Source organism: Daldinia caldariorum (assembly GCF_022478825.1).
Source record: "Daldinia caldariorum strain CBS 122874 unplaced genomic scaffold F4812scaffold_12, whole genome shotgun sequence".
In the NCBI taxonomy this organism is placed as follows: Eukaryota; Fungi; Ascomycota; class Sordariomycetes; order Xylariales; family Hypoxylaceae; genus Daldinia; species Daldinia caldariorum.
Window position 1 is genome coordinate 1,090,473 of NW_025953048.1, and position 128,499 is coordinate 1,218,971.

At 46.6% G+C, this 128,499-nt stretch overlaps 31 protein-coding genes and 1 non-coding gene across 32 annotated transcripts; 12 read left to right on the forward strand and 20 right to left on the reverse strand.

Moving 5' to 3' along the window:
- Positions 1 to 7,871: 7,871 nt before the first annotated feature.
- F4812DRAFT_460849 (glycoside hydrolase family 11 protein) lies at positions 7,872 to 9,097 on the reverse strand (the record flags this gene model as incomplete). The annotated part of the gene is made up of 7 exons (XM_047937765.1): positions 7,872 to 8,033; positions 8,131 to 8,181; positions 8,254 to 8,267; positions 8,348 to 8,501; positions 8,568 to 8,610; positions 8,677 to 8,731; positions 8,878 to 9,097. The coding sequence occupies 7 exons, from the start codon at positions 9,095 to 9,097 to the stop codon at positions 7,872 to 7,874; spliced, it is 699 nt and encodes a 232-aa protein (XP_047788894.1).
- A 2,078-nt stretch (positions 9,098 to 11,175) lies between these two features.
- On the reverse strand, positions 11,176 to 11,845 carry F4812DRAFT_434780 (uncharacterized protein; the record flags this gene model as incomplete). The annotated part of the gene is made up of 1 exon (XM_047934725.1): positions 11,176 to 11,845. A coding segment is annotated over exon 1 (325 nt), but the record flags the coding sequence as incomplete, so codon positions are not given.
- A 68-nt stretch (positions 11,846 to 11,913) lies between these two features.
- On the forward strand, positions 11,914 to 13,310 carry F4812DRAFT_460850 (putative monooxygenase; the record flags this gene model as incomplete). The annotated part of the gene is made up of 4 exons (XM_047937766.1): positions 11,914 to 12,071; positions 12,130 to 12,461; positions 12,518 to 12,994; positions 13,051 to 13,310. 4 exons carry the CDS (start codon positions 11,914 to 11,916, stop codon positions 13,308 to 13,310), a joined length of 1,227 nt encoding a protein of 408 aa, XP_047788896.1.
- Positions 12,984 to 14,791, reverse strand: F4812DRAFT_85511 (uncharacterized protein). The gene is made up of 3 exons (XM_047939497.1): positions 13,767 to 14,791; positions 13,137 to 13,677; positions 12,984 to 13,013 (listed from the first exon to the last, which is right to left on the reverse strand). Exons 1-2 carry the CDS (start codon positions 14,283 to 14,285, stop codon positions 13,609 to 13,611), a joined length of 588 nt encoding a protein of 195 aa, XP_047788897.1. The 5' UTR covers positions 14,286 to 14,791; the 3' UTR covers positions 12,984 to 13,013; positions 13,137 to 13,608.
- A 172-nt stretch (positions 14,792 to 14,963) lies between these two features.
- F4812DRAFT_460852 (hemerythrin HHE cation binding domain-containing protein) lies at positions 14,964 to 15,828 on the reverse strand (the record flags this gene model as incomplete). The annotated part of the gene is made up of 2 exons (XM_047937767.1): positions 14,964 to 15,317; positions 15,406 to 15,828. 2 exons carry the CDS (start codon positions 15,826 to 15,828, stop codon positions 14,964 to 14,966), a joined length of 777 nt encoding a protein of 258 aa, XP_047788898.1.
- A 595-nt stretch (positions 15,829 to 16,423) lies between these two features.
- Positions 16,424 to 17,860, reverse strand: F4812DRAFT_85797 (carbohydrate-binding module family 20 protein). Its single transcript, XM_047939499.1, has 2 exons — positions 17,608 to 17,860; positions 16,424 to 17,538 (listed from the first exon to the last, which is right to left on the reverse strand). Exons 1-2 carry the CDS (start codon positions 17,707 to 17,709, stop codon positions 16,480 to 16,482), a joined length of 1,161 nt encoding a protein of 386 aa, XP_047788899.1. The 5' UTR covers positions 17,710 to 17,860; the 3' UTR covers positions 16,424 to 16,479.
- Positions 17,861 to 18,562: 702 nt separating this feature from the next.
- F4812DRAFT_465811 (S-adenosyl-L-methionine-dependent methyltransferase) lies at positions 18,563 to 20,842 on the reverse strand (the record flags this gene model as incomplete). Its single annotated transcript, XM_047938489.1, has 4 exons — positions 18,563 to 19,178; positions 19,245 to 20,182; positions 20,237 to 20,282; positions 20,375 to 20,842. The coding sequence occupies 4 exons, from the start codon at positions 20,840 to 20,842 to the stop codon at positions 19,065 to 19,067; spliced, it is 1,566 nt and encodes a 521-aa protein (XP_047788900.1). The 3' UTR covers positions 18,563 to 19,064.
- Positions 20,843 to 25,470: 4,628 nt separating this feature from the next.
- On the reverse strand, positions 25,471 to 27,151 carry F4812DRAFT_465815 (S-adenosyl-L-methionine-dependent methyltransferase). The gene is made up of 3 exons (XM_047938490.1): positions 26,296 to 27,151; positions 26,033 to 26,237; positions 25,471 to 25,957 (listed from the first exon to the last, which is right to left on the reverse strand). The coding sequence occupies exons 1-3, from the start codon at positions 27,125 to 27,127 to the stop codon at positions 25,495 to 25,497; spliced, it is 1,500 nt and encodes a 499-aa protein (XP_047788901.1). The 5' UTR covers positions 27,128 to 27,151; the 3' UTR covers positions 25,471 to 25,494.
- Positions 27,152 to 29,133: 1,982 nt separating this feature from the next.
- Positions 29,134 to 30,662, forward strand: F4812DRAFT_434801 (uncharacterized protein). The gene has a single exon (XM_047934726.1). The coding sequence runs from the start codon at positions 29,230 to 29,232 to the stop codon at positions 30,631 to 30,633; it is 1,404 nt and encodes a 467-aa protein (XP_047788902.1). The 5' UTR covers positions 29,134 to 29,229; the 3' UTR covers positions 30,634 to 30,662.
- A 239-nt stretch (positions 30,663 to 30,901) lies between these two features.
- On the reverse strand, positions 30,902 to 33,889 carry F4812DRAFT_465817 (uncharacterized protein; the record flags this gene model as incomplete). The annotated part of the gene is made up of 2 exons (XM_047938491.1): positions 30,902 to 32,197; positions 32,260 to 33,889. The coding sequence occupies 2 exons, from the start codon at positions 33,887 to 33,889 to the stop codon at positions 31,329 to 31,331; spliced, it is 2,499 nt and encodes an 832-aa protein (XP_047788903.1). The 3' UTR covers positions 30,902 to 31,328.
- Positions 33,890 to 36,106: 2,217 nt separating this feature from the next.
- On the forward strand, positions 36,107 to 39,910 carry F4812DRAFT_85841 (glycoside hydrolase family 35 protein). Its single transcript, XM_047939500.1, has 9 exons — positions 36,107 to 36,750; positions 36,803 to 36,918; positions 36,967 to 37,213; positions 37,272 to 37,304; positions 37,353 to 37,448; positions 37,505 to 37,639; positions 37,689 to 37,757; positions 37,816 to 38,416; positions 38,469 to 39,910. The coding sequence occupies exons 1-9, from the start codon at positions 36,283 to 36,285 to the stop codon at positions 39,761 to 39,763; spliced, it is 3,060 nt and encodes a 1,019-aa protein (XP_047788904.1). The 5' UTR covers positions 36,107 to 36,282; the 3' UTR covers positions 39,764 to 39,910.
- F4812DRAFT_85913 (putative secretory lipase) lies at positions 39,911 to 42,014 on the reverse strand. Its single transcript, XM_047939501.1, has 2 exons — positions 41,987 to 42,014; positions 39,911 to 41,866 (listed from the first exon to the last, which is right to left on the reverse strand). Exon 2 carries the CDS (start codon positions 41,528 to 41,530, stop codon positions 40,058 to 40,060), a length of 1,473 nt encoding a protein of 490 aa, XP_047788905.1. The 5' UTR covers positions 41,531 to 41,866; positions 41,987 to 42,014; the 3' UTR covers positions 39,911 to 40,057.
- Positions 42,015 to 42,681: 667 nt separating this feature from the next.
- F4812DRAFT_t103 lies at positions 42,682 to 42,752 on the forward strand. Its single transcript has one exon. It is a non-coding gene; the product is annotated as a tRNA-Gly (tRNA).
- A 654-nt stretch (positions 42,753 to 43,406) lies between these two features.
- On the reverse strand, positions 43,407 to 45,677 carry F4812DRAFT_85928 (glycoside hydrolase superfamily). The gene is made up of 3 exons (XM_047939502.1): positions 45,385 to 45,677; positions 44,634 to 45,295; positions 43,407 to 44,149 (listed from the first exon to the last, which is right to left on the reverse strand). Exons 2-3 carry the CDS (start codon positions 45,250 to 45,252, stop codon positions 43,911 to 43,913), a joined length of 858 nt encoding a protein of 285 aa, XP_047788906.1. The 5' UTR covers positions 45,253 to 45,295; positions 45,385 to 45,677; the 3' UTR covers positions 43,407 to 43,910.
- A 2,089-nt stretch (positions 45,678 to 47,766) lies between these two features.
- F4812DRAFT_460861 (uncharacterized protein) lies at positions 47,767 to 50,161 on the reverse strand (the record flags this gene model as incomplete). Its single annotated transcript, XM_047937768.1, has 2 exons — positions 47,767 to 48,295; positions 49,827 to 50,161. The coding sequence occupies 2 exons, from the start codon at positions 50,159 to 50,161 to the stop codon at positions 47,767 to 47,769; spliced, it is 864 nt and encodes a 287-aa protein (XP_047788907.1).
- A 2,003-nt stretch (positions 50,162 to 52,164) lies between these two features.
- F4812DRAFT_85958 (uncharacterized protein) lies at positions 52,165 to 52,576 on the forward strand. The gene has a single exon (XM_047939503.1). The coding sequence runs from the start codon at positions 52,307 to 52,309 to the stop codon at positions 52,532 to 52,534; it is 228 nt and encodes a 75-aa protein (XP_047788908.1). The 5' UTR covers positions 52,165 to 52,306; the 3' UTR covers positions 52,535 to 52,576.
- A 583-nt stretch (positions 52,577 to 53,159) lies between these two features.
- F4812DRAFT_434816 (amidophosphoribosyltransferase) lies at positions 53,160 to 56,724 on the forward strand. Its single transcript, XM_047934727.1, has 14 exons — positions 53,160 to 53,724; positions 53,810 to 53,859; positions 53,917 to 53,992; positions 54,113 to 54,161; positions 54,364 to 54,394; positions 54,552 to 54,649; positions 54,734 to 54,804; positions 54,907 to 54,938; positions 54,994 to 55,275; positions 55,388 to 55,412; positions 55,469 to 55,688; positions 55,764 to 55,978; positions 56,074 to 56,136; positions 56,200 to 56,724. The coding sequence occupies exons 1-14, from the start codon at positions 53,607 to 53,609 to the stop codon at positions 56,586 to 56,588; spliced, it is 1,719 nt and encodes a 572-aa protein (XP_047788909.1). The 5' UTR covers positions 53,160 to 53,606; the 3' UTR covers positions 56,589 to 56,724.
- A 736-nt stretch (positions 56,725 to 57,460) lies between these two features.
- F4812DRAFT_434820 (DNA glycosylase) lies at positions 57,461 to 59,882 on the forward strand. The gene has a single exon (XM_047934728.1). It carries the CDS (start codon positions 57,750 to 57,752, stop codon positions 59,472 to 59,474), a length of 1,725 nt encoding a protein of 574 aa, XP_047788910.1. The 5' UTR covers positions 57,461 to 57,749; the 3' UTR covers positions 59,475 to 59,882.
- A 135-nt stretch (positions 59,883 to 60,017) lies between these two features.
- Positions 60,018 to 67,320, forward strand: F4812DRAFT_434827 (SEN1 N terminal-domain-containing protein). The gene is made up of 5 exons (XM_047934729.1): positions 60,018 to 60,853; positions 60,907 to 64,512; positions 64,568 to 66,500; positions 66,560 to 66,712; positions 66,760 to 67,320. Exons 1-5 carry the CDS (start codon positions 60,507 to 60,509, stop codon positions 66,856 to 66,858), a joined length of 6,138 nt encoding a protein of 2,045 aa, XP_047788911.1. The 5' UTR covers positions 60,018 to 60,506; the 3' UTR covers positions 66,859 to 67,320.
- Positions 67,321 to 67,780: 460 nt separating this feature from the next.
- Positions 67,781 to 70,480, reverse strand: F4812DRAFT_460865 (uncharacterized protein; the record flags this gene model as incomplete). Its single annotated transcript, XM_047937769.1, has 1 exon — positions 67,781 to 70,480. One exon carries the CDS (start codon positions 70,478 to 70,480, stop codon positions 67,781 to 67,783), a length of 2,700 nt encoding a protein of 899 aa, XP_047788912.1.
- Positions 70,481 to 72,604: 2,124 nt separating this feature from the next.
- Positions 72,605 to 73,922, forward strand: F4812DRAFT_86175 (NAD(P)-binding protein). Its single transcript, XM_047939504.1, has one exon. The coding sequence runs from the start codon at positions 72,783 to 72,785 to the stop codon at positions 73,722 to 73,724; it is 942 nt and encodes a 313-aa protein (XP_047788913.1). The 5' UTR covers positions 72,605 to 72,782; the 3' UTR covers positions 73,725 to 73,922.
- On the reverse strand, positions 73,537 to 75,579 carry F4812DRAFT_434833 (uncharacterized protein). Its single transcript, XM_047934730.1, has 2 exons — positions 75,386 to 75,579; positions 73,537 to 75,236 (listed from the first exon to the last, which is right to left on the reverse strand). The coding sequence occupies exons 1-2, from the start codon at positions 75,455 to 75,457 to the stop codon at positions 74,121 to 74,123; spliced, it is 1,188 nt and encodes a 395-aa protein (XP_047788914.1). The 5' UTR covers positions 75,458 to 75,579; the 3' UTR covers positions 73,537 to 74,120.
- A 270-nt stretch (positions 75,580 to 75,849) lies between these two features.
- On the reverse strand, positions 75,850 to 77,320 carry F4812DRAFT_434834 (uncharacterized protein). The gene has a single exon (XM_047934731.1). The coding sequence runs from the start codon at positions 76,897 to 76,899 to the stop codon at positions 76,057 to 76,059; it is 843 nt and encodes a 280-aa protein (XP_047788915.1). The 5' UTR covers positions 76,900 to 77,320; the 3' UTR covers positions 75,850 to 76,056.
- Positions 77,321 to 77,404: 84 nt separating this feature from the next.
- On the forward strand, positions 77,405 to 78,969 carry F4812DRAFT_434836 (uncharacterized protein). Its single transcript, XM_047934732.1, has 3 exons — positions 77,405 to 77,630; positions 77,892 to 77,970; positions 78,069 to 78,969. Exons 1-3 carry the CDS (start codon positions 77,610 to 77,612, stop codon positions 78,440 to 78,442), a joined length of 474 nt encoding a protein of 157 aa, XP_047788916.1. The 5' UTR covers positions 77,405 to 77,609; the 3' UTR covers positions 78,443 to 78,969.
- Positions 78,970 to 79,638: 669 nt separating this feature from the next.
- Positions 79,639 to 81,972, reverse strand: F4812DRAFT_86239 (uncharacterized protein). Its single transcript, XM_047939506.1, has 3 exons — positions 81,657 to 81,972; positions 79,837 to 81,598; positions 79,639 to 79,780 (listed from the first exon to the last, which is right to left on the reverse strand). The coding sequence occupies exons 1-3, from the start codon at positions 81,864 to 81,866 to the stop codon at positions 79,752 to 79,754; spliced, it is 2,001 nt and encodes a 666-aa protein (XP_047788917.1). The 5' UTR covers positions 81,867 to 81,972; the 3' UTR covers positions 79,639 to 79,751.
- A 1,122-nt stretch (positions 81,973 to 83,094) lies between these two features.
- On the reverse strand, positions 83,095 to 83,385 carry F4812DRAFT_460871 (uncharacterized protein; the record flags this gene model as incomplete). The annotated part of the gene is made up of 2 exons (XM_047937770.1): positions 83,095 to 83,274; positions 83,356 to 83,385. 2 exons carry the CDS (start codon positions 83,383 to 83,385, stop codon positions 83,095 to 83,097), a joined length of 210 nt encoding a protein of 69 aa, XP_047788918.1.
- A 504-nt stretch (positions 83,386 to 83,889) lies between these two features.
- F4812DRAFT_86516 (DNA repair protein) lies at positions 83,890 to 87,022 on the forward strand. The gene is made up of 2 exons (XM_047939507.1): positions 83,890 to 84,053; positions 84,125 to 87,022. The coding sequence occupies exons 1-2, from the start codon at positions 84,006 to 84,008 to the stop codon at positions 86,885 to 86,887; spliced, it is 2,811 nt and encodes a 936-aa protein (XP_047788919.1). The 5' UTR covers positions 83,890 to 84,005; the 3' UTR covers positions 86,888 to 87,022.
- Positions 87,023 to 87,069: 47 nt separating this feature from the next.
- On the reverse strand, positions 87,070 to 87,835 carry F4812DRAFT_86187 (uncharacterized protein). Its single transcript, XM_047939505.1, has 2 exons — positions 87,571 to 87,835; positions 87,070 to 87,496 (listed from the first exon to the last, which is right to left on the reverse strand). Exons 1-2 carry the CDS (start codon positions 87,589 to 87,591, stop codon positions 87,248 to 87,250), a joined length of 270 nt encoding a protein of 89 aa, XP_047788920.1. The 5' UTR covers positions 87,592 to 87,835; the 3' UTR covers positions 87,070 to 87,247.
- A 2,282-nt stretch (positions 87,836 to 90,117) lies between these two features.
- F4812DRAFT_434851 (uncharacterized protein) lies at positions 90,118 to 92,125 on the reverse strand. The gene is made up of 2 exons (XM_047934733.1): positions 90,987 to 92,125; positions 90,118 to 90,931 (listed from the first exon to the last, which is right to left on the reverse strand). The coding sequence occupies exons 1-2, from the start codon at positions 91,386 to 91,388 to the stop codon at positions 90,656 to 90,658; spliced, it is 678 nt and encodes a 225-aa protein (XP_047788921.1). The 5' UTR covers positions 91,389 to 92,125; the 3' UTR covers positions 90,118 to 90,655.
- Positions 92,126 to 100,781: 8,656 nt separating this feature from the next.
- Positions 100,782 to 101,676, forward strand: F4812DRAFT_460876 (MADS box protein; the record flags this gene model as incomplete). The annotated part of the gene is made up of 3 exons (XM_047937771.1): positions 100,782 to 101,033; positions 101,194 to 101,328; positions 101,401 to 101,676. 3 exons carry the CDS (start codon positions 100,782 to 100,784, stop codon positions 101,674 to 101,676), a joined length of 663 nt encoding a protein of 220 aa, XP_047788922.1.
- Positions 101,677 to 105,095: 3,419 nt separating this feature from the next.
- F4812DRAFT_86824 (Ctr copper transporter) lies at positions 105,096 to 106,934 on the reverse strand. Its single transcript, XM_047939508.1, has 3 exons — positions 106,748 to 106,934; positions 105,884 to 106,511; positions 105,096 to 105,828 (listed from the first exon to the last, which is right to left on the reverse strand). Exons 2-3 carry the CDS (start codon positions 106,345 to 106,347, stop codon positions 105,723 to 105,725), a joined length of 570 nt encoding a protein of 189 aa, XP_047788923.1. The 5' UTR covers positions 106,348 to 106,511; positions 106,748 to 106,934; the 3' UTR covers positions 105,096 to 105,722.
- Positions 106,935 to 114,568: 7,634 nt separating this feature from the next.
- On the reverse strand, positions 114,569 to 115,825 carry F4812DRAFT_460878 (uncharacterized protein; the record flags this gene model as incomplete). Its single annotated transcript, XM_047937772.1, has 2 exons — positions 114,569 to 114,712; positions 114,782 to 115,825. The coding sequence occupies 2 exons, from the start codon at positions 115,823 to 115,825 to the stop codon at positions 114,569 to 114,571; spliced, it is 1,188 nt and encodes a 395-aa protein (XP_047788924.1).
- Between the last annotated feature and the right edge of the window lie 12,674 nt (positions 115,826 to 128,499).

A 128,499-nucleotide genomic window follows, 5' to 3' on the forward strand; every position in this document is an offset into this window, starting at 1 on the left:
GCGGTGCCTTGTTGACAGATCTCATCACACACCAACAAGCGATCTTATAAAATCCTTCCCCGAGCTCTTCGCCCACAACGCACCGGACAAAATGTAAGGCCCCAAGGCCTGTACCTTTAAAAAAAAATCCGCAAGGATACGCCCACCTTCCCATCGGTGGCCCATGTGGTTAATCAAAGTTCAATATCGAGAGGCCATAACCGCCCACCTCTCGTACGAAATACTTGCTTCAAGACCATCAACTCGAAGATATCATATGTAAATATATGGTTATAAGCTTTAATTCCGAATATATTATGTACCTAGGTACTTATCACGTAGGTTAGGTACTTGATATTGGACCCATTAGGTATTAACGCCGTTGTGATTACGCTTTTATCACATGTCAACAGCTAACAAAATAATTTTATTGCACCCGAGCCTGAACAGGGATGGCAAAGGTAAAAAATACATTTATACAGTGCGAGTACTCTGTAGCATTTATTCAATGTACCTAAGAAATGTATAGCCCCAAAGAGTAACTGAAGGGGTGTGTGTTTTAGAAATTCACGATCCACATCAGTCTAAACTCATTTATAAGAAGGCAAATCCCAAAGCCAACTTATTTAGTCTAAAGGACCGAAAGTAAATCGCTAGCTAAGAAGTCATATGTTCACTTTATTATACCAATCAAGATTGATATGTTATGATAGTTTTATCGTTGGGTTCCAAACCGCTCTAGAGATAGTCTACTATTTCTTAGCCACCTGAATTCGTACACTACCTACACTAGTTACTTGAACTTGAACTACGAAACTTAGCGCTTTGCCATATCACGGCGTACGATATCAAGTAGCAAACGCTAAGCAGTAATCATTACGAGAGTTGAATTAAGATGTTTGAAGCTATTGGCATGCTCCGCTGCTATAAATGGCGTAGTCAAATTACTTTTATGAGTTGGATGCTCCATATCTCAAAGTATTTGGAAATTTTGCTATCGCCAAACTTGTAACATTTAATCGCCCTCATAAGATGCGGACTGCAGATATTTCACTATTTTATAATATCTATTACGTTGTCTCCCAATCTGACTAATTCTTAGGACTATTAAAGATATTCAAGAAGTACGGTATGACGACAATATTTAATATGGAATAGAGGTAGAAACCTGCGTAGGCGTGCATTCTAATGAAATAGCATACTATTTGCAATAGCCGTTAGGTGCTCACTAGCTTGCGCATTCTATTCTGTATGAGTTTAGAGAAATTGATAACTACCTCTTTACTAGTTCATTATATTTATCTTCGGTCTTGCAGAGATACATAGGTAGTGTTATACTGGTGCGGTTTAGCATCAGCTTCTTCATCCACAGCTACATAGTACTATCCACAACTCCCATCTTTGACTGACTCATGGTTTACTTTTGTTGAGTGCCCTTGTTTTGCAAGCAACGATATGGTTAGTTAACTCTCGGGTCAGGGGTTCTTTACCCATACAGCCCTAAATGCCAGGAGTACCTAGAATAATACTCCACTCCTTAAAGTACCCTTTCCTTTACATAGTAAATATGCTCAGGCAAGCTAGTAAAACGATGCTTTAAATTCTACATAATTACCTGGTTAATACATAATGTAATAGCTTGTTAACATCCATTATAAATATCTTATATGAATTTCATTAGATGTTGAATATAGTTATTAATTTATAGATGTAAATTTTGGGATAGAGAGTTTAAAGTTTACTATTTTGGTGTGTACCTAATATTAGATAAATCTTTTTAATGATTGGAATCATTTATGCTTATTACTTAAGTATAACGCTACGTGGTTAATTATCATTATGGATAGAGCAACTTTATGAAGAAATATTTTATTTATACGGTTATAATGCGGTTGGTAACAATGATACACAAACAGAATATGATACAACGAAAATTATAAAGCGATCTCATAAGTCATGTTAATGGAGTCCCGCAAGAAAGATACCAATATATTGTAACTATCACCTCTTCATACAGGCTATTATCGTGGAGGTAATTTCCGTTGCTTCTGGTTAATGCAAACCAATCTCAGGATCATAACCGTGTTCTATTGAGTAAAGTGTCACGTCTAGACAGGGCACCAAATCCTTCGTAGTAGCTTATTTGCAATATTTGTAGATCAGACCTTCTCGCTTGCCCTAAAAAGATATGCTGTCCTGGAGAAGGTTTAGTGTGAAGTCGAAACCCGCCTCATGCTATGAAGGATTCATCATTTTAAACGCACATCGGCCAAATAGTTGTTAGTGACATGACACTGTATTAAGAAACCATGTCGTATCGCTAGAAGAAGGCTTTAGCTACGCGTCTCGGTAAGTGTTTTGATGGTTAGCAGTGGCCAGCTCGCTTATAATAGCTACAATATCTCTAATGAGAGGCTAACTTATAACATCAACAACCATTTGTCATGAGGAGTACATCGGCTAGTGCGTCTATCCAGCTTTCTATGTAAAAAAAGATGAACAACCTCTTAAAGCTCCCTATTACTTCCCGGCTACTGGTCCCAGCTACTGAGGGATATATCCGCAGTTTGTCAAATAAAGACAATTGTACCTAATGTAATGCAAACCCTAAGTACTATACAATATAAACATTGACCACATAAAAGCTTATTATCACATCTATAACTTCATGGCTATGAAGTTACCTCACCGAGCAAGGTGTCTCACCGAATTCCCATGTAACCTAATGACTAATAAAGCTGTTACCGCAACACCGAGGCGATTCCGGTACCGTATGCTGATGTTAAGTTTTTAAATCCGAACCGGAGTTTCCTAAAACTTGGTTGAACAGGTTCATACTCTTTACCAAGCTCAGACAATAAGTACCTATGCAGTCTCCAATAATAGCCACATTGAAGTCTTCGCTTTCCCACCGCCCTTGTTGTTTCGACTTCATCTGCCCACCGAACGGACGAGGTGCTCGCACCACGTTCTGATCTATGCGGTAGGAAAAAAAAGAAAGTCTTCGTCATGCCTAATCTTACCGCAATAGCCCAGACCGCATCGACTATCGTTAATAGATCCATCCATTGGTTTTCGATGCTTAACTTTCTGGTGCAATCCTCCATAACCGAATATTGATATTTAACCCTATATAATAAGTAGACGTACGTACGTCCAGGTATGCATGTATGTAAAGACTACATAGTACTCCCCCTTTATCATACAGTGCAACACGGACGTATCTGCCACATCTGCATCCACAAATGAGGACGTTGATCTAAACTTAGATTGAAGGAGACGTGCATTTGTCAACTAGGGTTAACAATCATTTTAATACATTATCGTAATCTTGAAAGTCCAGATCGTTTTTTCTTGTCCGATTCGCCCTTGATGGAGAACTTTCGCCCGTGTACTATGTTAAGCTTAGGGTAGGTACGTGTAGACAAGAGGGTTTTCGAACTACCTTCTTACTTACACGCCCCTCCCCCTGGACCTTGCAGGCAAACATGGGGGGGCAAATCTTATCATTCCCTGTTTCGTTTGCCATAGGATGTAATGCGAATGCTACGGTATCATTCTACTTGACCCTTGCAGGTGCATAACATAAGTGCTAACTACACGTACATAGTACTTCATAGTGCAATTCTATGCAACTTTTTCCCTGCCGCAGTTATTTAGGTAGGCCGTTGCTCCCCGTGCCGCGGTCCTGCGTTTTAGTGCATTAAATAACCGACTCTCTACGGTCTTGTGACATTCCATGTTTCCATTGACGTTCCATGACAGGTACATTTCGGCTTTTTTTTGATACTATGCCACCGTATTCTCATAGTTTGATCGTTCGTTCACATAAATCTGACGCGTGCTATTACGTATCCCAAATCTCCCAATATAAGATACATGGCATTATCGACCCCCGTAAATGATTGGGCACGAATGGTTGATTTTCTGAAAGACCATATCTAATAAAGGGAACTATTTGAGGCTGCTTTCAAGAAGCTCCACACCTATCAGAGCCTTAAACAGGTAGTCGACGCGTTGGCTTGATATGCAGTAAGAGTTCTGCCGCGCGCTTGCAGGGGGCGCGTTGACCGTCTTGTTAGTGCTTCACCTTGTTCTGCTTTGCCGCGACCTTACAGGCCCTAGAGGTCCATTGTTCGAGAAGACTGCCTCGCTATTGTGGCATGGGTCAGGGCCGCTACAGCGAACGCGTCTTCGTAGGACTCGAAAAGGAAAGATGAGCAGGCGTCCTTGCTAAGGTGAAATGAAAATTCGATGGGGTCCCAGTCGGGACCGGTGTTCCTGCAGATATACCATGTCTCCCGTGCGTAACTATCATTATACCTTGTCTAGACTCTACAGAGTGTTCTATAAAATAAGCTAGCTCTTATAGTATACTGTTTGCAACACTTTTATACAGTGTAAGACGTACGGGTTTATAGTAAGTACCTAGCGTAGCGTCGTCAGAACTCACCGATCAAGTGGATGACAATCTACTGTACTTTCGAAGTTGAAACTTGAAGCGGAGTTTCCCATCCTCTGCATATCCATATCTGGTAGCGAGCTCGGCTAAGTTACAGTTATTGTAGATAAGTTCAAGCGTAATAGTGTATACTACATTGTATAGGTAGGATAGATAGGATATTAGAATATTTTTCTTAGACCTTTTCTTCGCTCATCTCCGCAATCCTGCGCCTAATGTTTGCGGCTTTTCCCATTCTTCATTTCGTCTTGCGTTATGAGAAGCTACCTAGTTCGATCTCGCCCAGTCCGTCGTATTACCCCGTCCCGTACCATTGCAGCCATTGCAGACCGGATGTACAACTTATACAGTAGCGTGGTCCGCTCAATGCGCGTAGGTACGTGCAAGTGCCCGAAATGGCATTTACAAGTTAATAGCCTACGCACACGCGCAGTTTGATGCAATACTACTATTTTATACTGCTTAGCCCATATCCAAAAGTCCACGCTCGAGCCCACCCCGTTATTTTCCCCCTGCTTCCCTCCACTACATCCTTGACCGTAAAAATGCCGTGCTTCGCATGGTGCGTCTAGGTCTGCCGTCGCAACATGTAGCGGAATAATAAATAAAGGGGATCTTTGTACGAGTCTGCGAGTGCGAACAAGGGATAAGCCCGATTGCCTATGGTTTGTGCGACACCTCAGGGATGCGACAGAGGCGAACCGTGGAGCTGGGGCGCCCACCAGTATCGTCGTTTCTAAATGCCCTTGTTTAACGGTCTGCCAGGGATGGATTTTGGGGTTCGGGTTGGGTGCATGGGCAAGGGAGCGAGCACGCACTCACAAGGGGAACCCAAGTAAAGCCCTCTTGTCAAGTTGGGGGTTGAACAGGCATGTTTCCCGTTGTGGGGGAACCTCAAGCTCGAAGGTATGTGTGTAGGTAGGTATGATTATAGAAATAATACCTAGCACACCGTAACCTGAGCCAAGAATCAGATAGAGATACGTACCTACCTATTATTTACCTACCTTAAGTCCAGTATGTTAGCGCGGCAATCTAGCAATGTATAATGCCTACCAGGTAGGTAGGTAGTTTAGAATAGCTCAAGCCTTTTTTTTTCATGGTCATAGGTATAATAGCTAGAGCACTTAGGCATTATTGCGAGAGAGAAGATCAACCTTAGGTTAGGTTCATCCTGTCTAGTTTTCGGCCGGTTATTCTATCTGCCAAGACATAAAAGACACACTCGCATATGCGCACGACAGGTGAAAGATGAGAGATATGTATCAAGCCAACACCGGTCTGAACATCATCGTCCATACATACCTACATACATACGTCGTCATACATATACGAACATCAGACCAGAATATTGCATAGCTCCCGTTCTGCAGAAAGAGAGGGAGAGCTTCACGCAAGTTTCCCGAGATACATACAATACATATACATAGGAGGAATGGCTGAAACGTGCCCGGCATCTCAACGGCTCATCCGAGTCGACGGAGATGACTAATTCGAAACGAGCACGTACATTAGGGCGTTTTCAAACTCGCCATCATCACACACACTCTTCCGCGTGGGAATGCCAATCATTTCTCGAGGATGGGGTACGATAAGGAATTAGGACCGGAAAGTAGCTCAAACCGGATAGACTAGATTCTTACGGGAAGCACAAACATAGTTGTCCCATTATCCCATCGTCCCAATAGAACCAAATAACATTAGGTACGCGTAGCTAATTTGACGGCGAACTATACAAGATAGGAAAGATCGTCTTAACCCCCCCCCCCCTGAAAACTACTTGAAGAGCGTGATTTCGGGTTGGGAATCTCCGTCTAGGTCTTGTTACATACGCCGGATAGGATTCGAGCGCGGGCACAGACACCGCCTGGCGCGGTTTCGCCTGGGAGCAATCCGTATCTCGGGCTTTTACTAACGCGTAAATCGGTAGCTTCTAATACGCTTCGCTCGGCAGATATTACCCTCGTAGCGCGCATTCATGTAGTCAATGTTGTCATCTGCACAGACCCAATCCTTCCATAGAGTTGATGTTTCTGCTTATAGAAGGAATTTCAGCTCATCGCTTGGTTCAAGACGGGTCTCGATACCTAGTGTAGACAGCTAATCAACCCGGTCCTAGTTCATAATTAAGAGGATTGCAATAATTGCAAGCGTACCTCAAGTCAATGAAAGCCTCAATACTGCGCCGTACAGTTTGGTGTCGGGTTACTGATCATAGATTGATCTTGAATAACGCTGAAGCCAGAGTCTTTTTATTCACCAACTGTATTTAGAATCATTATTGTTTCAATTGTTTCAAGGATGAAGAGGAAATTATTTTATTAGCGAGCGTGTATGCATATCTGTATTATAATAAGTGTTCATAGTTCTAGTGCAGTCTTTACCATACCAACTTGATAGATGTCGTGTATCATATTGCACACCGTAAGTTTGTAGAGTACTTACCTTATTTATTCCAAGACAACGGCGCCTATCCAACCACTGTTCTCATCTGATAGTAATGATATAACTCGTCAGCCCCTATACCCTTCAAAATCAGATTATTTACTTTATGGTCGCATTGAGTAGATTGCTAGCAAACGATTCCAAAAGCAAGTTTGTGCAACTGGGACGGAGTTCAATATGCCGAAATTTATATAATGTAAGGGACAGCTATCATGAAGATGACTCGTCCCCTTTCACTTATATCATACATGAGAGTCCCACGTGGTTCGTCTCGACGCGTCAGCGTTATAGGTTTAATAGCGCACTGAATAAACTGGTTTCTCACATATAGGCAGTTTCGTAGGAAGCCTGGGAGTATCGTCATGATGGTGGTTGCTAATAGTGAAATTGTAATTAAATACGTCTTTGAACACGGTATCATGGGGGGCCTGAGAGTCGGGAAATATTAGTGTTACGCGAGGAACTCTAACTTAATCACGCAAGTCTCTTATCTTCCTAAGTCATACAATATAGCAAGATTACGCGTTTATGATTCTAGGTATCCCCTCTAAAACTCCTATAAGACTGTATATATTCCTATGTCAATGCTATGGTTACCTAACCTAGGCCCATACAGAGTTAATCATAAAATACCTCCACTCAGGGGTTATTATTGCACCAAGCCGAAGTAAAAAGGTAAGGATTTCGTATATCTGATATAAGACTAAGACATGGAAACTCGCGATCTGACTTAGGTACTCTAACTCAACACTGAATAACTCAGCACTAAGAAAGGATTCTAATATAGGGCATAATAGACAGTGAGCTGCAGTGATACTTGAGGTACTAGCATATTTCTATTTTCACTCATATCACAAGTTCCTTATCCATAACAGAGGTCTCTTATACGTCGCTTCCATGATCTACCATGTGATGCTCTGGCTCTATAATAACACACCTATCACATAGGAGCATGAGAAAGCGTGTTAAGCTCACCGTAATTAGATCACGGAGGCGTCTCAACGTTAATTGTGGCCGACCCGCTGCTATAGTAGCCTTCCGTAGCTACGATCATGTAGTTATGTGTGCCTAGCTTCAGGCCAGCTCTTTCCCACGCCGCGAAATGGTTTCCAGTGGTGACAGTACCGCCTGTACGCTTTTGTGTTCGCTACAATATTTGCATTAGCATATATTCACAGCAAAGTACGAAGCCCTCCCCTTCTAAAGGGTAATACGAAAAAGGGGGGTATGGAGATGTTACTTACAATAGACCAATACTGCTGAAAGGTTCTCGTGCCTTCGATACTTGGCTGGTTCTGATACGCGAAAGATTTCTGTGTCAGCTTCATGTCTCTATAAATCTGGAATCTTCACGGTCCTTCTTCAACCAAGTCGAAACTTACTACCAAACGTTAGCCACTATATACCTTGCAAAGGCAATTTCGAGACGATTATGTCAAGGCGGGATGTTTTCATACTTACCATATCGTGTGCTGACGTAGATATCATAGGTACCACCATCAGTTGTTACGGAGCCCTTCTTCTGTGCGTTTGAGGCCGGGTTGTATGTGCCGAAATTCTCAACGACGTAATACTCGACGAGCGGATTCTGAGTCCACCCATAGATGGCGAGATACTTCAAACAATGGTCAATACCTATAAGCCATCCAGAACAGAAATATTACCATTGGGCGGCACTCACACTGTTGCCGTTTGGCTGGTATGTCCCAGAGTACCTGATCTCCCTATCATCATACAGTGTAAGCTATGTAAAATGGAGGCGAGGAAAAAAGGATGCATCTATGCCTTACTTGGGGCCACCTGGATTCCATCCCTTACCGCCAACAAAGTTACCGCCGCCTCCACCTATGAGAATCTTTTGTTAGTAAATGGCTCACACTAATTGGAACCCGTTAAGCCGTGATGGAATTGCAAACATGCTCTTAATCGGGCCTGTGATACCCCTAAATGTGATAATGAAGACATTTGTTAGATCACCAGGTCATACGCACCCCATCTCACGCTGTATTTGCCACCTTCTTCATTAGTGTAGGTGACCTGAGAACCACCGTCGGTCCACCAGGAGTAGTAATAGCCATTATGGCGGCCTGTGGCACTGGGAGTAGACTGGCGCTTCTCGAGGAGGTCGGAGTCCGTAATGTTAACGGGCGACGCAGAAATCACGCCTGTGAGTGAAATCCACGTGACGATTAAGGATTTGAAAGAGACCATGGTGATGAAGGTTTAGGGGTTTTTCACTTTAACCTAAGGCCTGACTTGGTACTGGAATAGCAAACCACATTGCGAGTTACGCCGCTTTTATATCGTCGTCTTCTCACAGCCGATGTTCCTCAAGATATGAGGGTCGACCGGATCCTATATCTGACGATTCTGCTTGTCATAGACCATACCTGAATAAGTTTGAGGTTGCTATACCTCCAAGCCTTGGTCACCGCAACCCGAGCGCGCTGGTTAAATTCACGATGCTACGTCCAAGTCGGTATCCGCCATCCGGGATCTGGAATGATATGTAAGGTAGCTCAGAGCACTGGAACCAGGCAAGCGTCATATCAGACCTTGCCGTGGAGCCGCATTTTCAAGCCACCTTGGTCCGTTGCGGGGGGCGCCACAACTTCTAGACCACGACTAAGGTCATCGTGGGATTTTGCCGGAGGGGAAATCCTACTTGGCACTGAACGGCCAAACCCGCCGGACTTGGTATGCTCTTCTTAGTGTTCTGGGCATCGTGACAACAATGGAGTCATTGATCGAGAAAGCTAATCGCTTTAGGAAACTACGGTTACGATCGTCCGCAGAGTAAGGCTTTAAGCTCACATGGACCGGCTTGGCCGGATGAAAAGAGTCGGCAGCCCGGTTGAGAATAGAGGCTCGATTGAATGATCTAACCTCGAGATAGAGATCAGATTATTGAAAGCTCGCATTGATAGGTGATTGATTCTTCACTATTCCATAATATTAACATACTAGAGACCTATAGACTTTTAGACATAAGATACCTTGTATACGTGTCAATGTTTAAAACGCGGTAAGACAGCGGTTTCCAACGAACAGGCTTCCAACCCCAGCATTGCCATATGGTGACAGACGCTTTTGGTCTCCAAATAATAGGCCCCGGAGACAGCATAGGTATACTTCTATTACCGCGATCACAAGTTGGCTTAATCATTCGTCTTCTCTGTGTCCGAGAGCTAAGTAGGCTAAGGTTTGCCAAGTCAATAGAGGTCAGGACAGCAAAGCACGCGCGAATGAGGTTGGCACTTCCTCATGCTGTTGAGCCGCTAGTTATTCTTTTAATCTATTTTTTTGACGTCTTATGTAAGCCTTTAGATTTAAGGATTTTAACTTATCAGCGCCGAACTCATAGTGAGGGCTTACCTCTCAGACAGTGTGGCTTTTTTTTAGCCATGCGACTGTCGTTATCTGCAGCCACCTGTCAAAACTCATAGGTCGAATTACAGCTCAGACCAGGCAAAACCATATGGCATCTAGGATTTCGGAACTTTTGTAGATGATGAGAAAAGTGGCGGACCTCATACCGAGACGTACATAAAGCTAGCTAGGTAGACCGCCATTAATCGCGACTCTTCTTCGTCCGAATCTGGTAAGTGCCGAATCAGCCAGTAATGCTGAGCTGGGTGAGCAGCGCAATGCTGATAGTGAAGGCAGACACGGTGGCGTTCGAGCTTAATATGTCTCATCCGGTTCATGCCGCATGACTGTCTTGGCCCTCCTCTGATACTGGGAAAAAAACGCACTAAGACTCAGCTCTAAGTCTTGTGATACTGCTTTAGATCCGAATCAGAGCATTTTTATCGCCCCCATAAACCACACTGCTTATATAGGAAGAAGAAAAAGAAAAGAAATAAAACCGACTAAAATACCGTGTCCTGAATACCAGGTAGCTTTACATAAAGGGGCAAAGGCTATAGCGAGCCTCGGAGCCGACACTTATGTGTAACCTTAACTCCGTAGCTGTAGGGAGATACAGCGTAGGTCTTACTATCATGACGAAATATTGACCATTGGGTTGCACATCAGCCCACACGAGGTCATTCTCGGAAGCCCGACCCTTTGGATAGGCATCTCAAGGAATTACTTCTCGCACCCTGGGGTTTCCACTGGTAAAACGTTGGTGGCGTGTAACGATTTATATGTGCGTTGGTAGGAAACGCCCTGTCCCAACAGAGCTCGTACGGTACGGGAGAATGCGGCCGCCTCCCGTATTACATACAACACGAGGGAAAATCTCAGCTTCGGAGATAGTGCTCTACGTCAAAGTCTTGGTTCTTTTTACATTGTTTTGTTACTTTTCTTTTTTTTTAAAAAAAAAATTAAAATAAAAAAATATTAAGACTAGGCTAGGCTGTTGAGATTCTTGAAAAGTTCCGTTCGTCCACAGTACATTATTTCAATCGAGATGTCCTCAGTAAGCCCGCTGAACTGCCATAAAATACTTACCTTGGCATTTCCATAGGTACCTAATGTAAGGTCTTTATCGTGATACTCATGTAATGAGAATGAATACGTGTATAGTAATCGTCGGTTCTGGACATACACGTCGGACCGGGAGTTTAGTTCTGGATTAACTTCTGAGCGACCAACGGCAAGTAGAAGTAGGAGTAGATCGTATGTCGGGCCTGGAAACTTTTGCTTCTTGATAGTTTCGAATAGACTTCGCTTCATCGTACGCCCTATTCCCGTGAATAGAGATGGAATATGCTGTCATAATACAATACCATCACCTCGGCCCTGTCTTATTCTAACTATAGTAAACGAGAGGCACGTATGTATTCGGACCTATGTGTATAACCGAGCCGAGTTCCTCCGCAGGGTTTTTTGATCCCTAATCCGAGTGAATCATGGGATCGAAGAATCGTCAATCTTCTGAGGCGAAAATAGGTATAAATATGAGGCTGATACTGAAGTAGTCGGCCAGTGAAGATGGTTGGATTAAATAGGGCGTTGTAAGGGCGATTTTATCTTCCAAGCATCGATATCTTCGGTCTATACGCATCAAGCTGACAAGAATGGCGAAAGGAGCCCCTCATATCTTAATTGTAGGTGGTGGCCTGGGCGGCTTGCTTCTCAGCCAGACACTGCGTAAGAACAAGATTTCTTTCGAGGTTTTCGAGCGCGATTGCAGTGACAATATTCGAGTTCAGGGATGGGCTATCGGTCTTCACACGTAAGTAACATCCAATGCTATAAAGAAAGGCGATGATGCTAATCAATGGCTACCGAAGCATGCTCGATGAGCTTGATACATCTATCCCCGATGACATGCCATCGCGCGACTTTGTAAACCATCTGCTACCCCTGAAATATAACTACGAGTGCGCATGGTATAGACACGACCGCACCAGGAAACTTGGAGTACGTGACGACGGTAGTGGGAAATTTATCCGTGCGAACCGCGCTCGACTTAGGAAGTGGTTGGCAACGAACGTGCCGATTCGATATGGGAAGCATGCTGTACGCATTGAAGAGCATGATGATTTAGTAACGGTACACTTCGAAGATGGGACTTCAGCTACCGGAGATATTCTTATTGGAGCGGACGGCCCTTATAGCCCTAGTAAGTATTTGGAGAACCCTGGACGGTGATAGATCTGCGTGTTAAGTGATCTCTAGCTAGGAAATACCTCCTGGGTGGACAGGATGTCATCCGACATCCACGCCAAGGGATAATAAACGGAGAGGTCATCCTACATGGACGCGACATGGAGCAGCAACTCCAGATGGGAGCTTCTTGCTATCTAGTCGATGCTAGTTTAACCGATGAATCTCCTTCGTTCTTGTTCGTCGGTCTAAGCGAGGTGTTTCCCGATGGGAAGTCTGGCAGGTATTTCTTTAATCTGTTCTGGCGCGACGAGGCGGCGACGAGGAAGGGCTTTTGGACGTACTCAGCCAGCAGCGAGAAGTTATACGAGACAGCGCTGGAGAAAACAAAGCATCTGCCGCCAAAATTCAGATCTATCATAGAGAAAACAGGACCTGAAGGAATGAAGAATCCGCCGTTGCGATTCTATACGTTGATTATGGACCCAGACTTATTACCTAAGGGAAGGATTACGTTACTCGGGGATGCTGCGCATTGTATGCCGTCGTGTAAGTGACTGCGATCATCCTAATAACTGGAAGAAGAAATTAACAGGGCAGGTCAGTTCGAGGAGAAGGAGGTTTCCACGCCTTGCTAGATGCGCTCGAGCTTGGGAAGGTCTTAGCGGGACTAAGGACAAATAGTACTGACGAGATTAAAAGGGCACTTGGGGACTATCAAGATGAAATGCTCGATAGGGGATCGAAGGCCGCGGCGTGGTCAACTATTGCGTTTGACGAGGCCTGGAGTGGTGACGATGCTGGACCTCGTATCATCTGGGGTTTGCCTGTAGTTCCTTTACCCGACGAGAAGATCACTCTATGACGGCGGCATTATCTGTTGCTTGGTATATATTGGTATGTAATTTTTTTTATCGAGGCAACCGGCAGTCAGATTCTGACTTGTACCAGGCCTAGAAAGACATATTTCCGGATAATATGACATTATTCATAAGTACAACTGTCCCAACGCTTTTGTATCCAGAATAGACCCTTGGCCCAGTAGATATCTGATAAACATCCTCAAAATGAAGTTTCTGATAACTTAAACAGCTCAGCTAGGCCGTCGCTTTATAATGTCTCGTATGTCTGATCAGACAGATAATAGGCGTGTCGAAAGAAAACTAGGAAGAGTCAACCAGAGTCGGCTCAACCAACACCGGGATGTTTTTCTCATCTAGATACCAGGAGCACTGTCGCAGGCATCGAAGTTAGTGTGAACTGCCAATGTATTCAGGGGGCTATATGTATGAAAGGATAGGGTACCTATGTAGGTACTTACCACACCACTACCGCCGCAAGTTCCTTTCATATTCTCTCCGATGGCGAAATGCTGCGTTCCGGCAAGGACCTTGTAATAATCCTCTCCGTTAGCTGTCTTGTTAGCCGTAAGCGTGAACTTGACGTCGAAGTTCTCGGTTGGCGACGCATAGTCGCTATCTGCCTTAAGAATCTCGATGGTCCACTTCGAGATAGAACCCGAAAATGCGGTCTGGTTCCCTCCTGTAGTGCAGTCGACGGTACGCCCGTATGGTTCCTCCACGTACCACGTCCATTCCACAGTGCAGTTAGCCGTGCTTGGCTCGAATGATGCTCCTGGGCCCGCGGTGATGGGGCTGGGGTTTGTGATAGTGGCCCATAGATTGGCGAGGTTGCTGTTTCCCGGACGACCAGAAGGAGAGAATGTTGATAATCTGGTTACTTCCCATGGCTTGAGATCTCCATCAGACGATCGACGTTGCGTAGATGAGCTGCCTAGAGCGACGAGGCTGGCAAGAGCAAATAACTTGAAGTTCCACATGATGTCGTGCGATATATAGGTAGGAGGTATAATTTGTTAGGTACATAAAATTGATATACGGAATCGGTATGTAAAATCTGTATGTGAAATCTGCGGATTATGGATTTGTTTACTTCAACTGAGATGAGTTCATCTAGGAGAATTAACAGCTCGACTATTTTATACGATTCTTTGCTCGTGCCGTAGGAAATGGTTCGTTATTGTCGCGTAACGTTTGCTTACAGCGTTGCAGTGGCTGATCTAGACCGAGCTTATTACGAAGGTTTGGGGCGGAAGGATCTTGTAGCCAAAATCTGTCACCCTAGATCTTGAATCGGTTAAAGTATCGCGATCGAATCATTGATTGCTTGGTATGGTACTTCACTGAAAATTCTGCATTTCAATACGAGATATGCGACCAATAGTAGTAGATGTTATTTTTAACACGACGCATACGCATACGCATATGTCGTTAGTTGTGTCTTATTTCTTCCCTCTGAGCTGCCGGCACGAGGTGTAAAGTAGCTTTGGTTCAATCGATTGTATAGAGCTGAATGAACTTTACGATACCGACGTACTTATGCATCTACCTTAAACTTAAGGTAATTCACTTTTTAGTAAAATCGTTGCTAACATCTACCAAAACGCCGTGGCAATGTCTTTAGCGGGCGTAGCCATACGATCTTAGGCGCCCATACTTTATCTCGCAGGTCGACCAGAAGGGGGTCTTGGTCCGAGCTCGTCGGGCCATGCGCGAAACATATCACGAAGCTTGTCAAATGGCGCTGTCATGAGGCCGACTACATTCTCGTATGGTGGCCTATTTGGTGTGCTTGGGTGGCTACGCGTTGGCGTGAAGGATTTCCTCGTCTCGAACTTCTCAGCCAAGTCTTTCGACCTTGACGGCAGTAGTGCCTCTTCCAGTTTAACCAGGTCATGTTCCTCCTCTTTTTTGATATGCACCTTGAGGTCTTTCATTAGCGCCTCGAGGGTTGGAATGAAATCTTTGTCAGCAGGGGTCATGTTCTGGAATTTATACAGTGCTTCTTTGGTCTAGATAGGGAGAAATTGTTAGTGAATCTTTTTCGACGGAACATTTGACGAAGCCAAGATGACTAGTATAAAAAGGCGTCATACATACCGCTTGATGCTCTGCTCGATCCTTCTCAGCCATCTCTTTCCCATTGTTGACACCTGTTTCAATCGAAGGATACACGACTAACTCCTCCGCTATGGTATGTCTCGATAGCTCCCAGACAAAAGCGTTTTGGTATCGTCGCTGCGTATCACGATCGCTTGCATTGATAATCTTGTCAAAATATTTCTCGATTTGTCGGTGATCGTGACGGATCACCGCCGAAATGCTGTCTGCCTGACTAAGAGTCTGGTTTGGATCCTTTGGGGAACGGTTGTCTGTAGTCATGTGCGATTTCGACCCCATCAAGCTACTCGAGACAATCGTATCGGGATACGGACGTACGAAAGCGACCGAAGCTGTTGATGTAGATGATTGCCAGGCATTGACGCTCTTGAGCCGTGCGAGTCGAAGCGATTGGCGTAACATCGTGAGAGAATTTGAGCGGTCAATTTATCGTTACTCTCTACCGTAAAATGCTAAGGGACATATCCGCGACAGCTGAGAATCCATGAAGGTTGGTGACCGATATTACTCACGCCCATAGGTACCTAACTTATCATCGCGTCAAGGATTTTGACGAATGATGGTCGTCCCCGTCATTAAGACGTATTTGAAACTTCCAGTTCGATCCATTGAAGCGCGATGACGAACAGCGGCAGTCAACAGTTCGCAACATGGAAAATTGTCATAACAGGTACCTAACCTAGGTACCTACCTACCTAGATAGGAGGTAAGTAAATAATTAACGGTATCGCGTAGATAAGGGGAAGAGGTTATGATGATGATGAATCATAGACCGCGAAAGGGGATTGACTACAATCTCTGTTATGTGAATTAGTACCTAAAGTAACCTCCAACCACCCCACGATTCAAATAACACCGAATATGTAATTATGAAGCACGGAGATAACTGCATTCAGGGGGGAAAATGTCAGCAAAGGAAAATAGTTTTATCAATTTTATAAGAATTAACCTCCTCATCATCGCATTCCATCATCATATGTACCAAAGAATATATATACCTATATATGTATATCCATAATCGGAAAGAATAAAATAAATGTACAGAATTTTATTTTAGCGCCAAGTTCCCTCGACAGTAGTGGCTGTCGATCCGCACGAGTTCGGCACGGTGTACGAGCGGTTCGGGTCACTCTCCCATGAGACCGCCCCGTTGCTCGACACCTTGACGAACTTATACTCGAACTTGCGGCCCGGTGCGAGGCTCAAGGTGAGCGTCCACAGGGGCTTCGCGGCGGTGTACTGGGCTGCCGACAGTGCCGGCGCAGCCGCGACATCCCAGTTGCCGAGCTCGGGGATGGAGCCCACAAGTTTAATTGTTTCCCCGTACGTTGTTACGACGGCCTGGTTGAATGTCAGCGCTACTTTACTTACGGTGGCGGTACACGTGGTGCTTGTTGTAGGGGCCGCGGACGAACTGGTGGCTGTGGATCGCCTGGTCGTAGTCGATGCGGAACCGCCGTCGGCAATAGCAATGTCCGCGCACGACAGGTACACCTGAGGCGTCTGGAAAGAGTTCCACTTGAACGAGAGCAGCGTGTGGTTGGACACGTAGTCTGGGATCTTGATCTTCTTGGTAACTGTGTAGCCACCTGCGATGGTCGTGAAGCATGAGTTCAGCGCAGCCTTGTCGACACCCTGGCACTTGGTCTGGTCGCCGTTGTCGAATCCGTTGCAAGTGAACCAGTCGTTTCGGTAGCACGCCTGGCCCTGCTGACAGTCGGGGTTATATCCGCAGTCCTGGCCATCAACGTCAGTGCAAGGGAGGAGACCCTTCTCGAAGCAGTCCTCGGCCGCCTGCTTCTCCTCCTCGGTGGGGAGATAGTTGGGGTCGAGGAACTTGTCAACAATAGCCTGGTCCTGGCAAATTCGATAGGCGAACATTCCGCCGTGGTCGCCGTTGTGGTCGACGCACCACTGAACATCGACAACATCTCCCGGAGAGTACGTGGCGACGATCTTGTTTCCCCAGTCCGCTGAGGGCTGGTTGTAGTCGAAGCTCACACGGGCGTTGTATCCACAAGGTCCGGAGCGGCCCACCTTTGCCACATCGACATCCGGCCAGGCTGTGACCGGCTCGAGAATGGTGCATTCCGGGCAAGTATCCTTTCCAGACTATGCATATCGAAGACAATGAATCAGTCTCGTTGTAACCCCAAAGCTTATCATGGGAAATAGACCTACCTCCGATCCTTGGCGAGTACGGCTGGTGGGGATAGTCAAGTACCCGTGACCGTGAACGAGGGTGATGAGGCCGGAGCCAGCTAGCGCAGTGATAGCTTTCATCTTGAAGTGTCCCAAAGATTGAACTGATGTGAAGTCTCAAGAGTGATAAGAAGTCAAGGAACGAAGCTGAAGATGGTAATCTTGTGGTTGCCGATGCTCATGAAATCAACTTTACAGCTCGTCGATTTGATGATATATATATATATACTCGTCGACACGATACCCTCGGCGGCTGTAACGCGGCATAAACCTGAGTAGGACCGAAATTTTGAATGGGAACGGCGGAGGAAGCCATTGCTAATATCGTGGCGCTCGACGATATACCGCCGAGGTCATCTCCAACTTGCCCGCCTTCGCTGCTACGCTATAGTTATCCACTGGGACGATATCTAGAGTGTGGGGAAGCAACCCCGGATTATAATACTGATTTAATGCATGAGCCCAGGCTATATGTAGAATTCGCTCTGGGGCGAAGACCATCCTGGGTCCTGGGTCCTGGGTCAGTTCCTTCGGATAGGAAACTCCACAATTACAGGGCATGTTTGATCTGGGGTCAATTGGAGTCGCTTGGAGTCACTTGGAGAGCCCACCAAGCATTTCATCGTTCGATAGCCCTGGTGCAAGGCCCAAATCTATTTGAGCCGGTCCGAGAAAGCGCCGGATCACACTTTTCTATGGTTGGCTCTCTGACCGGCGGCTCTTATGTTATTGTCGATCATTTGATCGCATTGCCAGCATTAAGCCCCATCGGCTTCCGAGTATGTGAACGAATCACCAGCTGGGAACTCCGCTGACACACTCCGCCGTATTTATTAAGCCCCTTAATAGATGAGTTATACCTAGGTAGGTACCTAGGTTCTCTAAGGATCTGTGACAACTTCATTAAGTTAGCAAGTAATCGACCGAATTGCTATCTTAAAACACAAAGAAACGGGGAGAGGCGGGACGATCTGAGGCGGAGCTAAACATCCCCAGGAAAGCACATATTTTTGCAATGCCGATATTATTAACAGACTCGCGTATGGCGCCCCTTAACCATACATTCTTCGTTCCCTGTGACATCATAATCGTGAAGGGTTTGTCCGAATTAACCTCCTTTTTCTCCTATTCGTTTCGTGTTCCTGCGTTCAGGCGCAAACGGTCAAGGGGTCAGGTATCAAGCTCAAAAAATCCAGCAAAGAAAAAAAAACGAAAAAAAGCAGAAGCAGAACTCATGAACTTTTCCTCCGGCTATGCAATCAACAGGAGGGGCATTCTCTACCCAGCGCATCACTATCGTTGCCTTATGCACAGTGGTCTTTTCCGCCGTAACGACTCTCTAAGTAACACTTGCTTGCAGACTTAGCCACCCGACCGCCCACACCTCGAGATGAGCAGCCCACGTATCTTGACGGTTTTCCCTGCCCATACCGCTTCTACGTAAGTGTAAGGTCGGAAAGGTTCTTTGTCACTGCTGTCTGGTCAACCTCATCCGGCTTCCACACTGCCTCGATGATGCTCATGCGGCAACCCTTCGGTCTGGTGACACTCTTCGAGAATTGAGTTAGTATGCTAAGTTAAGTCTTTGGTTTTAAAGGGGATGAGGAGATACTTACTTTGAACACGAATCCGTCTCCAGCTATTTTGAATAGCTGTCTGAAATCCTCCTCCCCACGCTCCTGCGCGTTCAGCAAGCTCAACATGACAAGGTCCATGCTTCTGATCAGACGTTCATCCCAAGGGTTCTCCATACCAGGCTCTCGGAGGCAGTGGTCGTTGATGATGATTCGTGCGCCAGGCTTCAGGGCTGGGATTAGGTTGCGGAGGATCTGGACGGCGTAGGGTGTCGAGTAATTGTGCATGATCCATCGGAAGAAGTACACATCGGCGCCGCGGACGGGCTGCTCCTTGAAGAAGTCGTGCGCCTGGAATTGGATGCGCTTAGTGATCTTAGCATCTGCGCAGATGGGCTTCGGCGCGCTCTCGACGGTGCTGGGGAGGTCCTGTACCACGAACTTGATGTTGTTGTACACCTTGGCTAGATGCACATCGACGAAGCCATGACTACCTCCTACATCGACCATAGTTCCACCGCGGGCGTTCACATCTGTTAGGTCGCAGCCTTCCGATAGGTACCACAGTTCGTATCCTTCGCCTCCTGTAAGGCTACTCATAGCCTGTGCCATGCGACTGGCGCGCTTGGGGTCCTTTCCGATCGTGACGAACATAGGCTCCAGGTTTACTGTGTTGAAGGCGAAGTTGAAGCCAGTGCGGGTAAGGCTTGTCGCTTCGGGATATGCTTTCAGGGCATTGATTACCTGCGCGGATGCAGGGTAGACGCCCTCTGTATTGAATATCACCCAGGATTGCAATTCCTGGTCCTCGGCTAGAAGTTTTGATGCAGCCGTATGCGCAATTACGCCGGGCTTCAATTCCTGAAATACGTGGTTCGTCATAGCATGTCGTAGCACGCGGGCAAGGTTGATCGGGTCAAGAGGCGTTTTGGCTTGGAGCTCTGAGAGCGTGATGGAACCGTCAAGGGGCACAAGTGCCGCTGTAATATATTGTCAGCATTTCACGCATGAATATATGGTTATAGCCAACATACGGATCCCAAAATAGTTGAGAAGCTGTAGGCTCTGGGTGTTCATGAACTATTTCGGTAGGTCAGTTAATGATATATATCTTAGCGATGTATATTTTTATTAAGAGATTGCAGGCAGTAGGGACCCGGAGAGGAACTTACGTCCCAAGCCATCCATCGAACCGACTCTCGGGGACCAACCATGAGATCATGTAGCTCTTGGGTGGCCTGAATGACCTCTCGTCGGCTTCGGGAAATGTCTTCTGGCATGAAAGAAAAGTCGCCGGGCGCATGCGCATCAAAGCTTGGAGTTGCTAGGCCGTTGACTTTAAAGTAAGCCTCTACTTTCTCTGTCTCGGAGGTGATTTTCTGCGCGAGCGCAATCATCTTCGACGACGCCATCGTTGAGGGAGTATTGTTTTTCCTTTGGGAATTTGCAATTCGGGAATTGTTGTTGTTGTAGGTAGGTTCTTCTCTCTGGAGCTTCTGCTTATGGCGTTTATTTTCTGGTAAACTAGGTGGCAGGTCGACTGTGTGCCTAACGGTCTGTCTTTTGGGCTCTTCATTTGGAGAGGTTGCCATGGGCGGCGAAGTTTGGTGGAGCCAGGCAGCCAATTTACGTCTGACCATTTTGGCTCCCAGGTGATAACAACGACGATAACACTTGTGATAATAAATCCTGCCTAGGTCCCTAAACCCCCCAAAAGTTGCAACGATAATAAAGTAGACCGCCAACGTGAACGTAATTACATATAATAACAAGTATAAGACATGGAACAATGATAGACTTAACTAACAGGAAAAGAAAGAAACAGATTATGCACAGCCAAGAATACGCAATGCTGTATTATTGGCAATATAGATCGGGTAGATATGAAAACTTAGAAAGTGAACTTGAGCCACACAGAGCAGGAACGTTTAGTCTTTTATAAACTCAGGGGTCATTATAAGCCAGCAACGTGGTGTTGATGTTGTGTAAATGAACCCCAGAGCTTTATGTATCTTGGAAGAGGGAGACAGACCGGGGTCATCAATATTGTATTACTTCTGAGAGGTGCTTATTACCCGGGACAAGTCGGTGCCAGGATTCGAAGACCTTAGGTGAACGAAATCAAACCAAAAGATCCATACACCCTGCTAGCAAGAAAGTCAGTATTCTCATTGATTTGAGTTTATTCTCTTCCTGAAGTCCTCCGTTCATTCCCCTTGCACAATTTCCACGAACGGTCTTCCTCTTTTCAGATACAGCACATGTATCGGCTTCGACCGAAGCCCCGCAGTGAGGGAGTCAATATGCTGGATGCTGCATACCTAAGTAGGAGCCTTTTAACCTCCTCCCTTTTTTATGAAGTGGTTAACTCGGCCGTTGGCTAAGTTGGCAAGAGGAAGCGCTACCTATAGACGGAATTATGCCACCAAGGTTCAAGGTTTGGCGTTTGATATAGTGTCTTCCCCAACCAATATGAGCTTCTACCTGGAATAGATATATGTCTTGGAACGACTGGTCACAATTAACATAAGACAATTTCAGGGATCTTCCGGACCAGGAGACTGGTTGACAGCTACCGGTGACTTGGTCTTGGGTCCAAGAGGCGTTCGCTTGTGGTGTGTGACACAGCAGACATGTGAAAAAGAACCGTGATTTCCATTCAGTTCCGGTACAAGCAACCGGAGAGACGAGGGCGAGAGAATCTGTGCGCGCGTGTATTGTCTCTGTAGTGGTAAAAAAGATTGGAGGAATCCGTCGAGCGAGGTAGGATCGCGAGAGACACGCAGCGCCTAGGCGGCGATTACTTTTCTTCTAAATTTGTATAACACGACGTGTCTTAGGCTATAGGGACCCAATGACTCGGTTCCCAACAACTAGAACGATCGGAATCCCGACGACCTGGAAAGCGTCAGGGAAACTAGGTCCAATTGCAGATTTCGTTATGTAACTACCCTTCCTGGATGGTTGTGTGTGTTGTTTAGCCGTCGTGCGGACCTGCTGTGGGCAGTTGAGCTGCAGTTATCCTTTTCTTGCCCGGGTGTCTGCACCGCAGTGGGCTGTAACCCCTGTACGTTTGTGAGCCTGTCCAGATTTGTGTGTTGCTTCTACCTAGTTTACTTGCAGTTGACGATGCTTAATATTAGGTTTCTTAAAGCCACTTGGGTATCTATGCAGTTTCCAATGAATATCTGACGCCGATTGCTCATGAGCGAAGACAGTAAAGCCGTCTAGACGGGTAGTTCATTTTGTGGGTTCTATCCCCCTACACCTTGTCCCAGAGCCCAAGATAATTCTGATGGGCTTATGAACGTCCTATAGAATTAACTCTTGCTAAGTTTATATAGATAAATTCGTATGCACCTTAGAATAGGTACGTATTAGCTGCCCGCAGTACTGTTTTCATTGAACCATACTGTCGAAGAAGATGCACGTTACCTAGGTAGTCATTTTCACATGGGTTTGAAGTATGTTGGTCCCTAGTTGACAATAATCAGACTGGTAATGGCATGTATGAAGTTGAACTAGGGAAAGGAACATTAGATATCTTAACTTGGAGAACATCAACACGGTTAGTCCTGGATTGCCTTGCCTGGTGACCAAAGCAGCACCGGTGCCGCGATTTCAAATCCTAGGGGAGCTGTGTATATCCAAGCACGGCAATGAGAGGTGACATGTAGGTATACTTACTAAGCTAGAACTGAAATAACGGTTCTTTATCGGTTAGATCTCATCGGGGAAGTTGAAAACTTACCTAAGGTAGCTTAGATACCTCTCATAGGCTTTACTCATAACGCCTATGGGACGTAACTAGATACATACCTCATACTTCAGACTCACAAGCCTAGGAAATATGTATCTCAGACCATAAGACTCCGAACTCTTAAAGGCAAATATAAGTCATAGTATTATGTTCAAAAAGCCATGTGAAGAGTCCTCGGCATGTCCTAGGGTGTATATATACTCGACTGACCCTGAAAGGTGCCAACTACGTCACCAACGGCAACATATTTCATGCAACTACCTGACTGGCGCATTATTCAGCGACATCTGAATTCCATACCGAACAAGACCGGCGTCTCTGAGTATCCTATGTTGATATCACAACAAGCCGTAAAGTAACCTGACGTTGCGGCAACTTCGCTGCAGCCAGATGTCTACTCTCACCATAAGGAGCGTATGGTAAGAGAATAATTGGACTACCTGCCTAATCACTCAATATAGCCTTAATTAAATTCTCTAGTTCGTTTAGCTAAGTAATAGAAATTATCGTGTAAGTTGCCCCTTACATGTAAAATGCAATGAACCCCGGGACGCAAAACCGCCTTCATATATGAAACGAGAAAACGAACTATTAAAACGAGCTATTATTTACTTGTAACGAACCCAAAGCTGTTACAACCAACCGCATTCTAAATTGATGGTAGATATATTGTGATCTTTTACCTAACCATTGTTTTGGCATTCTATTGCAGCACCGCCTGAGCGTATATTAAGTGGCTCACCAATTGCAAAGCTTCTACCTCAGGAGGTATTATCAATGTAAAGTAATCAAGACAATAAAACCTCTCTTATCAAAGGCCACCGCACTATTAAGCCCTTGGAAAACGATTTGTCAAGTACCTTATATGGTCTATTGCAAAAAAAAAGGGGGGTATGGTATACGAGTGGCGCTGGCGCCGGTTCTCTGATTGGGTGCTATGGGAGGCCGTTAGGATTTGTCACGCCTACAATGCAGCCACTGACAGTTGTTCCCCTCGCCAGTCAAGATTCCCCTTCTAGCAGAATGCGAGTTATGTGTGCCAAGAGATAGCACACGCTGTACCCGTAGAACTTTAGCACCTCCAAACTATCACCAGGTCTGCTGTTCGCAGATGAGTCGCACAGCAGATACCAGCGCTACTACCACCTCGTAGCTATGCCGTGGAATATTTTTCAAGACCCAACAGCCATGGGACATGAGCTGGATGGCCTGGAAAGCTGAAAGAATTGAGAATGTCGCTCCATCATCTGGATTTTTGGTAACTTTCTTATCCACGTTCTACGGCCAATTCGGGCTCATATTCCCGTGTCCCGCCCGGTTTTACTAGGGGAGAGGAGGGCCGGAAGGCGTTGAAGCATGTTTGCTCCCCCTTTTCCCATGTTGCCGTTTGCAAAATCCACGTCATATTTATTCGCGTTCTATCGTCAATAGCGGCAACTGTGCGTATGTGCGCGGTTACTTGCCTGACGTGACAGCGGCCGTTGCTGCACGGGGCTCGTTTTGGGGGTTAGGAACGCTCACTGTGTACTTGTGTATGGGGTTGGTGATGTTATCGGCGATTCTGGATCTGGATAGGCGAATGCCACTGGGCTTGGGGGTACCTACATTTACACGCGGTGACGAATCATCATTCGGAGCTTCGAGGCGTGGCTTTTGATTGCTTCGGGAGTATGGCTACCTCTCGAGCAATCCCGTTGCTGTCCGTACCCAGCCAGAAATTATAAGCAAACAAAAGGGATTCCTGAAGATTTTGCGATATATGGTCGGGGTGGGGGAAGTAAGAACTTAATCGGAGTGAAATATGATATAATGTTAGTGATAAAGTGTGGTGAGAGAGAGGAACGTTTCATTCCCCGTGTGTATGTCGCGCGTGTGCAGACTGAAAATGGAGAGAAGATCGTTTGACAGGTTTCCGACGCCATCGGGTGTTACCCCTGGTAGGCACATATGATAATATGTAGCTTGCATCGCATGTGATAAAAATATTAATATATACTGTTTTTAGAAGCAAGCCAAATGTATAGGTCTTGTCACTCTTAAGCGCTTTCTCTCCTTAGATATTTCATTGTGTGGCATTAAGTATAATAATATGGTGACGCTAATATTGTCATATCATTTCAAATCATCTTGCTTGCTACCTAGTCGGCTTTTCTTCTTGTCTGATACCCCTTTCTTTAAGATAGCTGACAGCTCCTTCGTAGTACTTTGAGAGCTGTGAACAACATTTACGATAGCTACATGCAAGAATGTCGTGAATAACACAAGCGGACAGCATGTATACAGTATATGAAAGATGTTTCCTATTCCGGCTATGGACCATGCTATCCTCCAATGATAATAGCTCCTGCGAGCAAGGGTGGTCAGACGTCTAAAATGAGCTAAGCTACGTAGTATCGGTTGATACCGTCGTCAATCTCAATATCCAATATCCTCCCCCTCTTCCTCCCAATTACATTCGCGTTTGGGGTTTCGCTATGCGAGTCTCCTATCTCCCAACTACCTTATTCGGGAGAACAGTACCTAGTACTCTGGTCACTGGCTTCCGGGTTTCTGGCCGTAAACGCAGACCAGTGGCATGTACAACAGCAATGAGTTGTCATGATACCCCTTCCGCACAGAAATTAGGAAGGCCTCGACCTGCTCTCTTCTCCATTGAAGGCCTCTAGTCATCGGTCCGAGTGCTATGGCTTGAATTCCATCCAGAAGGATCGTCTTCCAATATAGTCCTACGCTCTTTAGGATCTTGTTTTTCGGCCACGTGCCTATGGGTACGTGGAAGACGCGTTCAGTTACGTTGACATATCCGCACTGTCGCATCAAAGCCGCTATCCGACCTTCATCCGAAAATCTGAAGTTAACACCGAGACTCTCAAGTCCCTCGTCCACGTATTTCCAGTATTGGGCGACCGGGTGGTCCTCTTCCAGGGTATTGTTACTGCTCATGGGGAAATGATAGATTTCTTGTAGCTCCAACCAGCCGCCGGGTTTCAAATGTCTGAGCACATAGCAACTTAGCTTCGATTCGTGATTCAAAACGAGAATTTATCATGCTTGAGACAGAAGAACTCACTCGTAGGCAGTCTTTAGCAATTGGTCCCAGTCCTTTATAGCCATGATTGTATGTCGAGAATGTATATAGTCGAAGTGATTTAGCGGATGCAGCCACTCGCTTTCCACGTCGTCGACCATGAATCGGACATTAGGCGGTACCCATTGCGGTTGAATGGGACTCAGGTCGACACCAAGAATGTTTGCGCTAGGATACGCATCGCCCACTTGACAGGTCAGTACCAAAATAGTTGAACAGTCACGCCATAGGAGAGGACGGCTTACTCTCGATCGCCCAGATTCCAGTACCTGTTCCCACATCAAGTATCTCATGTGGATTGTCTCCAATGGGCGCAAAGTGTAGCTCTTGACATAACAACTTTACCATAGCATGCTTCATATCCTCCCGCTCCTGTTCAACATCGTCATTTGGGAAGTTGTATCGGCCTTCCCTAAACTTGTGGTATCTCCTACCGTTTTCAAAGGAAAAATCCCATATGCTTGAAGATACCGAGGTAGATACCGTTGTTGCTGAATCTGATTCGTATCCGGCATCGGTAGTGGATTCATTAACTAGAACGGTGGCTCTGGCCTCGACTTGCTCTCCTGGTTCGGCACTGCCTTCTAGCTGCTGGACATCGTCGAATAAGCCCTGCGTATCTACATACGCATCATTCCCACCTTGTGATGCCATAGGCGATACTTGCGGCGTCCGTACGGTGTAGACATCTGCATCGAAATACTCATTCGCTGTATGGAGTGGTGAGTGCTTTTCAGCATCATGAGGCCTTGGAGGTGCTAATTGCAAACTATAGTTTAATTTTATCGGAGATCCATCGGATTTAGCCGGGCAGGTCGGAGGCGGACAGAGATACTCAGTAGAAGAATCTTGAGGGAATATATTATTACCGCTGCTAAGAGGAGTTCCTCCCGCAGTGCTAATACCACGGGGACCAGGCGAGATAGTCGGTGTAGTACTTTTGTCGTCCTCCTGGGCTTGGGCCGATGAGAAACCTTTGGATGTATAAGGAGATATGCTCGGATTAAGATGGGTGTAGGCTTGATATTGAAGCTTTGGAGAAACAAGAACAGTTGGGCCACGACCGATGTCTGCCATGATCGACGAAGATGCAATTAGATGTCTGAATAGATTGAGACTTGTCGTTATATGTCATGAGTCAGGTGATGGATAGTGATCTGAGACATCCAAGCAGCCATGCGTGTATGCATCTGGTCCTGAAGTTATCGGACTGGCTTGATTAACTTTATTGAAAAGAAAATGGAGAGACACCCTGGGTTTTCCATTGGCGCCGACAGGCCACAGAAGTCGTATCACAAGGTGAATGGCAGATAGAAGACAATTATTCTAGTGTGGCTATCAAAGAGATTGGTAGCATCAAGTACGGCTGCCCGCATGAGCACTAGAAGTGGTGAATACCTACCTCCTACCTAAGGTAGCCTGGGTGACAAAGGTACCCGCGTAATGAGGATTGCAATACCGATACACGGCAGCTCGCCTGGAGAGGTCAATCGGCTGATGAATGCGCACGATGAGGGATAAGCAGGATATCTTGAATGACAAGTATTTAAGAAGAGTTTACGTTGATATTTACCTCTGTTAACATCTGGCTCGAAAACGAAGGAATTAGTTACTAAAACAGCTACGAAAATATAAAAAAAAATTGATAACATGTCTAAAGGTTTGCTATGATATCTGTGTAAGATAGGTAGTGTGTATTGCTACTTTTAGGTATGACTTTCGTAGATGTAGATACATACAGGTAATATTCATCCCCGATTTGTCCTATCAGCCAGGGGTCAGGGGTTCGGATAGACGACTCAACTGGGTTCGAGTAACTCCTAACACAGCACTGCGGCTTTCTGATCGGGTCTATACGTAGTTCGCCTTGAAAAGAGGCCGTCCTTGATTCGAAGAATGTATATGATAAATTTGTGACGAAATGATCCCTATTGGGGAATACTAATGTCGTTCCCAGACGGTTATTTTCGGTTCCTAATAGTGATTGGTCCTTATACTTGGTGATTCGGGTTTTGTGTTCAGTTTCGTCCGTAAGAAGACAGGAATTAGGCGATTGAGAGAGTGATATCACGAGCCGCGGCTCGCAGTTTGCTACAAACTGAAACAGACAGTTGATGGAACAGGTAAATACAGGAACGTAGGGCAAGTAATTGGCTACGATGGGCTATGGTGGGCAACTGCATATATTTCTCCGAGATGACAACATCCCAAAACATTTTGCCCCTTCAGGGACTCAGAAACTATCCAATGAGTGGTTATCTCTCCGGCACCATACAGCCGTAGTCCACGAAATCTCGTGCTCTGTCATCATGATTAATTACATGCCGCGTTGAACATAGCGGAGGTAAGTTCGGGCATAATGCGAACTCTCCTTGGCAGTTTGTAGCTCTGGACAGTTTGGCCGACTGAGAAGATAAGGTCGGAATTAGTAGGAACTAACTCGGATCTCTAAAAATGCCTGCGTCGCAGTTGATCTATTATTCTGACGAACCTACGATGAACACGTCTTAAGGTATCTTAGAAATTACTAAAACCTATCGTCTGAGAACTTTTAAGTCTATTATTATGAAGAATCATTATAGAAACCTGCTGCCCTACATTCCAGGTACCTATTTCTCCGTTGCGTTACAATCCTTTCCCAACGTGAGCACCCAAGGCCAAGGGACTGGCCCTTTATGAAACAGGGTCTAACGGTCGAATATGTACCTACCTGGTATACACATATATCTTTATAGGTTTCGAGGTGAAGGAGATATGGTAAATGATAATTCTATATTAGTGAAGCGTACACGCACGGACTCACTTAAACAAGTACTAGGTACTCTTTGTGAAAAATGAAGCTTGGTGGCACAATTCCTTTTCGCCTCGTCGATAACGTTTCTCATGCATGGCCATGGCCATCGCCGCCTCACGCCGGACTCGGCCGTTCCATTTTATATATTGACATTAGAGTAAGGGGGAGGAGAGGCGGGCCTTTTCTCCAAAATAGGAGAAGAGCTACCCTGCAAAAAAGCCCCTGATGTGCGGGGAATCCCTGAATAATAGGTCCAGGCCCCAACGCCATCTCGGTAGGTCGGGTTACTATTTACAACATACAACACACACTAGTTATTTACAAATTACAACATATTAATGGATTAATCAACAAACCCCCCAAGGAGTGTAACTCCAACGGATAAATGCCACCAAGCAGGACCTTTACGTACTGCGAAGGTGCACCGTCATGGAACCCGACGACATACGTGGCTGACGCGGCGCTACACGAGCACGTCGAAGCACTCCTCTCTAACGACGATTTCCAATCCGCTATCATCGCCTCATTCTCGCTACCACACCCCCGTCGCGATTCCTACGTCTACCACGCCATCGTTAGCGTTACCCTAGCCGAAGTCCAACATATCGTCTCCCTCGGACGTCAGAACGCTTTCCACGCCTGGTACTTCGAGCCCAAGCCCCCCAGCGAAGACGGCGGCGATGAGGAGAAATCCGAGCAGACCCCTTCCAGGGCGAAATTAAGAGCTCTCCCGCCACCCCCGCGCCCGGATATCGACGCCTACCTCTCCATCTTCGACCCCGCCACTTCGACCCCCGCCGCCCTCAAGACTTTCCTCTCCAACGCGAAGAAGGGCAGCCTGCGCGCCGAGATCGCCGGCTACCTGAATTCGAAGCGGTACCTGCACCCGGCGCTCGCGTCGCAGCTCACCATCCCGAAGCAGAACAAGAGCAAGAACAAAAGCGGCAGTAACAGTAACAACAATGTCCCGCCGAACCACTACCTATCGTTCCTAAGCTGGAGCTGCCGCAACCTCGAATGGGCCGGCCCCAGCCCCTCCTCCACCCTGGCGGGCAATCGCTCGCACCACGTCTTGCCCGTGCTCATGCATCACTTCGGATGCGCCTGCCCCAGCCACGAGGCGCTCTCGATCCTGCGCTCGCTCGCCGCGGGCCGCGAGGTCCTGGACCTCGGGTCCGGCGGCGGCTACTGGAGCTTCATGCTGCGGCAGTACGGCGTCCGCGCCGTGCCCGTGGACAGCGCCCAGAGCGCCTGGCGCGCGAGCTGGGTGTCCGACACCGTGATCGCCGACGGCGCCGAGTGGCTGCGCAAGCGCCGCCGCGGCAAGAACAAGAACAATAACAACAACAAAAATAACAAAAGCAAAAATAAAACAGCAACCGACATAGACCCCGACGAAGCCGTCCTCCTCCTCGTCTACCCCATCGTCGGGGGCGCCCTCGCCGGCGGCGAGGAAGGCGACTTCACGCGGAGCATGATGGACGCGTACGTGGGGGACACGCTCGCCGTGGTCGGGACGCAGAACCACAACGGGTACACGGGGTTCCGAGGCATGAGCATGGACGAGTACGTGGAGCGGGAGCGGGCGGGCGAGGGCTGGGTCAAGGTCGTGCAGATCGCGCTGCCGAGCTTCCCGGGCAAGGACGAGGCGCTCTTCGTCTTCCAGCGCGGTGCCAGGGCTCCACATACCTCCTCCTGTATCGGTGATACTGACGAGGCCGGTAGGGCGGACAATGGTAGTAGTGGTAGTAGTAGTAGTAGTAGAAACAGAAATAAAGACACTACGTGACCATAAATAGTCTCCTACGGAGCTCAAGGATTAAGTTGACGTTGTTATACCTTATTCGTTTCTCCCGAGGTGTCTTTGAGGATCCATTCCCAGCGGAAAAGAACAGAACTGGCTACCTCCCTCTTACTACTAGCTATCTCCCTAAGCTTTGCAATTGATAGCGATGTGATAGCCTTCAATTCTCTAAGGCAACGGGGCTTGAAGTAAAACAGAAAATCATTCGTATTAAAGTCAACGAGGTCCCATAGCGAGACCCAGGAAAATTCTTCCCATATCGTTTGCTTTGGGCTACCTTTAGGAGGTCTTTAAGGTGCTAAATATCGCCTCAATGTTCAGCGAATATAATCAAGGCATTCTGGTAAAAGCCTTCCTCCTCCCTTTTTGGCTATGAAAGCCAAATAATAGCAAATTATTATTACACTTAGCTTATGATGCTACCACAATGGGTACCTAGTAATAGGTAATATCCTTTTATGCCTAAACAGCAAAGCATAAAGGCTAGTATAGGCAACCTATTTCCTTGCCTCCTCCTGTCGTAAATGTGGCTCAGCAACACTATGTCGTGTTACCGCAAGCAGCTTGTGATCAGTTAGAATATCATCACCCCGAAATGCTGACTCCGCAACACTACAATGTCACCCCCCCCCACTTTCAAAGATGTGATTCTGAAAGTGAGATAAGACATAACAATCACATCACCAATCGGGTTCGGATTCAGCTTCGGGTTCAGCTTCCTTAACATCTCTATGCTGTAAGCCACGAAGATGGGGCGGGATCCATCTGTTAGTTTGCTCCTTCTCCTTGTCTTCTTTCTGCATAATTGGTTGGGTGCGTGAAGATGGTGTAGCTTTATTCGATGAATTGGAGAGACTTGGCCATCTTGGACAGCCCTTGATCGTCTTGCCCAACTCCTCAGAGGCACGTTGAGTATGGAATCTCGTATTGGGCTGCTCGACTGCCTTATTCAAAGGACCTCGGAGATGAGGGGGCAGTTGATTGTCAGGGCTGCGGACTTGTTGCGCGGGAAGTGGCCAGGGTGTGTTCTCGCGACCATGGACACTGGAGGTAACCTGGTGGATAGAAGGCGACGCAGCCTGGGCATGCTTTTCAGGCTCATAGGTATTGTTCTTAGGCTTCGTCCCCTTTTCGCGAGCTAGATTTTCCATGAATGTCAATAAACTCTGAGTCTCTGCCATCTTCGCCTTGATTTTCACGAGTTGGTTTTCGGGGGCCTCCAAAAGCTCCATAACCAGGCTGTCTCTTTCTCGGATCAGTCGCTGAAGTGCTAGCTGGGTATCGACATCGGGGAGTAATTCCTTCATCTCCGAAGGGAGGTTGGCGGAGAGGGAATCTAGTCGCATACTAACTTTAGATAGGGGACGCAGGACCAAGTCCGAAGTTTTTCCAGGTGAATCGACTGCGTCTGAATTCTCCTCGGGGGGTATAAAATGACTTCTGGGACGAATAGACAAGTCGATTGAGCTCAACCAAGCACTGCATGCATTATGCATTTCGAAGTCCTTAAGGAGTAACTCAGTTTGGCGTCCTTTTATCTCTTTGAAAACTATATGTTTGTTAGCAGCAATCAGCAGTGGTGGTACCTTGATACCAGGTAGGTATACTTACAATCAACGACACGCTTCACTGTTGTCTGAGGGGATTGAGAACGAAATAAAGTGTAGTTGTTTATGGCAGCTGCCAAGTAGGAGACAGGAACTTCCAACCGTCTCTGAATCACGCTGAGTGAATTCGGGTTGACACCAGGAGGAACATTTACTCCAGGAATGTGCATGCTGATATATCCAAACAGACGATTAACAGCCAGGTGTGTAGCATCAGTCGACTCCATTATCCATCTCGGCTCGTCCCAATCTCTGCATCGTTCTTCGTACGGCTTCGGAATTCCGAAATACCTTAAAGTCATGTCAGCAACTACGGCCGACGTAGCACGATGTTCCATGATGTTGAAAATTTCGTGGCATTCCCTATAATCGGGATAGCCATTTTCAAGGAACATGTGGAAGGCGGCTCTAGCGCTTCGACCAAAAGGCAGTGCCCAGTATCCGGGCCAAGCAGAGAACGAGTCGTTCACGAGGTGTTTGATGTGCCGTTCCTGCGACGCCTTGTTGCCTCCGAATGCGCCTCCGAGAAACTCAAGTCGCTGCTCCTTCATCGTGGCTGCGGCGGATACTCCAAGCTTTTCCCATTTCTGTTTGAAGTAGCTTAATGGCTTGTGCTTACGGGAGCCAACCAGCTTCTGCCAGTCATCACCATGTACCTCAAAATTGAAGGAGTGATTTCTATTCCCAGCTGACAATCGACCTGCGAGAGCATTATGAATTGATATTTTGAAGGCCTCAATGGCAATATGCTGCCGCTCTGAAAGTCTAACGGGTCCCGGGTATAAACCATCCTTCTCCACTTTGCCAAGCTGATCCCAGTCAATAAAGGGGCATGACCAGCTTAGAAAGTGGTCAACCAGATCCTTTGCGAATGTGGCACCAAACTGTCTTGCGAGGAATTCCGTGCTATCGGCACGCAGCTTTCTAGTCGGTGGCCGACAAAAGGAGGGATTGACTAGCCAGCCCGCAGAAAACAGAGCAGGGGTAATGACGATGGCCTCAATTTGCTCTCCAAGTATTTCACGCATTTTCCCACTTGTGACTCGGATTCTGGGATTCGTCTCTCCGAAGAAAACATCCTGTTCTAATGTGGTAAGACCACAAATAACAATGATTAAAGGAAGACCCTTCCCCCTGGCGATTATAGACTTGTTTGCAAGGGTTGTGAGGAAATCATCCATGAGCTTTTCGGCGGACGGCTCAATTTTGATGTCATCGTCTCGTTTCTGGCTAATTCCGTTACGGTCAGTGTATAAGGAAGGGGCGGCGGCCACATCGACCAAGCGACGGTCTTTGCCATGGGCGTAGTCGTCGGGGTTGTCCTTTACAATACCGGCAATGTCACATTGGGAAAGCCAGGTCTGGGCTCTCGAATGCGTTTCGCCGCAAAGGAGAGCCTTGAAGGCCAAGAAGTCAGCGATGTGCCAGCCGAGGTCATGTTTGCCTGCGCGGTCGTGGGGCACAGCACAGAGACCAACAACTCCGGAGTCGGGACTGATGTCCGGGATAGTATGCGTAACGAACGAGGCATCGAGAACCTTATTAGTAACATTAGTACCAGCCGGGATGAAAGCCGGAGCTGACGGTGTCAGAGGTCTGCTAGTGGACCCAGTAGTCCATTTTGCAGAAGACATCGTAATGGGCTGAATGGCCAGATGACGTCAAGACACCGTAGTAAGTCTATTTCGAGAGCAAGAGTTAGTATAAACTCATCTATATAGGCAAGCCTGATGGAAATATGATCAAAGGATACGACGAGACAAGGGGGAAAGCTGGGGAAGTAGAGGTGTCAGTTAGGAAGGGTACCTTTCCTGCCTGACGAAAATAGAGAGAGGTTGGTCAGCTTTAACGAAGTACCTAGGTAGATATAGAGGGTACAGTCTCAGTTAATGGTGCTAGGCAGCATACAGGAGTGGCTAAAGTGAGTTGCTCAATGAATTTGGTCATCGGGAAAGGAAAGTGGTTGGCTTGTATAAAGCTTCCCACATAAGGTCAAATCAAAGAATTATTTAAAATAGGGTACCGGTGATAAAGTGTGATAGGGATGGGCTAAGGAAGAGGAATGTCACAGAGGGACGAGAGAGAGAGAGAGTGTGTGTGTATGTGTATGTTTGTAGAGGGTAAGCAGAAGCTTTTTCATTACCTCAGGTACTCGCGAACGCATTGGGATAGCGCGTGGGCGATATAAAAATAAAACAAGGAAAGGCAGGGACAACTTACTGCTTCTTTTGAAGAAAATATCGAGATGAAGTGCGGATAGGGACGGTTGGTTAAAGCGGAAGATGCTGCGGAAACTCAAGCTACCTTGCTTGGTGTTTGATGGATATGTGGAAAGTAGACGTAGTAGGAGGGTCTGCTCCAGGAGAGAAGGAAAAGATTTCGGGGGAGCTCTGAAATATGTTTGGGAAATGGTTGCCGCGGTTTCTTGTACTGTCGCCTTCCCTTTCAATTTTGTTGTTAGCAAACTGCAGCGGGTTACAATCTTATGTATGTACCATGTAGATACACAAGTCGTACCTATGTTAGGTAAGTCTTACAGTGGTAGGAAGTACTTACCCAAAAGCTAGTAGGATGGATTACCTGAAGAGGGAATGGAGGATGCTTAGGGTTTAGTAGGGGTCCAAATTATGAGGATTGTATGTTTTGCATAGGTTAGGTAGGTGCGAATGCCGGTGCTATATATTAATAGTAGGCATTGGACTGCCTGAAATGCCTGCAGTTACGAATAGCCTTGATTAGGGTGCTAAGATAAATAAACAGTGGAAATTCTGGAGGCTCCGCTGAGTTCCAGCAAGTTCCGAGTTCACGACTCCACGCCTGTGGCAGCAGCTACCAAGGAAGGGGTGGCTGGCTATATGCATCCCAAAATCTTTTCGTAGGGGCTGGGGAACTGGCATTATCCCCATATCTTACCCAGGGGAGGGTTTCTTTTACAGCATATAAGGGGCCATATGTTGATGAGCAAAACGAGTCTATAGGTTACCTGATTTGGCAGTGTTTCTGCACGTCTTTCAGGAGATGCCCATGATGTCCACTCCTATCCCTTTGGGCCTTAAATTCACTTGTACCTTGCTAGTTGGTTCTATTTCGGTATCATTTCAATTTGTCGGTATGATGAATCAAGTCGGCTTATTATAGCGGGCTTTGGAATCATGTTGTCGTATCTCTTAGTCCTATCCTTTGCAGTTACTGTACGTACGGTATTGAATCTTGAATCAAAGGAGAACAATAACAATGCCTTCATCATGCAGGCTACTAGCAGGCAGGAGGTACCTAAAACATACCTCTAAATACTCTCTTACGTGTAGGTAATTTGCCTACTTCTTGTTAGTTGATGGTTAGTCGAGTTTACATTCGTGGGCGTGGACATAGTGTCAGTAGATCATTATCCCCTTGACTGACGTAACACTGCTTTCCCGCTTGTATTATATGCATTGCAGGGGATTAGCTGTCTTATGCAAGTTAAGGGGATAACTTTGGAGATATTATTTGGATTTGAAATCATCATCATTTGACCTTTATTACATGTTGTCTAGGAAGTCCCGACAGACCTGTTGGATGGATACCTAGTACAGCGAAGGCAACATATTAAGGTGGATAACGTTGTCTTTGAATTGAATCCAGGCAACTCCATGAGTGACGGTACGAGAGTGTTCTAGGTTCAGTATAAATTGGCAATTAGGTTAGGTTAGGTACCTCCTATACGTCCTTCAACTTTCCAGGAGCATTATCTAGTAAACGGCCATCAAAGGCTGTTAGTTCATGCACGTGATTGTTGAAAGAACGTAGGGGGCTCACGCATTGACGGGATCCTCCGGTTCGTCTAAATTCTGGCTGCAACACGCCTTAGACACGCTTGGATCCGCAGGGCCATCAATCATCCCTCCCCACCTCATCCGATCCTAATACTACCTAGGTCTCAAATAATATCAATAGGTACCTACCTGTTTAGGTTACATCTGTAGGCAGGCATATACCTACCTAATGGAATATCAAGGCTGGTTTTTTTCTTTTTCATTATTGTAGCATGTCATTCAAGGCACCTAGTATGGGATCGGAAAGTCTCTCCCGGACACCCTTTCCGAAATCTCAAACCAAAACTAGGCCGCGCATCATGTGGGTTTTTGGTATTTTAGCCATCGTACTCTGGGCCGTTCGGGGTTACGCTTGGGATGCTGGAGGAACACAAAAGAAAGTTGCTGAGGATGCCAAGACATCCTTGCAGGATATTGTCACTTGGGATAGTCATTCGTTATATGTGAAGGGAGAAAGAGTTATGATTATGAGCGGCGAATTTCATCCGTGGAGGCTTCCCGTCCCATCCTTATGGCTTGATATTTTCCAAAAAGTTAAGGCGTTGGGATTTAACTGCATCTCTTTTTACAGTAACTGGGCTCTTTTGGAAGGTAAACAAGGGAATTTCTCAGCACAAGGTGTATTTTCCTACGAGCCATTCTTCGAGGCTGCAACTCAAGCTGGCATCTATCTCATAGCAGTAAGTAACTATTTACCCTTACTTTTGAAGCGAGCTTTCTGAATAGAAAAAGCGACCAGGGCCTTATATAAATGCCGAGGTAAGCTTCGGTGGGTTTCCTGGATGGCTTCAACGCATCAAGGGGCAGCTAAGGACATCAGATAAGGACTCCTTGGCGGCTACGGACAAGTCAGCCTCAATACCACCATAGAACAACTTCTCAGCTGACTGAGATAGTTATATTTCCCAAATTGGCGCCATTATTGCGAAAGCCCAAATCACGAACGGTGGCCCTGTGATACTATATCAACCAGAGAATGAATATACAGTTGGCGTCTCTATCCCATTCCCCAACGGCAAATACATGCAATACGTGGAGGATCAGGCGCGGAACGCAGGAATTGTCGTACCTCTCATTAGCAACGATGCAGCGCCACTGGGCACTAACGCTCCTGGTACAGGGTTAGGTGCCGTGGATATCTACGTGAGCTGCATTGAACAAGTTTCCTTAAGTTTTAACCCCATTATCTAACATGCGATAGGGACACGATGCTTATCCAGTTATGTTTGACTGTGTAAGTGACTTCACGGATACAATATAACGTAGGCGCTGATAAATCTAGGGAAATCCTTCTACCTGGCCGCCATTGGCATTATCAGGAGTCTATCACCAGACGCACGAGTTGCAGAGTCCATCCACCCCTTTCTCACTCTTAGAGGTTGGTGCCGAAATTTACATGCGCTGTTGGTCTACCCTCACTAAATCCATCGCCAGTTCCAAGGCGGCGCCTACGACCCTTGGGGAGGACCGGGATTCAACAATTGTGCAGCGTTTATCAACCATGAATTCGAGCGCGTCTTCTTCAAGAACAATTTTGCCGCAGGGGCAACTATCCACAACATATACATGGCTAGCCGCAATCAGTTCTCTTCTCGCAACTCCGCTGACTTGTTGCTAGATTTTCGGGGGGACCAATTGGGGCAACATTGGACATCCGGGAGGGTATACATCCTACGACTATGGGGCGGTAAGTGGGAATTCCCCTATTCGGAAAATATTTAGACATTAATTCAGATCTTCCTCAGGCCATATCGGAAGATCGATCGCTTACGAGAGAGAAATACTCGGAATTGAAGCTACAGGCCCAATGGTTGAAAGTGTCGCCGGATTACCTGACTGCAGAGCCTGGGCCTGCTCTGGTGTGGACGTATGCTAACAACGCTGCCGTCACGGTAACTCGACTGGCTGGAAATAGTTCAGCTGGCAGTGGGTCATTCTTCGTCGTCCGTCATAGTGATTATACCAGCACTACTTCCGATAATTATACGATGAAGCTCCCAACATCACAAGGGGACATATCAGTTCCTGCGTTGTTTGATGACCTCACCCTCCATGGCAGAGATTCGAAGATCATAGTCACCGATTATGATGTTAAGGGGATTAAACTTCTATATTCTACTGCCGAAATCCTAACACACCAGAAATTCGGACACATGACTGTCCTTGTCGTGTATAGCGGAGCGAGTGAAATGAACGAGCTTGCCGTGCAAATTAAAAGCACCACTCCAGTTATATCGGATGATTCTGTAAAAGTGAACAGGACAAAGCAGCTTGTTACTTTAGCCTGGCCTACTCCAGAGACAAGGACTGTTGTTCAGATCGATAATTTTCACATTTATATTCTAGGTAGGGCGAAGCTTTCTATCCATATAATCAAAGCTAATGAGAACATGTCCAGATCGAAATTCAGCTTACAATTATTGGGTACCCGAGATCAACAAGTCCTCATCACTGATTGTCAGTGGGCCATATCTCGTCAGATCTGCCTCTTTCGACAATGGCGCGCTGTCACTATCTGCGGACTTTAATAGATCAACGGTGGTCGAAGTTGTCGGCGCCCCTCACAATACCGCCGTTCTCAAGATTAACGGAAAGGCGACCGAATTCAAGAAGGAGGAAGGAAGAATCGTAGCCAATGTTCCATTATCAGCTCCCTTGCTCGACATACCTGCTCTATCTAGGTTATCCTGGACATACATCGACTCCCTCCCGGAGATAAAAGCGTACTATGACGATTCCACTTGGTTGGCGGCAGATCATAAGTCAACGAATAATTCCTACCAGACTATGCATACGCCTACCTCACTCTTCGCTGGTGATTACGGTTTCAACGCTGGAGTGCTACTTTTCAGGGGCCATTTTACCGCCAAGGGTACCGAGAAGTCTTTTAAAATCAAGACCCAGGGTGGCACTGCCTACGGCCACTCAATCTGGCTCAACGACACCTTTCTAGGGTCATGGATCGGCAGCCCTAGTGCTTCGAACTACGAGGCAACCTATGAGCTTCCAAGTCTTGTGCTAGGAGCGCCGTACGTCTTCACAGTCGTAATTGACCACATGGGACTGGACGGCAATTACGTCCCCGGTATCGACACCGGTAAAGCGCCCCGCGGGATCCTCAGCTACCGCCTCTCCAGTTCGATATTCGATAGCACTCCTATAACGTGGAAACTCACTGGTAATCTCGGGGGCGAAGGCTACATCGATCACACCCGGGGTCCCCTGAATGAAGGCGGTCTCTATGCTGAACGACAGGGCTACCACCTTCCGCGGCCTCCTAATGAGGCCTTTACGCCAGGGCCACCGTTCTCAGCACCGAGAAAACCAGGGGTATTCTTCTATACAGCGCCGCTCTTGCTCGATCTTCCGTCCACTACATACGACATCCCGCTCTATTTTTCCTTCCGAAACGTCGCTGGTGGGGCCGTGCGCATCCAGCTATACGTGAACGGGTGGCAGTTCGGCAAGTACGTGGGGCATATCGGTCCTCAGACCCAATTCCCAGTTCCGGAGGGGATCCTGAACTATAACGGCGAGAATTGGATTGGGCTGGCAATATGGCGCATGGAAGAGAGCAGCGACGTGCCTGTGCTTGATTTTAGGCTCGAGGCTGGCGAGCCAGTTCTGACTGGGCGCGATCCTGTGATCTTGGTTGAGAGTCCGGCGTGGTCAAGGCGCCAGGGTGCTTATTGATCTTGGCAGTTTACTCAACTCTCAAGGTTTTGAAATTGTGCAGCGTGCTTTCTGTTAGGTAGTTGAATGTCATTCTTATTAAAGCATGCCATATTCTACGCTATACTACATCCTGCCTGGTGTTGAACTGGCTTCTGTTATCCTGTTGTTAGGAAGAAGTGGTACGCTTCTGTACTCAAGATCTATCTTGGCTTTAACATGCTCCTCAGGTAGCCCTGTAGGTTATTCGAATAATATGATGCATTTTTCAAAATGACCTAGCAGCCTAGATATTCATATTCCCGCCTTGCCTTTTCATAGTCCTAACGGTACTTGGTAGTTAAACTCCGGTAAACCAGCAAATTGAGGAAACGACTTTCCTGTAGCTTGGTAACGTTCCAACGGTAAGAAACTCTCCAGACTAGACTTGACGCAACCCGTCTTCTCTAGCGCTCGGCCCTCAAACCGATCTTCAATCCACTTGAGCCACGTCTGTCTCGTGGCGTCTAGAGTAGGCACATGCCACGTTCCATTCACAACCAAGTACTCTAGATCTCCCTCAGGGACGGCTTCGCACGTGGCCTGAACAGTCGTAGCCGTAGCATTTTCGGGGATATAGTAGTCCTCCGTCCCATGAATAACAAGTAGGGGCCCTTTGAAGGGTTTGCCACCCGCATTTGCTAGCTTGCCGTATGCATCGACATACCAGGTCTTGTCGTAGTCGTCCTGGATGATCTTATCGCCCGACAGGAAAAGCTGCGTCGAAACGGCAATCCCGCCCTCAACTTCCTGCAAGAGCTTCGTTCGCGCGATGCCCAGCGGGGTCAGCCACGCGCTAATATTGAAGTCTGGGAAAATACTGGGTAGTATCATGCCAATCCACGGTAATAGGTATTCAATTTGGCCGATAAACGCGTTTGTAGTAGGACTCGCGGCAATTGTACCGAGATACCCTTTCGCCAACCTCTTGAACTCGCCGTCACCTTTGGCCTCAAGCACTTCAGCGACACCCCACGCAACACCACCGCCCTGGCTATGGCCCATAACCACAAAACGTTCGTCCAGGACTTCGGGAAATGCTTCGAGGGATGCTTGTAAGGCATAGAGGGCGTCGTGCCCAGATGTTTGAGACATCAGATACTGGTGGGGGATGTCGCTGCCATCCCAGGACTTGTGAATACCAAGGCCAGCGTAGTCGGGCGCTACGACAGCATAACCTGCAAGGGCCAAGGCAAAGGGCCCGTCGTGGCCATACCAAAGCGCTCTGTGCGTCGAAGGGCCAGCCGAGGCGAAGAACCCCTCTGTACCGTGCGTCCAGACAACGGCAGGTGCTTTAGTGGATGCACTATAGTTTCCCGCTTGAAACCTCTTGGGCGTGAAGGGCCAAAGGATAAATGCTGAAGCTGGGACCACGGTTCCGTTGAGATTTGAGGTCGTATACAGGATACGCGAAAGCGCTGTGTTCGGAGGGATAACAAAATACGATGTGTTTGTGAATTCTTGGACCTTAAGAAGCGTACCTGGGACTGGGGTCCCAGAAAGTGGTGGGAGTTCGTAAAAGCTGTCTTCAGCAGGACCGCCGTTGGCGAGTTGGGAGCGGTCGAAGTTAATAGCAATATTGATGTTATTGGCTGCTGTTGAGGACAGGTTTGCAGATTCTATTTGCGAAGTCGATAGAGCAAAGCTAGAGTTGAAACCTGTCGACTGTTCAACATTCAACGGCGCTTGAGCCTCGACATGTGCCACTGTCAATAAGGCAGTGGCGAGCAAGGCCTTGATAGAACACATGTTAACTGATTCTCCTTAGGTCGATCCTGGCCTATTAGTTGTCCTTGATGTAGCACAGATTTTACTGCACAACTAAGTCGAAGTCACAGCTATATATATGTGAAAAGGAATATATTGGTCGGTCATAGTGGCTACCTGTGTGGATGTGTCTCCTATTGGGCCATGTGCCATACGGTTACTTATTCCGGTCATATCTTCGATGTCGTGGTAGAGAAGTAAAGGTGAGATTCCACGGAACTCCGTGGGAAACAAGTTAAGATAGAAGAGGTGCTGACGTGAAAGCACGGAATTTCGATGTTGGTGACAACGTTGGTGATATTACGGTGGGGATCATCTCTGATTATTCGAAGAGCGAAGTTAAGCTGTTAGCTTTTTCGGCTGACAAACCATCGAGTCAGGAGTCAGGGGTAAAGAATCTTTATAATCTAATATTGCTGATAAATGTTATATACCTGCCTAGGTCGAATTGATATACGCTATTAAAGCATACCCGGACTATAAGATGGAAATATGTTTTGCATGTGGTTAGATTTAGGCGACGTTTCTGAAGCACGCCCCCAACTATTGCAATCGAGGTAGTTGAAGATTCTATATGGAACGGAGAGATGGAAGGCACCTAGTTACAATTCGGAGAACATAAAAGCTAAATCTATGCTCAAAAGATTCATTCCGAAAAAAAAAAAAAAAATCAATCTAGAGCGGAAGCTGTCAATGTACGCAATGTCGGCGGAACACGGGCGCTCCGATATTCGTCTCGCATACCACAAGGCATAATGTGTGTTGTGAGAACGAGATCAAGGGTGTTACCGAACATTTTCCTAAACAAGGAGGGGGACATTTAAATGGTCTCAAAATAGTGGGAGCGCTGAGATGCGAGAGATGTGTAGAATCGCAATAGAATCGCAATAGAATTGGGTTATCAATTTCTGGGCCGTCTTGATGTTGCAATTGCTAGAAGCAACTGTCGAGAATAATTCAACTGAAAGTTCAGGATGAGTTTTGGATAGTTCGGTAATTATTACATCAGTAGCGGAACATGTTAATATTACTACGGTGCATTATAACCAATCAAAAAGGGACATTGCTGCAAACCTTTGATTAGGGACATAAGTAGTAGTAACAGCTCCTCCCCATGGAGTCATCCAATGACAGCATCAGTGGTTTAGTGGTAAAATCCATCGTTGCCATCGATGGGCCCCGCGTTCGATTCGCGGCTGATGCATTTCTTTTGCTATTTTTATTGAGCTCCAATAATATTTTTCTTTTGCAAGTTTGTGCAAAAGACCAGCGCATTGAAATTCAACCAAATACTAAATGGCTCTCGCTAGACCAAACACCTATAGAGCAACACAAATCTTTTTCCAACGTTTAGGTTAGGTACCTAGCAGGTACATATCATAATATATTCAGTTCAAATATGTATTAATCAACTCATCATTTCTCTATGCATGCTAGTTACATATATGTACCTAGTCGTGCATTTACACATTTCACATGAACTAACATAACAATATCAACTCTCATCCATCCATATCATATACACTCTCCACATCTCCCACGTACAACCCGATTGATCCTCCACTCTCTTACAACACAAGAGCAACAACAGCCAACAGACCAAGGCTCAAAGAAGCGGCCTTAGCCGAGCCGGCAGTAACCACCGGCGCAGTGGGGTACGAAGTCGCGGCTGATCCCGGGCCGGCGGCGCTGTGCGTAGGGACGGTGCCGTTCGTGTTGCCGTTGTTGTAGCCGCCCTTGCCGGTTGGGTAGACGGCGACGGCCAGGGTGGTGGACACGTGCTGAACGCTGGACGGAGCTGAAGAAGAAGAGGGGGAGGACAGCGATGACGACGACGACGACGCCGACGCCGGCGAAGGAACAGCAGGGTTGTTTACGACGGGGTAGCTGGACACTGCGGCGGTCTGCACGTCCTTGGACGGCGATGCCTCGTGGTATTGGTTGCCGACGCTGACGACTGGGTACGACGCGACGACGGGAGTGGTGGACTTAGTCTCGGCCGTTGTCTCGACAGTGGTAGAGACGATCGTGGTTGAGATTGCGATGGTTTCGGTGGTGACGGAGCCGACGGGGCAGTTAGTCACGCTAGGCGGGCACTTGGTGATGGTGGCGACGCGCGTGCTGTAGATGGTGCTCGTGTAGGGAACAGCGGTCGGGGTCTGCGTCGGCTTCTGGATCTCCGTGACGGGGCACACGGTGGTGTACAGAGCAATCGTCTTAGTGACGACGCTGCCCTTGGCGGGGCAGTCGGTGACGCTGGGAGCGCACGACGTCACTGTGTAGACGGTGGTAGAGTAAACTGTGCTCGTCGTGTACTCCGTGGTAGAAGCGCTACCGGTAGGGTAAGGCGACGAGGTTGCGCTCACGGAGCGAGTCTCGGAGACGATGTTGGAAGCACTGGTCGTAACCGATGCGGTAGGGTAGCTGCCGGATGAGGTGTTATAAATAGATGAAGCGCTGTAAGGAGAAGAGGTACTGTAAGCAGAAGAGATGCTGTAAGTAGACGAGGCGCTGTGAGTAGACGACTCGATGAATGAGCTGGAGGTCTCATCCGGAGGGCAATCGTCTTCCGAGGAAGTGGTTGAAGCACTGTACGAGGAGCTAGAGACGGTGGGGATGGTTGAAAGAGTGCTTCTGCTAGTAATTAGCGAGCTAGTCAAGGATTCCACAGCGGTAGAGCTGGTCGGGGACTCTGTAGCAGTAGCGATTCTGGAAGACAGTGTGCTGTCAGTGTAGGTCTCGCTAGCAGATGCCGAGCTACTGGAGGTAGCGTCGTAAGAAGACGACGTCGGGAACACGCTGCTGCTGCTGCTGCTGCTAGTTGTCGAGCTGGAAGCTGGAGAGCTTGAAACCGAAGAGCTGATAGGGGCAATAGAGCTCAAGGAGCTAACGGTGCTGAAGAAGCTGGACGAACTAGAAGTGCTGGAAGAGCTGGAGGCGCTGAAGACTGAAGAGCTAGCAGACGTAGCAGGGTAGCCTGAGCTGGAAGTGCTAGAAATACTAGATGTGCTAGAGATACTAGAGATGCTACTGGAGGTAGCAAGGTAGCTTGAGGTAGAGACACTGCTGGATGTAGGGACGGAGCTAGAAGTAGAGATGCTGCTGCTAGTGCTGGACGCAGAGCTCGAGGTAGATGTGGCGCTGACGGTCGAGGAAGTATAAGAGCTAGTGGTGCTAACGGTCGACGAGGTGGACGAGATAGTATACGAGCTGCTTGTTACCACAGGCTCGCAGACATCTCCATCACAGCCACCGCACTTCAGCGCCTCGGAAATCAAGTTGTAGTAGCTCTTTCCGGCAAGATCTTGGTTCTGGGAAGCATAATAAGCATCCCATAACATAGCACCGCCGAAATGCTCCCTATTCTTGTACGAGCAGATCAGGTTCTTAGCCTGCCAGGCTGTGATGTAGCCGCTTCCGAGAAAACCAACGGCGGAAGCGCTACCGGGAAGACCGATGAAGAGCTCAGCGGCGCTATTAACGCCACCGCTGATGAAGCTTTCCCAGTCATCGTAGTTGAAGCCGGTGGTCCAAGCCTCGCAAGAGGGGTTATTGTAGAACTGGATCCAGATCTTATCGAACTTGGCCTGCTGAAGGATAGTCTGCATTTGGAAATATTGGGCGGATTGCGGGCATTGAGGAGCAGCAGTGAGAAGAATGTTCTGGCTGTCAGCAGCGATGAGATCGCGAAGATGGTTCACCATGCGGACATATGGCCGCTGGTCGCCTAACCATACAAGTTAGTATCTATGCATAGAAGCATGTATAAATTAGAATTGTCACGAGCGTTGTCACAGTCTATATTAGAAAGGGGCGAGTAAAGGGGTAGGTCTTACTGAACTTAGTCTCGATGTCAAAATCGAAACCGTCGATGGTGGTGTGTTCAGTGCCACTAATATCGAAAGGTCGAGGTCCCTCGTAGCCGGTCTTGAAAGGACCGAAGGCCTGGTAGAGAAAGTCGGCGAAATCGATACCAGCCTGTACAGAGGAGAGGGTATAGTTGCTCGAGGAAGAGTATATTCCCCCAATAGAAAGCAACACCTTCTTGCCGAGCCCCTGGCACTTCTTGATATCATCCTTGATGAAAGAACACGAACTAAGAAGCTTAGAATTCTTGCTGTTGTTGACGTAAACCTCAGCCGCGCAGTGAGCAGCGAAGTTAGTACCCGGGTAGCCGGTACCGTTGCCATTTTCAGGAGAATTGTTTACGAAACCAAGTGTGACATAGTCGATACTGTCAGATTCGCAGTGCTTTCCAAGAGTATCGGTGTCAGGTCCTGATTGTCCCTGTAAATAGGAGTAAGTATATTAGAGGCAGGTATCTAAAGTATGAGATATATTTGATAACACAATATCATACCCAGTAAGCGTTAAGCTTATAGTCTTTGGTGTAGGTAGCAAAAGTAGAGGAAGCCGAAAGGGCGGCAACCAAAACTGATTTCTTCAACTGCATCTTGAGTGCTGTATTAAGGGATTATGTGATACGTAAAGATCGTGAAGTGGCCGAGGCCGAAATGAACGTGATCGTCAAGCTATTCAATGAAAGGACGCAAACAAGATGTTTGCTACGGCTGGCTGATATGCCGTTTCTTGTCAACTCGACACGTAGTGATGAAAAGGAGAGGAAAGGAAAACAAAGGAGAGGCAGAGGGCAGCGAGGTTATGAATGAAGAACAGCCATTCCCCCCGAGCCATTACCGCCCGGGCTAGGGGTTGACTACCTAATCCTCCATCATCACAGCCGTTCGTTCACCAGAGTATAGCATGGTCCTATATTGTGTGACTAAATTTTTTAGACATGATAGGTCCGATTTCTAATCGGTAGCTTTTCATCTCCTGCCTAATAATTTCCCAAGTCTCATGAAGTGAGATTGGGCTATCCCGAACGGGACGTCGCACCGAAGTGAACCATGATAGTACCTAGGTAGGCAGAAAAGTCATCGCTTAATATGTCCCAACTTACCATAAGAACACAGCATTACTAGAATTGGGAAGGTTGTCAGATTCAGGAACAAGCATAGTGCTCAGCCTAGAACTGGCCCTAAATGTAGTCGACAGGGTCGACAGGGATTAGCGGTTGGCCGGCTGCGAGGGCCGAACTGTAGGATCTATATCCACAGCGCAGGCGTGCCGCCCTATAGGCCAAGAAACGGACGCACGCGGAGATCTATTGAGGTCTTGGCGAACTAGGTTAAAGCGTGGTGTCTTCATCGGACCATTTCTGAGATAGAGCTTGTTTAATGGAGAATTTTTGTGAAGAGGAAAAGATCGTCAATTCTAACGACGACATCTTTAGGAATAGGGCTATCAAGCAAAAAAAGATCTTGGCGAAGTACCTTAGGTGCCTATACAGTTCTTCGTCCCTAGTAGTTGTTATAAATCACTTTTTACCTCTTTACCTAAACTACGACGCTGTAACATTACTGAAGTGTTCATCTTTCCGATTAATTCGTGCTTTGAAGCGAATGCATGCAAAAGAACCTACTACAAAAACGGAATGTGATAGTACCACTAGCTTGGTTCGGATTTTGACATTTATGAGACGAACGAATAAATAGTGGATCTCCTCGCTAACTCGGCTTTTAAGGATTCTGATCACAGCGCTTAGGGCTGGTTATATACATGTATCGCATGAACGCGGTTCCTGACCGGAAAACTACGTTGCATCAGATGTCGAGCATGCGTTTTCAGCCAGGGAAAGCCGAGCAAGAGAATGCTAACCTACTATGTAGAGTGATAGATACAGTGTCTATGGTTTCTGCGTAACTACGGTAAATTCAAGACCACATGTATCTCATATATAAGTCCAGCTTCCTTATGTAAATCTAGGATTCTTAAATACTGCATTTATCTTTCTTATTATCCACTTGGGAAAGGCCCTCTTGCTCTTTACCTATATTCCCTGAAATATTCGTTATATCAATATTAAGATGAGGTTTGTATTGCTGACAAGGACGGTCTTTCAATTTAAACTGCATTAAGCGGTTTTAGATCTTCGGCCCCGAAGGCCAAAGCCATAAGGTACCTGTTTGAGATGTTCAAAAAGGTAAGAATGTAGAAGGAAATGTAGCCGTAGTAGACCCCGCATTCCCCTTATAGCCCCTCTTCGGACGCGGCGGCACAGGAGGAGGGTATCTCTCCACAAAGTTTCGGGGGGATATGCCCTCTTTCTTCACACCAAAATCGTCGATATACTCGCCATTATACCAGTCTCCCTCTTATTCGTTGGTGACTATTATTATCTGGCCAACCCTGAATGGGAGATCCTCCGCGTAATTTGAAGTAAAGTCGTGGGTAGCTTTAACCGTGTATAACGGCGAAACTACCATACTAAAGTTGTGTTCCTTAACGGTATCAGCAGGGCTAGATAAAAGCTCAAAGCTAATGTTTGATATATCCATCAGATGTTCCAAACTGAGGGCTGACCATGGTGGAGAGAAGGAATTCAGGGGACACGCGTCCTGCAGCAGTAGTATCAGGTCGATTCCGGAGATAGGCATTCGCGTAGCATTCTCGTCATTTCCGTCAAGGCCCTGCTTTTCCCCCGTCCTAAAAGTAGTTTGAACTTCTTCGTACAGCTGAGTCTGGACATCACGAATGATTCCTTCCAGCTGACCTTTCAGTGCATCATCAACTTTTTTCTCCAGCACTCGATATATTCTTCGGTACAACTTCCTCTGTAGGAACTCATCATAACTCTTAGCTGTCGGTTTGCGTTCAGGGAACTCTTGAAATAGTTCCCATAGTCTACCTCAGTTAGCCTCATCGGCTATGGAAGGAGATATACTTACATGGCGAGGGTAGATTCGTAAGATTATCAGCGGGGAAAAGCACACAGCATATATGTCTCCCTTTGTCAGGTTCCGTTTTACTGTTATATTCTTTGAGTACAATATGGTGGCAGTATATGTACCCTAGAAATGTGTTCCTTACTACCTATTAAATCAGGGTTTAGAACTTCATCACAGGTCATACTACTCTTGATTAGAGTAAACTCACTTCACCCGATGGGTTAACTTAAACCCAGGACCGTAGCAAGACCCCTCAGAAGAACAATTTCGCGGTAAGTGAAGGTGGCGGCTCCGTTGGTGTAGTTCCATCATTATTAGAGTTTCTTCGTTTTGGCCGCTGCTGATGACCACCAGTATTACCGTTACCTCTTGGTGGAGGGCATTTCCCCTTAGCATTATCGTATTTATTCTGTTGATTGTTGGAAGAGCTAGCGAAACTTGGCTCCTATCCAGGAGCACTAGATAAACCGGATTCGCCGCCTTCCATTACACCCGAGGTAATGACACGGGTACATGTAGAATATACCATATCCATCAAGATACGAAGAAAAGTTATCCTTTGCTCGACCCGCTAAATAAAGAAGCTCTCTTCCTCGAAGTGGCTATCTCCACTGTCATCATTCATCGAAAATTCCGACACCTCAGATTCACCCTGAGAAGGTATTGTAAGTGTAGAGGTAGTCCCCGAGGTATTCTTTGCTGATGATCCTGTCGTTTTGGGCCAACTCAAATCGGTCGTCGAGTTGGCTTTGAAAAGATTAGGCGAATGTCACATTTCTGAAGCCTGGCCTTCCTCTGACAGTCGAGCCACTCCTTGACCTTGACGAAGACTACCATCTCACCGTGCCCCTGCGGTTTAGTTACCTAAGTGCTATCTTGGCTGGAGGATTGGTATTGGTAGATCTATACCACTAATTGTTTTACGAATTGTGTCGGCCTGAACTGGAGGCGTTGACGGGACGGAAGGTTTTATAGGTCTAACTAGGCTCAATGCTCTAGTGCGGTTGATATTAGAAAGCCTTAGGATGTATTATCATGGAGGTCACCTACTGGAGCCTTGAGTGCATAGCAATTTTCTCGCGAGCCAAATCTGGCTTGGCACTGACAGAAGAAGGGCGAGCGAAGCATCTTTCTTAGTGAAATTCTAGCTGCTCGACGCGATCAAAAGAATGTCGACACTAGGTACTTCGTACAGTCGTCAAAATTAGTTTCTAAGCCTCCTGCTGATATCAGCTCTCCTCAAATTACCTGTCTTCATTATTACACCAGGGCTACTCACTATCGATGATGTTTTCTTCAGAGATACTCGGTGGGTTCGATAATGAGCGATTGGCTACCGGTTTCGATATAATAGGTAGCTTTTCATTTTTCGAATCGCTGCTCTGATTTCGAAATGCAGGGTCGAAAGCTTGCTTCAAAAGGCGCGCTTCATCTTCCCAGGCCAACCCGTGACGCTTCTCGGCGATTCATAATAGGCTAGCCCATACAATCGGCGTGTAGGGTCGAAGCTTTCCTGTTTCAACAAGACCTCGATTACCTTGATGTTTTCTCGGCCTATTGCGGCCAGTATGGGTGCGGAAGATGTCGTAACTTCTCCAGGGATAGGAGGTTGGTCTGCATCCGCTAACGAAGAGAATAGAAAGAACTCTGTAAGCTGGTCATTTCCAGTTTGAGCGGCTCTCAAAACTGATATCAAAGGGTGGTTTGGAGAAAGGCAATCCAATAGTGATAGGGCCGTGAAACTGGTTAGCCCCGTCACATCAGAAGGCAATATCGGGGTATACGGGTTGCGGTAGTGGGAACTGGGAGGATTTCCATCCATTATCCCAGTCGTAGATCTCTTGGGGCGGCTGCCCGTAAATGCTCTGATACGTCGCCCAGGCTTTATACAATCAGTTATCTACCTGATATGATGAATGAAAGTGACGTCGCAAAGCCCTACTTCGAACTGATACTGGCGCGCGTCCCAAGAGATTCGAAGGACCTGCTTGATTTGCACGATGCGCGTGATTTTATTGATATTCTATATTGATGAACGTATCGAGCAGCTTGAGAGGACAGATTTCATCGACCTGACTGATTTTCCAGACATCAAGGACTTATTATATGGTCGAGATCCAATCGATTGCGTATCGCTTGTGGCATTGGAGTCCCGTTTCTGGCGTACTCCGGAGCCTTGTCGACCCCTGCGTCTCTGTTCCATCCTAGGAAGAATGGCTAGATGAAAATGAATGCTCTTATTAGCTGAAGTTGTTCCGTAGGAGATATTATACGATAGTTCGAAATCTATTCAAAGCACCGACCTCGTTTTCTTTTTTGATCCCTACCTCCTTCCGCAGAGGAACTGCATTCTATGGGTAAAACTGTTAAAATCGACCGTGGACAACTTCTCAGCTATAGGATAGCTTAAGACACTCGCTTATCGGACTTCGTAAATATGGGTTGGCGATGCTAAAACCTAAATTTTTCATTACGGGCATAGTCTCCTCTCGCCTTCCATCCTCAGGCCATTACGACGGCGATACATCGCCAATGCAGTTTTCTTAGACGAATCATTCAAAGATATAGGTGATATATGCGTCTATACGCTTGAAATAAACGGTGTTATACCCATCATTCTGCAGGTAGGTACCAAATGTACCTAAGATATTTATCTTCAGCTCATGAGTAACAACTTGTGCTTCTTGTTGAATGAAAAAGTTGTCATTGGGAGAAAGTAGGAAGAAGATGATGATTCCAATAAAATAAATAAGATGAGAGAATAAAATTTGAACGGGACTTGATTAATGACCAGTCGTGTTGTATCGAGAACAACTTCAGCTTCGACTTCACCAATACTCTCCATCGTCAATTTGTCCCCTTTATTGACACCATCAATAAATGCGCCATCACCTTCGTTAAGAACCTCATCGTGGCCCATCGAGCCGACTTTCGTTTGTCCATTCTTCGTCATCGGAACGTGAATATAAGGTACCTTTCTCTTGTTACACTCCGTGGTGCGTGCCCCGACAATCCAATCGAATTTTTCCTGTGGTGGGATTAAAGTGGCTCCCATGACGAAGTCGGCATGAATGTGTATGGTCCCGGCTCGGCAACTTTCTCTTGCTCAACAGTCGCCTCCGGATCACCCTTAAACGAGCTCAAAATTGGGACGGAAACTCTTGCGTTTTGCCCCCGCCCCCTCACCAAAATGGCGGGTGTGATATCTAGGGGCAAGTCCTCTCTTCCACGGGATTACCTACCTGTACCTAGGTAGATCTAAAGGAAATGCACTGTGTCTTCTAAGTGCTCATTCTGTTCAGAGTAGGCGATGCCCGTACCGGCGGTGGTAAACTGGACATCCCCGCAACGCATCCGGCATAACTTATCCGACTGCCCACCTTCGGCACCCTTGCGAAGCATGCTATCCCGGTAGGTCAGTTCGCCGGAAATGATGTAACTAAAGTTTTTAAAATCGCGATGAGGGTGTGTGGAAACCCCGAATTCGGCTCGACTCGGTCTTCGTTTAACACTGGACCTTTACCGACCCAAAGCGCGTATACTTATTAGGGTCGTACCATTCGTCGATTGAAAAGCTGTGGTAACTGTCTTAGACATTGCGTTTTTAATGGTATTCGTATACTAATAAGTCTTAAAGTCTTAACCTGAAGTTCGAGTTCGTATAACTGATAGATATAGATATAGAAACGAGTTTTTAATATTAATAGGTTAATTGTCTATCAGGTTCGTAAGTACTGTAGTTATCTTTCTACGATCTGATATTCAGGTGGCATGCATTTGCTTCTTAATTCTAACTCTAGAATTAGCTTATACGCATAATATGCCAAATAGGAAGAAGCATATCTAATATTCTACTTACAAAGCGATTAGCAATTGCTGAGAATCAGAGTATTATTAACTTCGAATACATGCGACGGAATACCCTAATCCGTCCGGTCTTGAAGGCTTGGAAACCTAACTTGGCGGAATGAACTCGGAACCTGTCTTGCACTTCCCTATCGCCTTTTTTTTTACCTTGCCGCTTTTCCCCAGATGTATTAGTTCATGCTTATTATATCATAAAATACACACCCGTAAGACCTATTCGTATAAGAAGGGATGTACATGTAAAGAAGTAAAAATGTATAGACCTCATCATAGCCGTAAGATATATATCTCATCCGTATCTCATAAAAATATGATTATTTGTCATTGAGAAAATTTAGCCTACCATGTTTTTTTTAATAGGTAATTGAACTGCAACATTCTGCACGTGGCATGTGAGAAAGGCTTGGATCTAACGCAGTGGAACGTCAAAACCCCCTCCCAGTGCGCCCGATTGTTCCGACAAACTGGATGAGCTCTGGGTTACAGCCAGCCTAGCTACCTTAAGTACCTAGGTACATACAGTTCTAATTTGAGGTTAGAGTTCGGAAAAAACTAACAGCCGATACCTCCTCCAATGGGCATTTGAGGGCGACAACGGTTCCTCCACTTTTTTTTCTCCAACATTTGGTCGCAAACTTTTGGATCTCTCCAGATAGGGAAAAAAAAAAAAAAAAAAATTACTAGATTTAAATCACGATGCTGGTTGCGCGGCTTTTTCTCTCTAGTGCAAGTGCTTCTGCACTTCCATTCAAAGGTATTCACTCTTACAATCGGCAGGTGACTTGAGCTCATACAAGCACGAGACTATTATTATTATTATTATTTAATTTCAAACGTTGTTTTGTGGACGACCTTCGGTAATTGCGCGTAACACCACGACGAGTACTTTGATCAACTACGTGGCGTTGCCCCGCGATCAACTATCCAGCTTGATCTTTCGTCCATTCAACCCATAGAATCAAGATAAAGAAAGTACGTTTCAACTAATTTTTTTCCTTTTCTTTTACAACAATCTACATACGGCGTTCCGACTTTGATACTCTTAGGTATTAAGAGGGTTGGTGTCAAGTGGTCCTACTCATCTCCCGATTCAAGATTCCATCCAATTGTGGAGGAAGGAGAATATATGTGGATGCAATTATGACTTATAACAAGACCATCACTCTCGAGGATAGCCGTAAATATTGTTATGATGAGTTTTTTCTTTATAAATGGTCGACTGCCTAGCCAATGCTGCGGATAAACACACTCTGAACAATATCCTATCATTTCCCACGTTTTCTCTCAAAGAGCCACACAGCCCTGGCGAACCTAAATCTTGAGTTTAAATATCATTTCTAACTAACTACCTGCCTAGGTACCTACTAGGAATAACGATCCTCACGACCCGAGCTGCAATCATGTGTGGTGTACTCGGTCTAATCTTGGGTCACGTCAGTGATGATCCCGATTCGCCGTGTAAAGCTGCGGTAGCGCTTCATGAAGCGCTCTACTTCTTGCAACATCGAGGTCAAGATGGTTAGTAATGTTCACCAGAAGATGATTAACAGCATTAAGATGCAAGTGTGTTATAATAGACAAGAGATATGCTGACCTTCATTAGCCTGCGGCATAGCGACTTGCGCTGCGGGTGGCCGCATATACCAATGCAAGGTAAGCTCCGCAGTCAATTCACATCAAAGTATTTTCAGTATCTAACGTCGATACTAGGGTAACGGAATGGCCGCCAAAGTCTTCGCTGATGGCATGAGGGTTCAAGATTTACCCGGTTCTATGGGTATCGGACGTAGGTGTTTTCTTTGCTCAGAATCACATCCCTATTTGGACTATCGAAGTCGAGTTGTTGGAACACCAGCTTCACCCCCACCCCTTGCAACAAGACATGTACTAAAACTTGACGCCTTAGATCTACGTTACCCAACCGCAGGTACTTCGTCGAATGCCGAGTCGCAACCGGTAAGTAATGGAATCTTGTAGCTTAGCAGGCTATTTTCACTTCTCACCGTATCATCTGACTTTTTCTAGTCATGGAGGCTAATATGTTAACAGTATGTTACAATGTCACCTATTCATTCCCCTCATATACCCCCCCTTTGATTCGGGTATTATCCGGTGATGGGGTGCACCGAGCTATTCATAGGTGTTAACAGAGAGTAGATTCTACGTTAACAGTCCTTATGGCATATGCGTAAGTTAGCCTCTGGTTATGTCTCCCGAGCGCTATTCTCCCATGAATAATGTTTGCTGTATAGGCGAGCATAGACTCACAATCCTTGATCTTTTGTTGTCTGGAATTTAATGGATTTTTATTTGGAGAACGCGCTTACTGACTATAAGTGCTACAGTTGGCTCATAATGGAAACCTCATCAACGCCATCGAGTTGCGCAAATATCTGGATACAGTTGCTCACCGACATATAAACACGGATAGCGACAGTGAGCTGTAAGTCAATAGACAAGTCGTATCCATCCCAATAGTGTTATATCAAACACGACACGCATGGCCAAGGCTGATACCCAAGCTCAGCATGCTCAACGTGTTTGCGAACGAGTTGAATGAAACAGGAAAGGCCAGAGTCAACACGGACGATATATTCAGTGAGTCCTGACAGCCTGCTGGATTACTTCCGTTGCATACGTCCCTTGTCATTTGAACCGTCTAGGATGCTGTTGAGATTTAATAGTACTAATACTTTATAGCCGCCTTAGCTCGAATGTATGATCGCTGTTCGGTGCGTCACGGGAAAGTTTTCGTTCATCTAAAATCAAAACTAACTTTTCAATTAGGGCGGCTGGGCTTGCACTGCTATGATTGCGGGTTTCGGTGTTCTAGGATTCCGTGACTCTTACGGCATCAGACCTTTAGTTCTTGGGGAGAAGGACTCGGAAACTCTTCCGGGCGCAATAGACTACATGCTCGCATCCGAGTCTATTGCCCTTCGCCAACTTGGCTTCCGTAATATTCGGGATATCTTGCCAGGCCAGGCTGTCTTCATTCAGAAGGGTCGAGCACCTGTTTTCCATCAGGTTCAGAAGCCGAAGGCTTACTCACCTGATATATTTGAATACGTATGTCGATATTTCGTTCTATCAGTATTAACCCGCTCAGATTTTCTGTAAAATAGCATGGGTTATCTCATTCATTTGGTGGGTGGAATTTTGCTGATTGTTTATTTTACAGGTTTATTTTGCCCGGCCCGATACAGGTTAGTTCAAAATGCCCCCCTGCGTTGCCAACCTTCTCATCTAACACTACTCGCAGTAATGGATGGTATCAGCGTCCACGCTTCCCGACAGAGAATGGGCTACAAGCTGGCTGATAAGATACGGGAACTACTCGGAGATGAAGCTATTAAAGATATCGATGCCGTTATTCCGATTCCCGAGACATCTAACACAGCAGCTGCAAGCGTTTCCGAGCGATTGGGCAAACCCTACTGCCAAGGCTTTGTCAAGAATAGATACGTTTTTAGAACATTCATGTTCGTCGCCTCTTTTTTGAACTGAAGCCCTATTGACTTGGGTGTAAGTAGCTATCGCTAACTAGGTATTCATAGCATGCCGCAACAAGGAGCTCGCCAAAAGGGAGTTAGGAGGAAACTCAGTGCTATCCAAACTGAGTTCGAAGGTCGATGTGTACTGCTTGTGGACGATTCAATTGTAAGAGGAACAACTAGTAAGGAGATCGTGGCCATGGCACGAGAGGCTGGTGCGCGAAAAGTAATATTTGCGAGCTGTGCTCCACCTATTACCGCGCCGCACATCTACGGTAGTAAGTAATCCGAACCTTATTATGACGTTGGGATATTGGTTCTTCAAACTATGATTTCATAGCAGCGGTCAATTTGCTAACTTAGGCGCGTGTAGTTGACTTAGCTAGTCCTACCGAACTAATTGCTTCGGGCAGAGACCGTTTCGCTATTGCCAAAAGTGAGTTACGAAACTAACGAGAATTTCCATTTCTTCGAATGGGGTTACTAATTGGAGCCGCAGATATCGATGCAGAGGAGGTAATATATCAAGATCTCGATGATCTTAAGGCGGCCTGTGCGGAGCTTGCACCACCAGATGGGCCTACTCAGTTTGAGGTTGGCGTATTCTGTGGCAAGTATTGTACGCCGGTGCCAGAAGGTTACTTCGAGCACCTGAACCAGGTGCGCGGTACGAAACGAAAGCATGCTACGCACGCAGAGATTTCTAGCAGCGGCCCAACGATAGTTTCGGGGGGTGGCCAGACCGGCGCTAATGGCTTAACACCACATGCCACGGCACCAGGGGATGAAAAGGAGTCAGCCGAAAAGCTGAGAAATGGTGCTATCTCACCTTTAATTCGGGAAGATATCAGTCTCCACAATGTAGCCACCGACCCTGAGCGGCGATGATACTTCGTATCACCTATCTACAAGAGATAGTATAAGATTAGCACTAGTTATTTTTAATCTACCATGATGCAGTGCTATCTAAATTGTCAACTTCAACATGGTATTCGTCTAGCTTAGTGTCTTATGAATAATAGGCTTTAAGCATCAGCTTAGAGGTTTAAACGTTGTATTTTGTGAACAAAATGAAGCCAACAGGGCAAGTTAGTTATTTCATTTATATATCAGTCCCCATTAAGAAGGTTGTGAGCCTACCCCCCTTTAGACTTACCACCGCAAATACATAGGAGGTACCTAATAATTTATACTCCAATTATTCGCAAATTTAATGACTAGTATAAATGTGCATAAATTTCCCTCTAAAGGATTTCATACAATGTTTCCCCACAATCCCAAAGCTTTTTTTTCTCTTTCCAATCAAGCTTCTATGTCTTATAGGGTCGTGACTTCCTTGTTCTTCTGGTCTGTTTTAAGGGGTAGACACGTGCTGATTGTTAGTGTGGGTTGGGTTATGTAAGTACCTTATGTTAGGTATGTTACGAGGTAGTCGTAGCTACCTACTATAGCACTCTTTCCTTAGGTAGGGGTAGACTACGGCTTCCCTTGTTAGAATAGCGTCTGTCTAGAGTTGTACAGTTACTTCATCTGCAGAGTGGGTGTCACCGATGGTGAATGTAGTTCCCTCCTTCTACCATTCTACTATTCTATTATTCTGTTGATACCCTCATCCCTCAATGTTAAAGGTTCACTTGATACGATTATATCACCGAATGACTTCTCATATTCAATTTCACATACCTCTGACCGACCCAGTATCTTAGGTGCAAACATTACCTACGGTATCGGTATCATCTGGTTATAACTGAAACGCCGGAGCCCCTTTAAACTTTGAGCTACTCATTACCCCCGTACCTTTGTCTTTTATTTGCCATAACTATAAACTATAAACTATAAACTATAACCTAACACCTCTAATCTTATTTTATTTATTTTTACAACTTCAAGAACTCTAGATCTGACCCTACTACCAACATATACCTATCTTCCGCCGTATATCAGTTGCCAATTCTGTAATCTGCTGTCTCGTAATCCCGTCAAGCTATATATAATTCAATATAATCGACACTCCTATAGATATACGACCGTACCTAGGATCTATATAAGATGCCGAGACGTGGTCACAAAGCACGCGCTGCGCCAATCAAAGGGGGGTGGAACTTGCCTCATGGTATGGGTGTTTCGTTGATAGCTAAGAGTCAAGAGGCACAGTCTCCTATTCCAACACCCCCTATTGCGGAGTCACCGCATTCCACCGAGTCGTATCCTGTCGGCGAGTCATCATCTTCCCTAGATTCGACACCCACAACTGTAGCTCCTACTCCCGAAACAGTTACATCGGAATCAGCGCAAAATTCCCTTTCGACAGCCCGATCTACTGAGCTTAGTATAGTCAAAAAAGAGACCACGCCTCAGAGCACTAGACGGAAGATCATCATCAAGATCAAGGTCCCAAAACAAATCGATGTAGATGAAGTTCTACAGTCTAATAAGAAACTCGCCTTGGAGCCTAAGGAGGTCGACGAAGAGTATAATGTAAAAAGTATTGACGCGGTTGCCGTACAGTATACCGGACGGCAATTACGACCAAGGAAACCAAAGCCAGTACCCGAAGTATCAAACGTCAAAGAGGACAATCATGATTCTGCTGTGTTGGATCAGATTCCCTACGAGCAAATTGATAAGGGATTATCCAAAAAGCGAAAGCGAGAATCCAAGACTAACCTTGCCGCGGCCGATGAAGGAATCAATGCTGATATTCTCTTGCCGGAACCGAAGAAGACGAGAACTCGGGCTGCAAAGACGAACGAGGGAAATTCACAAAGTATAGCCAAGAAGACGAAGGATAACCGATACGGTCTGATGCCACAAGGCGAGAGCCCTTTTCCTGAGTGGCTAGCACCAAGCAACGAACAATGCGAGGAAGTTCACCGTTTGCTTACAGAGATGCATGGCGAGGTCAATGCGCCTCAAGTCATTTCTGCCCCTTCACTCGAGGTAATGGGGTGCGGTGAGGTCCCCTCCGTATTGGACGGATTACTTAGAACTCTTCTAAGTGGTGCTACAAGAATTGAGCATATAGACATGACGTTGATACCCTTGGCTGAGAAATACGGTGTGTCAAACGAAGGAGTCGGAAAAGAGAGCATAAACTGGGATAATGTCAGGCTCGGAACTTATCAGGAGTTGGTTGATGCACTTTACTCCGGGGGATTGGCAAATATCAAGGCCAAGCATATTAAGGCTATTCTCGATACAGTATACCAGGAGAACGTGGAGCGACGGGAAGCCCATTGCCAAACCAAATCCGATACACTTGAAGAGAGGGAGACGAATGAACAAAAAGGCGCCAAGGTCCGGGAGACAGATTCGGATGAGCTCTCCCTTGAACACCTCCGTGGCTTATCGAAACACGAAATCCTAAAAGCACTCACGAAATATCCCGGGATTGGCGTTAAGACTGCGGCATGCGTCATTCTCTTCTGCTTTCAAATGCCCTGCATTGCTGTCGACACTCACGTCTATAGATTTTCCAAATGGCTTGGATGGGTACCAAAAAATGCCAGTATTACCGACGTCTTCAGTCATCTCGAAGTCCATTGTCCGGACCATCTTAAGTATGGCTTACACCAGTTATTTATCCGACATGGACAGCGTTGCGGCAAGTGTAGCTCAAGCACTGCCGAGGGAACAGCAGATTGGGATTTGCTTCCCGAATGCCCTTTAGAGAGCCTCCTTGATCGCTATGATAAGAAACAGTCAAAGGCTAAGTCGAAGTTGGCTAAGGAAAGCAAATCGAAAGATGAGGAAGAAGATAAAAAGGGAGAGTGAGAAGAATCTATTATTGACGAGTCCTAATATCGCCAACAGCACTGATGTGGCGTCGATTCAATGTATCGGGGCTGTGCTTTCTCTATCGGACTACCATATGCCATTTATCGGAGCGGGTGTTTTCATTTATTTGCTTGTCCAAAATGCTATCCTGGGAGAAAGAGTTAGGTGGATTGATTTATATTACACATTTGCAGGTTCGCAACATGATCAACGACAATGGGGCATCCAAATAGAATAGGATTGCAGAGGTAGCTAGCTGCTAGATGCAAAGATGCGATGGGATTATCTACTAATTTAAAGCATTAAAAATTGTGGCATATTCAAATGGCATATTTTATGTGATATGGGTTGTAGGACTGTCGTGCATAGAGGGGAATCGGGGCAGCTTATTGAATCTATTCCCACGCCGACGGGTTGGCGGGGCAGCGGTGATACCTATTACAAGCATTGAAGGTTTAATTAATGAACCCCCCCAGCCCCCACCCTCATGCAGTTGCATGCAGTTGAAAAGCGCGTTCCTAAGCGATCTTGCCGGTTTAACTTTATCTGGCGTAATTGGTTTCTTATCGATAGGACACATTGGCACGGTTCCCCAAAACTTCACGCGCCAGAAACCAGCTGCATACCTCTATCACTCACATCTCCTGGTGCTTGCTTGCTAGCTTCTCCTTCTAACAATTTCACGCGACAGTATCGCCCCCTTTCAACTTCTTTCGCGCGAGGCTATGTCCACCAGTACAGCAGAGCGTATTTGTTGTACTAGCCTTCGCCTTTAATTTACTTCTTTTCCTTTGTCATCCTCCATTCGTTTTAATTTCTGGCCAAACATCCAAACCTCCCGCGTAAATCCAATCTACCTACGTAATCCTATTTACATGAATGAAACACTAACCCTTTCGCTATTTAGCTTTAGACCTTGCAAGGTTCCTAAACCAGACGGAAGGGCGAGGAAACTTAGTAGTCATCCTTCAAATTCTGCTCGCGACGTTTATTTGGGGTCTGTAGCGACATGCTCCAATACATTTCACCATGTCTGTCCCTAAAGTACTTATGAATGCTTTCGATAATTTCCGCGAGTTCCCCGAAACTTCCCATCTATGTTGCCCAAAAATCTCCGACGAAGATGACGAGATCTACGACGACCCAGATGCCCCGAGTAAAATTAGCCCCGCTGAGAAGCAGCAGAGGATTGAGCAAGGCAAAGACCGGTTGAATCAGACGTATATATGTTCGTTGGTATTAGGACTAGCCGAAGACTCGGCAGGAGATCTAGGACAGGAGTTCGGTTTACGAACCAACAACTTCCTGAGGCTCTGTCCAACTTGTGTACGCAACTGGCACAAGGGGCGTAAGTCCTTTCTAAAGGACATATCCTTGTGAGGTCTTTCCCGATTACATTTCCAGAGGAGCATACTAACCTACAGAGTAGGGCTTATGACGATAGCGTTGTATCCGAAATGGAAGATCGCCTGAACCAATTCGACTTTAGCCGCATCACCCAAGGCCTCGAAGCCGCCGCCGAGTTTATCAATGCTCATAATGGCGTAGCCGGTCAGAGCACTTTCCTTAAGGAGGAGAAAGAGGAGCTCCTTATCTCTCTATACGAAGCTATTTGCTGCATGCCATACTTGAGCCTGCCGGAAAATCGAAAGCAGTTTAATTTCGTCTTCGAGTCTATTCAAAAACGAAAGATCCTTAAGTTGGATGAGATTCTACCTACCATGACCTTTTTTCTCTTCGACGAGAACGAAATCCGCAATAGATTCGCTGTCCACACCTTCTCTCGACAACCTTCCATTACAGCCGAAGATTTCGAGTGGGCAATTCATGACAACCTGGCTAATGCCATCCTAAAAGCCAATGACATCAATGCCTCTGACCAATTTTTGCTTCGGTTTTGGCAAGGCTTTCTTCATATCCTCAATGTGCTTGATGAGAACCTTGTGTTCCATTCCCTGCGGGCAATGTCCGTCCAACCAAGTATATATGATTTAATGCTGGCACAAATGCCTCGCATCACTTCGGTTCAGGTCTTAAAAGTCCTGCTCAAGGCCTTTTGTTCTCTTATACGAAAGTCGCCTAAAGCATTCTGGGACGCGTATAGCCATTATTCTCACACGGCCGTTGCTGAACAAATACTAGGTAGCCCTGCCTTTAGAACTCTGCTCACCCAATCTGGAGAGCACGATTTGATGTTGGAAGGGCCCGCGGCTATTTCTTGGGTAAAACCTTTCGTAGAATCGATTCCTACCCACCAGAAGAGTGATGCCTGCGATTCCCTTTTGCATCACTTCCTACAAAGATATGCCCAGGACCCAAGCATGACGCCTGGAGGGAAGCTGGCTTGTACTCTCGCGGCGGTCGAGGCCCTATCTTCTACTCTGGAAGCATTTGTCTCACCAAGCTACAAGTTGCACGCTGGTTCTTCTACCATTCACACGAACACGGCCTTGAATCTCACATTAAAATATAAAGATCTCATAATCCAACTGGCCCAACTTCCGCCTAGTGACCGGCAAAATGCCGCTATGTCACAACTCGGCTTGTCCGTAATCAAGTTTGCCCTTGCCCTGGATTCCCGTATCACCGTCGAGGAATTTAACGCACTCCAGAATAGCGATAGCCATGTTCAACGGGAGGTTAAACGAAATTCATCAGGGATTTGGGAGGCGTTTTTGGAAATTCTCCAACCCGGTGCAGATGACCTAGCCAGATCGATGTTAGTTGCCACAGGCCCGTTAATTGCCGTAGAGATCTTCCGGCCGCTGAAGAGACAATCACTATCTCCGACGAAAAAGGAATTCAATATCGAATTTCAGAAGACGGCTGAAGTTATTGGGCGGGCCATTGAAAGATTGGCCGACTTTAGCGAATCCGCGCTTCAGAATCTTTGCCAAGATAATGCCACGATTTTGCCCATCGTGGCGGCTCTCGTTCATGGCGAAGAGGTTATAAGCACAGCTGGTGCCTCTTTTATCAAGACAGTCACCGGTGAGGTAAGAAGAACGGACGCCGTACTCAAATTACTAGAGAGTTACTTCGTACACGCCTTGTCTTCCTACACAGCAGTTGTCAACGATGTCAACGAGAAAATGTCCCTTTGGTCGCCACAATTTAATATTATTCGATATTCTAGAGATATTCTTAGCAGTCTCTGCGACCCAACGTCTGGCATACTTCGTTCAAAGGCTTTGACTGACACAGAACGTGAAGTTCTTGGTAATTGGTGGAATTCCCAATGGATTTTTCTTGATAACGCTTTTACTCAGACGGAAGACTGGAGCCGATTGATCGATATGGAAACTATGAAGAATTTTTGTCGCGAGGCCATGGAACTTGCAGAGGCTCTTCTAGCACAGGATGGCCTTCTGGCCTCTGCCTTAAGCCCCCAGTCCGCCCATTCCGCATCGGTTGATAACAGTGAACAGCCCGAGAAGCAGGCTATGAGAGACATTCTCGAGCAGCCGCGCAAGTACTGTTTAGGGCTTTGCAAGATGCTCCGTCTGAAAGATCTGTATCTCGTTACGGTAATCGTCAGTGTCGTTGGGAAACTTATGAGACGACTGGTGGAATTTGACATGGAGCTGCCCTCGCAGGCTCTCGCTTTTGTCAAGAATACCTGCATTAAAAACAAAGATGGGAGATATAATACTCAAACGAACATGAATGAGCGTCAACGTGCTGAGTTAATTAGAGCTTTGGGAGAGGATACTCAAGAAGACGATATCCAGATTATTTCGGCCAGGAAGAGCGAGCCCCTGAAACGACAAACTAAGCTTGATGCTTGGTCAAAAGCGGGCCCCGAGACGTCAATGTCAACTAGTTCACAGAGAGAGAAAATAGCTGTTAGATCGAGCAAAGATGATATACGCGAGCTGCTAAAGACCTCTTCTTCGGAGAAGACCCGGGCCACCTTGGATCTGATGAAAGCTCGCCAGGCAGAGCGAAAACCCCCAGTCGTCGACGTGGCAGCTATCCGTGAAAAGCGTCAGAAGGAAGCTGAGGAAAAGAAAAGGAGAAACGCCGAAGTTATTGCTAGAGCTAAGGCTCTACGAGCTCCCAAACCACTCGTCGGTGGTGAAGGATCCGGTCTTCAGGGGCTTTCTGGTGTACAAGGCAAGGATCACGCACCGCAGAAGAGCGAGATTATGGTCAACTCTTCCTCGGAAGACGAAGAAGACGAAGAAGATGATGCTGAATTCTTGGCCAGGTCTGCTGCAGGGCAGAAAACTTCTAAGGGCGGGCAATTTGTGAAACTTAATGTGCGGCTACCGGTGAAGAAGGTAAAGATCCAACGTTCTGCAAAGGATATGCGGGCGCGATTGATCCCTCCCATGGACGTTTTACATCAGGCTATTCTCGAATGGGACATTTTCCACGAAGGCAGTGACCCCCCGAACGGCATAAAATGCTCTCAGGTCTCTAATTCGTACGGAGACCCGCGGGAGTACAAAGAAACATTCTTGCCGCTTCTCATCAATGAAGCTTGGAGATCTTTTGTCACGGCTAAAGACGAAGCGACCTCAAAACCTTTCGGAATCAAGGTTGTCAACCGGATGAACGTTGATAAATTTGTCGAGGTCAGCACAGCTATGCCTATAACCGAAAATAAGGATAGGTTCCTATCAGAAGGAGATATCATCCTGTTCTCACATGCCTCAAATCCATTGGAAGCAACAGATGAGTTACACTGCCTTGCACGGATCTGGCGTGTCCAGTTTAAGAACGGCAATTTAGAAGTACAATACCGCCTGAGCGGTCGGGCTGGCCCTATCCTATCCACCTTGATGCCTCAAGCCGAGCTCTACGCCGTGAAGATTACGAACATGACTACAATTGAACGTGAATATGCTTCTCTGGAAAGTCTTCAGTATTATGACTTGATGCCGGAGGTGCTAGAGGCCAAACCTTCACCTATGCTCAAATTTAGTCAGGAGGCGATTGATCAAGTCATGCAGAACTATCAACTCAATCCAGGCCAGGCAAAGGCAATTCTTAATGCGAAAGAGAACGACGCATTTACACTTGTCCAAGGGTAAGCACAGAGAATGATGGGGAATCGTACTGGAAGTCTAGCTAATTTGTTACAGTCCGCCGGGAACGGGTAAAACGAAAACAATTGTAGCCATGGTTGGCGCTCTTCTAACAGGTAGCTTCTCTACAACTAGTGGCACGGCTATCAAGCGTCCTGGAGGGGGCAATCCAACAGGCGGTAAAGGAATGGCCAAAAAATTGTTGGTCTGTGCCCCAAGTAACGCTGCTGTCGACGAATTAGTATTACGTCTTAAGGGTGGCGTCAAATCAAGCACGGGCTCATTTCATAAGATTAATGTCCTACGTCTTGGCCGCAGCGATGCCATAAACGCGGCCGTAAAAGACGTCACTCTAGACGAGATGGTCAAGGCTCGCGTCGAGGGCACTGCAAACCAGAATAACGGGCCCAGCTCACGGGATTTGATGCACCAAGAAGCTGGTCAGATCAAGTCGGAGTTGGCTGAACTACGACCACAACTAGAAGCAGCAAGGGCTGTCGGAGATCGCACACAGATTAATCAGTTACAACGAAAATTCGATGAGCTAAAGCGCCGTCAGGCCCAGATTGGCGCCAAAATTGATGCTGACAAGGATAGTGGAAACACAGCCGCGCGAGAGAGCGAAATTCGACGACGTCAAATTCAACAGGAGATTCTTGACTCGGCTCAAGTTCTATGCGCAACACTCAGCGGTAGCGGACATGAGATGTTCAAGAATCTACAAGTTGAGTTCGAGACAGTGATCATTGATGAAGCGGCCCAATGTGTTGAGCTCAGCGCGTTGATTCCTCTGAAGTACGGTTGCTCCAAATGCATCCTCGTTGGAGATCCAAAGCAGCTTCCGCCGACAGTACTCTCACAATCTGCTGCGCGGTATGGATACGACCAGAGTCTTTTCGTTCGTATGCAGCGCAATCACCCCGACGATGTTCATTTACTCGATACGCAATATCGTATGCATCCAGAAATCAGCCTGTTCCCTAGTCAAGAATTCTACGAGCGACGTCTCGTAGACGGTGGTGATATGAGGAAACTACGATATCAACCGTGGCATCGAAGTGCATTATTAGGCCCATACCGTTTCTTCGACGTGAAGGGTATCCAAGAGAAGGGTCGTAAAGGCCAGTCACTTGTTAACTTGGAAGAGCTAAAAGTTGCCATGCAATTATATGACAGACTAATAGCGGACTATTCGACAGTTGATTTCAAGGGGAAAATCGGAATCATCACACCTTACAAAGCTCAGTTATACGAGCTCCGTGAGCGGTTCTCTCGTCGGTACGGAGAGCAAGTCAAAGAGCAAATCGAGTTCAACACTACCGATGCTTTCCAGGGTCGCGAGTGTGAGATCATCATTTTCTCGTGTGTCCGAGCCAGTCCTACAGGCGGTATTGGTTTCATGACGGATATCCGACGTATGAACGTTGGTTTGACCCGTGCGAAGTCGTCGCTTTTTATCTTAGGAGATTCAAGGGCTCTAGTTCAGGGAGAGTTCTGGAATAAGCTTATCGAAGATGCCAAGGCCCGAGATCGTTACACTGCCGGTGATGTCCTCTCTTTGCTTAGGAAGCCCGGGGCCCAATTACCACCTCCTGACTTCGATATCCCACCTACACCGACGCTCTCAGCCTCGGATCGTCAGTCTACCAACACCAATGGTTCCAGGGAGGTGAATATCGAGGATCTGAAGATCACTTCGAACAGGTCCATGCAGGTTAATGATCAAGACGTAATCATGGAAGATGCCGCACCTCCTAATCGATTACCCAAAAGGAAGCATCAAACATCCCAACTGCCGCAGACCTACACTATCATCGAGCGACAAGGGCAAGGTGGCCCGACGGATAAGTCAGCGCAAATAGGATACGGGGGACTCAACGAGCGTGGCGAAAGCGCCAGAGTAATTAGTTCTTCCGAACGCCCTGTTATACACCAGTCGGGCCAAAAACGGCCTAGAGATGGCAGCGAAGACGGCAAAATGCCGAAGAGGGTATTATCACCTAAATCAACCGAAAAAACGTATAAATTAACTAACTCCTGATGACACAGATCGCCAGTGACACTCAACCGCGACCCCCACCAAGCGCTCCTCGAGCGATGCCGCAACCACAAGACCCATCGGCAATGGCCGTACTAGGTATTCCACCAAAGCACTCTTCAACGACGCGTAATCCATCCTCGGCACCTCCAAATGCCCCTAAGGTTCGTCAAATCGTCTTCTTGACTTTTCTGTAGCTAACAATGATTAGGGTCCATCTGGCTCCGTACCGCCTAAGCCGCTCCCACCAAGGAGAAAACCCACTTCTTCTGATCCTTTCATCAAACGCAAACCTAATAGACCGCGATAATATTCACAGGCAGGATACATTCATCTTTGTAGGGCGGGCGTCACAGGTAATAACGGTATCTAAACACATTCCCATGGCGTACGGCTTTGAGTTTTTCTAGTCATTGTAAATAACGCTATCCCATCTTGCCTTCACGGACTTTAATTACCTAGGTAGTCTTGGCGGGCTTTTTTGATATCGGGGCATCATGTCTTAATGCGATACAGGGCACGATTTCATAGAAGGGTTAGACTAGGTCGCCCTCATAGACTCAGTCTAGGGCTAGGTATAGCCTCAGGTGGTTAAATGTCTACGATGAGCCCGATTTAAGACTAGGGCTAAGCTGCCTACCTAAGGTAAGTAGACTGTGGTCTGGTCTATGATATCCTGTGACTTGATTCTATACATGAAATTTCCGGTGCTCGTGATTTAGCATTTTCAATTTGAGGCGATTTTTTTTCTATATATATATATATATATATATATTTTTCCTCTTAGAGCGCCTTCAATATAGGGCCTAAGCTGTAGGTATAACTTGCCTACCTGTGATTATATTGTACAACAATTTAAAAGAGTACCAATACTCTATCCAAAGAATAGGTACAGTAAAGCGTAATGATAATATAAGTGCTAATAAATATATAAGCCAATGATCGTACAATCCAACATTAAACAGCCATCCACTGCTAATATTAATATGTTTATAATTCCGTAAACCATATCCCCCTAGGTTATTCCTTTTCTAACTTTCCATTATAGCCGGGGGGAAAAGAGTGCGAGGAAAACGTATTATCCGTAACCTACTCCAGCACTCGGATCTCCTATACATAAAAAAACGCTCCAGGTGAAGAGCAAGTTCGGTTAGAGTGTAGGTAGTTTGGTTCTGATAAAACAAAGGAGATAAATGTAAAGGGAGGGTATATAATCCGACAACCGCCTAAAATTAGAAGAGATTAAAGACCTCGCTCTCGCCAAGAGTCGTCCCGCCCTCTTCCGCGCGTTCTCCCCCCTGACGCCGCTCGACGCCGTACCCTGCTGCTTCTTGCAGCTCGCGCATAAGCGGCTCCATGATCTCGAGGCTGCCTGTATCGGAGCTGTGTGTGCTGCTCACGCTGCTGGAGTAGCTTGGAATTCTACAAGCCCGAGTGCTAGCATGAGAGTAAGAGTGAGAAGGAGAGTGCAGATGCTCCTGTAGCGCTTCTAATACCGACTGGCGCACACCGGTACTTATCTCGCCGGTTTCTTCTTCCCTTCCCCTGCTCTGCCGAGTTCGCCTTGCTGTGCCCGAGTGATCTTCTCGACTGCCCGGCCCTTGCCCTGGGAGGCGCAGACTCCGAGCGTGATATCTCCGAGAGGCAGATCCTCTCTGCTCTTGTTGCGAGCGTAGGGCCTCAAGCGGGCTATCAGAACTTCGCGCAGACCTTAGCGATTGAGTCCGTCTCTCGTTGGATCTGCGATGACGATGGTGTTGTGTACGTGGCCGCGGAATGGAACTCGTTGCCGAGGAAGCGCTGCGCGGTAGGACCTGTCGGTCCTGCAGCAGCGTGTTTAGAGTCTCCATCAGAGAGACCAAAGACTGCACGAGGACCTCCTCGTTCCGCTCTAACCGACGCAATCGCTTTTCCATATCCTTCGTTCGACTCTCCTTCAGCCTCTCGTACCGTCGCAGGAGCTCCTGGCGCATCACCCGCTCCTCGGTCTCCTTTTGCTCCGCCAGCGCGTGGGCCGCAAATCGCTTCCTCCGCGCTGCCGCTTCCTCGTGTTCCGCCTGCCGCTCTTTTCGTCGGTAGTAGGACTTGCTGTCTTCCCAGGGCGCTTTGGGGGATTCCAGGGAAGAAGATGGTGGAGATGAGCTCGATAGTAGCGGCGCGCTGACGCTTCTCCCGCGTCGCTTCTGCGCACCACCCTCTGGTGGTAGGTATGGTGATTTGATTTGCACGCCCGGTCTGAGGGGGCCAATATCGGACATTTTCCCTGCCAGATACGGCCTGGACGGCGGTAACCCCGGTTCTTGATTCCACCGGCCCAGCACGGGAGACTCCGGCCCAGCATCTTCGGCCCGCGGCTCAACCTGGAGAAAGCGCGATGCTGGGCGCTGGTGCATCTGGGCCTTCAACTTCTCCATATCTCTCTTCTTCCGCTCTCTCACGCGGTCCCTGCGACCCGTCGCTCCTTCGGCCGCGGTAGACGACGATAAAATATTCGCCTGCACCGAGCGGTGGATTTTATTATTATTGGGCGGGGAGGGGAAGTTGAGATTCAGGGGCGAGTCGATCTCGGGTTTCGAAAGCGGACGAACTACTATGGGGACAGATTGGTGCGCCGTGACCACCTCGGCTTTCAGCAGCTTAGGCGAAGACTCAGTCGTCAGTAGACTCTCGGCAAATGACCCGCGGGGACCGGTTCTGCTTCTGTGCTCACTGTCGCCGTTATTCGAGCTGGGAGCTCTGCTGGCCACTGGCAGTCGACTCAACGTAGCGTTCTCTGCCGCTGCCGCTGCTGTTGTGACTGCTCTTTTGCTGGAAGTTCGTACCGGTAAAACTGATGCAGATAATAGGTTCGCCGAGAGAGTGTGAGGGGTGCCATGGGATTTGCCTGCTTTACTTAACGTGTCTTTAGCCATAAGATCATCGCCAGTTACCGGTCTCTTTCCAGTTTGTTTCGGAGGTGGAATTTCAACTATTTTAGGGACTATTCCAACTGTGAGCACTTCCAGATCGGGTGCCTTCATTCTTTCCTTACCCCGTCCTTCCGCGCTTCTTGTGCGAGATCGAGATTCCCGCTCGGTATACGATGCCGTCCTCCGGGCCCCTGAAGAATTCATTGGCAATCTGCTGGACATACTCCTCTGAGGCTTATTCTCCCTCTCTGGTTCTTTACCCTTCGCGAAATTGGTTCCTTCTTGTGACGCTACTGTTGAGAGTCCAGACAGATTCCCGGAAGGAGATGCAAGCCAACTGAGAGCTTCTGGATGCGTCAACGATCTTGGGCCCAAGGATGCTGAGGATTGCTGTTCCTGATTCCCAGTTACAGCCGTTGGAACTTGAGTGTCACGCTCAGAGGCTGGGTTATGTTCTGGGTCAACTCCCTGACGGGGATTCGTTTCCGTGGTCCTTGGTACGGGATGCTGCTGCTGCGCAGAAGCCATCTCATATTGCGAATGCTCAGAAGGGATCGATATAGCGATATATCGGTGACCGGTGATAGTTCTGGCGGAGACAGCTGTATCGGGAAGCTTGATGAGTGGTGGTTGACGCTTGCGGCTCTTCCGCCTTTTGCCAAAGACCTTAAACATATCCCATTTCCTACGGACTGAGTGAACGCTCACATCGTCGGGTATCGACATGAAATTGCCTGGAGGGGGCTCCCTGCGGAAAAACTCGGCGAGGTCCTCCTCAGGATTATCCCTCTCCCTGACGTCAGGACGGGGAACCATCTTGCTGTGAGGACGAGACGATGCTATCTCCTGCGCCTCAGAAGTTATAGTCCCCCTCCTCAGGTCGGATCCAGAGTGAACGATAGACACGATAGATGGCGGGTGGGACGCGGCCAAGTCTCCGTCGACTTCATGGTTTGTTTGGACGACGATTTCCTTTTCCACGAGAATCCCCAGGTTGATCGACTTTAAGAAGATGCTCTCCATACTAAAACCTTTTTTTAAAAGCGGAGACGACGGGATGATAGAAACTCTATTTCTCGAGCGACGCTATCATTCACGCGTAAAGGAGTGGCAATGGTACGCCAGAATTACTTCAACTCCTCCCGCCCCCTACCAGGTATCACTGACATGGCATAGAGCATGAGCTAGGTACCGGGTATATTCTGCCGCTCCGGCTATCCTGATCCGAACCTGATATTAAAACGGACCGCGTCGAGTTAGCTCGTATATAATCTTCGTGGAGGGGTAGTAACAGCGTATAAAAGATACTAAAACGAGACCCTGTCGACATCCAAGAAGAGAAGTAAGAGGACCAATGAAGGACACATAAAAGCAGCTAAAATGAGAATCTGGGCAAATAAGTGAAGAGTTCTAGAGAAAATAAGGAACCGAAGAAGTGAGACGGTAGAGTTCAGCAACTAACCGAGAAAGTGTTAATTCACCGACCACTCGTGCTAGACACGGCGACTGACAGGTAGGAGGAGCTTGTCTAGCAACTTGTGATCGACATAGTACCTAGGTATGTATGCGGAAGAGGGCTGGCTAGCCTGACTAGGAAAAGCAGAACAACTGAGTTTACAGCATTCTAGGTTCTGGCCTGGATGAGCGTGGCAGCGTTCACAGACCATCTCAAGCTGCCTCGAGTATGAGCGTTTGGGATGGAGAGAGAGCGAAAAGCAACGGGTAATAACAGACAAGGCAGCGCATTCCACCGCGTAGCAGCATAACAGGTAGATAATATCTCTGAGGTATGTTTCAAAAGAATGCAAATGAGATACGCCAGAGCCTTGACGTTTAGCCTCACGTCCGACTTCCTTTTTTTATACAGGTTAAACATGTGCAATCTACCCCAAGCCACTCCCGTAGAAATATTGATTGCTATGCTCGCACTCCAGAGTAGCAGTTACTGGGGACCTACAGTATAATGTCTGGTCTTTGACATTCGAATTTTCATTCAACCCATCATTGATACGCTTCGGTGGGCTTTTAGTATGCATATATTCTGCAGTCCTTCGTTTATAGAATCGGTGTTTTAGGTACCTAATGTGTATTGTTCATGATCGGACGAGTCATCATCGTGTCAAACTTTCGAGAACAGCAATTTTAAGTTTGACTCGAAGCTCCCGGGATCTTCGCGGGGATAATAGAGATCGACATCCCTGTCTCTTCTCACACTGTTCTTCACACATGTCTCAGCAACTTCCCGAGTTCGTCTTTTTGAATTTCAAAAGATATAGATTCTCTTCTATTTGGTGAATTTACATCTCGACCCTTTAGTGACACCTCCCCGAGTCAACAACCGCGGACCCTCGCCGAAACACCAACTTCCATCCTTCAACGTACCGTCTCCCGGCTTCGGCCCCGTGTGCGATTCAGCGTGCTCTCAAAACGACTTTGAATCACTCACCCGGAATCAAGCCATCCTTTTTTTTAACGTTTATCTGAAGAGTACACTTGGGGATTAAAAAAAAACCGAGCTAAGTAAGGATGAATTGTGACAACTATAATCCTCCCCTATAGGTACAGTAATATAATATATGGTGGCCGCAGTTGGTACCTAAAGTCATATGTCAACCGGCTTCTTGGCTCGTCGTTGTCTCTCACTCCCTTGGTAAGGAGAAAGAAGTATTGATATCTCTTGACATGATCAACGGCTAAAGATCAACTTTGGGTATGTGCGTCCAGAGAGAGAATATTTTGGCACTCATGCGAAAATCCAAGGGAGTGTATAAAGCCCAGGGGTTACCACGGCTACAAATGCCCAACCTGTGACCTAAATGAAATATAGGTACTAATGAGTTAACTTATTGGTCTCGAACTTGACGTCTATGTCTTCGGGTTGGTCTATTGTCTCATGGTGCTATTATTACTATGAGTCATGACAGTTAGCTTATCCCCGACCGACAGGAATATTTGTCGAATTATATTCAACTTTGACAATGCTTGAGGTGGGAGTGGGATATACGTCTAACAGGTACGCTGGTGATGGGTAAAAATCTAGACAACACGTCAACCAAACACGCTTAAAAATTATCGAGCAGTATATAGGACATATTAAACAAGTTGAAATAGCCAACAGGCACCTTCAAATAAACTGTGATTTTAATTCCTCATGTCTCAAGATATGCCAAGTCCACCCCCCTTGAGGCGTAAAATCTTACAGGGGCGACGGTAGTGATGAATCATCAATGATATATTCCTACCTATTTATCTAACCCTAATCTTTCATACCGGTAATCTATAACACGTAAAAGTAAGCCAAAGAGGGAGGATACGAGGATAACCAATGTCTAAGCCCTGGATCCTCGTCTCCCCCGCAAGCCGCGGGATCGGCCACGCCCTAACGCGGCACTTACTCCGGACCACGAGCGCGCCTATTCTCGCGACGGCGCGGACCGACCTCCCGGGCCTGCGGGCATCCGTGCTCGACGACCTATACCCGCCCTCACCTCACGAATCGACGAGAGAAAAAAACGAGGCGGCAATAGCTTCGGCGTCCGAACGACTGCACGTAGCCCGCGTCGACGTGGCAGACGAAGCGACGCTGGAGTCCGCCTCCGCAGATGCCGCCCGCCTCTTCCCGCCCGAAACGCACCACCTGCGCCTCGCGTTCGCGCTCCCTGGCGTCTTGTACTCGGAGAAAAGCCCGCGGGACATCGACGCTGCGCGCGCGCTGCACACCTTCCAGGTCAACGCGCTCGGCCCCTTGCTCCTGATGAAATGGTTCGGGTCTTTCCTCCCGCGGAAAAGCGCCGCGACATCCGCCCCTGCTGCCGAGCCCCTGATATTCAACCCCGACACGTCTATATCGAAACCTACCTTCGCTAGTAGTAGCAGCAGCAGTGGTAGTAGTAGTGGTGGTGGTAGTAAGGGTGGCCCCAGGCACGCGACGTGGCTCACGGCCTCGGCGCGCGTGGGCTCGACGGCGGATAACAGGCTGGGCGGGTGGTACACGTACCGGGCGTCGAAGGCGGGCGTGAACAGCCTGACGAGGACGTTCGACCACCACCTGCGGGCGCGGAGCGGGGACGCCGCGGCTGCCATCGCGTACCACCCGGGCACGGTGCGGACGGGGCTGAGCCGGGAGTTCTGGGACCGCGTGCCGGCCGGGCAGCTGTTTGATCCGCAGCATGCCGTCGAGCGGATGCTGGAGGTCGTGCGGACGAGGAATGTGGAGACGGATAGGGGACGCTGCTGGGATCATCGGGGCGAGGAAGTTCTGCCCTAAGGCTTGGATGAGGATGTATGTGGCTCATGGGTCCGAATACTTGGGTTAAGCCATGTAACCCAGCTCGAGATACTTCTTCCATCTACCCGTTACCCGTTTGTATAGGAGTAAAAGTGAGGTATCGATGGGCTCTTGGTAAGTCTACTAGTATAGGTATTACGCGTAAGCCGTCTAGTAGTCTTTTGGATCACGCGCCTTTCAAAGGCAGCCATGAATTATCAGAATTACGAAGAACAATTGCTCTCTCTCGAAGAGTACGCGAAAGCCATGCCGTTCATACTATACAGGTATATTAACAGTTCGACTTGACAACCGCCATTTTTGTGACCTGTGTTGGGTATCTTTGGGAAACCCCTGAGAACTCCATGCTATTATTTTTTGAGACTTAGAACGCGCCTACAGCTCTACATTTTGAAAAGACGCCTCATCACCAGGAGATGGCGCGGGGCCCTTGTCGTCTGAGCTGTCCTCGCCTTCTTTCTCCTTCTTTTTCTCCGGCTCCTTCTCCGGCTCTTTTTCCTCGTCTTTTTCTGCAGTTTGCGGTTCGCCTTTCGGTCGCAGTGCGACCTTCTGAGTGTCCTTGTCTTCGAACCTTACTTTCTGTTCGTTGGTAGCTTTTGCCTTCTCTTCATCTCCTCCCTTCTCTTCGTCATCTTCCTCTTCACTACTCTCGCTCTCCTCCTCCTCTTTCTTGGCTTCCGTTTCCTTTTTGGGGCTGGGTTGGGCTGGCGGTCGTGGAAGGTCTTTCTGGCTCTGTTGTGCCGGCGCGGAAGATGGCATTGGTCTTTGCGCCTCCTCGCCCGCTCCCGAGGGAGCAGGCCTTATAGCATCCAAGTAAAACTTGGTGACACCTAGGATGCGACCACTCTTCTCGCAAGCCTCGACCCACTCTGGTCGTACGACAGGAATATTCATCTCGACAGCTTTCTCCCACGGTACGCCGCGGCCCTCGGTGGTAACAAAATGGGTGGTATCAATGCGCACACCGTCGACGATCTTAGCACCGATGCGCTCAACGGCCTTGGAGAGTTCCTCGCGTGTATGGGGTGGTAGGATTCCCGTAGTGATGGTGATGCCGCTCAAGTCAGTCATCCTATGGGTGCGAACAACGACCTGCTTGCTGGCAAAGGTGCCAGCGGTGGTGCGCAGGACTAGATGAAAAGAATATTCGGTATCGACAGCGAGGCCACTAATCTTGGTGCTGTGCATGTGCAAGGGCCGGGGGATGTTCCCAGCTTTCTGTCCATTGCGATAAAGGGATAAGGAGATGAGGTCGGCCGTAGCAAGCTCGATAGGGTCCCACTCGAGGACTACAGAGGTCTGAGTAGCATTGCGGCAGCGTAGGACGGGCGTGCTGGGTTCAGACGCGCCAAAGGAGGAGAATATGCGATCTTGAAGGGCCGAGAATTGAGCCTCAGCTTTAGCTTCGGATTCGTGATTGCGAGAAACGGTGATGTCCACTATGGAACCAGAAACGATGTTTGGTGGTAATAAGATCGATGGGAATTCGATCTAGATATATCTATTAGATCTGATATAAAAGTGGATAGACGAATTGACCAAGTATTCAGGGTAAAAAAGCGTTTCTAAACTTGAAGCATCACATAATTGTAAATTGCGACAGGAAGGTCACAAAAAAAGAATAGATAAATCAGACATACCAAACGTTTATCGGGGGTTAGTAGAACAGTTACGCCGGCGTCTACTTTGCCGACAGTGAGAGAAACCAGCATTGTCAAAGAAGACAGTTAATGAGGTTCGTAATAAAGTGGGAATATAATGTCGAAGATGAAAGTTGTAGTGGATAAAGAGAGCTTGGTACGAGATCAATGATGGCACATGTTTATGCAGTCTGGAGTCTGGACCTCTGGCGTACTAGGCCTGCTAGGTTAGGTACCTACCTCCTAAAGGTATACCTCATAGGTACCCCGGCAGCCTGGCGGACTGGACGCTAGAGGTAAAAACGTGCCTGAGGCCCTAAGCTTGTACCTTATTATCCCTTATGTACCTAATTCCATAGACGTAGGTACGTATCTTCGGTGAAGTACCCAAGTACCTCCTCCTTTACAGGTTAGGTATTGCATCCCCGCAAATATCTTACTTGCAATAGGAGGTACTGTACATATGTGGCATGTGACAGACATATTTTCTATACATAAATATACTGGTTACTACTATCAACATACTTGTAGGTAACCCAAGGTCTGTATAAATGAATTTGCATTCTCAGCTTCATGGCCGAGCGGCAGCTTGGACATGTGCCACGCATTGTCACATCCCATTAGCCTATTGAACATAAGTTGGGGATAAGAGTGGGCGTTGAGAGTGAACATCATCTGTAAGCCCGGGCTCGGTTTTGTGCTTTGTCCTTACTACTACGATCCATCGTCTTCCACGCAGTTCTTGCGGACTGGCCCTTATTTGACTTCTGATTCTGGATTGGATTAATGAAAACACCGTACTTGTCCCGTGCGAGCATATTCTCAATGCCCGCCACGATCTTGTTGGTATGCTTCACAAGTTCTGGGAATTTGAGATTGCAAGCAGCCTTGGGGTTTCCGCAAATAAGGCTCACCGTCCCATGCATATCCACAATAGGACCATCCGTATCCATCTTCCTGCCGTCTCGATCATACCCGCGAGCAGCCAATGCATCCCGAAATGCATGCCGTAACCTTCTTGCTCCTTCTTTACACGGGAGAGGCGTTGTGACAGGAACAGAAAAGACCGAATACCACAGGGGCTGTTTTTTCTGGGCGATGTAGATATCAAAAATCGTCTTGGTAAAAGGTTGTTCATATTTGTCCAAGTATTTCAGGGAATGCTTGTTGAAGCAATGTTTCTCGGATATCATAACACCAATCCCGAGCGGATTCGGTGTCAACTGCACACCTGAAGCACGCCGCAGAACAGAAGGGAACGAAATTTGGTACTTTCTGCAGAAATCGAGGACATGTGTACCCGGCTGGATGACCCCCTCGGATGTTGGTACACTGAAGCTAGTAGAATAGTTTCTTGCTTGAGCGCTTTTGGAGCGGCTCTCATCCGTAAACGTAAATCCTCTCTCATTGCTTACGCGTCTTTGGAGAGTAGCATACCGCTCATACTGTCCATACCGTCCATAATATCCAAGCCAAGGTTTCCCCAGGGGCCGGGAAAGACGCAAGCTTGTCATGATTTACCTAGGCAGTGCCCCGTCTAACTGCCCCCTCTCATAGCTCCAAGTAGCCGAGTGAGCATAGAGGATGGTCAGCACGGGCGTTGTTGATGGATGTGTCAGAGCAAAGTGGCGTGGTTTGAAGACCTTTTACTATGTAAAGTTATGATTCAGTATGATTCAAATTTAAAATAGCCTTGTAAATGTAAATTTTCCAAATGTTCATAGCACTAAATTTAACTAGCGAAAAAAATAAAGAAAAAAAAACTGTATCTGTATTAACTTAGGCAGGTAGGTAGGTATTGATTATAAAGAAATACCATTACTTAACAAGTTAGTCGGCGATAAGCTAAAGTATCTTTACTTTGGGTAGTACAGCCACTTAACAATATAACCTTCAATAGCCAATTAAAAAACTTGTTGAGAAATTAGCTTATTGTGTATAAACCGCGATTTCGTCCAATAAAGTTTTGAAAGGAAAAATTTAGTGGCCATAGGTATATGTTTGCCCCATTATTACTCCCTGACCGTTAGTGCGAAGGTGATATTTAAATGCCCCTCCCGTCACCAACGCATTTCTTGACCTTGACAACATCCGACATAAAATCACCAAACCCCGTCGAAGTCTGAGATATCTTCTCAACTACAATCTTCAACATCAAAAATAACAAATCGCATACCATTTTATACCAGATAAATATCACAGGATCGTCTAATTTTCTGTCAATATGCCTAAGAACAAGGGAAAGGTGCGTACAACGTCCCCACGGCGACCCCGCCACGAGTCCTAATTCATATATCATTTTCCATGGTTTCTGTCTTGTCAAACTTGTGTGAACTCGATCTCGCCCCCATGATAACAACCATCAAAAAGCAATACTCTTCACAGAGAAATCATAAATTTGGCTACTTCACACAAGCTGGCCACAGTTTCCACATTCTATACACCTCAATACATTTGTCGCGGGTCGTAAAACAGATATCTGAGTTTACTAACATTCGGTCAATAGGGTGGTAAGAATCGTCGTCGTGGAAAGAACGAGAACGACAACGAAAAGCGCGAGTTGACCTTCAAGGAGGAGGGGCAAGGTACGTCGTTTCCATCTCCCCATCATCTATTAAAGGCCCGCCGGTCAAAAATAAAAATAAAAATTGTATTTGCTAACTGAGGCGAAAAAAAATTATAGAATATGCCCAAGTAGTTAAGATGCTTGGCAACGGCCGTCTTGAGGCGCAATGCTTCGACGGCGCGAAGCGACTGGCACACATCCGTGGCAAGCTGCGCAAGAAAGTCTGGATTAATAACGGTGACATCATCCTACTGTCCCTACGAGATTATCAAGACGAGAAGGGCGACGTTATCCTCAAGTACTCGGCCGACGAGGCCCGCTCCCTCAAGGCCTACGGCGAGCTCCCCGAGAGCGCCAAGATCAACGAGACCGACACCTACGGCCCCGGCGACGAGGGCGAGTGCGGCTTCGAGTTCGACGAGGACCGCGATTCCGAATCCGACGAGGCTGGTGGTGCTGGTGGCAAGGAGGTCGATATTGACGACATCTAGTTTCTTCCCATCTTTCCTCCTTCCTTCTCCCACGTGGATTGGGAAACAAAGTATCACTCACCTGGTCTTCCGGTTTTGGCTACTTCCCTACAACAAACCTACTCTATAGCAAACTTTGGAGACCAGAGGAAAAAAGCCTGTCTTCTCTCTCAAACCCGGATTGTACCGATTCCCCCCCTTGTGGTCCGGGTTCCACGACAGTCGGGTGGTACGGCTCTGATGGCAAGCAAGCGGGCTAGGTACATGGTGGGAGAGACGTCATGGGCCTTGGTCGTTTGGCAGCTTAGATACGATGACTATTTTATTTTTTCTGCTACTAAATGTCATTATCTTTTTTTTCTCTTTTTTTTCTCTTTTTCTTCCAGTCTAGCTCGGTGGTTTTTCTAGCATTGACGAAAGACGGAGAAAAAGGGCTTTACTGGGACATGGACGGCATAATCATAATCAATCCGCATCGCGAGGAACGACTGTCAATACGTTGTTAGTTTGTTGCTACTAGCTTTCAATACAAATGCCTCTTTTCTCAACGTTGCTCTTGTTACTAAATTTCTATTCGTGACATGATGCCAATTCAATTTAATCTTGGTAAAATCTTTTCCCGTAATTCGCATTTATCTCTAATAAAGCTATCAATTCTTTCACTTCTCTATTCGAAAACTTACACCAGGCGGCTCCAAGCTCTAAGTCGATGATTGATATGCAATCAACCCTCAACCCTCAACCCGCCCTACCTGAACCTGAACCTGAACCCGTTCGACGTGCTCGAGCCCCATATTCTATAAATTCATTCTGCGTATAGGCTCACCGGACGTCAACAGCAAGGCTTCCAGGTTCCTAACGAGTCTTCCTCCACTCCCATCCGTTAAGCGATATATACCGCTGCTACCTTATTTACTCTGCCCTCACCTCACCTGACTGTAGAACTCGGATCCACTACAGCGAACAAAACACCATCCTCCTTCTCCGCCTTGCATGCTTGGTTTGATGGTACGTATTTGTTTGTTTGTACATAAATAGGTACCCAGCTTTCAAGGCTTTTCCTTTTAATAAAAGGACGACTGGTTGCCCAGACAGTTACGCTCATCTAGTCCCTTCGCAACCCATTGGAAGATAACCTAGCAGATGAAGCTCTCCTTATTTGCAAAACCATCATCTTCCTAGGTTGCCTTACTAATAACTACGACTAGCCAGACGTTTTCGATTCCTTTCTCTTCAGACCTACTTCGCGCCCCAAGCTCGTAAGCTAAGTCTATCCTATAATAACAGGATAACTTCTGCTTTCTTTCGGATGAATCTTGTGAATAAGGCTCTACCACTCGTCATCACTATTCTCATCATCTTTGGGAATGTTAGTATCGACACGTCAATCTGAGCCGAAATCGTTGGGAACTTACCGCTATCACGAACTCTTTCCTTCCGCTTCTGCAGAGCTGCAGCCAACGCATCAGCCATTCCGCCTCCGGCTCCTCCGGGGGCAATGCCTGCGGGTGGCAATCCACTACCGTGCGGCCCCGTATCTGCCCCTCCAGGAACTGCAGCTGCGCTCCTATCTCTGATTTGACTTCTATCCACCTTTTTGAGTGATGCAATTCCACCGGCCTTCTGGATACTTTCAAGCATTGCAGAGCGCCCAGCATCCGCGGAGGGGACCCCAGGCGGCGGTCCAGCTGGAACTCCGGAAGAGTAGCCTGAGTCGCGATTGGGAGGCGGTAGCGGCGGTGCTGCTGGTATTCCAGTCGCTGGTAGCGGCGGTGGCGGCGGCGGAGGCGGGGGAGCACCTGCACCCCCAGACGGAAGAGGAGGTGGTGGAGGTGGAGGTGGAGCACTAGAACCAGAGCTAGCACCGGGTAAGGGTGGTGGCGGCGGTGGTGCCGATGACTGAGGCAAAGGTGGTGGAGCCGGTGCGCTTGGTGGTGGGACTGGCGGCTGAGGTGTGCTTCGTGGAGGAGGCGCGGGCGTTGGCCGAGATATGGCAGGAGGTGGAGGTGGTGCTGGTGCCGGTGGCGGCGCCGTAGTAGTTGGAGCAGGAACCTTCGGAGGGAGAGTCGGAGGAAGGGTGGGAGGAAGGGTAGGAGGGAGCGGTGGTGGTGCAGACTGAGGTTGCTCCCTTGGTGGTGGAGGCACCGGACCTCTAGCCGGGGGCGGAGGTGCTTGGTTATGCCTCTGGCCAGTAAAGACAGGAGGCACGCCAAATTTGTGTCCCGAGGGTTTCTCGTCGTGGTCTTCTATCGGTGTTTTCGGCGGTCGTGGGGGAGGTGCTGGCCCAGGTGGAGCACGGGGTGCGCTATCGGTATGTGCATATTTGCCAGCGTCTGGTAACGGAGGAGGGGCATTAAATCGGGGTCGAGGTGGTACTGGTTCTTCTGGCGGTGTTGGCTCTCTATGCACAAGCTCTATCTTGCCGGACCTGCGAGGTGCAGGAGGTGGTGGAGGAGCTCCACGACGCGAGCCTGACGATGTTATACTTTCCGACACGGCGCGACCTCCTCCAGGAGGAGGCGGTGGTGGAGGAGGGGGCATGCGACCATGGCCATACGCATTATACCCGTTAGAAGTCGAATTACTGGGTGGTGGTGGAGGCGGCGGAGGTGGTACTGGCGTAGAACGTGATGTCCCGTTTTCAGATAATCCAGTGCCCTGTTCTTTCAAGAACTCGACAATAAAGTCTTGGTTTTCCCTGATGAACTCGTCCGTGAGGCCCTGTTCCGAGAGGAAATTTCCGAAATTATCTCGCCAGTTAGGATCATAGGCCTCTAACTTAGCGAATTTAGAGGCCGGCTTGTGGAAACCATTAACACTTCCGGAAGAGGCTCTGGCATGGGAATGAGCAGGTGGGACGCTGCTTCGAGGTGATTCGGGCGGTGTGGGGGCTGAGGGCGCTGAGGTGTGCCTATGTCCTCCAAATATGCTTCCAAAGAACCCAGTCTTGTGTGGTTGTTGCGTCGTCCCGCCAAAAGGGGTATTTTTTGTAGCCTTGGACGCGTTCTTCTCCCTATCGTCCATCTTCTTTTTAAATTGTTTGGCTTCCTTCTCGTCAACGAAAGATAGACCTGCTAGGCAGTCTTCGAGCTCGAAGGTATGGAAGAAGGTTCGGTCCTGGTTATAGGACCAGTTCTCAAATATTTCCTGATCCCATATTACACCCCTACCGGCGGACTAGACGTTGTCAGAAAGAAATAAGGGGTGCAATGCATATAGTCGAGCGAAGACTTACAGATACGTCAACCAGTTTCAACCAGTACGTATTTCCTACGAGGTCGTTGCAGAGCACGATAGCTCCTTGTAGGCCTGTGTAGGTCCATTTTGAAGCATTCGGGTATGCGACGTACAATCTCGCGACGGCTACAGCGTGAATCTTGTTGGTATGTTTCGGTATTACTCGTCGAACGGTCTCCTTATCCTCTTCGCTGAGGATGGACGGCATGGTGACAGTGGTAAGGAGGTTGTGAGATGATGTAAGGGAAATAGGGGAGAGGAAGAGAAGAGATCATGAGAAGTCAGTCGGTCACTATCTCCAACCTTCTCTAAAATTGAACGTAGAATGATCCAGTAAGTACTGCTAATACTAAACAATCATTTGAATTGACATATGCAATTGGAATATAATGTACGAAGTTAGTGGACGCCTCAAGGCTGCCTATTTGCGCCTGGTGGGATTGGGTAACATGAAGCGTGCGCGGCTACCCGTAGGATTGCACCGGAAGTTGGCTTCAAGATGCGGTCGGTCGGCGGTTACGCAAGTTCGGGGTGCCAAGTAACAGTTCAGTTGGTTGGTTACGTTGAATGTCGAAAAGAGAGGCGATTGGGGGGAAGGCAACCGAATTTCAGAAAGCAGATCCAGCTGATCCTTACTCGAAGAAACAGGGAAAATATGGGTTGTAATTTTTTTAAAAAGAGAAGAATTTAGTTTAGTACCTAAGTTAAGCGGAGGAATATTGTATGGGAAGAGAAGAGGTTGTTTCTTTTTTTTAATTGAATTTAATTCATTTATCTCGTGAGTGACATTGTCCTCCTTAGGTACTGTTGTAGTAATTTCGGAATAGTGTTTCGTGACAATGTACATGAGGTCCGACATCATCAAGCGTTGTCTGACTAAGCTAGCTTAGAGAAGGACTTGAACCAATTCGAAGGCTTGTCGAAAATGAAGCAAGCAAGCCACAAATAAGCATAGCCGCATTCCGGCGTATTTTGATGCCCCACTCCAGCTATTTGGAAATGCCCCGCCAAAAACACGAGTTGCTCATCTCAATTTCATTCACCTCTTCGGATAAAGCGGTCAATTGAATTCCAAGCTCGGTAAACCAGAAACCAGAAACCAGGGTATAAACTACCAAGTATTTATGCCCGAAGGCCATCTTCTCCAGTACCTAAGGCACATACATACATACCTTAATACACATAGCCAGGAGCAATTAGGCAGCCATATTTATTTAATTGAGATGAAGAATACCAGGTAGGTTGGATAACAACAAGTATTAACTCAAGTACCTTTTATTTGTCATGATGCTTGTTCATTACATACGGCGTTCCCTCCCCCCCGCAAGTGGTCTCGAGACCCAGTTCGCTGTTCCAGTTCAATACCATTACATCTCGCTATAATTTAACAACTTCCACTATTACCACAGACTTTATGTGCATTCACATACAGGTCTCTATTTGTTCAACTCTTTAGCCTTGGCTTGCCTTTCTTCCTTAGTCCCTTCTTGCTCCGGCATGCTTTGAGGGATGACCGGGCCTGGGTGCGCGTTGTGGGCTGCGAAAAGCTTCGCGCCTTGAGGCTGAGCTGCTTCGCTAGCAGGTTTCGGCTGGGAGTTGGCGTCAGTCTTGCCGGTCTGTTTATATTACTCTGTTAGTTACTATGTCCCTTAGGTACTTTGATATAAAACTAAGGGATAATATATTAAGAGCTGTACCTGAGCAGTAGGGAACGTGTCTGACGGCATTTTGGTTGATATAGAGAGCTGAAGTAGGTAGGTAAGTCTTTGAATTTAGGCACCTAGTTATTATGGTAGAATGTTCTGGGATAGTAGGTAAAACGAGAATTTAGTATTGAAAATCAAGGAAATATCAAACCCGCTCTGTTGGGTTTCGATTTACCTTTATATACGTGCCTAACGACAGATCCGGGTTGATTTCCAAAGGTTCTTGGTGGTGTAACCGTCTTTCAATGTTGATGACGTATTTTAGACTTTCTAGAACTTGATGGCCCGCAATTGCCCGTGACCCGGCGTTACAACGGCGGCAGGTGATTCTCAACCCCGGATTTGCCAAAACGCGACTTGCAAGTGGCGTGCCTGCCTGCCTGCCTGTTAAAACCAATGAGACCAACATTTACCTAGCTCCAAATTAGGTATTCAACCTTACATGTACCCTAACCTTACCCGGCCTACGAAGTACACCACATACGTAAACAGTTACGTACTACATCAGATCTCCAACCATTCAACCATTACAACCGTTCACCGTCATACCTAGGATGATGCTATATCCGAATATGCATGAGGTCCCTTGAATCCCCTTTCTGTCGCGTTTCTCTCCCCCTTCTATCCAAGACGTGCCCCGCATGTCTGCGAATAATGCTCCTCAACCGGTGAAGCTCTCACTGCCTCTTGTACGATCCACTGGCCTTTTGTATGCGTAATTCGTAATTTGCTCAACTGTTTTTTTGATAATAAAAATTAGGAATACCAACAACATCTCTTCCAAGAACTACGCGCCGAAGATGAACTCGTCGTCATTGCCAAAGGCCTCGGCCTTATGCGCCTTGTCACCAACTTGTTACATAGCTACGACGCGGCTGGAAATAACTTAATAATAGTCGTAGGCGCCGAAGAGAGGGAAAATGCTTGGATTGGAGAAGCTCTCGCCGAGGCTGCTGCTATCAGCATGGCTCCTAAGGCCAGAGGTCTGACAGTTGTGAATACCGACTTCACCAGTGTTGCCGCCAGAGAGAAGATGTACGCTAAAGGTGGCATATACAGCATTACGTCCCGAATTCTGGTCGTCGATCTATTAACGAGTCTCCTCGATCCGGACACCATCACCGGACTGATCGTCTTACATGCCGATAAAGTGATAGCCACGTCTCTCGAGGCTTTCATTATCCGGGTATATCGTCAGAAGAATAAGAATGGGTTTCTAAAGGCCTTCTCTGATAACCCGGATCCTTTCACAATAGGCTTTTCGCCGCTGGCTACCATGATGAGGAATTTATTCCTCCGGAAGACGTCATTATGGCCACGATTCCATATGACGGTCGCGGCGTCCCTCGAGGGCAAGAAGAAAGCAGAGGTTATCGAACTTGAAGTACCCATGACAGATGCTATGAGGGACATCCAAACAGCCATTATGGAATGCGTGGAAGTTAGTATCCACGAACTGAAGAAGGGTAATTCCGGATTGGAGATGGACGACTGGAATCTCGACAGTGCGCTTCTAAAGAATTTCGACGTCATGGTCAGGCGGCAGTTAGATCCGAATTGGCATAGAGTCAGCTGGAAAACAAAGCAGATTGTTAGCGACTTAACCGTACTCCGCGGTCTGCTACACTCGGTCCTCGCTCTCGATTGTGTGTCTTTCCTACAACATCTCGATACCATTCATGCTGCTCATTCCCCCCAGCCCGGATCCACAAGGCAAACCCAGTCCCCCTGGCTATTCCTGGATGCTGCACATACTATCTTCGAAACCGCTAAGCGAAGAGTATATGCTAGCAATGCGAAAGCTAATGCGAAATCGACCGTTGACTCTCTCCGCCCAGTGTTAGAGGAGCAGCCAAAGTGGGCTCTACTCGCAGAAATTTTGGAAGAGATTGACAGAGATCTCTACTTCGAACCTCCAATGAGAGATGACTCTAATGGAACTATCCTCATTATGTGTTCTGATGAAGCGACGACTCGTCAGCTCCGAGATTATTTACAAATGATGCATGTCGAACCGAAGACCGAGAATGACACAAAACAGAATAAAGAGGCACACAAACCTTCTGCTGCGTTCATGATGCGGAGGAGACTTCGAAACTACTTGAATTGGAAGAGAGAGTTTGCACAGGTTAGCAATGCCCTGTTTACCGAGAACCAAAAGGCTCTCGAGGGAGCTGTCGACCCACGAATAGCTCAAGGCTCGTACAAAGGCAAGGCACCAGCGAACAAGAGACGTCGGGTCCGTGGCGGTGGTGCTACGGGCGCGGCACCTGGTAGGGCAGCAAACGGAAGTGTGGCACAGTACTTCGAGAAGCCCAATGAAGTTGCTGATCTTATGGATGAAATTCAGATTACTGGTGAAGAGGCAAACCAAAAGGCAGATATCACGGCTGATCCACTAGAGGATATGGATGATTATTTTGAGCTGTACGAAATGCAGGACCTTGTCGTGGTACACGCATATGATGGTGACCAGGACGAGCATGTTCTTGAAGAAGTGAAGCCTCGGTACATAATTATGTACGAACCAGATGCTGCATTCATACGCCGAATCGAAGTCTATAGATCATCACATAACGATAGAAACGTCAGGGTGTACTTCATGTTTTACGGCCAATCGGTTGAAGAGCAACGTTATCTCGCTACGGTCCGACGAGAGAAGGACTCGTTCACTAAACTCATAAAAGAACGCGCCAGCATGTCTGTCGTTATGACTACTGACTCCCACGGTGTCGAGGATCCTCAGGAGGCGTTCTTACGGACAGTCAACACTCGAATAGCCGGTGGGGGTCGATTAGCAGCTACAGCAGAGCCTCCGAGGGTCGTCGTAGATGTCCGAGAGTTCCGCTCGTCGCTCCCATCTCTTCTTCACGGGCGTAACATGATTATAGTGCCCTGCATGCTCACGGTCGGAGATTATATTCTCTCACCAACCATCTGCGTCGAACGTAAGTCGATTAGTGATCTAATCGGTTCGTTTAAAGACGGAAGACTCTACAGCCAAGCCGAGACGATGTTTCAACATTACAAGAACCCGATGCTCCTAATCGAGTTCGACCAGAACAAATCGTTCACGCTAGAGCCATTCGCAGACTTGTCGGGCAATCTGAAGTCGGTTAACCCTAATGAGGTGCCGTCAGATATCCAGTCCAAAATCGTGTTACTCACTCTCGCTTTCCCAAGACTGCGAATCATCTGGAGCAGTAGCCCATATCAAACGGCTGAGATCTTTGAGGGACTGAAGACGCAGCAAGAAGAGCCAGATCCCGTAGCTGCAGTCCGGGCAGGTTTAGATAAGGATATGAAGGCGGAGGATCAAGTGTTCAACCTTGAACCTCACGAGATGCTAGGTGTGGTACCAGGTGTCAACCCAAAGAACTTGAAGAACCTAACGTTAAAAGCGGAAAACGTTCGTGAGGTGGCTAACATGACCGAAGCCGAACTTCAACCACTTATCGGAACAGAATCTGCGAGACAAGTGTACAGGTTCTTCAATCGGAATTTAATTGATATAGACGACTAAGTCTATACCCCAAGTTGATAAATCAGATAGAGCTGCAAGTTTAGAAGGTTCCATATTAGGTAGCATATCACAATCGAAATCGCCAAGTATGGTGAAAGTTTAGTAGGTAGTGATTTGAAATGTCTATTGTTTTCCTATGTACGAGGTTGCCAATAAGAATTCCACCCACCCCATCTCCGCGTAAAGAACAAAAACGTCAAGGTGATGATGAAGTACTCAAGAAAAAATAAAGGGGTATCGTAATGCTCATCCGATCGTGATAACATGATATGACAGTTGGAAAGTCCCGTCTCTCTCTCTCTCTCTCTCTCTCTCTCTCACGCGCAACCTTTTTCTTTATATGTAGCGATATCGCCTCCTCTAGATGCGACTCGCGGTGGTGGCGTGGCGACGGCGTCCCCAGCCGCGGCGGGTGCCGGTCGTCGTACCGGTGGACATGCCGCCCGTCCTGGCGCGGCGGTGGTGGCCGCCGCAGTACCCGCAGGTCAGGAAGCCGACGACGATGCCGAAGAAGGACACGATGCCGCTGATGATGGCGTGCAGGATGTTGCCGATGCCCGAGACGATGGCCATGATGACGTTTCCGATGGTGCGGAAGATGGACTCGACCTAGTAGGTTGGGGGTTACGTTAGTTTATTCTGTCTGGAGCCATAACGGTAACGGATGGTGAAGTGGAACTTACGCAAGATACTACGGCACCCATGATGACGGTTTAGGTTGATATGATATGATAGGTTGGGTTGTGTAAGAGGTATGTATATAGTTCAGGTACGTGTCAGGCTAAGTTTTGTTTTGGAGACTTTGTCTGTGGATGTAATAGTTCGTAGTAGTATATGAACTCTGAACCTAGTCGCAGTTGCGAAAGGGGGAGTCACGACTTATATACGAGCTGGGTCACATATGTAGGTACGTATGAGCAAACTTGGGCATCGAATTTTGAGAAGCGACTACAGCAATGTTAGGTCATAGAGTTGCAGGTTGCCATAATGTTACAGGGGCAATACCAGATGGTAGGTTATCGGGTTCACGGCACGATATCTGCTACCAGGTAGTAGGCATCTACATACCTAGACATAGGAGGTAGTTAGAGTGTAAAGAAAGGAATTGACGTCACAAAACAAACAACATTGGATTGTAGGGATAGCCCCGCTCGTCATCGTGATCCAAACTGTGGTAAGTCATAAGAACCACAGCAACCCTAGATCTAGATGCTCAGGGATTTGGTATGCCGGACATGTAGGACATGTACATAGTAAACGGCGAGTAAAAAGTGATGCCGTCATAGATATGTGGCTTGCCTTCGATATCCTTCCTGAATAGGAAATTGAAACGCCACAGAAGCGGGGGGTTACTGTCAATTCTGTCATTGATGAGGCTTGACGTACTTAGGTTGTATCGAATTTGTTCTTAGAGTCCCCTTGTTCCAACGGTCAAAAGCCAAACAAAACCTGTTTGTGTTCTTCAAGAAAAGAAGAGCATGGCTCGACACGCGGGATGACGTACTTTTGGTAAGATGCGGTTAATGTGATCTAAACCCCTTACTTGAATCTATTCCGACTCCGAACCAATAAACGAGAATTATTCTAGGCCATTTTCATGAACAAGCTGAATTAGTCGATCCTCGTAGATCCTCGTATTGGTGTCTCCCACACCCAACGTCGTCATCGTAGGTATTATGTGCTCAGGGGATCATGCATCTGAGCTTCCTGGCTTTTAACACTTGCGCTAATATCCAAAGACCTTGAGGCTAACGAGATTCACTAACTCCGCAAGCCAAATCTTATATTAGAATAGTCAATCAATAACAGGCTTGATCCCTTCCTACCCCTCCACCCCCCCCCCCCCCCCCGTTGAGTCCAATCTATAGAAAACGCCCCAGTAAACCATGAAAAAATATATATGACAGAACATCTCCCCCTAATGTAGCAATCACTTTTGATTTTTTCTTCTCTCTCATCCATGCTTTGCCGCGCAGGTAGCTTCACCCCCCATCTCCCCCCAGGAGGTCGGGCAAGTCGCTACCTCCCCTAAGGGTGCGGTCTCCCGCTCTGACGGGATGAAACTGAGTTGCAGGTAACCCTCCTCCTTTCATGCAGACGAGCAAACTTGCATCCCGTCGACCACGGTCACCGGTCAACCTCGTGTAGCCGCAGTTGGTGCGCCACCTCGATTGACAATCTATTGTCTCGAGATAGGTCGCTCGCTCGCTGGCCACGCCGTGCTGTTGCTTGACGTGAATGATGAGAAGAAATACCGCTCGAGTGTGTTTTTAACATGGCTCTCGGTACCTTCGACTCTCTTCGCTCGCAATGGTCATGGCTTCCAACACTTACATGCCGACTACTTACTACTTACTTCACTACCTATCCGCGCTCGATGAGCAATTCCTAGTTGCACGCGACTCCTCCGATCGAGATGGCACAGAGAGCTTCTCGAAGTTGTATGTGCGTGCGCGCTGCTGCTGCTGATGACGACGATACGATCCATCGTGACGACAGCTCAGAAGTTTGCGAGCGCGAATTTTTTCGTCCACGAGCCTTCCCGATCCGAACCTCCGGTCCCCGGTGTGTTCTCGGTAGAAGACCCGCTGTTGATCGACTTTTTCACCGCCGACTCGCTTACCGCGATTTAGTCCGCCGTCTCGCCGGCTCCGCCCCTCTCCTTCGATCGAAGCCTTTAAGTACTATCTCTTGGAGACGTTGCCGCGTCCTAGTGACTGACGTCGCGTGGAGAAAAGAAGAGAAAGGGGTACGGTATGGTCTATTGATATTTTTTTCGGGTGTTCTCTTTCTGTGGGAGAGTATATCAACGCAAATCTGATACCGGTCCTGTTTTCCCTGTTTATCCATCGAAATGTTTTAACCCGCGATTGCAAATCGGGTTGGTATATCCGCAATCACGAGTAAGCGTTGTCGTCTATATGGATGTCAGACGGTATTGGGTCGACAATTCTCCGGCATACCTTCGCAGTACCCTTGGACTGCTTTCATTCTTTTGCATATCATACCTGGGTCATCCTCCAACATATGGAAGACTTCTGGCATCTGATGTTGACAATTTACACTGGCACATACACGAGATCAAGTTAACCTCCCTTAGAGGTGACGTCTCTAAAAACATCCGTCCTCGAAAATCCATATGCGTTGCCACTATGCCAGAGTCACACCATGTACACTCTTCAGCCCTCAATTCACCTATGGGAATATTTGGAAAGCTCAGCTTTTTGCAGGAGCTATGAAGGATTTTGGAATGTTGCCATACTTCACTGTTGATTCTTGCATAATAGTGTAGAGAATAAATAGTTTCCCCACATGCTGCTGTGTTTGAAGTAATTGACATGATTGAAATTGCTATGCCTAGAGCGTAGTCCCCTTTAAACCACCTTCAAGGTGTAGTCACAACTTCGACCAACATTTATCACACCAACTCTTAGAACTATATAGCAATTACAGGATGAGAGGACCAAACTGACGTTGAAGTAAATATGTATCGTGCTTACACGGCTAGAGAATATACTACAAAAATACTATCGTAAACATAAATTTTGAATACATAGAAAACGCTGAAAGCATGCATGATACTCAGATATAAAAGCCGCTATTAACAATTGGTCTAAATCACAATAAGGACCTACTCGAACAGAGCAGCCCAGCAGATCTTGGGGGACTCCCAGCTGCTTCGCCAAATTATCAGCATATTAAGCGAACTTCTCGAGTTCTTTCCGGCACGGTATTTTCAAAGAGACCTTCTTAACCAAGCCAGCTAGTTTAGAAAGTGCCTCGCGCACCACTCTTCTCATCGATATCGCGGTACCGTTCACGCTCCTTTCGGTCCTTCAATAGACAGGCGATAGACATAACTAAAACAGCATCGATACCGACCATGCCAAACATAGCGGTAAAAATGTTGTCCACGAATGTGTTTCCAAACGAAGTTAAGGGGGTAGAGCAACCTCGCATAAGGGCAGCAGCAGCAGGGCTGGGGCAAATCGCATCGGTGACGAAAGCTGGGGAAGTGCTGTTGTTGAAGCCGCAGCAGGAAAACTAAGAATTGAGTTAGATTGACCTGCCGAGTAATAAAACAGATGTAGTTACTTACGGCTGTTTGCATGAGATCTTGCACTTGAGGCGGTTGCGAAAGCCAGATCTCGAGGAATGCTTCCTTCATTCTTAATGTGAGAATCCATAAGTTCAAACCGATAGCCATGGTGAAGACGGCATCCACAACGACCATCCAAACAGCAACCTTCAACCAACTCCTGCTGTTCGTTGCCAGTGCGGGGAGCGTAGTTAAGAAGGTAACGAAAATGAAGACGGCATTAACAATTCCAGCTGTAAAAGGGAATCTCCGATAAAGTAAGTCTCGAGCTGCTTCGTTTCCTTCTGTCGGCGTATCGAAACACGTTTGCTGGACGATAACTGAAAATCCCAACATGATAGCCCCCATGGCCACGAACAAAATGTCCATGGTCACGAAGGTCGCAAGCACCTTGTTCACCATCTTGATCTGTTTGCGCGAAAGCGGACGTCCCTGCAATTTCGGTGGAAATCCACGGCTACCTAGTGTTCCCGTCTCCTAGTCCACGAGGTACTTTCTCTCTCCTTCTATTCCCCCCTAGTAAGCGTAATAGTATTTTCGAAGTGTTATCGACGACCGGCGTCTCGTATAGTAAATTTTAGGCTGTCGTAGTCGACGAACGAGTGTGTGGGTTGTTAAACAACAAAAAAGAGGCAAAAAGAATATAATAATATCAAAAATTCGGCTTCGAGGGTTAGCGCGACAGCACTTACACACCTTGACCAGCAATCCGAAAAGGGAGAATAGAATATAGCGAAATGAAGCGAAAGTAGTAATTATGAAAAGAGGAGTAAACGGAAAATAATACGAAGCTCAGCACGGACTATTGGAAGGTAGAAAGGGACTTAAGCGCCGGGCTCGTCAAAACAAAAAATCAAAAAGATCCAAACTAATACGCTACCGCTTTTTCTTGTCGGATGGCTCCGAAATGGGAGAAACGTGCGAAGCCAAGCAGCAGGGCAAGGGGATTAAGAATGAGATACAAAATGAAAAACCATACAATGGCCTACCCGAATTACTAGAGAATTGAACAAAAATACCATGCCACCAGGGCTTCGCCTACTACTATGTACTTTGCAAGTCTAGAAAGGAAGGAAATTAGAGACTAGAGCTCGAAGCAAAAGATGATGATATTTGATCTCTTACGCCTGGTGTTTTAGATTTGTAGAGAGTAGAAGGCCAACAGGGGGCAGCCCTGTATCAAAAGCCAGCGCACGTACCAAAGGATGGCTCGTGTCCGTGAAATACTTTCAACCTGTCACAAGATGAAATTGACTGCGGTCCAATCAGAAGGGAGATTTCGTAAACACCAGACGGACCAAGGAGAGAATCGAATGATAACAGTCAGAGACTCTGACAATACCTATCTCATGGCATTAATTTTATTACGCCAAGGTATACGTACGCAAAGGTATACGTACGCACTCCGTACACACATCTTAATCGTCTCTACGATATTACCTGGTTCTCTAAGTCCTTGGATTTAAAATAACTTGACGTCGTTATCAGAAATTTTCTTGTCTAAAGAAGTTCAAGACATGAACGTATATGAACTCTAGGTCTAAAAAAAAACATATAGATCTGATGCTTAATTCCACCCCATATCCGAGACCTGGAGACTGAGACTCCCTTGGGACATATACTTACACAAGAGACGGAATATAAATTTTGATTCGAAGGTCCTTCCGTCGTGATCCCTGCGTCTCGAGTTGATGATACCGCACTGCCGCACACCCTGTTGCACATCATCCGCATGTAACCCATACATTTCGATCAGATGTTGAGGATCGTCGAATATCATTTAGCCACAACTGGCAAGTTAAAATAGCAATCGTCTAGACGACATATGGTAGTCAAATTGAGACCTGTCTGCCGACCTTAGGTAAGTTAGGTAGGTAAGGGGGGAAACAATATTAATATTGATTTGTTTCTCACATTGGAGAAACACGCCGCGATCCTTCTCAGCTCAAAACTCTCAAAATGGGTTTACCTCTTGCCTATTACTAACATATATCTCCTGTTAATCAAGAAAATGTCTGCCTACCATATATAACTCTTTAGGTTGATGACGCGAGACACTGACTCGGATAGGGCGCACCCGCACCATTCTCACACGATTCTCCAACTTGTAGTGCTCCGATACCAACGGCGCTATCGCGCTCTCCGTGCCTAGTCTTGCCAAGACCGTTCGAAAATAGGCCACCGAGGCTTCCTCTCACACTATTAGCTTCTCATCATCGTGAAGAACAATGCAATACACGCTGCAGCACGAGACGGCGAGTTTGAAGGCAAGCGGAGCGGAGATTTGGTACCTATGGATGGTTGCAATGGCAATTAGCATACCGGAGCGGGTGGGAATGGCATCAGCCAGAAGCGGGAGCGGGAACCATTAGTGGCTCTCGGAAGACGACTCGATGCAACCCCATCCCGAAAACTCGGTACCTCGTACGGAGAGCACTGCATTAGGCGTGAGACCTCAGCTATGTAATAGGCTAAGACATTGGATTCCCAGTGTCTCTCATCAGAGTAAGAAAAAGACCACGCGGGTAATTACGAGCATGCTACGGCATGCCGTAGTATTCCCGGTGACGATACTCTGATGCTGGGGCGATCTTTTACTGCGACTTCTCCCGGTGCCGTGGTTCACGCTCTTCGACTATCACGAGACATCAGACTCAGAGAGTACCATCCAGATGTGAAGAGATGACCAATTGGTATTTATGCTACATCTTAGTGGCGCAGAGGAGTAACACTTATCGAATCGCCACAGCGCTTACACAGAGCATATTGAATACGATAATTTACAACGAGTGCCGCTTCGCCGAAAGTCTTTGGTAAAGGCCATGATTTTTCTAATATTTAGATGGGCCAGTGAGGTATTTTCTCCAAATTCGTCGGCCTGCAATGGCCGTTCACATAAGCAGTCTGGAACAATGTAACTTCTAGGGAAATCGTGGCCGTCGGTTCTCCATGAAGTGGTTTTTTGAGACCGCAGACATTGATCAAATCAATTTTAATAATCCTTGACTAATATATATTTGATCTTCACTTGATTTCGCATAGTACGGTAACGGCCTCGTACGGTCACCCAGTCAAAAGTTCCTACGGACAAAATATCGTCCATGAACATAGTCTTCCGATCACATCGATCACAATAATGGCTCCGGGGTAATAGATCGTATTTCTACAATATTAGTGATTGCCCTTTTTGGACTGTTTTTAACTACGGTCCGAGGTCCAAACTTACCACCTGAGCACTTTCACAATGATCGCGAACATTACATCGCTGGGCTTGGTACGCAGTAGGCTAACCACTACCTACTATGTAGCTCTGATCGTTCATTACGACCTTGAGGACATACAAGATAGTAGGAAGCCAAGCAAAGCATGGCAAGGGTAGTAAACCGCAGATCGGCCTTCTCCAATTTCTCATTAATCCTACGAAGCCACGCTACGTGCAAGGAGCTTTGAACCCCAACCTCTCGAGAAGATGGAGTGGCTTAATAAGTGGAACGATGATTTGCTTGGACCCTAACCTTGCACTTTGCTTTTTTTTCTCTCGTTTTTGGCAAGGCCCCAGCAAGTTCTGGGCAGCTGGGGCAAGATCGCGCCGAACCGCACAAAAAGGAAAAGTCGTTTGCTAACCCGCGGGGGGGCCATCACGAGCAATCTGGTTGCCTCGTGGGATATAGGAGGTATATTATGTATTAAAAAAAGCGCTTTTCCATTTCTTGATCAGCGAAAAAGGTATCAGTTCTCTAAACTGACGACATCTCAATCTCAATCCTTCTCCTGTCGATATATACCACAGTAGCCATACACCACATAGTAGTTGTAAGCGAATAGGGGTGGATATCAACCATATTCAGAAGAGCTTGGAAAACGTACCTAAATCAACCCATCAGCATAACATAATGTAGGTATCACTACTTAGCAATCTCTCATCTCGATAAACCCGAATTAAACGCCCGTCCTTGAATGGTCCGCATGTAATGGTACCTTTTCTTTTTTTCCCGCGATACTACTTCTATGGATTTCTCCTTCTATTTCTCTGGTTCCAGGGTCTGCTGCTCTATCCCTCGTCCATTGAATGGATAGAACCAATTCAGGATCGTATCATTACCCCCGCTTTTTTTCTATTTCAACGTTACGGTCCTAATGTTGAAGCTCCATAACGGGGCACATGGTGCAATCGCGTTATTAGAGACTAGCGAGGATGTTCGCGTTCTTCGAGCGGACCCCTACGAGATGACCTCCCAGATGACATCCTCCTAAGCCTCACGTTCACTTAGCGAGTTTGGGAGTAAACGGTCCTATAATGCGTACAATGCCTATGATGTAGGACCATTGTGCACATGGTGTTGGAAGAGTCATTCCATAGGTATAGGTAAAACTAAGGCGCAAGGCACCCACCTCTGTTAAAAATAATAAAACAAACAAAATGAATGGCATCTCATCCTCGGCTTTTTTTTTGGGTTGCATTTTCGAGGACACAATTAGGTCTGTGCAAGACATACATAAAAATGCCTGGGTGCTCTGGATGCATCGGTATAATGTTAAGTCAGGCTAGCGACGCTACAAGAGATGAACCAATCATTGCGACGCCGGCTTTAAGAGCGATAACTCTCCGAATGTGCTAGTGCCTTGTTGTTGCTCATCACAGTTTTGTTTATCCGTCATTGTCTTGGAGTCAATGTCATCTTCAAAGAATGGAATAATGAAATTCAATTCTAAAGATAGTCATGATGGCATTTAAATTTATTATTATTATTATTTTAAAAAAAGACCAAGACTTTACATACCCTTTACCTTACCTATTTGGATAACTATTAACATGCGGACTTAATAAAGATGAAAACGTCGAGACACTTCCATCCATCCACTACCAGCGAGCTGGATTGGATTCCCGATATGGTCAACTCCAAAATGGTCGAACGGCCTTCATTTCATTGGAACGGAGGCGAGATGTGACTTTGGACCCCTGCTCGCCCCTCAATGCATGGGGGAGTTGTGCCCGCATTACTCCTACAAAGAGAACCATCCATCAGATCCGTGAGGCGTTGCACTGTGCGAGTCTCAGAAGCGATGAGGGTGGAGATATTGCCAGGTGGCAGAGTCGAGTACGTATAGTACAATACAGCTGCGCGAGCTATTCTTAAGTTAAGTAGGTATGTACTGTATTAGAATAGAGGTAGACATTCCACGCGGCGTTAACGACAAAACCCCCATTAGAATTCTTCGGAGACAACATACAACATTCTCACCACTGACCTCTAGAGGGACAACTCCCGAAGGCTTAAAGGCCTAAGGCTTAGGGCTTAGTGTAAGACGTCTCCTCTCTCTCTAATCAGAACCGCGTGGACTACTTTTGGTTACGCAGAGTAGTACAACGACAGGAATAAGGCCATCCACTTATTTTAGGCATGCCTCTTATAATAATATGTGTGTGCTAAGACAGCCGTGCTGCGCTATGCTGCCTTTTCCTGACCCATAAGCACTAGGAGCCTGTCAAAATTGCGGTTCGGCTGTCAACTTTGCTGTCAGGGTCCCCTACTACTATCAAGTGTCGGTTACGTAGAAGCGGTCAGCGGGCTCCAGCTTTGCTGACTGTCTTTTACCACTAATATTCGACTACAGAGTTTCGCTACTATGTAGACTATGTAAACCTGCAGCAATATCTAGTGATGAAACCCATGTTTTCCTTTTTTCTTTTTTCTTTTCTTTGCCTTATTTGATTTTATTACATATTAGTACGTATTCTTATTATGTGTATCGCATAGCATGTATGCATGCTAATCCCCAGCGGGCTGTCGGTCGGACTGCTGTGCCGCTGACGCAGATTTAAAACTAGCAGGCTTATGGGGGGATCCTGGAGGCGTCGGATTCATGTGGTTCTTACAGGTGGAATTGCGCCCATAGATGACAGATTCACGAACATTCGTAATCAGGCGCCATTCAGGGGGCCTGCGCGTGGCGTGTCTAACATCAGTGGATGATGGAATTCTTGCGGAGCTATGGTTAATGCGGTACGACATGCGTCGAGTATGGCAGAAGACTTCTTATTTTTCTTTTCTTTTTTCCCCCTTTAACATGATCCTTGACTCGCACTGTCTTAAGAACCAGTATTTAACCCACCAGGTAGAAAGTATGTACTAATAACTCTAGACGAATCGTGACCAGCGCCATATCTATCAACTCGTCCGGGAATTGATATGCCTATCACGAACGACCTTAAAAGCTTATTTTCACTTGTATCCTACGTTCCAAATCCCGACCGCGTAGCTTGGAGGCCATTGGTGTATGGTTGCTTACTAGGAAAACCCCATAGCCACTAATCATAGCAATAAGTATCCGACGGTCGCCGATTACTAGCTCCAATATGCAACAATAAGATCTTGAACCGAACTATTTGGGCCTTGGGGCATTTACATAGTAACAGAATCAACCCCCAACTGGTTGTAGCCACCCTTTCTCAACGACGGCAAAACCGTCGCAAACTAAGAACCTATGGCTACGCGCCGTTTCTCGATGATTACTTGGTGTATCGACAGATAAATTGTCAGTAGTACGGGAAAACCGGATATCCGGGATAAGGTGGCCAGATATTCTGTACGAACGGCGTTGCGCGTCACGTTGGCTAATGATAGCTCAACTTGGCGACGAGTCACTCGAGTCGGACAGACCCAGCCGGACAAATAGAAAAGTGATAAAAAGCCTTACCCTATTACGAAAGCGTTCCAATCAAATCATACCAATTTGATATATCTGGGTTTGACTTTGAAGTTACCAAGCGGCTGAAAAAACGACTTACACGTGAGAGAAGTACACACACCGTTTTACGCGTAAACGTTATACTATTTTATATCATTTTATTACGACAGCGTAAAGCATGAGTGGAATACCTATATCCATACCGTTAGCAATGGGAAGGCATTCCTGTAAAATGAAGGGCGGTAATTTGGGAATGCTTCGGTATGGAATATGCATTCCAACGTCTATGTTGAACTATGCCTAGGTTAGACACTTAATATAACGACATGTACTCTTTTGCCACCACATTTCAAAGATACAATATGTTGAAATATTAGTCTTTAATGTGATTACAATTATAGCGCTTACCTGTTCATATATAAGTGGCCTTGATTATTACGAAGACAGATACCCAGTAACGCTTATTTAACTTTAAGTATGCGTACCTCGTCGACGACGATGATTGACATACAATACTATATCTATTGTACCTTTACTTCCCCAATGACATCAACGTTATTTTTGACTTGATATTGTCTGTAATATAAAATAGACATTTAGCTACTCTGCTAGATAATTTGGTAACGTCACTGTTTCCGGACGTATGTGTTCACAAATATAACGTATGTAATAAAGCATTTACTTACACTCTAATGATCCGAAACGTATAGCATATGGTACCGGCATATAATATGACACTAATAAATGCTAAATGCAATAGGCATTCAACTCGAAAATATATTTTAGCATTGCTCTTTACTGTTATACGCATTTATTATTCAATGCGTAAGGTTTTCTAGTAGGTAGTTATTCCCTTTAAGAGGGATGACACTAATAAAGCCTTTTCTCTGGAATAAATCTTGAAGGTCGAATAACTAGTGTAAGTACTATCATGAATAGTATTTCGTAAGCAACCCGTATCCTCTCGAACCTACCTACCTAAGCAGAAGGCGAAAAAACAAAAACAAGAGACGCATCGTCGAATGAGGTGTCGAGCACAGTGCCGAATTCGGAAAGTACCTGATTTAGTTCTGCAATCCCGAGTTTGGCAGGTGGCAGGTAGCAAGCTGTCTAGGTGGGGGACGAAGGAGCGCTATCATTAATAATAATAAGACCGCGCGTAGCGTGTTGGGTACGTACCTACCTAGGTAGGCATTCAGGCATTGTATCGTACAGCTGTAGAGAGCCTAGTGAGGTAGCGTACAGAGCCTTAGAGGAGCCCCATTATGGCCCACATCAACTGGTGGTCCCAAGCGTTCTGCGGAAATTTCTGCACCGTTATTTTAGGAGATACCAGCCTGCATGCGTTCCCCCCTTCGGTAAGCCATGTCACTTAAAACTCACAAAGCACCGGGCATGGTCTCCACCATCCATCTATTATTCGACCGCGTCGGTCTGATTTTAATCCAGCAGCCCAAGGCATGCCAGTGAGGTAGCTAGCACAAGGTCACACCGATAGCTTTTCGGTACTATTACATCTACTACTTTTACACATTTAGGTAGGTACATTTACTACCTAAAGTACGTATTGCATGATGTATCTCTCACCCCGTGGGTATGCAGACAACCGAAGCAAGCAACCGCGCATCTAGGATATTACCTAGAGGTAGTTATAATGTTAGGTAATATAACATACCTATATAGAATAGGTAATCCGGGTAGTATTAAGTAGTAGCTTGTTCTTCCTTATGTGGGTTTCTTCTGGGCGTACCTAAAGACAGGCGGGCTAGTCCTTACTACATAGTACATACCTGCATAGCATTATTACATGTATTAACCCACCCCCGAAGCAGCGAGGGTTGTTGCTGCTACTTCATTAGAAAAGTCGAGTGAGTGGTATCGCCAGCGCTAGCTCTGCACTAGAGTACAGAGGTAGCTTAGTTCGGTCATAAGCCAGGCAAGTGATTGGCCTGATTTGGGAGGCACCTCCACGATTAGATAGAGCTAGCAGGGCCCCTCTAGCATTTGAGCTGGGGGTGAGAGCAGGGCAGGCAGGGGGACGAGGGGGGAAAGCACCAACGCTTCCTGCTATGTACTTATGTACAGTCTGGTGCTAAATGAACTGTATGATCAGAGCAAAAAAAAGAGTGGAAAATCACGACCCGCCACCTAGTGGCCCACGCCCCCGCAGCTCTGTCTTTTTTTCTTTTTAAACAGTGCGGCCTTGACCACGCAAAAGCCCGTGTGCTACCACCTCGCTATCCTCTTTTCAATCATCCCGCATTCACCTTTCCTGATCTATCAATCAGACCAAGCTTGATACTGACAACGTTTTGATCTTTTCTCACAGGGGAAGTTTAACTCCAAAAACGTACCGTTTGACAATCGCCGAGCCTCCCTTTTCAGAATCCCCTTGACTTAATTTGCATCAGCCGGCAAAGCGCCAGTCGTTCATCCAGTTAGTTGATAATCACTTCTTTTTTTTTGAGGTTCGCGCCCGCGTCCCAAATGAGATTATTTATTTTTTAGAAAATCAACTTTTTTAAAAAGTTGAAATTGTTTGTTTTGGGCAATTAACTGACATTTTCCGCTTACCTTTCCAGGCAAACATACCAAAACTTGACCGACCTTATTGACGAATAACCTAACCTCTCTCACTCTAAGCTACCACCCGACCGGTGTACCCAGAGACAAACCCCCCCAAAAGATTAAAAAATATAAAACTAAAAAAAAATAAAAAATAAAAACAACCAACCCCAAGCTAAACAAAGCTGCACGGTCAATCTTTTACTTTTTTTTTTCTGTCCTATTTTCCCTTTTGACACTTTTTTTTTTTTAAATAATTTTTTTTTTATTCCCTAAGCAGGAAGTAGTAATTAATAATTTCTACGCTTGTTCTTCGGCCTTCGCCTCTGACAACTTTAATCCGCCCGGTGGCCGCGCACCAGACTCGATACAGCAGGCGCCCCCAACCAGGTTTCTGCGACAGAATTACAGCCTACTACAACCCAGAGCCTCTCCGCTCAACGCCAGATCAAGTATAGGTCGTCGGCACCACGACCAAAACAGTATCTCCACCATTTTTGCCTTTTTCGTTCGTGATACAATCGTCGTACCTCGACAAAAATGGCCGACATCACAGACCAACACGATCAAACTTCTCCCACGGAACTCGACGATTCTCACGTCGGCAATGGCAATGCAGGTCCTGCAGAAAACCGTGGCATCAAGCGCCAACGCGCTAGCATCGCGGAAGACGACGATGATGACGATGAAAAGGGCAGTCGCGAGCGTCGCAAAATTGAGATTAAGTTCATTAGCGACAAGTCGCGTCGCCACATCACCTTCTCCAAGCGCAAGGCTGGAATTATGAAGAAGGTATGTTGGATGCATCAGCTTCCATTGCGCTCTCATTATTGTATTTTTAGCTCGCCGACTGTCGCGTTGAACGCGTTCCTTATTTTGAAGCCGTATTGCAATTGAGTTTCCAGCTGTGTCAACTTTTCATATCATACTAACATCCCGTTTCCTTAATTAGGCGTATGAGCTGTCCGTTCTCACAGGCACTCAAGTTCTACTGCTAGTCGTGTCGGAGACTGGGCTTGTCTACACATTCACCACTCCTAAGCTCCAACCGCTGGTAACCAAGGCGGAAGGAAAGAACCTTATTCAGGTACGTGTCTCGCGATTCGTTTCTACTGGTACTGAAGTCTAGGACTGAGGAGCACTAACCAATTATGTATAGGCCTGCTTAAATGCGCCCGAGCCCACTCAAGGCAACGAGAATGGCGTTGACGATTCCAATCAGGTCGAATCGCCTGAGGAGCCGACCAATTCTCACCTCCCCCCTCAGACGAGCCGACCGGGCATGCCTTCTCACATGCCTCCAAACTACGTGCCTAACGTTCCTATGGACCCTCAACAAGCTATGGCGTATCAAAGTTACATGCAGCATCAGCAGCGCGGGCAATTTGGACTACCACAGTCTGGTATGCCACAGCACACGTCTCATCAATCGTGATGGTCGCCTTAGTGGCGGCAGCATTGCCTTGCACCTGATACCCCGAATTTAATGCATTCACGAGGTTCCCTTTTCTTTATTCGAGGCATTCTGAACACACCTATAATTGCAAGGCTTTGGTGGTCCGGCGTTGTTGGGTCATCGTGACTTATCTTTCTTTTTCTTTTTTTTGTTACTGCGCAATGCGACCATATCATTTCCGTTCCGATTTCGACCGTCTTTCGTACTATATCACTTGTCGCTGACCGAACTTGCGATTGGTGATTCTGGGCTTCGACCCGAGTTTTTCAGTATCCATTAATTCTTGCTTCATATTCCATGGAACAAATCGAGGCCCAACTTCGCTAAGCTTAGAGGCTTGGTTCTCATCCTCTCCCGATCTTCAATTTTCCAAAATGGTAGTAGGTTTTATAAAGATGACTGCAATCCTTATACCGTCCATAAATATTTAGCCATTAGGAGATCCGTCTCGGCCTATATTTTGAGACGGTCTGCACCACCTTCGACACTAACTCGCCACTTGAAACTGGAAATAGCGGTCTTTGTCGACGTGTATTGCGGCGGTTTGCAGTGGTTCTACCGGTTACCTCTCTACGATCACACGCCTCGAGGTCGTTTTCCTCTTGTACCTACCTAGCCATTAGGAGTATGAGAGGTGGTAATCATTCTAAGATAATATACGATGGGATCAAGAGCTGTTGAAAGGATCTCGGTGGATAATTCGCCTTCTGCGTATGCGCGGCCACTACTAATTCTCGAACTGGATCGACCGTTCCTATGTCTGACAAAGAAACGGTGAAAATGATTTACGAATCATGGCTGACGAATATATGAATGAAATCGATCGATCGGAACCGACTTTGCCATTACTCGACCGTTGAGGCCGGTATTCTCGTGAACCGGGACTCTGCTGATACTACGATTCTACCATCCAAAAGTCCTTAACGACCAGAAACTCTTGTGGGAGGGGTGGCAGTCAATTCTTAACGCAGCTATAAGTTTCTTACCTCATCTTGTGTACATGATTGAGGATCGGATTCACGTTTCTAGCGTTCTCGCAACCCCAGCATCAGCATAGTTTTGGGCACACGCCTCGGGTTTCAATTCGATCGTTTCTATCCAAAGTCATTTTCTCCAGGCACTAGGCTGTGATGGGCTAGATGAAAGGCGAGACGCTCTACGCCGTCGTAGGAGGAGGCGCGTTTGTATGATAGGAATCGTCCCACCGGCGGGCACTGTCCTCCCGTAGATCCTCAAGATCTTGGCGTCTGGTAATTGACATTTCAGTTGAGAATTACTCCTTCTGTTACATTGCTTGATGACATCGTGAATTTAATGACTTAACACCTAATTTGCCCGTTCACTGACCATAAAGATGCGTTATATAACAGCTTCTGTGATCGCTCCAGTAAATGCTGTAAGAGAGATACTTGTTAGGTATGTGGTTTGCAGTATGCAGACTGGAAACTACAGGTATCACTTGTAGACGGTGTCTAACATGTCACGCTCGGAAGCAATTGGGTCTAAATGTACCGATTTTCCGTATAGACGTCTGTGTTCATAGTCTTGTTTGTGTACTTGTGTATCGAGCCACCTTATGTGCGTAGTTGGTTGTTTTCACTGGGAGGAACTTTTCTACGTAGCTACAACTATTCTATTCTTTTCTAACCACTTGTTGCTTTCCAAGCGATTCGCTTTCGATTTGCATCCTTCCCCCCCTTTTCTTTCGGCTATACTCTTTATTCGTGTCGACATAATAGCGTGGATATTTGAAGACGTCCATGTAGGTTACTGTGATGCCAAAGCATTTGCATGGAGGTCATACAAGTCCATGTTCGTTTTACAAGCATGGAGGTTTTTTTTTCATCGCCTTGTGTAGACGGTATGGCAGGTGATGGGTTACCCCTAAATATGGGTGGATAGAGGACGAGAGGTCTAATGGCGTTCCCGTGAGTACCTAAGGTCACCTGGTTTGGTCACTCCCTCTCAGTTTTGGGAACCTTAGCTGGAATTCTGACTTATTGCAGTGGTTCTTCTGATAGGTGGAATGGGCGGGCGTTGATGTCCCCCTTTTTCTAAGGCCGTTCACTATATGCTTTGTAGCTTTGGTTTCCGGGCGACTCAAGGGCATAATATCTTTGCAGGAAGTTATAGGTCCGTAACGTTCCTTCTAGGTGACTTCCATAACACAGTATTCCCTGTCTTTGCCGTCGCTTATTGTCTATCCGTTATGGTTAGACTATGCAGGTTGCAACAGTTGACCGTAAGGACATCCCAATCACCAACTGTTTCTTAGCAGAATATCATAGGAGTGTGGTTAATAATTCGACACCTAGTATATGCGTCCGCCTATTAGGATTAAAATAACGAAGCTTACAAAATGGCCTCTGTCTCTCTCTTACCCTTGGTCAAGTTCCTCATTTGAGGTACATGGCTATCGAACTCTACACTGACATTTATGCTGCTGAGAATGTTGCTAAGGGCCGAGCTTATCAGAGGAGCCATACAGTATTAATACTACCATTGCGTCATCTAGAAAGGGTTTAAGTTGTACCTCAGAAGAATGGCGATGGCATTTTGGTACCTATCTAAAACACCCTCACCCTCCCCTTATAACCCCAGTAACAAGCCAAGGTTAGCATGTATTGACCCTCCTGAGAGGAGGCGAAGGATAACGAGAAACTCCAACTTTTATTGGTGATTATTTAAGGGGCATCCAAGTCTTATTGCGTCCTATTCCCGTTCTCTTATCATATCTCCGTAGGTCGTGCCCGGTTGATTCGTGCAGGTAACAAAAGCTTGTCCCGTATAAACTATAAGGGACCCTTGAATATCGGACAGAGACCTATTAAGTCTGCGTATAGCGATGCCAGCTTCTCTCAGACATACATAAAACTACCTCACATGATTCATCTTTATACGGTCATAATCTATTGGTAGCTGGGACCTTTTAGGGATATCTCGAATATTCTTTTGGAGGTTACAACTAAGTATGCCCTTGCTCATCACCCTATATTTACGAGAGCTCTGGCACTGGTAAACGACAACCCCAAGGGCTAGATTATCAATGAATGCCTACGAGCTTTGGCCTCGCCCTGTCGTCTATTCGATAGGGAGCGCTCCTCATTATGTGATACGGGATTAAGGATTCATCCAGACTATTCCCGGTGGCTTTGGTAGGATGCACCTAGAATACCATGTAGAGCTCCAGTCGATCTTCTTATACTACTAGGAGTCGGTTTTCAATTCTTACGGCGCATAGCTAGGTACCTAATTACTAGAGTATCTTGATCCCATTGTTTTGCTAATAAACTTGTGACCCCTATTTCGACGCCTTAAAATGATCTCGATAGTTTGGTGTTCATAATTGAGTAAGCTCAACAGTGACGATGGGGCTCGTCACGTATCTAGAATGGAGTATCGTCTTACTGTTTTGGGGATGGTAAGGTTGGTGATGGAACGCAGAGTGACATGCAGTCAATTTGAAGCACGTGAAGCGCAATCTGAGTCTAGAACTAGCCCGACCAGCAACAAGGTTCACAAAACAGGTTAGTTAAACGGAAGTGATTATTCGTGGAAAATACGTGGGGTAAAACGACAAGGATCTTTCCTTATTGGATGAGCGGATTTGAGAAAGTTTCTCGGGGGTGTAACTGATTCGTTGGAAATTCAACTTTAGGAATAATAATCATGTTGATCATATTGATCGTATTGATAAGCTTCCTGCGAAGCAAATGCAGCTGTTGAATCTCCAAATTACTTCGTTCGAGTAACAAGTGCCTTGACTTGGATGCTTGCTAAGTTGCCTCTCCCATAACGCCATGCTTAAATCGTGGTGAATGCAATAAGGTGCCCCTCCCTTTGCTTTATAGGCTGATATCAACTAGCCTAGGACCGAACGCATACCATCCCATGTAAGTTCGCAGAACCACCGGGCTCTTCCTGGTGTCGTCGTATCGTAAATTGGAAAAAATAAAAATTAGTGCGCGCCGTCTTGGCGGGTTGAAAACCGGCAATGCTTTTCCTTCCTTCCGTGATCGTGGGTTTTAGTGTTCTGAGTTGTAGAATCGACCGACAAGCAGACTGCCTAAGAATGTGCCACCGAGTACTGCGATAAAATATCCGACGTTCATTGTCATGACTGCCAACATGCTATGCCTTTGTCAGTGCTAGCCAGCATCACCAGTTGATACGATATCAGACTTACAGAAGGTAGCTGACTCCGGCAATGCAAGTATCCAGCACCGCTCGCACGGGATCAACGGACAGTCTCCAAGGACGAAGGTGAAGCTGTTTCTTCTGAACGACCATAACATCCTCCTCAACACCATTTTCTGTCAGGGTCATCTTTTTGCTGAAGCTGTCTGTCGACACTCGCTCCGCGACCGGGATCTTTCCCTGCACGACAACGTATCTTCGTTTCATCTCAGCATCCAGCCATCGTTCCTCTACCAGAGACTTTCCTGCAAGTAGTAGTCGAAATACCACGCCAAGAATGATTAGGAATATGATAGTTCCAGCGTAGGCACCGTTTGTACGTGGTGTCCATAACTCCGAAAAGAGAGGTGTAGCTATGCTGTTTTGGAAGACCATCTGCATCGAAGATGAATGTGACATATCCATGCCATCCATATCCATCGCCATATGGGCATCGTCGCGCGGTGACGACATTGTTGCGAATTACCTATCTGGTTAGTTAAGTGGTTGGAATTGGACAGGCAACGCCAGGAGAAAGCTGGTGTATTATTGTTTGCAGCAATATTCCTTGGGGGGCAGATTGTTCACGGCCCGCACATGGTAGACGTATAATTCGACGGGATTGAACGCAACTCGATCTTAGATCTTGGATCTCAGGGAGTTATGTTGGGGACAGAGAGACTTGAAAGAACGAGTCGAAAAGCCTGACACGATGTGCAAATTCCAGAGTAAAAGAAAGAAGGGAGGAAAGTAAGAACGACGAAAAAAAAAAAAAAAAAAAAAAAAAGAGGTTAAGGTGAAATTAAGTTGCTTTTCTTTCAAGCAGAGGGATGTACATGTTTAATGCCACACGTTATTGCTACACGTTACATACCTGATTCGAACCTTACGGCCTTAAAGGAGCTCAGGACTGCTATGTGCCTACCTAAAGTATCTCTCTACCTTGGGTACATAGGTGTAGGTACCTAGGTAACCTAAAGGTGCCTACTAATTTCTAGGTAAAAAAGAGAATGGCAAGTACAACTTGTGCCTGCGTCAATTTGCCTCGGATAATAAGATGCATTAAATTTAGTAATCGCGCGCATTATCAAAAGATATAGTGCAGGGAAATATAATACAAGTACATGTATTGGAGGTACTTTTCCAGCGCATATACGCTCAAAAGACCTCATTATGGTTCCCCGTCTAACCATTTTGGTGCCAAGCCGGATTAAATAGAGACAAGTAATTGGCTGTGCTAGTTGAGATCTTAGACCCTTACTACCACACGTTCCGATACAAATATGAGATCTGATTGAAGGTACATTGTGTATAATAAATTATGAGGCAGGTACCTATAATAGTTCATGAACCTCTTCGTCGCATATCGAATATTTTCAATTTGATACGAGGCTCCATTATTAAGGAATTCATGTGCCGGTCCTGCAGCGACAAACCATGATAATAAGGAGGTTTCCGATTTTAAATGCTACCTACCTTTTGGCAGTGTAGCGGTTTAATACCCTAGGTTAGGTACCTACCTGAGGTAACTGTCATCCAAAGCCTTACATGGTCCAACAGGTTGTAAGATAAATTCTAAACAGGTATAGCAAATTTAAGTGTAGTCGCCCTTCAAAATATATACCTACCTGTATATATCTATCTTGATTATACGGATTTGGATTCTGCTGAGTTCTTGCTGAAGGATACATATAGAACGGCGCGAGTGATAGATACAGGGCTCTAGGGATTTGTCGGAAAGCAGAAAGTTATTATCGCACGATGGTGGTTATGTCTTGCAGATGGATGTAGATTAGGTAGATTCTTAACTATCCTCCTGATATAGAAATGCTGCTAATCTCAATCCTCACGACCTGGTACTAGGAGATGGTCTCTAACAGCCCTAATAGACGTTGACATCGTCGTCATGATCACCATCAGCACCCCTTACAATTGCGATTGGAGTTTTCGTACCGCGTATCTAAGTTATGCGCTCCTATTAAAGATACTGCCACTATCTAGTGCCATTTTATATGATAATCATATTGCGTAGTGTATATGGTGTCTTTTATCAACAGTCATCAGTATAAACTAGCTATAGGTAGACTATAACACTCCGTTATCACCCCCCTGAGCCGAGGTTGTGTGAAAGGAAAATAAGAAATGCCACAGATTACGTTGACTGTGCTATAATTCCATGCTCGAGGAAGTCTTTTATCAATTATACTGGCTCCAAAAAGACCAAGTATGGTAGGTGCCTGTTTCCTTTGGCATCCAAAGCAGAAAGTCAAAGAGATTATGACTCTTATATTACCTAATTCCCAAATTAAGAGACCATAGGAGAAAAGGAGAAAGACGTGCTAGCTTTCTGTTTTTAAATATGAATGAATCAATACTATCTACTAACTACCTAGGGCTGATAATTGTAACTTATTTTTAAGTAGTTTGTAGACGAAGGGTAAGTGGCCTCGGTACTTCTACACATCAACGTAGCGTCCTAATGCTATTACCTATCATACCTAAACCTTTTAAGCTATTATAGGTAATCGACTGCACTCAAATGCTCCTGCTAGGAATCTAAATGGGACACCTGGAGCACAGGGTATGTTGGCTATATATAACAGGTACCAAAACACTCTCATAGCTACCTAAGGTACCTAAGGAAGATAATATAGGATTCCTCACGGAAGAATAAAGTTGTCTTTGTTAGGCGCCTTTCGGTTCTGTCTAGGTACCTAAGGTATCTGATCCATATGAAGTCAACGGATTGAATAGGCAAGAAGCGAAATTTATAAAATAAATTGCGGACTCTTATAAACCCAGGAAACGAAGAACATAAGAAACTCGTTCTTCCTAATGATATGAATTATGGCCTTTGGTAGTATTATTTTGCATGTACTCCGCTATACCAGGTAAGTAGGGTGAAACTACAAAGAATAGAGGGGGAAGAATAGAACCGATGCCTAGAACACTGTAACGCGAATCTGAAGCTGAATTAAGAGATACATAGTATCAAGCAGTACCTACCAAGTCATATAGGTAATGGTATCTATGCGGGATTGAGCTACCAGAAATGACCTTTACTTTGCTAGAAATGTGTTTACTGTACATAATGTGATAGAGAAGACACATGAGAACACGATAGATTGCTTTATTATGCCCACCCAGATGGGTTGTAAAGCAGATCAGCCAAGACATGTATTGTTTGCTAGCACAATCACAAGTTCGCCTTCGAAAAAGTTGGGAAACTCGACTAAATCCACCTGTTATACGTTAGAGGATAAAGAACCCCCAAAGCTTTGCCCGTACATGCCACTAGTTCTTTATTAGAGTCGTACGATCAACTTCTCTCATGCATTTTTTTTTTTGGAGTAGCAAAGCGAATCACACGAGATAGCTCTGGAGAAAGTCGAGGTTATGAAAACACACGTCTGTGACACCAACCTTTACGCGGCCGAGCCTCGGCTGTAATTATATTTGTAGGCCGAGAGCCATGGTTCCTGAGGACAAGACATGAATCTTCGGAAGCAAAGCCAGTTCTAACTAATACGATAGGGCGACACACGGCTCCATCATGCAATTTGAAACGTCGTGTTCTTCGAGGAATACTCTGCTTCAGGATAAGTTCGCGTACACAACAGAAGAAGTCTATGTGCTGGAACACCACGTCAGCGCCATTGATGACGGCGTACAGAAGGGGAAAAAAAAGAGGAGCAATGGCGAAGGGGCAAAGGCCAATATGATGGCCTGAATGACACAGGCGTTGATCCAGACAAAAGCCACTGCAGAAATTTGCCGAGCTGCAAGCAGCCGTTCCCCCCTCTTACTTTCTTCTCCATAAAATGCAACGCGGTGGTTGCCTAGCAAAGTAGGGATCATCTGATTGCCCCCGTGGCCCCTGTGGTTGCGGGACTTGTATTACCAATTGCTTGTCGGTCGTGGGGTAGGACAAGTAAGGCATGCTTTCCCATCTACGCCGCCCGTGCCGTGATTGTCTCTCAGTGATATTTCACCGGAGCTAGTCTGGTCTGGTATCTTGCTACGGGGTTCCTAGTAAGGTAAGGCAAGGTAAGGCAAGGCAAAGCGGGCGCATCAACGATAGAAACCTCGAGATTTTACCAGGGATAAATGCTCCAGGAAATGTGTCCTGCCGTGATGGAAAATGTGATCCGTCGGCACCTTGCTTAGATGCCGGGGCGGGATGTCTAAGTTAGTGTCTTGGTTTCGCGAGTCCTTCTCGGGAGCATGCATATTGCTCATTGAATTCATCTTATCTGATATGTGCGCTCTGACTTCTCTGCCCCCGCGAACGGGCTCGGCGCGCGGTACCATACACGCCTACCCACTGGTGACAGCAACTGCAAAAGGCCACAACGTGCAGCCGTCCAAGCATACCCGAGCGAACCGAGAGCCGGGATGTCGCCCGACGAGAACTGGACACCCGAGTCTAATTTAACGACAGTTTGAATCAAGGTTCTATTTTGGTTGGTGAGAAACCGAAGAGGGATGGCATATAATTCTCGTCTTACTCGAATCGGATTCTACCCAGTGAGGAATTTCTCCGTGTCTGACGGAAATTCCGGTAGGGGATTTCCCTTCCCAAAAAATACAGTGTTCGATGTACTACATTCCCGTGTGGATGGGATCGATAGCGCGGCCAGAGGATCCGATGATAATAAAACTCGACCTCGTCGGTGAGCGGATAGTGCGAAACCTCCTATTACACGCGAGATGGAGAAGACCCCGCTATTCGCCGTTCTTCCGCGGACATGGCTCCCCGAATAGGAAATATCGGTGCCGGTGAACGGCGATTGAGTTGTCGTCTTATTCGAAATCGGAATGATTAAACGAAAAGAAAGCGATCGGCCGGTTATGGCTTACTATACCTAACGGGATTGTTGATTTTTTTTTCTTTTATTATAAAAAATAAAATAAAATAAAGAAATACAACTATTAAAATAAGAAGAGGAATATAATTATCCGAGTTCAGCCCCGTTGAGGACCCCGAAAGAGCTCGTCTCGAAGATTGTCTCTCCCCGTAGCGCCCGGGGCGGGATTGAAAGACGAGTTATGATCCTTGCGTAGGTCCGGTCAATAGTGTCAAGCGCTAAAAATACCCATATGAATGATGAAGTGTATGCACCTAGAGATGTAGGCATCTAAGATAGATACCTCATATGAATAAATACGTGTATGTACGTAGATCGGTCAGGGTCGGAGGTATGTATTCGTAGGTGGGGGTCACATTCAAATCCAATTTAAGGGATCGCCGAGGCTTACATATTAGCAGCAACCCTGATGTCTTTTATCAGGTAAGTTCCATATGAGAGATATTTCCCTTTCCATACTTCGTCGTAATCATATGAGGTTGATTCCTGTTCCGGGGCGTGGCTATGACAAACAAAAGGAGCATAAGTACCCCCAATGAGATAAAAATAGGAAAAGGGGGAAGAAGAAAAGTAAAGGCTCACGGTACGCAAAATGCATTTAGTCGCCGATAACACCGAGAATGAGAGTATTGAAATGTATAAGAGAGCTGATATTTGTAAGCGAGGCGCAATTATTGTCTCACAAGAGTCGGACTTGGTGATTTAACCCTACCTACCTAGGTATCTAAAGTGTATAGCGAAGAGAATAGGGGAGAAGTAAAGTACCTACTATGGCTTATGAAACATGCAACTTAACTGAGGAGCATAGTATGTATGGTTACATTTCTGTTTAGAACTTCTGTGTAACGAATCCTTGTTAAGATCTGGTTCTTTACAATATCGAGACTTTAAATTTATGAGACCTGATGGTACCTACCTGACGTATATGCGATGTATGCGATATCATGTACATGGTAAATGATAAGTCATAGAGGGAAATGAGGCTAGTCGTATAGTTCATGTTTCCGTTGCTGTTAGGTATTAGGATCTACTACTAGGTAGGATCTAGAGCAACGGAATTACCCATCCAATCGCGCCTAGAATAAACTCCTTAGGCCTTTAAGGGTTGCTTTTTTTTTTCCCTTCCCCAGGGCCTCGCATTCGGACTTTTGTGTTCCACAGACCTCGAGACAGCAGTACTGGCCAAGACGGAACTGGGAACTTTCTCCATGTAATGTCTGGTAATTTCAATGAGCGACGAAGAAGTGGAACCACCTAATAGTTGGAATAAGAATCTTCATAACAAAATGATGGATTTCCTTGCGTCTACTGGTGACTGGGGGTGGAGGGGAAGCAGAATGTAGAATGCAGAATGCAGAACAGGGGGAAAAGGTCGCAGAGCCTTGCGTTCAATAAGAGGTTTACACGGTACGAAGACTTGGATATCGTTTTAAGAGTAAGAATAACCGTTAGCAAATGAGCTTACATTAGGTACCTAGTTTCGTGGACGCTATGAAACTAAACAAGGCGGGCGATACATGCGGAATAAGACAGGGGATCAGCTCCTGCTGGCTCAAAGACAAGTGTAGGCGTCTTCAGCCTCGCCATGTGGGAATCACACGGTAAATACGGCCTGAGCACTTCGGTCTGGGAGTGGGTACAATTGATGGTGCTGCGTAGTCGGGGCCGAATACGCAGACTTGCCTATAATGTACCCCTAACATCTCCAAAAACCCTTGCGTGCGTACTACAGTGAGCGCTGGCCCATAAATTGGAAGCTGCTGACTCGCTTGTTGGGCTGTCTCTACTAGTGAAGTAGACCGTCCGAATCCCGCCTCTCAAACGCGTGGGATCGTCGTCCCACCGTAGAGACAGAAGCGGGAATGGCTGAGTGGCCAGCTGGTCCTGCAAGCGAGTCCGTTAGGTTGGCTCGAAGCCACGATAAACGAACGCTCGAGAGACACGGGCTGTTAGTGCACATTTATCTGCAAGTACGTATAGCGCGGAATGTGTAGGACGGCCGCCACTATCTGAGATGCAGCGCAATCCTTGGCCGGAGGGAGATCGAGATTCAAGGGTTCTAAGAGCTCAAGGCCTAGGGGGGTGGGCCCCGAATGTGTTCTTTCAGGCCATTCCTCCTGTACAGTCCTAGTCTTTCTTGGCTATGGATTTCGTACTCTCCTACCAGCTGTAGTCAGACATAGGTTAGGTCTAGGTGGTAAAACGTCTCGGGCTTAGAGGACCTAAGTCTCGTGTGTGAGTTAGCACGAGCACCATGTGGTAGACTCGCCCAGGCCAAGGTCCAGCAATACTACTCGTTTAAGCAACAAGGCCCATACATGCGTGTTCCGTGCTTCATTCGTATTTTCCAAACCTGACCGGGAGAATATAACGTCTGACAAAGAGAGAAGAGCCAATCTCATAGGATGACCGGCGAACACTACCTAAACTTTAGCTTGGATATCGCGCGTTTTGGGTTTAAGGTGTGGCTTTCGTTGGTTCTCATAGCTTCGGGAGGTTAAGCTAACTGACATTGCCAAATCCCCTAAACCGTATTCACGAATAGCCATGATCTGACTTAACATCATCATGGACAAGTGGCTACATTAATAGGTACATATTTATTTCGTATTAGGGAGTTAGGTTTCTTTGTATCGGAAATTGAATGTGTGAAATTCTCGTAATATTCTACGCAACGCAACCTCTTTCAAGCTAACTCTTCCCACTTGGCCTTTAGATATGCTCAATGCTAGATACCTGATTAAGTGAGTCAAGTCCCACAGATATACTACTACCTTTACAATCGGGCCACGTTAAATATCGTTTTGTAACGGGTTTCAGACGGGGATTGGTGTATTCGGCGATTGCGAATATCATGCAAGCTGTTATTACTACATACGACTTCGCTGTACGAAATGATTTGAGTTACATACCTAGGCACACCAGGTGTATGGGGTATCAACATACTATTGAATGGATTTTAAGTAACCGAGAACTCTTTCTTATCGTTTGAACAAGCAGCCCTGTAGAGAGAACTTGCCCGGCCAACCCTGATCTAATTTACCTCTCAATATCATACAAGACCTCCTCATTCAATGTACATCTAAGGGTCCATGATGACTCAACGCGCGCTATTCCCGCTGACGATGGGATGCTGCTCCTAATGAATATCCCACGTGGCTAATGTCCAAGTCCGAAATGCGTCTGTAACGGGACGTTTATCCCACTGATGCCAAAGGATGCTGTAAAAGGTGCAATACTTCTGATCGGTTCGGTTCGTAGCGTGTCGTAGCGATGCGTAACTGAATTCTTGCCCATCTAACCAATGAAAACCATACTCTGCAAACCCAAGTACCTAGCCAGCGAACCGAAACAAGAAAAAAACGAAGAAAATAACGAGAAAAACAAAAGTATTCCAAGTCTATTGCAAACCCTTCCCTAGGTAGGAGGTAGCCATGGATACTAACCTAACAACCAGAGCGACGACGACTTCGCAAACACCGAGATAATATTGGTCAAGAGAATATTTCGCTTGTCCCCAGGGGAGAGTGGTAAATCTATTATCAACCCGCCCGTATAAAAAGAAGCTGTGCAATCCCTGTAATGGCTTTGGTGTCCTGTAGAACAGTCTTCATACCTATTTGCAAAATTCGTAACCGTTGACTCCCAACCTGTGTATTTTTTCCTACTGTTTCCCTTTTCATTCCCTATTTTTTTGGTAGTTTCGACAACTGCAAGAAATACGATTTGATGTGTTTTCCCCAGGTGTAGCGTAGCATTTCGGTAACATCGGTCGGACGACTAAATTTCCTGATAGAACGCCGTGGCCATTATGAAGTTTCTGCGTCTTACAACGGTTCTTGCTTCAAGACGTAATCAGAACTATTGCTATGTCTTTCTGCATCGCGTTTCATCTCTTCCCGTGGCGAGCTACCGGTGTCGTCGGTTGGTGAAGTCTTTCTAGTCCCGCACCCCTTTACCAGTCTATGGCGCTGTTGGAGGTAAAAGTTAGTAGTTTATTTACATAGTTATTTCAACTCTCCAACGCGATAACGACCTACTTTGAGCGCGTCCTTTCTAGAAAAGCTTTTTTCGCAAAAGGTGCAGGGGTAAGGCTTGATCGCATCATGAATTCGCCTGTGTCTCTTGAGGTCGTGATTCCGGTTGAACGATATTGGGCAGATATCGCACCTATAGGGGCGATCTTGTGGAATAGGGTGGGTGCTAGTGTAAAGATTCTGATTGACCAAGTGCCCAGCTGGATGGTATCCATGTGCCATTGTACCAATGCCATTCATAATAGTCATCTGTCCTCCGGGATTCGCCATGTTCGACATTATCGGTCCTCCCACTGTCGATCCGCTTCCCATTGTCGGAGGAAGCGTGTAAGAAGGAAGGGGTCTATAAGGCAATCCATGCATTGGAGAATGTTGCTGATGCGGGCTCAGCGTCGAGGAATTCCTATGTATACTTCCAGTTGTTATCGAACTTGAGGGTGGAGATGAAGAATGTGTAGAGGTAAAAGAAGGATAAGAAGTGTTTGTGGCCGTTGATGAAGGGGTTCCCGAATAGTAGCCAGAAGCTGTTGGCGGCCGCGAATAAGTGTCTGGAGGCCCCGCAGACGTGGATGGCACTGTGGGTTGCGACCCTTGGGAATGGCTAGTCATCATTGGCAAGGGGTTTTGATTCGGGGTCGATGATAGTATGTTAGAATGGCTGAGGTTATTTCCTGAGATCGAAATTTGATAAGGGGGAGAGTTGCTGTCGTATGTGGAAGCTGCCAATATGTCTACTGCCCCTGGAGATTGTGAGCCTCGATAAGTGGAGTTGGGGGAATAGATTGGGCGATTGTAGCTCTGCTGCATGAGCGGAGGCTGTCCTCCGTGGCTCATCGGACTGTGCGTATAAGACTGAGTACCCGTTGCAGCCCAGAGTCTCTGTGGACTACTGAGCGGCAATCCCGTTTGAGAATGTTGGGAACTGTGGTTGTTGGCACCTGGAGAGATTGGACTCAGGCTATCAATGCCAGTCACTCCTATTATGCAAGTTAGAGGGCTGTATTCAGGCATATCTGGTGATGGAAGCAGGGCGGTTGGCGCTGTCATGTCGACACCTTGTATAGGTTGTAAGTGGAAAAAAGAAAAATGGGAAGGAACATTTATATGAAAAGGTAGAAACAACATCGTGAATAACTGATTAGTATTGGAAACAAAAAGTAGCTAAAACTCATACTGGGAACTTGATTATCTATTGGTGGTGTCGGAAGAGGCAGATGGAAATGAGGAAGCGTATGAGCTGCTGGTCTACGTGACGTAAAGCTCGTTGCGGCGGTTTCCATGCTTCTGTGGTTGAGGAAAAGGGCGAGAATGGAGGGTAGAAGAGAGTGCTCTCCTGTGTATGGCCCCCCTCTTCCAGGCGTAAAGAGTGAATAAACGGAGAGAGCTTTCTTCGTTTACCTTGGGTAGTGGCGAAACTTCCAAATATAAGTAGAAACCAGTAAATCTTATCGAAATAAGTTCCTTTTAAGTGGCATTAAGATTAGCTATACTCGTCCATAAAAGAAACTATGGGACGAGATTTTTTTCGGTTGGTGCTTGGGTGACTCGTATTCCAGTCGCACCGTGTTGCCAAGTCGCAAGTTGCTCGCCAACCTACCACGACCTGAGTTGGCGCAATCAAAATAGTAGATGGTGAGAGCGGGTAAGAGATTGAGAAATAGAGAAGTAGTATTATGTTAATAGCTCATGGCATGGGGAGCAGGATCCCCAGACCAAGTCGGTTGAGGCCGTCTCTGAAGGTGTTGGGCAAGTTAACGTTTATGAGTTCTTGGACGAACTGCAGTAGTAAAAGACGACTCCCTTGATAGGTATTTTAGGTACGCACTTAGGGTAAGCTAGAGGTGGAGACGTCGATCATAGTAATGGCTGCCGGGAGGCGCCCATGGAATTATATACTCTATTGGATGATTGATCGAATCCTTGCTGGGAGACGTGGGCGTCCTTGGCCGGCTAGACCGTTGGGGAGTGGTCTTTTATCGACTTTTGTTTTTTTGCGGCTGGCCAAATGAAATACCCAGGTCTCTGTTTAACACCAATTGAGATTACATAGAGCTTTCTGGTTGTATTGACCGGCTGTTTATTTATTCCTACCAAGAAGGGATCTTGCTGTGATGAGTTAAGTAGGTTATAGGTAAGGACAGGGCCAGTCCAAACTAATCACCGCCCCCCAAGACTAGTTTAGATGGGCTGAAGCGCTGCCGAAGGTGCATATGAAGTATGCAGCTCAAAAGTGTAAAGCTGTAAAAGGGTCAGGCAGGGAAGAAAAGAAAGATTGGCCTGAATAGGAGCGTGGCGTTAGATTACATACCTTGTATGTACATAACGTAGGTAGCTAGATGGATAAAGTACCTACCTACCCTACCTATTATGTACTTCATACACTTCTCAAGTCCTCCTCGGTAGTGGTTTTACTGGAATACTGCCTGGATCAAGTCTGAGAACACCGATACTACTTCAATATCTTCTTGCACATATCGTGGCTTCTTTATGCTCTGGCCTACTAGTTTGGGTACGGCGAGCCGTACTGCACGTTGAAGAATCTATACGATAGAACCTTGGGTTTGGTCTACGAAGGTCGGTGGCTTGCCAGATCTGGGGGGAGGTATTGGGCAGTAGGAACACCAGCACGTGGGCCAAAAGAGTAATACGTCTACTTGGGAATATAGCGAGGGCGGAGTGTGGGACGAATGCATACGCAAAATGTCAGTGCCGAAATTTCTAGGATTTCAACTAGGATATCTCGATACAAAAAGACGTGGACCCCTTAGGAGATAAATCAAGTCTCACTCAACGCACACTAACCCTGGGGGGCAAGAAAGAAGACAGAACTGTGGTTGGGGCAATCTATAAGAATAAGAAAGACATGCAAAGCAAAATTTGTACAGTGTCTCTTAAAAGCAGACTTCTAACGTGTCCCTTTGCCGGGCTACATGATACGAATGTAAGATGTCAACTTGTCAAGTTCAAGGGGGAACACGGCTAGGCCGTGCGTATAAGTCGTAAGTCGCAAGTCGCAAGTAGCGAAAGAGGCCAGAACCCTGTTCGATTTCAACTTTTTAGCACCCGTCATCCGCCCCCCCTCCCCCCTACGAGCTTCCGTGCACCCAAGATCCCGGGATGCTCTTGAAATGCCTGGGCCATCATTGCTACCTATATTACGATTCATTTATTGATTCTCTATTAAAAGCACATCCCGCCGCATACCCTTTATTCTGTAGCAACGACAGCACCGCAATATAGAGACGCATACTTAGTAGTAGGTAAATCTGTCCAACTCTTCTGCATTTAAATGCTCCAGGTATGTATGTCTATACACACAGCTAAGTGTTTCCATTGAATGCAGAAGGATCTAATCTTGATTTATTATTTATTATTTATTATTTTGTTCCATCCCTGTACCTTCTTAACTTAGTAAATAGGAAGAAGAATTTAAGCTTACGGGAAATGTAGCTGAACCATAAGAAGACCTGAAAATGCTCAGCTCCCCAGTTTGACCGGTGATGAGATTATGGGATGGAATTGGGGTTCTGATGACCGGCAGGGGGTGGTAGCCCGTCCGCAATCCCTGTCTATGCTTGTGTTTGGTTGCATTCGACAAGGACTCTGATCGCTCGGCGTGTGCCCGCGATTGGGTCCCATCAAGATGCGTGGGTAGCGGAGTGGGTTAGTTCGCGTGCATTCCTTTATTCGCTCCGGCATGGCCAAGCGTTTGATCAAGGCTCTGGGATCTTGCCATTCAGGGCTATCCCCCTTGCGGGACCAGACTAAGGTAAGAGCTTGGAAGAAATAGGAAAGGGGGAGCATTGTCGGGATTTATGAATATTATCTGCTTATCATTACTTACATCGTAAAAAGGGTCTTGTTACATTAGATGGTACATAGAATGTTTCCAGCTCTTAATAACTAGATCTTACTAGATGCAGGAACTTCCCCCGTTCCCTTTGATGCATACCTTAGGTAAGGTGCCATACCGTTCTTTGCCCATCCAGCTCCCGTACAACACCTCTCAGCTTGGAGTTGACTTATTTCCCTGGCATGTTGGAAAAGATAGCGGTTTTCAACGTTGGTACCTTGATTCCTTCAGCTCTTTGGTATTAGTCAGTTTCGAGGTTAGGTACGCACAGACAAGAAAAAAAGAGTTTTGAGTCCACAGCCGCTTGGGACTTAGAATGCCACCTACGTAGTAGCATCAGGTACGGGTATGGGAGGTAGATAAGAAACAAGATAAACAAGATACATCAAATTGTGGCGGCGAACCGTGATCTGCCCTGGCCCCTTAGGTACCTAACCTACATAGTGGTTGGGTTGGCCGACCCAGTAAATTCGGTGCAAGTTTATCCTGGGGACTTGCGCGCTACGTTCAATGGCCTTTTTGAGGATCGTCGGGTATTAAAGGGGTAAACCCCCTAACACCGAAGCGTCAATCATGAACACTAAATAACGGTAAAGTTAGGTATGAGGTACCTAACCTTACTCGCATTGAGGTCGTATTGTAAAATACGGAAGTGGAATCAAGACTACCTACCTATCCATGGATGTCGTGTAGAATCTACTTGGCTCTTCCCCAGTATCGATCGGACGGCTGCAAGTCTACCTGGCAATGCAGATGCTCCGCTGGCGTCACTGCAGACTGCTGCGTGGTATCAGAATGGTGTCAATGCAAGCCACCACTTCTTTTCTAGATGCTCCCGTGAAATTGCGGGACGTGTATATATGGCATGGATTATTCCTGATCTATGGTAGGATTGGCTTGCTGGAAGAGCCTCATCCGCAACACATAGACGATGATGTTTGTTCATGACCTAAAAACAAAACGGCCACTAACCGTCAGAACTCATAAAACCAAGGGGCCAAATAAAATAATAAATAGCATTCATATCCTGAACAGATCTATCGACTCTGCGAGCTATCAATTGATCACCCTCGGGGGATATCCCCCGGGTTCGATCATTTTGTCCCCAATAAATGCTTTGCGTATGCCGTCTCTACAGGGGCATTCCCTGGACCTTAGCAGGCTAGGTTGCACCCCGTTGTTGGAGTTTAGTTGCTGTACCGTGTGCAATATCAAACTCGGCCTATTTACCTTAGGTTAGGTTAGGTACCTACACATACAGCGTTATACATACAAAATTTACATATCCATCTACGTACATATAGACATACATACAGAAGGACATGCAAGGCATTGGAGCACGGGAACCAGCACCGCCAGCGATGTTGCTGGTTTCCTTCGGTTGAGTTAAAACCCCGCAATGCTTGGATTCAAAGTCCAACTCCCAAGAGCTAAAGGATGTATGTAGGTATGTATGTATCTTCCCTATATTGCCTACTTCGGAAACCCGTTGTACCGCAATTAAGGCAAAGGCATACACGGGCTTCATCGGTTACATCAAGGGAAGGTTGCTCTTTGGATGACTTGCGAATTTTTGCTTTTTTTTTTTTCTCTCCCCTTGTCTCGAGGGGTAAAGTAAACCACCGACCCTGCGTTCTAAGCTAGGATTTTGCCCCCCCTCTCCTCAACACGGCACAGAAGAGTAGACAGGATGATGCGATGGAAGAGATTAAACCGAGTCTTGTCTGATTATGGGAATTTTAAACGAGCACCAGATACGTATTCCTATTTTTTTTTCTCCCTTAAGAGTTCGCCTTTACAAGCTGATGAAGCTGGCAAGGCTTAATCACCCTATGCGCTCATCTTTTTATCGTTCAAGACATAGAATCGGAGGTTCATGTGTGCATGATCTGGATGGCACGGCCAATACTCGTTATGTATTATGGAGTTGTAATGAACGACTTTTTCTTGTGTTACTACTTAAGGAGGCAAGGCACCTTACTATTGCAGAAAGAATTGCACTGCTTTTTTTAATATTTTCTTTTTCTTTTCTTTTCTTTTTCTTGCCTCAACTTCCGCTGAAGGGGGGGGGGGGGGGGGGGGTGCTTGTAAGTGAAAAGGGTAAAAGCTGAAATGGCATATATGATCTATTATTGGCTAAGACTCCCCGGGATTGCGACCCTGTCTTCCAGGTACTGACCAAAATATGCCAATATGCCAATGTGGGTTAAGAGTCGGAACCGATACGGACGCCGATGGGTCACTCGCCCGAATGGGTTTCAAGCTTCGAGACCATTGTTAAGGGATAGGCAAAGTAATTTCTTGCTTTACCTAGTGTTTAACATACAATACACAAGTACCTAAGGTACCTATTAATGTTCTTCAACGATGTATGGCGCGGTGTCTGGAATGGCATGGCAGAACACGGGTAGAGCCGGTGGCGCGAACCCGCTAACCCACGAACCGCGAAAGGTCGTAAGTCTGCGCGCCTATACAGATTCTATATAAACATATTCTTCTAGCTACTGTTGATAAATATTTTACGGATCTTATTTGGGGTCGGATATGCTTCCGCACGATCAAGTATCTTTGTTCTTAGGCCTTACTCACCTATATGCATATGCTTGGATGTGCTGGGGGCAATGAATCGTGTGCAACCGGTCATCTAAGAGCGTAGTGGGTAGGCCTAGTTTCTTTCTGATGCTACCTTTTTTCTTTTTTTCTTTTCTTTTCTTTTTTTTTTTTTGCTGGTTTTCTTTTTCATTCAGGGGGCCACAATTCTCTGTTTAACGCAATATACAGAACTAGGTATAAACTTTTATATTGTACGTATTTTTAAGAGTTTTTAGAGAGTCGAAAGCCGTAAAGCTAAGGCCGAATTAGGTACCTTAAGTAAGTGTTTGATTGGCTGGGGCGTTCAAGTGCCCAGGTAGAGTCGTCAGCAAGCAAGGCGTTGAAGTTATTATCTTATTTGAGTGAGTTTCGGCTGTTAACAAGCGGTTTGTCTATATCAGGTAAATACCAAATGCCTTTACCTTAGATATGTCTGCGCATATTCGTAATTTCTACTATTTACATTTTACATAGTCGAGGGGCTGAGGGGTTCATCAGTTCGACGTCTAGATCCTCCCACTTTCAGGCAAAGGTCACATAGGGTCTAGACTTTGTTGTCTAGACTTCGTTGTCTAGACTCCGTCTGGGCCTTACCTGGGCCTCAATGTCTACAGTCTACTACCTCCGCTTATTCATCTACTGTTATCGCGGCTCACCACTGGCCACTAGCCGGTCTCTTAACAGATACCTACCGAAGCTATGGCATATTAGAGTAATCGTTGCTATAACTTAGGTACCTAAGGTAGTATCTCTCCCGAAAATTACATACATAGTAATCGCCGGTCTCATTTTACGAGTCCAATGGTCAAAAGATAGGCAGTACAAGCTAGGAGTAACTCTCCGAGCCTGACTGCATACGAAGCCTCGGCTCCGACGACCATGACTGATCTACTACGTTAGGTACTATGTTCTGTGTTATTCAATCTGACACTTGCTAGATCAAGGGTACGTCCATGGCCACGAGCCACATCATGCAATCGGAATCTACTAGGTACCTATGTAGGGAACTTCGCCATTTCTGACAGGCGAAGATGCTTACAGGTCTTACAGGTCATCGCGGTTAAATCGAGCCAAGCCCGACAGCATTGTGTGTTACCATGAATAGTGCCACGCATTGCTCCCCCGAGCCACCCGCTTTCCCAATCCGGGCCATTAACCGAAGAGGGACTCGTAAGTCTAAATTCATCCATTGAATGCTAAACCACCTATTAGGTACACCGTGATTCATTAGAGGATAATGGTATAACTACCTACCTACCTACACCTATAACCTAACTTAAAGGCGAGTTAACTTGTAGATGACTTGTGGTGGACTGGGTAGTGTACTTGGGCGAAAGGTCTGTACGGTAATAAGATCGATCCTAGGCCTCATAAATAACTAAACCGGTGAAGTTGACAAGGTCGATCGCCCTCTAGGTATATGTTAGTTGCTGGCCTTCTATCATTTTTCTCGCACATTTCAAATTGCTCAATTACAAGCCTAGTGAGATTGGCACCCGGGTCTCCTTTTATGGACATTTTCAGCTACTCTTGTCATTCAGCCCTTAACCCCGTTCGGAAAGGATGCGGGCCAAGGTCTAAGTTCCCTACATACCCTCATATCATCTCGTAGTAGACTAATAATAGCTGAATTTATAGTCGCACGAGTGGGAACTACATACATGGTACAGGTATGGTATAATATAGTACGCAAAGCAAGGTACGCGGAGCGTAGTACACGGAGAGATGAACGGGGGCGGTAAAGTTTGATCACCCTATTCGAATTTCCCATCTGAACGAGCGGGAATATGCATTCTTTTTTTGGCTTTCTAACGATTTCATTATTACCAAGGACAGAATAAGCGTCGTGTATCCGTGTAGCCATCCACGGCTCTGGGTCAATTTGGCTGGCACACCGCATGAGCCACAGAACTCATCCTTGACAAATAATTGAGCCTCATTATGGGTGAATTGGCCCATCCGTCAGAACGGTTTGGCTGCTTATGGCTTCGGCAACGTTCCGAAGAGTCCAAGATCCAAGGTCTCCACCTCAAAACCTATGCGAACTAACCCACAGACACCCCGCGAAGATGGGGAGGGGGAAAAGCTTCCTATTCTGTCCGTGACGTGGATGGATAATCGCCGATCAATACTTTACACGCGTACCTGGCATCTATCTATATCCGCGAGGACTAAGATAACCTAGGGGTTAGAGCCTTTACCTATTATATACCCCGTCGCCGGATGTCTTGTAAAATCTACGCGCGAGATGGTGTTAGGCATATCATATCTTGGATAAATATAACGAAAGAGTCAAGTAAGGGACATCGTCTGACCCCTCACTGTTTCGGATATAAGGCATATATGGTCTCCCCTCCGCGTCACCTATACAGCATCATTGTTTCAACATTAATAGCAAATCCTAGGTCGGAGTACCCGGTTGTTCAGAATAAATCCATTAATTTTATTATTATTGACGAGATATTCAAACCGACTTGTCAACCTTAGGTTAAGTACTTGGTGCAATCATTACCTGGGTAGGCCTTATGCCCACCTAATGTCTGCTATAAAATCATCTAACAATGGAAGGTTCTCCTATTGTCACGCACTCAATCAACGAACTACCTAGGGTCTTAATACGAGATATATGAGAATTCAATCCACTAGGTAAAGCAAGCTGTTTATTCCCCCAGGTACCTTAGGTAGGTATGTTCACAGCTCGTAGTGCGGCGTATAGAGCGCCACTCGATGTTGGCAGCCGCCTCTGTAGGTATCCTCTTCTTTTAGCTAACTGGCAGCTAAAGATAGCTTCACGGGTATCTAACCTGCTTCATGATTGTCTTTCTGAAGTACAAAGTCATTTCAAAGCAACTCGCACCTTTCTTTGGATTTACCGAACGCCTCTCTTCTGTCTAGAGTTATTTTCTCATCATATATAATACCATTTATTTAGAGTATTGAGAACCTGTAGCAATAAAATCAACCCTCTAAACCGTTTGACTTCTTTCTAGTGCAGCTCATACATTACTTCTCATACCAGCTGAAGTAGGTATGGTAGCAGCAAGCGAAAATATCAGCTTTCTACACACAGCCGTGGGTCATTATTCCAACCGCGTTTGCAAAACTTAGAGTACCTACCTAACATGCAATATTGTAGACGTAGTGAAGCACAATATCAATAGCTCATTCAATGCATAGTAAATATTAATCAGAGCGATAGTTGCAAGCTAGATGGCTGTGTCTAGCCTTACCAAACGCTTACGTTCTACGTACCTCTTTAGCTCAACTTATAACTCGTTCGCAGCCGTTCTATCGATCCGTGCCTAACGTTGATACCAGAAGTAAGAATAGGGTAGGCCAGCAGCGAGAACTACAAAGCCCGCCTACGGTCAACCTAGAGGTGCGTTAGATGTCTGATGAATGATAGTTAGACGATCACCAGGACCCAGAAGTGAGCACTTAATGTCACTAGACGCAGGTCGGCATACTTCATATTACCAAGTCTGCAAGAACGCCACTGGAGACATCCAAGTCGAAAATAATTGTCTCAGATTACGAATCTGGTAGGGCACCCAAGCAGGAAGGCTCCAGATTCGCCGTCACAGGCCCGATCTGCTCATAGTTAAAGCACAACATGGAAGGCCTCAGACGACACGGCTGGATGTCGATCCTGGGGAGAGACTTAGCTTATAATGGAAATCCGCAGCGATTCATCTATCGAGGGCTATCTTGATGAACAACTAGTTTCATCCAAAGTGCCCAGAGGTGGCCGGGAGCCTCGGAATTTCCAACTGTTCGTTCTCGACAGAGGCACATGCAGCTGAGACCCTTGCCAATTAACTGTCGAGCGTATGGATGCTGTCATCGGGTGATTTACAATGGACTCTAGGCGCCGCCACCCTCAGCTACTTTATTCCTCTTTTAAGAGTATGTGCCACTAAAGCTATTAATACGTGCATGCCTAGCACGCATATGGTATAGGTATCAGTTTGAAACTCCGGCGGTCGTTCAGACGATAGCTAGTCCTCGCCAACATGGACGATGTGCATTGGGCCGTGGCTTGTCTTAGTCTGTAGCTTTCTATACCTTTTTCGTCGGACTACGTGTAATCAGACACCCCTCTCCAGTCAACCCAAATAGCGAGCTCTGTCAAACGGGATGAAATGTCATGCACGAAATCGCCTTGGTGACTTCGCCGGGGATGACGATCAGCAGGTAATGCAGCTGGCAAAGACCAATCGGAGTACGCTGGACTGACATACATCGGCACACCACTTACTAGTTTCAGGAAGTATTCAACTCCATATTCGTGAAGGCCGTACCGGACGCATATCTAGATACCATGTGCCTCGTAATGTTGTTTCACCGAGACCTTGTCTCTTTGGCAGCTAATGCATGGGGACCTATTAAGGAATGCCGACGAAATCTGGTTGAGAAGTTGATGTTCTGCCAGGTCCCCCTTTTAGAAACCTTCAGTGGCGCTATGTCTAGCGAATACAGTTAGGTACGCATGGCACGGGGTGAAAACCCGGGTTCTTACGCCAACTATCTGGAGTAAACATAGCCAGATCCGCTCTTAGTTATGGTTTGAGTATGCAATTAAGCCTATGGTGTACACCTAGACGTTTATTATTGTTGAAAGATCATTGCTAGAAAGTTGGAGAAGCGGAGACATAGTCGTAGTTCTGGGACCCTCCCAATTCCACTCATCTTTGTTCAAAACGGGCAGTTGATCCTTTTTAGATAATTTTCCATGGGTGCTAACTATGGGTCTTGAGGGTTTTATGACTACAAGATTAGATATCTTATATGCTCTCCGATGGAATAGCCACCATCTCTCTTAATAGTATCATTGACAACGGAAACACGATATATTTGAAGCAAAGAACCGTGGCAGGATACGTGACGTAGGTAGGGAATAACAATGTATATATAGCGGCGTATAAAGCTTTTAAGTTCTTCCAGGTGATAATAGAAGGGCTTTCTATCAACGTGACCGCTAATCCAGGTCTTGATGCAAATTATATACCACTCGATCAACTAGACCGAGAATTGTAATCGAAATTCATCATGTTCTTCGCAGCAGGGAGGCTCATCACGGCCCAGCTTGGCGCTGCATCTTGTCTTCTTATTACCATAGCTACAGCCTTTACCAACACGATTCGCAGACCAAGCGGCTGCAATCCTCAATTTTCATATTCAGGCCCATAATACTATCTTCTATCCACGTCGTGGACGAACGTGCAGATATCACGGGCCACAATCATCGACAGCTTCAAGAAAGCTATGCCAAAGGTCGTCTATAGCTCGACCGAGGCGAGTCGTTGCTGTAATGTCTAAGCTCCTAAAACTCATTATCTCAACGAGCAGGAGTACATTCACTTCATTAGAGGAAATAGGAATGACCTCGACAAGCAGAGCTTACTTGCTTCAAAGGATGGGTATTTCTTTTGAACCCCATTAGCTCTTGCACCTGGTTAACAAGGTAAGTTCGGTTCGCGAATCCAAGCCTGGTCAGCCAATAGGTGGTGCCACACCATGGAATGATTATACTTACGCTGGAAAGCTCATCAACGAATGGTCCATCGACGGGACTCTTGTGTGATTCAATGAATGTGGCAACTATTTGGCCTACTCGTGCTTTCACAATACCAGTCAGAGTATGTATGTAGAAGCTAGGGTATGACCATGTGCCCTTAAAAGGCAGCATTTCGGTCATATAGCAATACTCGAGTGGGACGGCAAAACTGACCTGGCCTCTGCCTCCGCTTGGAAAAGCTTTTCCGATTGTGTCTTTAAGGGCGGTGCTAATGGATATTATGGCATCGGCTATAATAGCTTCTTCCGCAGTCCCGACAGCTCGCGAACTTGGAACGTTTGCCATGCCACCTCGAATAGTAAGGGAACTTGTGATGACAGCCATTATACGATGGCCCAAGTCATAGGCAGCAACTCGGACGAGTCCCGGGTCCGTCAACTTCGGTACACCCGTTGCTTTTGTCTATTATAACTCTGCTGAGCCGAGTTAGTAATTTACCTAGTTACCACTGTTATATGACGTAGTCTCTAACGAATACTCCCGCTCCCATCGCAGCATGGGCTGTCGTAGCTTAATAGCAGGGATTGGGAGGAGTTTCTATGTATGAGACATAGGTATTCGATAAAGATGATTTCATGCAACGTCACAGCTGCTTTCTTGCTGTAGTCCTCTTATAATAACACCAATGATTTCTTGGGAACCAGACCATGTAAATAGTCTGGGAATAAAACCTATAATTGGCTTGTTGGTTATATCCAATATCCAAAAGATTATTGAGTAGGCACTTAAGCAGGTAAATGGTCCTACGACCTAACCGAAGCTACTCTAGCCTCTCACGTTAGCCAAGAACATTTTAGTCAAAGCAAACTCATTGTATCTCCAAGCACTCGGATCAAGGGTTCTTTACATACCAGGTAGGTAACGTGTTATATCTGAATTTTCCGTAAAGTGAGAGGAGATCAGGCCAACGCATCGGCTTCTCTCAAGACTACCTACCGAATATAAGTTTAGGGAGACTATCTGAATAATTATTATTCATGTTTCTTACGTAGGTGATTATCACTTACCTTGGGGTATATAGCATAAGGATTTAAACTCTCCCGGGAACATTTTATAGCTTGGTTTTATATAGAACATTGGGAGGTAGGCGCCCACCTATCTTATGAATATGCGAATACGAAATGAGAGTATATTAATCTATTAAAGCTACATGCTTTCCTAGTAGATGGTCATTACGATAACTAGGCGTATAGCGGGCGGTATTGAATCTCTGACGTCGTTAATCATGTAACTAGTCGAAAAACAAAGTTTGATTTACAACCTCAACGTATGGGTTTACCGTAGGTACCTAGGTAAGTAATAAATGGATATATCTAAGTAAGCTCTTCTTGGTGGACTTGTAGAGATACATGTGTCTTACATGTCTAATAAGAAAATCTACAATGTCAAGTCTTAAACGAAGTGAATCGGTACATGCCTGGGGTGTGATCAATGCTACCCAGTTGCAGAACAACCTAACCTATCGGGTGAAGATATCACAAAGTACTGCATGGCCAAGAAAATAATGTTCTGTTATGATTGGTGTGACTAAAGAGGGGGCGCGACCTGGGTAACGAGCTGAGCCGCGTTCAGAAGCTATATCATGGGGGGGGGGGGGGGGGGGGGGGGGGGGGGGGGGGGGGGGGTGGGGTGGGGGGGGGGGGGGGGGGGGGGGGGGGGGGGGGGGGGGGGGGGGGGGGGGGGGGGGGGGGGGGGGTC

Bases quoted from the DNA above. Each gene is read 5' to 3' on its own strand.
- F4812DRAFT_85511 (XM_047939497.1), bottom strand. From the start codon at position 14,285: ATGTGGAACTTCAAGTTATTTGCTCTTGCCAGCCTCGTCGCTCTAGGC. The intron at 13,678-13,766 runs GTAAGTACCTAC...TGCCTGCGACAG, and splicing joins CTTGCGGCGGTAGTGGTGTG to TGCTCCTGGTATCTAGATGA.
- F4812DRAFT_85797 (XM_047939499.1), bottom strand. From the start codon at position 17,709: ATGAAAGCTATCACTGCGCTAGCTGGCTCCGGCCTCATCACCCTCGTT. The intron at 17,539-17,607 runs GTAGGTCTATTT...CGATATGCATAG, and splicing joins GTACTCGCCAAGGATCGGAG to TCTGGAAAGGATACTTGCCC.
- F4812DRAFT_465815 (XM_047938490.1), bottom strand. From the start codon at position 27,127: ATGGCAGACATCGGTCGTGGCCCAACTGTTCTTGTTTCTCCAAAGCTT. The intron at 26,238-26,295 runs GTAAGCCGTCCT...TGACCTGTCAAG, and splicing joins TGGAATCTGGGCGATCGAGA to TGGGCGATGCGTATCCTAGC. The intron at 25,958-26,032 runs GTGAGTTCTTCT...CTATGTGCTCAG, and splicing joins TTGCTAAAGACTGCCTACGA to ACATTTGAAACCCGGCGGCT.
- F4812DRAFT_434801 (XM_047934726.1), top strand. From the start codon at position 29,230: ATGCCACCAAGCAGGACCTTTACGTACTGCGAAGGTGCACCGTCATGG.
- F4812DRAFT_85841 (XM_047939500.1), top strand. From the start codon at position 36,283: ATGTCATTCAAGGCACCTAGTATGGGATCGGAAAGTCTCTCCCGGACA. The intron at 37,214-37,271 runs GTGAGCTGCATT...AACATGCGATAG, and splicing joins TAGGTGCCGTGGATATCTAC to GGACACGATGCTTATCCAGT. The intron at 37,449-37,504 runs GTTGGTGCCGAA...ATCCATCGCCAG, and splicing joins CCCCTTTCTCACTCTTAGAG to TTCCAAGGCGGCGCCTACGA.
- F4812DRAFT_85913 (XM_047939501.1), bottom strand. From the start codon at position 41,530: ATGTGTTCTATCAAGGCCTTGCTCGCCACTGCCTTATTGACAGTGGCA.
- F4812DRAFT_85928 (XM_047939502.1), bottom strand. From the start codon at position 45,252: ATGGTGAACCATCTTCGCGATCTCATCGCTGCTGACAGCCAGAACATT. The intron at 44,150-44,633 runs GCTCCGTCCCTA...CACCGTCTCTAG, and splicing joins CAGCAGCATCTCTACTTCTA to CTCCTCGTACAGTGCTTCAA.
- F4812DRAFT_85958 (XM_047939503.1), top strand. From the start codon at position 52,307: ATGAACTCGGAACCTGTCTTGCACTTCCCTATCGCCTTTTTTTTTACC.
- F4812DRAFT_434816 (XM_047934727.1), top strand. From the start codon at position 53,607: ATGTGTGGTGTACTCGGTCTAATCTTGGGTCACGTCAGTGATGATCCC. The intron at 53,993-54,112 runs GTAGGTGTTTTC...TTGACGCCTTAG, and splicing joins CGGTTCTATGGGTATCGGAC to ATCTACGTTACCCAACCGCA. The intron at 55,276-55,387 runs GTATGTCGATAT...TTTATTTTACAG, and splicing joins CACCTGATATATTTGAATAC to GTTTATTTTGCCCGGCCCGA.
- F4812DRAFT_434820 (XM_047934728.1), top strand. From the start codon at position 57,750: ATGCCGAGACGTGGTCACAAAGCACGCGCTGCGCCAATCAAAGGGGGG.
- F4812DRAFT_434827 (XM_047934729.1), top strand. From the start codon at position 60,507: ATGTCTGTCCCTAAAGTACTTATGAATGCTTTCGATAATTTCCGCGAG. The intron at 60,854-60,906 runs GTGAGGTCTTTC...CCTACAGAGTAG, and splicing joins TTTCTAAAGGACATATCCTT to GGCTTATGACGATAGCGTTG. The intron at 66,501-66,559 runs GTATTATCACCT...CTGATGACACAG, and splicing joins ACGGCAAAATGCCGAAGAGG to ATCGCCAGTGACACTCAACC.
- F4812DRAFT_86175 (XM_047939504.1), top strand. From the start codon at position 72,783: ATGTCTAAGCCCTGGATCCTCGTCTCCCCCGCAAGCCGCGGGATCGGC.
- F4812DRAFT_434833 (XM_047934730.1), bottom strand. From the start codon at position 75,457: ATGCTGGTTTCTCTCACTGTCGGCAAAGTAGACGCCGGCGTAACTGTT. The intron at 75,237-75,385 runs GTATGTCTGATT...AGATATATCTAG, and splicing joins TAACCCCCGATAAACGTTTG to ATCGAATTCCCATCGATCTT.
- F4812DRAFT_434834 (XM_047934731.1), bottom strand. From the start codon at position 76,899: ATGACAAGCTTGCGTCTTTCCCGGCCCCTGGGGAAACCTTGGCTTGGA.
- F4812DRAFT_434836 (XM_047934732.1), top strand. From the start codon at position 77,610: ATGCCTAAGAACAAGGGAAAG. The intron at 77,631-77,891 runs GTGCGTACAACG...TTCGGTCAATAG, and splicing joins TGCCTAAGAACAAGGGAAAG to GGTGGTAAGAATCGTCGTCG. The intron at 77,971-78,068 runs GTACGTCGTTTC...AAAAAATTATAG, and splicing joins CTTCAAGGAGGAGGGGCAAG to AATATGCCCAAGTAGTTAAG.
- F4812DRAFT_86239 (XM_047939506.1), bottom strand. From the start codon at position 81,866: ATGCCGTCCATCCTCAGCGAAGAGGATAAGGAGACCGTTCGACGAGTA. The intron at 81,599-81,656 runs GTAAGTCTTCGC...GACAACGTCTAG, and splicing joins TGAAACTGGTTGACGTATCT to TCCGCCGGTAGGGGTGTAAT. The intron at 79,781-79,836 runs GTAAGTTCCCAA...ACATTCCCAAAG, and splicing joins GGAAAGAGTTCGTGATAGCG to ATGATGAGAATAGTGATGAC.
- F4812DRAFT_86516 (XM_047939507.1), top strand. From the start codon at position 84,006: ATGTCTGCGAATAATGCTCCTCAACCGGTGAAGCTCTCACTGCCTCTT. The intron at 84,054-84,124 runs GTACGATCCACT...AATAAAAATTAG, and splicing joins TGAAGCTCTCACTGCCTCTT to GAATACCAACAACATCTCTT.
- F4812DRAFT_86187 (XM_047939505.1), bottom strand. From the start codon at position 87,591: ATGGGTGCCGTAGTATCTTGC. The intron at 87,497-87,570 runs GTAAGTTCCACT...CCAACCTACTAG, and splicing joins TGGGTGCCGTAGTATCTTGC to GTCGAGTCCATCTTCCGCAC.
- F4812DRAFT_434851 (XM_047934733.1), bottom strand. From the start codon at position 91,388: ATGGTGAACAAGGTGCTTGCGACCTTCGTGACCATGGACATTTTGTTC. The intron at 90,932-90,986 runs GTAAGTAACTAC...CTCAATTCTTAG, and splicing joins AAGATCTCATGCAAACAGCC to TTTTCCTGCTGCGGCTTCAA.
- F4812DRAFT_86824 (XM_047939508.1), bottom strand. From the start codon at position 106,347: ATGTCGTCACCGCGCGACGATGCCCATATGGCGATGGATATGGATGGC. The intron at 105,829-105,883 runs GTAAGTCTGATA...ACAAAGGCATAG, and splicing joins GCCGGAGTCAGCTACCTTCT to CATGTTGGCAGTCATGACAA.